Consider the following 144,179-nt stretch of genomic DNA (forward strand, 5'->3'; position numbering starts at 1 on the left):
TGGCCTTTCATACACAGATCTGTGATCATTGTCTGTTATCCCTTGATTGCCCTACCTGCTTCCCACCCAAACCCTCCATTGTCTATCTCCTGATGATAGCCTCCAGGTGTTTCCAGCCTTTGACCCTCCTTGGACTTCTCAAGACCCTTCCTAAACCCCTCCTCCCATCACCCTGGACTACCAGCCCCCCCCCCCCCCCCCAGATCCCTCCTATACTCTTTTCTGTATTTAAGTCCCACCTTGCCTCCATGAAGATGCTCAGATGCAATCCAGCTCAGACTCTGTCCAGCTGGGATTGTGTCTGGCCTGCTTGCGAATACAAGTGTTACAAAAGCTTAGGCTCCTTAAGAGGCAACCCAATTAGGCGAATCCTTAATAAACTTTGTTTTCTTTGGCTTTAAGAAGGCTTGAGTCGAATTCATTCGATCACGACCCAGACCGTCGGTATTTTGGGGTCCCTACCCCTCACCATTAACCTCATCAGTAGTAGTAGTAGTAGTAGTAGCAGCAGTAGTCAGAATAACGAAGATAATAATAAGCCTCTTTCTGTCCTCTGACATGGTGGTCAGTCTAGTGCAGGCTCTCCTCACCTCAAGCCTGGATTCCTGCAACAGCTGCTCCTGGCTCTGTTTCTCCCCACTCCAATCCATCCCTCAATTCAGCCACTGAAGTGATTTTCCTAAAGCACACTTTTGACCATTAAACATCAGGGGTTCCCTATAGCCTAGGGGTTCAAATACAAAGTGCTCTATTTGGAATTCCGAGTCCTTATATGATACACCCCTGCTACCTTTCCAGACTGTTTATACCTTACTCCCTGCTGAGTACTCTTCAATCCAGTGTCAACAGTTCAGTGGCCTCCTGACTGTCCCTGGGTCACACATTCCATCTCTCAGCTCTAGGCATTTGCTCTGGCTGTTCCCCATTCCTGGGATTCTCTCTCCTCAATTCTACCTACTGATTTCCCTGACTTTCTTTAAGAACCAACTGAAATACCATCTTTTTAAGGAAGCCTATCCCATCCCCTCTTAATTCTAGCATCTTTCCTCTTTTAATTATTTCCATTTCATCGTGTATAAAGCTTGCTTTGAATACGTGTTTGCATGTCGTCTCCCCCATTAGATTGTAAGCTCCTTGAGGACAGAAAATATCTTTTGCCTCTTTTTGTAAGCCCAGGGCTTAGCACAATGCCTGGCCTATTTTGACACTAAATAAATGTTCTCTGATTGATAAATAATAATTGCTATTATTAGTATAATTATAACACACATTTGCAGAGTATATCGTGGGTTACAAGTCCGCTGCTTTTATTAGCCCTTTGAGCTTAATAACGACACTTTACATTAAGCATTACAGGTGTTATTTCCATTGTACAGATGAGGATATAGAGACTCAGAGAGGGGAAGATGCTTCCTCATCGTCATCTGCCTCATAACAGGCAGTTGTGGGTCTCTCATTGTGGTCCTCTTTCTGTTCTCTCAGGCTGCCTCTTTGTAATACCCTTTCCCCAGTCTTCACCCACCATTAAGGTCTAGTTCAGATGAAGCCAAGCTCTCATCATGCCAGTGGAGGGATTCCTTACTTCTCCAAACACTAGGGCATCTTTCTGGTGTTCTGCCTTTCTCATAATGTTTTTTTGTTTTTTTTTACTATAGCTACATATCTTTGTTTCCCTGCTAGACTCTAAGTTCTTGGAGGACAGGATCTATTTCTTATATACCTTTGAATCTACATAGTAAGTAAGATAATATAGTAGGCACTCCCTGGAGGCCTGCTTAAAGAATACATGATGGGCCTTAAATATCAGCAAAGGCATCTCTCCAATGGGTGCCTAAGATAAAGAAATAACGAAGTTAGATGTGAAAGAGATTGTAGAGACCATTTAGTGTCAAGCGTTCTTTTGACATATGAGAAAACTGAGGCCCAGGGATACAACATGACTTGCCCATTGTCATAGAGGTATTTTTAGAAGAGCAATATGAATCGAGGTCTTTATGGGATTTCTCTGTGGTTTTAGTCTTTGGACAAAGGAAGTGACAGTTTGACATGGGCCCTTTACTGCATTCCTATCACCCTCCCAAAAGTGACATTTAGCTATCTGTGGATAATCCAGAACTGACCGTGAGCCATGACTCTGGGGCATGAGCCCTCAGACAGAGGGTAGTTGAACCCAAACAAAACCCTTAATTGGTTCCAAGTCAAGAACCTTGGCCAAAACAGGTTAGCTTTGAAGATCGGATTCTCCGGAAGCAGAGAAAACACCTTCTCCTTTGGCTAGTGCAGGAGACAATTTATTCTCCCTCTACCATGTTGTTTTTCAACAAATCACACCATTATTTGTGGGCCCATTCATGTTGCCCCATCTTGCTCCAAAGACATCGCCTGCTTTGCTGCTTGCACTTTGCTCCTGGATTTTAGCTTCAATGCAAAGCAAAGCATGCCTGCAAGTGCCAGTTGGTGATAACTGTCATGGGCCAAGAATCCTATTACTGACATCCTGCCATGTTCCCTGCCAAGTCTCTAGGCTTCCCACTGGCTTCCTAACCAAGTCTTCAGGATGCTTTCTGCGACTCTTCACCCTTGTCTGTGCCTGCTCTCTGGTGGGTACCATGCAAAACCCACCTTAGGACAGTGTACCAGCCCACTCATCCTATTGGTAGTTCACTTTTATTTTCTTTTTACAAATAATATATAAAAACCCTGATAATCCGCACTGCAACAGCAAAGATTTATGCACAATTTTGAAGAGCAATTAACTGAAATTGAGCCATAGGTTTTTATTGTCACCACTATAGAGCTGCGCATTATTAGGATTTTCTATTCTTCCACTTTATTACTCTTTGAATTCTACCTCCTTTTTACTCACTGCCTACTTAGGACTTACATTTTAAAAACCTCTTCTCATTGTTAACTTGATTTGTAGGAGTATTCAAATCCCTGAATTATTCTGCGTAGTTTATCCTTTTCATTTGTAAATATATCTCTTCTAGCCTCCTTGTGAATTGTCTTTGTGATGGGGATAATGAAGTATGAATAGGGCATTCCTGGGTGTGACCTCTCAGGAACTGTGTAGAAAAGGATGCACAAGCATCATTAGAATTCCTTTCTTCATTGAAATGCTGCTTTGCTTCTGATCTAAATGACGTTCTGACGTTGACATGACTTTGAGCTTCTTTTGAAATGTCCTTCTTCTATTGTGCAAATAATATTCATAATGATCACCCTCCTCTTCCTCCTCATCTTCATTCCTGTCAGTTGCTTCCTCTCTAAAGGCAACCATTGACTTTTACATTGGAATCTCAATCCTTGTTATCATTCATCTTCTGAAGTCATGTCACAAGGAATTCAGTGGTGGTCCACCTTCTCAGAATCAGTCAGGAAGCACAAAACAGAACCTTCCAAGAACCATTGATAATATAGATATAAAGCCTACTTTAGATAGGCCCAGGATCTGAGGGGAAAACTGGTGGCTGAGGGAGAAGTGATGGGAGCCTTGGGGAAGAAAGGAGGAATTGAAGAAATACTCATTCTTAGTATTTTTGATAGTGCGTAGGGGTGCGGGTCTCCCCACCCCCCCCACCCCCACATTAGTAATCATGGAAAACAAGGAAACTCAACTGAATCAGTTAATCAAAAGTCTAAACTTGGGAGAGAGAAAAAAAATCCTTAGTCAATTAGAGAAGATTAAAAAACTTTGATTATTGAACAAAAAGCAAATACTGCCCAGGAAACACCTTATGATTAGCTGAGAGAAAATGGACAGAACCTCGGCCCAAACAAAGCATGAAACAACAAATCATCCCCAAATGCACTGAGCTTCAAGGACCATCTCCTAAACAAACCATTCCTGATCATCCTCATGGTTGGTGTTCTCTCCCTCCTCAAATGATCTCCAACTAATCTACCTTTGTAAATGTCATGTCCCTCCATCCTAGAGAATGTATGCCTCTTGACGGTAGGGTCTGTTTCATCGTTCATACATGGATCTCCAATACAGAAGATGTAGAGCCTTAGACAAAGCAGGAGTGTGATAAGCATTCATTGACTCCAGAGCAGAGGGAATAGTGGTGCTCATGAATGAAGAAAATTTTGACAGTAGCATATTTTGTAATATGAAAGGAATAGAGGTAAATAGATGGCCACCAGCTGAGGAATAACTAAACAAGTAATAGTTTGTGGATGTAATGGAACGTGCTACATCTTCAGATACAATGGAAATGAAAAACACAGCAAACCATGACAAGATTTCTACAAACTGATGCAATGTGAACTGAGCAGATTCAGAGAAATGATGGATAAAAAACTGCAACAATGTAAATCAGAGCAAAAAATGAAACTAAATACAATGTACTAAGGACCCTGTACAACTGACCAAGCTAGTTGCTGAAGGAGACATAGGAAGATGAGCTCTTCCATCATTGGCAGAGGTGGGAGAACTGTTGGTATGGCACATTCCAAATTCCAAATGGTGTCAGGAATAGCTGATGGGTTGTTTTATTCTTCTGGCCTGCTTTTTTGTACCTACTTTCATTCCATTTTTGTGTTTTAAAGAGATGACTTTTGGGAAGGGTATGTATGTGTATATACGTGTGTGTGTGTGTCTGTGTGTGTGTGTGTGTGCAAATGAAAATGATATAAAAGAATAATTTATCAATAATTTTTAAACCAAATGCTTAATGAATGTAGAAGTCATGTCTGACTCTTTGTGACCCCATTGGGGTTCTCATGGCAAAGATACTAGTGTAATTTGCCATTTTATAGATGAGGAAATGGAGCTAAACAGTGTTAAGTGACTTGCCCATTTAGTCAGTGTCTGAGATCAGACTTGAACTCAGGAAGAGGAATCTTCTTGCCTCCTGGCTCAGCACTCTACCCACTGTGCCACCCAGGTAACCCATATAGAACAATTTCTTAATCAAATTTAGAGCATTTTGTAATAAGGTCATTTTAATGGATGCTATTAATTGCCATAAACATATAAGAAATGGGTCAGAGAACAAATCATGGAAGCAATTGATAATTTCATAAAAGAAAATGATAACAATGAGACAAAATTTATGGGAAGCATCCAGAGAAGCAATTGGGGAGGAAAGCATATCTCTAATTGCTTACATCCATAAAATACAGAAAAAGCAGATGAATGAATTGGTCATGCAAATAAAAAAAGCAGTAAAAGAACAAATTAAAAATTTCCAATTAAACACCAAATTGGAAATCCTGAAAATCAAAGGAGACATTAATTCAAACTGAAAGGAAAAAAATAGAAATAATAAACAAAATTAGAAGCTGGAATTTGAAAAAAATAGATAAACCATTATCTAATTTGATTTCAAAAAAAGAAAGAAGAAAACTAAATTACTAGTATCAAAAATGAAAGAGATGACCTCACCCCCAGGGAAGAGGAAAGGAAGACAAATGTTAGAAGCTATTTTGCCCAATTATTTGCCAATAACTTGACAATCTAAATAAAATGGATGAATATCTACAAAAATATAAACTACTTAGGTTAGCAGAAGAAATAAAATACTTAAATAACTGAATCTTAGATAAAGGAATTGAAGAAGTCATCATTGAATTTCCTAAGAAAAAATCCTCAGGACCAGATGGATTCACAAGTAAATTCTACCAAACATTTAAAGAACAGTTAATTGCAAAACTATATAAACTATGTGGAAAAACAGACAAGAAGAAATACTACTAAATTCCTTTTATGACCCAAATATGGTACTGATAACCAAACGAGGAAGTACCAAGACAGAGAAAGATAATTATAGCCCAATTTCCCTAATGAATAGAGAGGCAAAAATTTAAAATAGAACATTAGCAAAGAGATTATAACAATTTATCACCAGGATAATATCCTATGAGTAGATGGGATTTATACCAGAAATGAAGGCCTGGTTCCATATTAGAATAAAAAAACTATTGCCATCTTTGACCACAACAATAATAAAACCAACAGAAAACATGATTATCTCAATAGATGCAGGAAAAAGCCTTTCACAAAAAATAGCACCCATTCCTATTCAAAAAAAACACTAAAGAGTATAGGAATAAATGGAGCTTACCTTAAAATGGTAAGTAATATTTTTCTAAAACCATCAGCAAACATCTATAATAGAGATGAACTAGAAGCCTTCCCAATACAATTGGAGTGAAGCAAAGATGATGATTATCACCTCTACTGTTTGATACTATACTAGAAATGGTAGGTATCGCAATAAGAGAAAAAAAAGAAATTGGAGGAATTAGAATAGGGAAACAAAATTATTACTCTTTGCAGATGATATTAAGTTATACTTAGAGAATCCTAGAAAATCAACCAAAAAATACTTAAAATTACTAACAACTTTAGCAAAGTTGCAAGATACAAAAGAAACCCACATAAATCATCAGGATTTCTACATATTATCAACAAAGCCCAGCAGCAAGAGAAAGAGAAATTCCATTTAAAATAGCTCTAGACAATATAAAATACTTGGGAGTCTACTTGCCAAGACAAACCCAGAAACAATATGAACATAACTATAAAACACTTTGCACACAAATAAATTCATATTTAAACAATTAAAAATATTAATTGCACATGGGTAGGTCTAGCCAATAGATAAAAATAACAATTTTATCTAATTTAATCTATGTATTCAGTTTTATACCAATCAAACTATCAAAAAATATTTATGGAGCTAGGAAAAATGATAACAAAATTCATCTGGAAAAATAAAAGATCATGGATACCTAAGGAATTAATGAAAAAAATATATGAAAGAAGGTGGTCTAGCCCTACTAGATCTCAAACTGTATTGTAAAGTGCTAATTATCAAAACAATCTGACATTGGCTAAGTAATCTATTCAGTGGAATAGATTAGGTACCAATTACATTGTAGTAAAGGACCATAGTAATCTAGTATATGATAAACTCAAAGATCTAAGCTTTTAGATCAAACATGCATGTTTGACAAAAAAAAATAACTGCTGGGAAAACTGAAAACTGTATGGTAGAAACTAGGTATAGACCAACATCTCACACTGGTACTGAAATAAGGTCAAAATGAGTATATGATTTACACATAAAGGCTGATACCTAAGCAAATTAAGAGAGTGTGAAATATTTTATCTGTAAGATTCATGAATAAGGGAAAAATTTAAGACCTGAGAAGATATAGAGAACTTTACAAAATGCAAAATAGAAAATTTTGATTATATAAAATTAAAAAGTATTTGCACAAAGAAAACCAATGCAACCAAAATTATAAGAAAAACAGAAAACTGGGAAACTCTTTTTGCAAAAATTATCTGATATTTCTCTAATATATAGAGAACTGAGTCCAATTTACAAAAATACAAGTCACTGCCTGATTGATAAATGTTTAAAGGCTACATACAAGCAGTTTTCAGACAATGAAGGCAAATCTATGTCATATGAAAAAAATGCTCAAAATCACTATTGATTAGAGAAATGCAAATTAAAACAATTCTAAGGGACCACCTCACAACTATCAAAGTGACTAATAAGGAAAAAAAAAGAAAAACGTTGTATGTTGGAGGGGATGTGGGGAAACTGAGGCACTAATTCATCGTTGATGAAGTTGTGAACTGATCCAACCATTCTGGAGAGCAATTTGGAACTATGCCCAAAGGGTTATAAAACTGTGCACACCCTTTGATGCAGCAATACCACTGCTATGTCTATATCCCAAAGACATCCACAAGAAAAGAAAAAGACCTATTTGTACAAAAATACTTATACTACTTCCTTTTGGGATGGCTAAGAACTGGAAATCAAAGAGATGCCCATAAATTGGAGAATGGCTAGACAAGCTGTGGTACATGATTGTAAGAAAATGTTATTGTGCTATAAGAAATGACAAGCAGGGTGATCTCAGAAACACCTGGAAAGACTTACATGAACTGATTCATAGCGAAGTGAACAGAAGAAGGAGAACATTGTACACAGTAACAACAATATTGTTTGATGAGGAACCGTGAGTGACTTTGTTATTGTCCACAATACGATGATCTAAAACAATCCCAGGGGATTAATGATGAAGTATACGATCTACCTCCGAGGAAAGGACATTGACTGAACACAGACTGAAACATGCTATTCTCACTTTTTTCATTGTTTTCTTTTATTTAAATCTGCTACAAAATGACTACTATGGAAATGTTTTATATAATTGTACATTTTTGAACCTACATCTGATCACTTACCATCTCAGGGAAGGGGGAGGGGAGGGAGGCATAGAATTTGGAATTCGAAAATTCAAATACAAATGTTAAAAACTTTAAAAAAATAACTGGTATAGCTGTGGGGGCAGGAGAGAATAATTGGGGGGCAGAAGGCAATTAACAGCACTTGGCTCCTATGTCTGAAGAGGGTCAGGAACTTGGTCAGAAGCACAACTTGGTGGTTAAACTAAGGTAGCCCAACCCACTGAAATGCAGTAAGCATTCATTAACAGCCTACTCTAAGCAAGCCACTATGCCAGCCACATGTAAACAGAGACACATATAAAATAACTTCAGGAGGAGAGCACAAGTGGCTGGGGAGATGGTGGAGTTCAGAAAAACTCTCTCTCTGTCTCTCTCTCTGTCTCTGTCTCTGTCTTTCACTCTGTGTGTCTCTCTCTCTGTCTTCTCTTCCTCTGTCTGTCTCAGTCTCTGTCTCTCTCCCTTCCTCTCTCCATCCTTCCTCTCTCCTTTTTCCTCTCACTCTTTTCTGACCTAGTCTTTCTTTGTCCGAACTATCCACAGACTGTATATTTGATCATGTCCCCTCCTCCAGCCCGACATCACTATGCTTCAGCCCTGATTCTTCTCTACTGCCCCTCACCCACACACATCTGGAAACTTCTCAACTTGAAATATTCCAGGCTGGAAGCTGCCATTTTCCTCACTGATTCATATCAGCCTGCTTGTGACCTCAGACAATCATTCTGTCCTGAGCAAGAATTCTCTCCTTCAGGTCAAAAATATATGAGCATCTGTGATGGATCTGCCCTGAGTCCAGAGGTGCTGGGGCTATCCTGAGGCATTGACCCAGGAGTCCAGGACATTGTGAATTATATCCCCTCATGGCTGACACAATTAGTAACTCCCTCCCCTCCAGCAGCATCTCAACAATCTTGAATCATCAGCCAATCCAAATGCAGTGAAACTTAATGAAGATAAAAGTAGAATCCTACACTTAGATTTTAAAAAAAAAAATCAACTGCCTATTTACAGAATGGAAAAACTGGAATTAGCAAGTTTTGTGAGGAAAAAATGAGATCTTGAATATTTTAGAGAAAAACAAAGTCAATATGAGTCAACATTGTGCTATGAGCCCAAACAGCTCATGCGATCTCAGGCTGAGATGCTGGAAACACAGACTTCATTTTGGTTCATGGAGGCTGAGAAGGAGCAAGAAACGAGGAGACTTTCTGTCCATTTTCCCTACCATTTAGTAAAGCTGTTTTCTGAAAGCTCATCCAAACCCCAAGACTGGCCATCTGAAGCTGTATTTATTGGAGCATCTGTGATCTCACCAACCCCCAGACCCTAGGTGGCTGCTGCTTCCCACACTGATACTCTGACGGATGCCGTTACCTGTATTGAAAGGTTTCCATGTGCTACTGACATGTGATCCAGTCCATGTGAAGGATAAAAAGCTAGCTTGACAACGTTAGAATAGTCTCCCTGTTTTCTCCTAGTGTAGAGGGAAAAAAATATTCCTGAGTCAGGATCCTCTATCTTACTCTTTGTTTGCTTCCAAATCTAATCCCTCATGGAGCTCAGGGGTCTGAGGTCAAACAGCCAAATCCTTTTAGAGTTGTCATAGAAGCCTCAGTTCTTAGGTCTGCACAGAGAACCTGGGGCATAAGAAATATTCCAGCTATGACCATAATTCCTTGGGGGAGGAGGATTTGAAAGGCAATCACTGTCTTTGGGAATTCAAGGATTTGGGAAAACAAGGACTTGGAGAACATTTGACAGAAGTAAAGTAAATATTCGAGTTATCTAATGCAAGCTCTCGTGTTCTACTTAAAATGACTCTAAGAAGATGAAAGAGAGGCTGGGTCATTCCAAATTTGCAGACTCTCTCTATCATGTTAGAATTCCACGCTAGCAAAGTCGAGATCAGAAATTAGGCTCTTTCTTTTTTGCCCACATTTTAAAAAGGGAAAGGGGGAGAACAAGAACGAGCACAAGAACAAGGACAAGAACACGAATGAACAACCTTTCCATAAAATGCTGCATACAAGAGGTAGCAAAGGCATCACTGCGTTTGTTGTGTTGTGGTGTGTTGTCACATTATATATATCACATGATGTTACACTATGTTGTGTTATGACGTGTCACATCTTATCCCTTCATGTCATATAATTTCATATATTACATTACATTATACTATACTCTGTTATAACTATTATATCCTACCACATCAGGTCAGTTAGGTTAGGGAGGCAATTAGGTTGCTTTTCTCTATGCAAAAGATAGAGCACTGAACCTGGAGTCAGGAAGACCTGAGTTCAAATCTGCCCTCTAAAATTAGCTGGGCAAGTCACTTAAGCTTTGCCTGCTTGAATATTCTCTTCTATAAAACATAGAGGGATTTATGAGTCATCTGTATAAAGATGAGTAAACCACCAGGAGCTGATGAAGTTACCAAATGCTCAAGTGAAGACAGAGAACCGAAGTCTTCAGCATAGAATCTCAGTTGACCTCCATCAGAAGGAGCATGAAAAGGACAATTAGTCAGCAAAGGAAACTGTGGAACTGTGAAAGCTCCTTTCTTTCTCTTTGAAATTCAAAGGAAAAGCTATCTATGCTCATCTTGGCCTCTTACCCATTCCTCAGTCATTCAATGAGAACTGCTTCCTTCAGAGTTCCCAGTCATTCCTTACCAATCCATTCACCTGTCCTCAATCTTCATCTTTCTTGACCTCTCAGTAGGAAATATGGCTTTGAAATTCTTCTGCCCCAGCTACTGTCTTGTTTCTCAGCTTTTGTAATGGTTTCCTCTTCTTATTCAATTGCTTTTCAGGCTCCTTGGGATCTGTTTTCCATACTCTGTCCCACAAATCTCTATCCTGGTTCCTCTTTTCTATCTATACCTTCTCATTTGGTGATATCACCAACTCCCAAAGGTTTTGTTATCATCTCAATACAAGTGAGTCATAGACCCACATATTCAGTCCTAGGCTATTATGTAGCCTAATCACATATAGCCTATGTATAGTCTACACACACACACACACACACACACACACACACATACATGTATACATATATATGCATATGTAATCATAGATAGTCTATACATACATTTGTATATTGCCATCCAGACACACATCATCACCAAGGGTCCAAACCCCACATCCTGGAGACATCTCAACTTCAACTTGTCCAAAACTAATTCATTAGCTTTCCATGACACTCACCCCTGTTCCCCACTTCTCTGTTTCTGTTGAGGTACCATCATCCTTTCAGTCTCCCGGGCTCAAAATCCAGGAATTGTTTTCCCTTCTTCACAATTTTTCACCTCACGTATTAGACCTATTGTCAGGCCTTATTGTTTCTACCTCCACAAACATTCCTCAGTGGTCCCTTATTCTCTATTCCCATCACCAGAGACAATGACACCTAGGTGGTGCAGTGGGTAGAGCCCCAGTGCAGGAGTCAGGACGACCTGAGTTCAAATCTCACCTCAGACACTGGACACTCACTAGCTGTATGACCTTGGGCAAGTCACTTAACTCCAATTGCCTCATCCTGGGTCATCTCCAGTCATCCTGATGAATATCTGGTCACTGGATTCAGATGGCTCTGGAGGAGAAGTGAGGCTGGTGACCTGCACAGCCCTCCCTCACTCAAAACAAAGTCAAATGCAAGTCATGTCATTATATCTCTGATGGCATAGTCTTCTTTGGCAATAAAGGACAAACACACATTCCCATCACCACCACTTTAGTTTCCTCACCTCTCTCCTCAATGGTGATAGCTTCCTCATTGATGTCTCTATTTTGCACCTCTGCCTTCTCTGATAAATTTCTAAATAGTACCATGTTTTCCATAAAGCTCAGATCTGACTATATCAGCCTCTTACTCAATAAGCTCCAATATCTCCTTATTGCTTCTAGGATCAAATCAAACCTTTGTTTCACATTTTACACCTTTCCAATTTGGCTCACCTTCCTTTCTAGTCTTACTGTGCATTTTTTTTCTTTGCCCAACATGCCATGCAGCTAACCTGGTATTACTGTTCATGATATATACTTTATTTCCTGCCTCTTTACTTTTGTCTAAGTTGTCCCCTATAACAGAATACAGTTTTTCCTTCTTTGTCTCATAGAATTTCTAGTTTGTTTGAAAACTGTTCAAGTGTTCCTTTCATCATAAAACTTTTCCGTGATCCCCTTAGATGTCAGTGCATCCTTCCCCCCACCAAATCTCATCTGTATCTCTATATATTTGTCTGGGTCAGATTCCCTGAAGGTCAGCACTATGATGCAGCCTTTTAGGCTGCACAGATAGGACAGAACATGACTAAGATGTTCCACTGATGTCGCAGAGATCTCTCAACATCAGTGTCTAGTGTGGTATAGGTGAGGGATGTGTGACTTTGGCTTGTTGTAGGACTCCAGGAGAAGTAGGTGACAAGGTTAAATGCAGCTTCTTGAGTGGCATGCAGGAAATCTCACCTGATGTACGTACATGTGGAGAAGTTGGCCTCACTCATGCCCCTTGATTCTGGGGCATGCAATCTTAGGGCTTTTAAGAAGTAGATTCTCCAGGTAAGACCTTGCTCCTAAGAAGCTCATTTACTCTTATGTATTCTCTGGTCTATTCTAATATCTATAAATTCCATGATTTCTGTTTATTGCTTACTTTGGAAAAAAAATGTTCATTAGCTATTTCTGATGGCCCTTTGTGCAATCTGTTTGGTTGGAGGGAAATATGCTGGTGATGCTAAGCTAAGTATTGCACTCTACTTGAGGGAACAAAAACTTCTTTGATTTTGAAGGCATTAGATTCTCCCCCTTTCACCTCCCCCCCCCAACAAGAATAGACATATTTGTATTCATCGATGAATATAATTCTACCCCCACATCTCTCTTGGAGATATGAGGTTGAAGGAAAGATTGCCCAGCCATAGCTGTTCTGCACCCTGTCTGACCTGCCCCAGAGAAAATACTGGTGGGGTCAAATGAGCTGTCCTCCTACTCTGTGCAAAGGTGGGAAGTGCAGGTTCCCATGGAGATGGCGTGCATCAGATCCCAGATTGTATATCTATCCATGCTTTGCATTGGCCAGATTTGCCTTTTTACTCCATAGGCTTAATCACATGTGATTTATACATACATTTGTATGATGCCACTCCTTAAGAAAACTTTTTATCACTTTTTATCCTTAGTACTTAGTTCACTGACTAGTACATAGTAGGTTCTTAATAAGTGCTTGAAGACTAGTAGGTTGATTAACCTTAAAAGGTTTGGCTACCAGGCTATGGAAAGGTGTGTAGAAATGGAGAAGCCTCAAATTTTGTTTTGATGTAATTAAAAATATTACAAAAACCATGACAACATAGCAATGGCAATAACTGCATTATCTCAAACCATCCTGAAGTAGAATGGGATGTTGCACGAGTTGGTATACTTCCCCTCCTTGGGAGCTTCTGAGAACAAGTTGGATGATAACTTGTCAGAGGTCATAGTGGTTTTGTTGGGTGTAGATTGGATTGGATGACTGCTGTTACTGAAATCTCCTCCATTTGTGAGATTCAATGAATCATGTCATTTTCATCTTCCAACAAGTGCACTCTCCTGAAACCCATATTATCCCCAACTACCCAAGATTTGCCAATAGGAGGCCTCCATTCAAGACATCTCCTTATTGACAACCACCATCTTCAGATCTATGCTTTTTCAGCCTTCTCCCATCACAAATCAGGGATCTTGCTGCCCTAGATCTTTGAGCCTTCTCTCTCTTTGGTCCATCCCGTTTCAATAAGGATGTATTATTGTATTATAGTGCATGTAAGGACTGCACTACGGACTAGGTACTGCATGGGGTGCTGAGGAGACAAAGACAAAATGAAAAATAGTCCTTGACCTAAAGTTATTTACATTCCACTGCTTCAAGATCCCATTTGTCTATCTGATTAACTAGGTTGGGTAATTTAATGGGCACTCAGATGTTAACAGGCACTTATACCCTGCTTGGTAAGGTATGGTTCCTTTTCCTTGAGGCTTCTTGGAAAGGAAGGACAGTGATAAGAGGAACTTCTAACAGTGCCAACAGAGAGAATATTTTGGAGGAAAAAGTCAAATCTGATGGTGGACTATGCCTACCATGGAAGTAGGCATCTCTCTCAGTGGTGCCATCAGCCCCTCTTCTGTGTGGTTGATCGTTTTAAAACAAATCAACAACAGAACTTGCTTTTTTTCAGTTCCCATCCTGCTAAAGAGCTCATCTTTTCATAATGAGTATTTGCCATTCCCTGCTTGAAACTAGATGTCAGGCTTCAAGAATGTTCATGCCCAAATGTATTTCTCTCTTGGGGCAGTCCAGGCCCAAATTCCTCAAGATACAGGTCATCTGAATCTGGGATTGCACAGGCATGGAAGCTGCCTGACACTCCCTGACCTGCTTTTTCTATTCTTTCTCCCTCCCTTCCTCTCCCCCCCTTCCTGCCCAACCTCATTTAAACACCTCAATATTCCCTCTTTTCTGACTTCTGAACATATGCAGCCTTACTTCTTACTCTGACCCAATTTGGTTTATTTTGTTCTATTACAATTTTAGTAGACAAAACTTGACATGCTTAGGAGTGAGGAGCTCTGGATTCCAGTCTTAGACACCCCATCCTGTCAGGTGTTCATCTTAGGACCCTGGGGATATCTCCATAGGCCTAATTCTTTGTCTAAAAGAATCATGGGAGTGGACCAGTTAATTGCTAAGGTCCCTTCCACCTCTAACTTGCATGAAAACCTTCCCAGTAACATCTGTAATTGATAGGCTTGTGTGGATATTATTTTGTTTTACCCGTGAAGGTTATGTATGTCCACATGGATCTGTCTAGAGGTGACTCAGAGAGGTAAGAATAGGCATCTCGAGCAACTGTTCCCCCACCCTTGTCCAAAGGAGACTGATTCCTGCCAGAAAAGGAAACAAGAGGTTTGGGTCAGAGCCTGGTCACTCAGCTCTACTCAGAGAAAGGGGGCACCAGACAAAATTAGTCCAGTGCATTTCAACTTTAGGTTTAAGATTAACCCCTGATCTCTATTTCTTAGCAGGAAAGGAATATACTAACCTATATATACAAGACGTAACTCCCTTCCTAGCAGACACCTGTTCAACAATGAACACACATAGCAAATAACATAGAAACCCATGTATACAAATCAACAGCAAAACAGAAACCAGAGAAAATAGACATGAGAATTTATGTTGAGCAGCTAGAGGGAATGAGCTCTCCCCTTGGGAATGAGACAACTCTGTGAGCGATGGGGGTAGGGACATGATAGACATTGTCAGTTTCTCCCATATTAGCTTCTTCTTGGAGTCTTTTTCTCCTTTCAGTGACCTGAAGAAAGGTTGGAATATTCTTTTGATTTTTTTCTTGAAGCTGGAAGCCCGAAGAACTTCAAGTTATCTCTTCTCTCTTACCAACTCTTTCTTCACCCAAGTAGGCATGAAGCATTGTGTCTCCCTCAGTCTCCCCAAAGAGAAGCCCTGTCCATGTTACTGAGCCAAAGTTTGCACATAGATTTAGAAGTGGGAGGGACATTAGTGGATATATAGACCAATCTCATTTGACATGTGAAGAGACTGTAATTTAGAGTAGGAGTGACTTATGAAAGGTCACATAGACCATAAAGTGGGACATCAGTTTCGGCTCTGAATTCAATGTACTTTCCACTCAACCACACTGCCTCTCATTTAACAAACATTAATTAGGGACCTATTACAATATATAGAAGGTTCTAATGAGAAAGGCAGCTTGGCAGATTAGAAAGAATGCTAGCCCTGACTCAGGAAGCACTGGTTCAAAGGGTACATATAAGTAGGCTGACTCCAAGTGAGTTACAATTCACCCTTTCCAAGACTCTGACTTATTGATAAGCAGCAGATCTGCACTGGAGATGGCTTTCTAACCAGGAATTTCCCCACAATGATGAAACCACATAGGTTCCTGGATGCTTCTCCCCCCTCTCCCCTGCTCCCAACCATATATACATGTGAAGAAACTGAGTCTTAGAAGCAAAGAAATTTGCTCAAGGTCATAAAAGTGATAAGTGATGGGATCTGAAGCAAGAATTTATAGATGCTATGGATCCATACAGTGAGCCAAAAGTCAACGCAGTTGTAAGCTATTAATAGATTATACCACATTATACATGTGATAATGCATGTTTGTAATATGATTCTACGTTACAAATACTATAAGGTATTACAACTATATCACTGTACATACACAGATGTACGCACACAAATATGTACACATGCAAGGCACTGGTCAGGCCCAAAGGTCATGATCAAAGACCTAGGTCCCAGCCTCAGAGATCTAATACTTAGAATATCTTATTCTACCAAGGGAGAATACCAAGCATATAGAGAGGAAGTGCATGCCTGGAATAGGGGAAAGCCTGGCAAAAGTATGGAGATGGGAGATGGCATGTCACATTCAGAGACAAGTTAATCTTAAAATTGGGCTGAACAGGGAGAATAAAAATAAAGTGAAATAAGGTTGAATTGAATAGAATATTCACAGCATAGGATAGAGAAGAAACATGGTACAGTGGAAAGAGTCAGAAGACCTTGGGTCCAAATTTTGCCTCTGACACTTACCTGTGTGACTTAGGTGTCAGTTTCCTCAGGGGTCACATGAAAAGGTTGGACTAGGTGACCTTGAAGGCCCATTTGGTCCAAGATCTATGATCTTAGTGCTGGGCATGATTTTAGAACCTAGTCCAACCAACTGACTTTATATATCAGGAAATTGAGTCTCAAAGAGGGGGCTTCACTTGTTGACATAGGACAGGGCCAGGATTGGCCTCAGGTCCCCACAATTTTCTTCATATCCCTCCCCCACCTCCATTTCCTGGGTTTTATGGTAGGGACTTTGACAGCCCACCCTCATCCTCACTTTCCTTTTTATCTGTTTGTACAGCTGTCCCTTCCACATTGTGACTTTCCCTCTCTTGGTTTCTATATCTTGCTGCTTGGTATAAGAAACTCAATGGGGATTTTGTGAAAGCCTCAGATGACATGCGAAAGCCATCAGATGGCACTCAAAAAGTTTAGAAACTCAGAAATGCATAAAATACATGTATAGCATTGTATAATATCAACCCAAATTTACAATAAGTTATTGTAAACAGCCCATAAAAAAAGAAAGACTTCTCTGGTATCAAAAGAGGAGCCAAAAAATTTTATGCGGATTTTCCAGATAGGGGTGGGATGGTGGGTGTGTGTGGGGGTGTCATACCCCTAACTCCCAAGATGTGGAACAGAGAACTGGAGTTGGTTTACCGGAATAGAGAGTGATAAAGTTGAGAGCAGACACAGAAGCAATGCCCCTAATGTGGGATGCTCCTTAGGAGGCAGAAAGCATTGAGCAGAAGGGGAAAGGCATCTGGAGCGGAACTAAGGGAGGAGTTTCCAGGGTGTGCAAGCGTGTGTGTGTGTGTGTGTGTGTGTGTGTGTGTGTGTGTGTGTGTGTGTGTGTGTGTGTGTGTGTGTGTGTGTGAAGTCCTACTCCTCTGAGCTCATTTGACCTCGCTCATGGGTTTTACAAAGTGTGACTTCCACAAACAAAACATGACCTAGCAGGTATCTATTAAGCTCATTAGAGACTGAGCATTTCCCTTGGGAAACTTATAGGAAAAGGTCCTTTGGAAATCATCATTTTCATTCCCCTCATTGAGCACAGATAGAGGCAGAGCTGGGGCTGGAGCCCAGGGCCTGCCTCCATCACCTGGGGAAAGTGATTTCATCTCTCTAACTTTGCCCATGCCGGGTACACAGGAAAGGCTTGAAGCTCCTTCCTTCCTTCCCTCCCTCTTTCCTTCCTTCCTTCCTTCCTTCCTTCCTTCCTTCCTTCCTTCCTTCCTTCCTTCCTTCCTTCTTTCCTTCCCTTTTTTCTTCCTCATCTATGCATACCTCAGTTTCTCCATCTATAAACAGAAGGGATTAGACCAGCTGGTCTCTGAGGTCTTTTCGAGATGTAGAGCTACATGATTCTCTGACCTGACACATTACCGGGCTCTGTGTTACCATCTCAATGATCTGAAGTAAGTCACTAAATCTCTCTGCCCTACAAGATGGAAGGCATCCAGTGTATATATATATATGTCTATATCTATCTATCTATAAATATAGATAGATATAGATATAGATAGATACAGATATACCTATATCTATATGTAAGAAGCATTGAGAGGGAAATCCAGAACCTTCTCCCAGACTCTGTAGAATGGCCTTCTTACTGCTCATTTTAGTTCTTAGGCTATCTGGGAACATCAATGAACTTTATGTACATAAGCACACACATGCATGTGTGTGTGTCTATAATACACATGTATATATATGTACCTACACATATATACGCATTTCCATACGTAGCTACTTGTAACACTGTATTTCAGTGTACTTGCTTCCCACTGTAATCGTACATATTTTTACTTTATGCATTTTCAGATATGTCTGAGAAGGGCTCCAAAAATTCCGACAACCGGATCGGACCACCCAAGGGCTCCGTGGCTCCCAAAGACGTTCAGAACTCCAGGTCTGTACCTTTAGGGGTCACCAAGTCCCTCTCCTGTTCTCCAGATGAAGACATTGAGCTCCCCAGAGGTTTTGTGATTTGCCCAAAGTCACCCGGTGGGTTCGAAGGCGTGCCCTGGGACCCCTTCCGCAGCATTGCTCCGGCTTAGCTGAAGTGGGGGCTTCCAGCCAGGGGTCCCAAAGCGGAGTCTTGCCAACACAGGTCAGGCGTGGTACTCTGGGCTCCAGGCGTCCTCTGCCCTGGGCTGCGGGCCCTAGGCTGGCCTCCCTGGCAGAGGGAGGTGGCACCACGCCCGCACTGAGTGCCAGGGTTTGAAGTTGTCCCACTCGGGAGGAGCAAGAGGAGAAGGGAACAGGGGAAGGGGTGTCCAGCCGCCCCCACCCTGCCTGCCAGCTCCCCCCACTCTGTCCCCTAACCCCCGTGGCCCCTGGGCGCACTCCCAGGGCAGCTCTTGGGCAGGCTCCACACTGGGGGTGCAGTAGCAGCCAGGGGCCTGCAGGGGAGGCTGCCGTCCTCCGGCCAGACTGGCGATCGCGGCTCAAACCCGCAGCTCTCCCCGCCTCCCTGGGCTCGGTCCTTCCCGGCCGGCTTCCTGTCCCCTCTCTCTCGCCGTACCGGACGCTTTGTGTCAATTTCCTGGCTCGTTACTTTGTGTCAATGGGGAGCTGAGCCGGAGAAGAGGATGAGCAGGTGGTCCAGGTGGCTGCGGCTTCCTTAGTGCGGCCAGGCGAGCGAAGGGAGGGCGAGGCCGACCGGGAGGAAGAGGTGAAGGAAAGAGGTGAGGGCGCCCAGCCTGCTCGCCTGCTGCCCTCCTGCCCGCCTTTGTTCCGGAAGCCCTGCCCGGGGCTGCTCCCCAACCCCGGCAGCCCGCTCCTCCTCCCTCCGCGAGCCGGGCTGGGCGGCTCTCCGGGATCCCCGCCGTGAGCACAGCCCCTGCCGAGGCAGAAGCAGGAGCCGGGGAGAGGAGGCAGCGCTCTCAACATGGCTGAAATCAGCATCGACCAGTCCAAGCTTCCCGGAGTGAAAGAAGGTAAGGCCCCTGGGGGCCGAGGGGCCCCCCTTTCCTCCGCGCCCCAGGGCGCTGGCCAGGGAGGCTCCCGGGGGCGACGCGGTCGGGCTAGGCACAGGGGTGAGGGAAGGCTCGGAGTCCCTAGGACTCCCACTCGAAACCTGGCTCCTGCTTTCCTGTCCGGGAGCCCCGGTCAGCGGGCGGGGGGGACGGCCCCTCGCGACCCCGTGTCGCGGCCCTGCCAGCAGAGGGGGGCCCTCATGAAGCCCCCTCCCCAGGGCGCCAGGCTTTTCAGAAAGTTGACACTTGGGACGTCCTGGCCGGAAAAGCAGGGAGGCTGTAACTCCCCCTTCCCGACCCCGGGGCTCCTCCAGGAGGCTGGGGGCAGCTGTGGAGGAGAACTGGGGTTCGTCAGGCCCCCAGGCCCATGAAAGGGCCCCCAGGCGGGTTGGCTTTGCTTTGCCTTGAGGACAGTTCTCCTTGGTCCCTCGCCCCACTGAGCTGGGCCAGGGGGCCTGATGCTGAGCCGGGCGGGGGGGTGGGGGGGTTCGCGGGGGGGCGGGGAGGAGGCACCAGAGAAATGCAGCCCCCGAGAGCCCCCCAGCTGGGGAGGCCGGCCGGGCCATTCCTCTGGAGAACCCCTTCTCCCGGTCTGGCGCCAGATGTTCAGGGTGGACTGAAGGGTCTTGGGTAGGTGGGGTGGGAACTAAGGCCCCTTTGTTCTCTCTGTCATTTCTGCACAAAGCCTTGGCATCGCGGGCTCCTGGGGGTCTGAGCCTTCGCCGGAGGGTCAGAGACGAAAACAGCTGTGCCTTCCCAAGGCCTGGGCTTTGGGAGACTGGGGCTGAGGAGGGGCCCTCTCTGGGAAGTTGCTTCTGTGAGGCCTGGGGCGGGCCATTGTTTGGAAAAGGTTAGGGGGCATCTGGCTCAGCTGTCTGGGAGCTTTGGCATCCTAGGTTAACCTGGGACCACTGCTTGGCTGCTTCGGGGGCCTGGGAAGAACTTTGACCTTTGACTTGCAAATACTCTATTTTCTGCCTCTTCTGGACCTGGCCACAGAGTGACAGGAGCTTGTAAACTCCCTCTTTTCAGGGCCCAACTGGGCAGAGGGCCCTGGGCTACCACTTTCCTAACCTCTGTGCTCATCCCCAGGGAAGGCAATGTCTGGTTCTTGGGCTCTGGGTTGCTTTTCCAGACTTTGAATTTTGGTTTGCCTCATTCCCCCCACCCCCAACTCAGTGGACATTGTGTGAGTGAGGTTTCCCACCCAGACTTAGGGCACAGTGGGTGCCCAACATGTGAGATTCAACATGCCCCCTTTCTCTGGCCCAGCTTTCCTTGAAGTGGATGGCTCCTTCTCTTAGACTCTCTGGCTCCCTTCAAAAGTCAGCACTAGTCAGCCTCCTCCTTCCTACTTGAGATTTTCCCTGATGCTCCCCAGCTGTTGTTGTTGGGGGCAGCTGCTTTGTTGTTCAGTCATATTCTACACTTTGTGACTCTATTTGGGATTTTCTGGGAAAAGATACTGAATTGGTTTGTCATTTCCTTCTCTGTCTCATTTTACAGATGAGGAAACTGAGGCAAGCAGGGTGACGTGACTTGCCCAGGGTTACACAGTTAATAACTCAGAGGCCAGATTTGAGCTTGGGAAAATGAGTCTTCCTGACTCCAGGCCCAGTGCTCTAACCACTGTGTCTCTTAAAGTGCTTTATGTTTCCAGCTGATGAACTGAACCTCTAATGTTCCCGTGAGGGGACTGTGGGTCAGCATCTCTCTACATCTGAGTCTTTAGAGAGTTACCTAGTACATTGAGAGGTGCAGTAACTTACTCAGGCTCACACATTCTTCATGTGTCTGGGACAGGATTTATTGCATGTTTGTTTTGTACTTCTCTGTCTACTTGTTTGCTCTGTAAAAAGTAAGCTCCTTGAGGGCAGGGATCATCAGATCATAGGTCTAGAATGAGAAGAAACCTTAGAGGCAAAGACTTTAGCCCCTTCATTTTAAAGATAAGGAAACTGAGACTCAGAGAGGTTATGTGACTTGGACAGGGTCACGGAGACCATGTGTGCCTGAGTCTGGATTTGAGGTCATTTCTTTCTGACTCCACATTCACTGATTTATCCACTTCACCACACTGGCCCTCCTAAGGTTATAGAAGAAGAAACCAAGGTCCATAGAAGCAAGTCGTTTGCCCAAACTGAGATGAGATAGACAGAGACAGAGAGAGAGAGAAAGAGAGACAGACACAGGACCAAGCATACAGTAGGTGTTTAACAAATGATTGCTGATTAAATGAGATTTGGCATATGATGCTGGACATTTAAATTCATTTGAAAACTGGTAGGGCATGTCCTTATAGATATTTAATAAAGCTGCTGGTGTTTAATTTTTAAAAAACCAGTATTTATCCTAAGCATTCACTTTAATTTGATTGCCAAGATCAAAAAAGGAGCAGACTTGTAGGGATGGTTTTGATTCGTGGAGGATTCACACTCATTCCTTCTGAGGAGGGAACAGGGATAACCTTTTCTTGTGGCCTGTCCTTCCCTAACAATCTCTTGTGACCCTAATTAAAGAATTAAAGTAGGTGCCCAGCATCTGGGGAGCACATGCCCTGAGAAGGTGATGCTGGGGCTGTTCTGATGCTGAGGGAGTTTGGGAAGGATGTTTAGCACTTCTTTTAATAGGCAGGCTGCTGAAAAGGCTTTCTGAATCTCCTGAAAAGAAAGGCATCCTTCCCCTCACCCCTCCCATCCCCAGCTGTTACGGGACTCCTGAGCACAAAGTGGCCACTCTTGGGTGGGTTTGTCTGTAAGTTTATACTGGCACGTCTGGCAGAATGGGGGTTGGGAGGCAGAGTCTCCTAGAAAGGACTCTGCCCATCTGGCCCTTTTTTAGAAGGCCTACAGTTCTGAGCCCTTAATTATGTACATAATGGCAACAACCAGAAGCTGAGGACGGAGAAGAGAGATGCTCAGTTTTCTCTTTTCAGCTGCAATCTAGTCTCTGCCTCAGTGGACCTTTTTTTAGGGTGAGTGAAAAGAATTCATTATTTGGACATAGTGTTATTAATAGGGTTGCTCATGGCAGCTTTTATTGCCATCCTGTGGTGTGCTTATTTACAAGTAATGAGCAGCTTTAGATTTTCCCTAATCTCTAGCCCCTGACTCTCAGAGACCCATCACCCCAGCCTCCCCTCACTTGGGGTGGCTGGGGCTGCAGGCTTGATGTATTCCCTGCAGAGATGGTGTTTCCCTCTGCAGAGACAGGGATTCAGTCATTCTTTTCACATGACATACCTATTGGGCACCAAGTGTTACCTGACCATGTGATTATAGGGCAGCCTACATTGCTGTGTGGGTGGATGGGGGATATCGTTGGAGGAGGCACAGTAGGACATAGAGAAATCCTTGATGTGGGACTCAGAGGCCTGGATAACACCTTGGCTTTGCTATTTCCTATCCCAAGTGACCTTGGACAAGTTACTTAACCTGTATTCCTTTAGTTTCCTTCTCTGTAAAATGGGGGGGGGGGGTTGGCATTCTGGGGAGTGATTTGGAAGCATGCCTGAAGGCCTGTAAACTGGGAGTGCCCTTTGACCCAGCAATAGTACTTCTAGTCTGTATCCCAAAGAGAGCAAAGAAAAGGGAAAAGGATTATTTGTACAAAAATATTTAAACAGCTCATTGTGTGATGGCAAAGATTTGGTCATTGAGGGGATGCCCATCAGCTGGGTAATGGCTGGACAAGTTGTGTTGTATGGTTGTGATGGAATACTGTTGTGCTATAAGAAATGAGGAGGAGGAGGATTTCAGAGAAAGCTAGGAAGGCTTTTATCCACACATGCAAAGTGAAGCGCAGAGAATCAAACTCTGCCCATAGTAACAGCCCTATTGGAATGATGACCAACCGTGAAAGACTTCGCTGCCCTCATCAAGACTGTGATCCCACACAGCTCTAAAGGTCCCGTGATGTAAGAAGAAATGCTGCCCACCTCCAGAGAGGGAACTGATGAACTCCACGTGCAGACTGACGCTTATTTTGTACACTTCTTTTTATTGTTTCCTTTTGTTTGTGTGTGTGCTGTTTGCAACATGGCTACATTTTACAACATGGAAATCTGTTTGGCATGACCGCACATGTATAATGAGATCATAGTGTTTCCCTTCCCGAGGTGGAGGGAGGGGTGGAAGGGAAGGAGACAATTGGAACTGAAAATGAAAATGTATATATATGGGACTGTATAAAATATATAGTTCAAGCCTCTCATTTAAGAAGAAAAAAATATTTATTGTGTTCAGTATTTCCCAATTACATGTAAAAAATTTACCATGCGTGTAATCGGGAAATGTTGGGCAAAATAAATACTTCTTTTCTTTTTAAACGAGAGGTTTGGGCGAGATCATGGACTGTAGTCATTCTAGGTCTAAGTCTGTGAGCTCCTGGATCACCATGGATTTACGAAACGCCTCCTTTTCGCAAGGTCCTGTGCTGGGGCCTAGGGATAGAAATGAAAAAGAAAACAAGCCCTTTCTGTCACCGACGTGGAAATCAGTCATTACAGAGTATACACAAAGTAATAGAAGATGGTATGGGGTGCTGGATGAGGAAGCAGAGGACTTGAGTTCCAGTCCCAGGTCTCCTAGGCCCTCCTTTGTGGCTTTGCGCAAGTCCCCTCACTAATCTGTGCCTTTTCTCTGATCTGTAAAATGAGGAAGTTGGGGGACAGTTGGTCTTTCAAGTCTGAAATGTTTGTTCATGTGTGTCTGTGAATTTTGGGTGAGTGCTAATAAAGTGGGCACAAAGGAGGAACACTCTGAGCTGCACTTGGCAGTCTTTGTGGAGGTTGAGGAGCAAGTGCATCCCAGGCTTACAGACCTGAGGAACAGCATGGTCACTGCTTCGGCAGGATTAGCCTCATGCCCGTTTAATTTCTTACCAGAAGACCAACAGCAGTTTCTAAGCCTAGACTGCAGGTGCCAGCGGGAAGACAGGATGGACAAGTGAGTATTGTTCATGTAACCGTTATGGATTAGGTGTGGGACTGGGTTCAGAGGCAGCTGGATGGGGTCGAGGCTTGTGCTGGCCTTGGAGTCAGTAAGGCCAGACTTCACATCCTGCCTCAGACATTTATCAGGTGTGTGATCCAAAGCAAATTACCGGACATCTCTCAACCTCTGTTTGGACATTTGTAAAATGGGGGTAATAATAGAGTTCTTTCACAAGATTGTTGTGAGGATCACCTAAAGTGAAATAAAAGTGGCAGCTGTCATCATGGTTTACTGTTTCTCCTGCATGCAGGGCACTGTGCTACATACCACAAGTGGGGTCTCAGGCTGCCTGGGAGGGAGGGACGCTTGGGATCCTTGGTCCATCTCATGCAGCCACTCCCTCCAGTGATACAGATTGCAATCCACCTTCATCCTTTAATCCTTTCTGGCTCTTGTTCAGACTTTACCTGATGAGCTGGGGGCTTTCCTTGAATTCTCTTGATGTCGGGATCTGCCTGGCACAGTCAGCCCTCTCATGGTAGCCTGTGATTGGCTCACCTTCTTTTCTAGGCATCCACCTCTATTGACATCACAGATGCTTCTCTCCCACAAGAATTGGCTGGTATCAGATTGGGGCTTGCCATACTCCCTTTGTCTGTTTGCCCTTAGGGGACGCGTTGCCCTACGAGTCCACTTTACTTCTGCTGAGGTTGTCTTCCTCTGCCTTCCAGTACTCAGAACCACAAGAGAGCAACAAAAGAATGTTGTTATTTAAATCACAGCCTCAAGACAGGGTCCTCACTCTGTCCTTGGTGGAGAGATGATGTGGGTGGGGGAGAAATGACAGCATACTTGCCCTGAAGGTGCTCTTCCCCCTCAGAGGAGAGATGAGCAGATGTGGAGCTGTCACATAAGGGATCAAGGTGGAAACGTTGAGTATCTTTTTTTGGGATAGGGATGTGGAGACCAGATCTGGGACTATTTCATCAGTGTAGGAAATTCTGGGTGAGAACATTTCTCCTGCTGGTATAGCAGCTGAATCTTGGACAGCTCCTTGAGGGCCCTAGGGGTTTCAAGGACTTGCCCAGGGTCTCAGAGCCAAGGATGTCAGATCTTGAACTCAGGTCTTCCTATACCTGGAACTGATTCTCCACTCCACCCTGCTTGCCTTTTGGTACTAGGTATTACATACTAGGGTTTGGACCCAGTTACATTGGTAAGTTGTAGAGCTGACCATCCCTCATTTTTTTTTTTGACTTATACTTTCTTTGTAGAACAAATAAGTGTGTTCATTCTGTTATATTTTCAGTACCATTAAAATAGCATTTAACTCTGATGCCGAGGTAATTAAATATAGAAGGTGTCCATGGTTTTTTGGGAGTACTTGATGTGCTCAGGTTTTATTTTTGTTTCAGCAGCTGACAGTCGGTGAGCTATACAGTAAGTCATACCTCTGCCTCAATTTCTCCATTCATAAAAATGATGATGAAAAAAATGCCCCATGAGAGGAATGAGAGAATGAAGGACATGGTATTGAAGATCTTTTAGCTTCTTAAAAAAGGCATTTGGAAGGAACAGTGCTTGAGAGAGAAAAAAGGAGCTCAAAGGAAAGGATTTCATTACCCTGGCAGCCTTTCTCAAGGCTTTACCATATTTGGGCAGGTACCTCTTTATTGATTACAGAAGATTGTTGGAGGATGAACTTCAGGTATGTGTTCATGTCCCCACCTTGCTTCATCACAGTAGCAGCTCATCCCTGCTGCATCTTGATGATGGTTGTTAAGAGAGGATGGGGGCTCATAACCTTGGTCATCCTCAAGTAGATCGATGTAGGGAGTGGCGATTCCCTTAGAATTTTAGAATGGGAAGGGATGTCAAGCCCATCTCTTCAACAGAATCAGTTCTGCCTGGCTGAATGAAGATGGAGCAGAGGCAGGGCTCTGTCAGTCCAGAGGCCTCCCTGGCCTGGGCTTTGGACACATCTAGTGCTAGTTCTCCAGCATTTTCAGGTAAGAAAGGCTTTTCCCACAAGACTCTCCTGATGCCTCAAGCTTCTTACTTGGTTCCATTGTGACCATGTGAAGGGAAGAAGTCCTTCTAGGTCTAGCCCTCTTCCTTCTCTGCCTTCTTAAGCTGGACTGATGGAACATGCTTCCCCCTTCTCCCAATAAATACCTTGGGTGATCACTGGGAGCTCGGAGGAGGCCCACAACTGTCCTTCGGGGGACTTGCTGTGGCGCTTTGTAGGTTTTCTTGCTAGGCTGTCATTTGTCACTCTGTCTGCCTTCCAGTATTTCTAATAATCCCTTCCCCCCTTCAAATGAGCTACTTTTAATGTGCTGGAGGCCAGAGACCCAACAGCTTCTTTATCTCAATCATAAAAGTGCTCAAATGTCTTCTGGTGTTCTAGGCACTGTGCAAGGAACTAGGGAGGGAGTAGGCTTTTACATAGCCCCTACTATGTGCCAGGCACTGTGTTAGCAGCTAGTGAGGCAGTAAGCTTTCACATAGTACCTACTATGTGCCAGGCACTCTGCTATAGAAGCTGGAGTTTCAGAGATACAGTTACAAAAGTGCCTGGCCTCAGGGAGCCACAACATTTCACTGGAATGGGAGCGTGACATGACAACAAATCAGAACACACAGTTTGAGAAGGACAAGAACTCTCCCAGCTGAAAGCACTGGTGAAGGTGTCCTTGAAAAAAAATGTACCCTTGCAGGACTGAAGTCAGATCAAGATTGTGAAAGGTAGAGGTGAGGAGGAAAGTGATTCCACATCTGCAAGGTGGCCTAGACAAAATCTCAGAGGCAGAAGAAGGAGGAAGGTTGTGGACTCAAATCTGGAAACGTTCTGATAGTGCTGTTTGACTGAAATATGATGCTCATAAAGGTGTCATCAAATCACATATTCCAGAAGGAAGGAGAGCTTAGGGGGCCATGAGTACCTTCTCATTTAACAGGTATGAAATTGAAGTCCGGGGCAGCTAACCAACTTGTCCAGGGTCCTCTACGTGTTCAGAACCAGCATTTGAGTCAGATCTCTCTGATGCCATTTCTGAACTTTTCACTGCAGTATTTTGAATCAAGGCTGAGAAATGAGGTTGGAGCAAGATTATGCAGGCCTTAAATGCCAGGCCAGGAAGTCTATGGAAACAAGGGAGGCAGGTGGTTTGTCTAGTTCCTTCAGAAGTATATTTTGGACACTGCATAGAGAAAGGGTTAAAGGGAACAATTAGAAACAGAGACCCAGTAGATGGGTCTTGTAGGAGATCAGGAGAGAGCTAATGAAAGAGGTGCTACCCAGCTGAGTGGAGAGAAGGACCAGATTTGAGACACATAGTAGACTAAAACTCAGTATAGACTGGATGAGGGGCCTGGGATAGGACAGGGAAAAGTCAGGCTTCCTTTGGATTTTGTGAACCTAGGCACTGGAAGGTTGGTAGGGCCCTTGACTTACAAAGGGAGTTTTCTAGGAAGAATGAGTTTAAGGGAGAAGAGGATTTTGAATGTGACGAATCTGAGATGTGAGCAGGGCATCCAAGCATGAATGGTTAGCAGACAATTGAAGCTGCAGCCTCAGAGCCAAAGAGAGAGGTTAGGGCTGGGTGTAGAAATCTGGAAGTCATCTCTGTAGAGGAAATTCATGACTGAATGAGCTCCCCAAGAAGACCATACAATTATAAATCAAGGAAGAGCAAATAGACACTGGCAGAAAACTGTTCTAATATGGGTAGTACATGAAATTAATGCATCTGCTTTGGTCCCTTTGTTAGCTGCTCAGGAGCTGGTTTTATTTTCCATAGTCAGGTGACCGAATAGGTGAGAGGTCACTTCATTTCTCTGGCATCCCTTACTGTGATTGCTGGTACCAGCCAAATCTCAGCTGTTCCAGATCAGAAAACCCCTTGTTGGATGTCCATCAATTGGGGAATGGCTGAATAAATTATGGTATATGAATGTAATGGAGTACTATTGTGCCATAAGAAATGATGAACAAGAAGACTTCAGAGAGGCCTGGAAGGACTTATATGACCTGATGCTGAGTGAAAGGAGCAGAACCAGGAGAACTTTGTGCACAGCAACGACCACAGTGTGTGAGAGTTTTTTCTGGTAGACTTGGATTTTTGTAATAACGCAGAAACTTCTTATTAAAAAAAAAAATCCCAAAGGTGGTTCTCAAGGCAAGATGCCTTCCACACTCAGAGAAAGAAATATGGAAGTCACTCACAAAATGTAGCAGATCATGTTTGTGTATGTGTTTGTGTATCATGTTCTGATTTGTTATACGATTTCTTTCATTTATTTTAGTCTGACTACATAGCATGACTATAGTGAAAATATACTCAATAGGAAAGTATATGTAGAATCTATACAGAATTGTATGCAGTCGCAGGGAGGGAGGGGGGTAGTGGGGGGTAGGTGGGGGCGGATAAAATCTCAATTGTATGGCAGTGATTGTTAAACATTAAAAAATAAAAATTAAATTAAAAAAAAAGAAAGAAATAAACCTTTATTAAGTGCTAAAAAAAGAAAAAAAAGAAAACCCCTTGTTAGCCAGATATGGTGGCAGTCACCATTGGTCCCTCCTGCCTTTTGCTGCATTGTTCACTTATGAGTCACAAAAGTGTGAAGAAAAGACCACAAGGAAAAATTGTTACCTGTTCTATAGTGTTTTCATTCTCAGCGTGTTAGTGCTGGCAGGGGATCATTGAGTCCAGTACCCTTTCATTATATTAATGAGGGAGTTGAAGCCTAGAGGAGGTTCTTCCCAGTGGCCAACCAGGTGGTAGGTACAGCGTGGCAGAACCAGGAGGTAAACCTGGTCTCTCGAGTGCCAGTTGGCATAGCTCTGGGCAAGAGAGGCTGAATGTATTCTTTTTCAGAGATACCAATAATTCTAAAGAGATTTCTTTTTGGTCTTTTCATTTTTACTGTGAAAATAACAATCATCAATAAATGAGTATTTCAGTATCCAAAGAAGAGTAAAAAATGGGATTGGATGTGAAGCTGTGAACTTTCATCGGATAACGTCGTTTTGTTTTCTTTTGTTTATAGCACATATTCAGTTTTCCTTTGTCAAGGCAGAATTGGTCTGTGTCTCCTTCTGAACTCTTAAATGATGTACCCAACGAACTAAGTTAAATAACACAGTGGGTACCCCACGTGCACCAGGGAGGATGTTCTAGATTGAGCTGTAAGTCGGAGAACCTTACCAACAATGCTGCTCTCCCCAGAGAGGCCCAATAGAACATAAACTGCTTGAGGACAAGGGATGCTGGTTTGTTCTTTGGGTCCCCAGCACATAGCACTGGGCCTCAAACATTATTTGTGCCTAATAGATGATTGTTAAATTGAATGAGAAGTTTAGGGTTTAACTACACTTCCTGCTTGACCCTTCCCCCAAGGCCCTACAGCACATTGTATAGTGCTTGGCATGTCCTGGACACTTCATAAAATTTATTGACTGACTGACTGACTACATACATTCTCCCATCATGCACCTGGGCATAGTTTGTCTCATCTGTGTTTCAGTCCCAGAGAGCTTCACTCCCCCTGTCAGCTCAGTGCGGCTGCTTCATCTGATCTCATCGTGGCTCAACTGAGGCTTCATTGTGTGTCCCTAACACATTTCTTCTGTCTGTCCCATGTGTGGTCATCCCGCTGCAGCTGTGTGTACAATTATTGGCCCCTGGCCCTGCCTCTCAGCTCGTCACTGACTGTTCTCTCTGATTCAAGGGTAACCCACCAGGGGCACCAGGAAGCTGGCTGTGATGTCTAGACTCAGGATCCACATATTGTGGTCCTTTGTGGGCTAACACACATTGTAGGCTAACATACATCTGTTGCTCTGGGTACCTTGATGCTGGCCTAGGCTTGAGGACCTCCTGTCTCCTGTCCCAGCCACCATTTTGTGGTACCTCACTGCAGTTCCCAGGCTCAGTTTCTCCTCTCTGATCTGTCATCCACTTAGTCTCATTCCACTGTCCACCAGCTTTAGGCCAGAATGCTAGGAGCTAGCTGATGCCACCAGAGTAGAAGTCCCCTGCTAGGGCTTTCAGTATTCTTTCTTGTTTGTTTGTTTTTCTGTCACAAAGTCAGCAAACGATTTCCATATGTAAAGAGCACAAAAAGAAGATTGCATTTGTTGCTTTTAGAAAATATTGAATTTTGCCTGGTCATCACCCCGTTCTGGTCTTGTTGAGTCCCCTCTGGCACTTCTGTGTGTCTTTAATGTTCCCTTGGCCTTCTTTTCTTCCTTTCTTTTTCCTTTTTAAAATCATTACTCCTTTTCCTAGCACTGCTCCTCCCCCATAACACGTAGAGGCGACGGGGCTTGCTTCTTCTTACTCTGAGCACATGGGCTCCCAAGAAACATGGGAAACAGCTGCTGAGCAGATGGATGTGAGCAGGGTGAGGAAGGCACCCAGAGCCAGGCACATGGAGCTGCCGCCACATTGTCGTTTTCATCATGTTCCTTTCAAAGAGCAGAACCAGGGGATGCCTGCTTGTTCCCTGCTTAGCACCTAGTGGCTTATGCTGGTGCAGGAACTGTTCAGGGACTTTCCTGTTTACGAGGTGGAAGTATTCCCCTTCTGAGAGGAGGAGGAGGGTGGAGGCATTGGACGAAGGCCAAGCCTGGAAGGTTAGAAAGTCAGTACAAGAGACTTTCCAGGCTTCCACTTTCTCTAGGAGAGCTCATGTCCAAAAGGCATCATTAATGATAATCATGACAACCTCCATTTACATATTGGTCTAATGTTTGTGAGGCATGTTTTAGATATGCAGTATCCCATTCGATGCTCACAACAAACCTGAGAGGTTATTATTGGGATTAGATTGTTTGCAAGTCTTAACATGCTGTCTAAGTGTTGATAAGTTGTCATCCTCACCACCACCACCTCCATCCTCATCTCTACCACCGTTACCACTGTCATCACCACCGCCACCACCACTGCCATCACTGTCACCACCACCCTCATCACCACCGCCGCCACCACCTTCACCACCACCCTCATCCTCACCACCCCCTCCATCCTCATCACCGCCACCTCCACCACCCTTGTCTCCACCACCTCCACCACCCTCGTCACCAACACCCTCATCACCACCACCCCCTCCATCCTCATCACCACCACCTCCACCACCCTCATCACCACCACTGCTACCACCGTCACCACCGCCACAACCACCCTCATCACCACCACCACCACCACCACCACCAGCGTCACCACCACCATCACCACCACCGTCACCACCACTGACATAACCATCACCACCGCCACCACTGTCACCACCACCCTCATCACCACCACCATCACCACCACCCTCATCACCACCACCATCACCACCACCCTTATCACCACCACCACCATCATCACCATCCTCCTCCTTCTCCTCCTCATCATCTCCACTTTATAAATGAAGTGACTGAGGTTGGAAGATGTTCAGTAACCCACTGACGGCCAAATGGGAAGAATAAACAGGATATGAAATCAGGTTTTAATGAACACAAGTCCAACCCACTAGACACCACCACTAGGGCCTTTCCAAAGTGGGCAGGCAGGACAACTTGGTTGCTCCTTTTCTTTCTCCATCCTCTGTGGTGGTCTATTGGTGCCCTCCTGTTGGACAGTTGGCCGTACTGGCAGCTAGGTGGCCCAAGATCTCGAGCAACCAACTTGGAGTTAAGAAGACCTGAGTTCAAATAGAGCCTCATAACCTTCCTAGCTATACTTCCTTTACCAGTTTCCCTGCCTTAGTTTTTTTTAGTTGTAAAATGGGGATAGGAAAAATCCTCTACCTCCCAATGTTGTTGTGATGATAAATTGAGACATCATTTATGTAGAACTCTGAAAACCTTGAAGTACCATCTGCGTACGGGTGGTGGTTCTTTGTCGTTGAAAAGCTTAATTTGTCTCTTTCAGAAGGGAGGGGGGTATCACGCATCATGTTGGCTGCTAGTCTGACCATTTCTGAATAATGACAAGGCTACTAAAAATAGCCTTCATGAGTATACTGAGTTACAGTTTACCAAGACTTTCTTCATAACAGCCCCATAAGAAACCTTGCTGTTCTCTAGCACCTTGGGAGAATCTCCCAGGGACAGCTAACCTTGATTAGAGATTTTCTTGTTAATGTTTTTCAGCTGTTTTCAGCCATGCCCCATTCTCTGTGACCACATTTAGAGTTTTTTTGACAAAGATGGTTTGCCCTTTCCTTCTCCAGATCATTTCACAGATGAGAAAACTGAGGCAAACAGCTAGTAAGTGTTTGAAGCCAGATTTGAACTCAGGAAGAGGAATCTTCCTGACTTTAGGACCAGTATTCTGTCCACTGTACCACCTAGCTCTCCCTCCTTCCTTCCCCTACTTCCCAGACTGAACTCCTGAAGGGCAGGAAATATCTCCTGTCTTCAGATTCCCAGAACCTAGCAGAGTGGTTTACACCTAGAAGATGCTTAATAAATGCATATTGGATCAAATTCCTAACCTACTGCTCTGTGAAGCTAACTGCAGGGTGGGTCGCCCAGTCACCAAGCTTACTGATGCTAATTCAGGCTCTGTGAACAATATCTTACTTAAATTTAGATTGTCAGGATACACAAAAGGATACATGTGTGTTTACCTAGAGTTTTTATGTGTGGGGGCGTGGGTGAAATTCTGTTGCCTGGTAAGATGCTACTTTGTGGCTCTTATCCCGTAATAGAGAGTTACAATTTTTTAGATGTCATTGGGGTCATATGGTGGTAAATAGAAATGTATTCCTGTGGCTGCATATTGGCTGAGAAAGCCCCAGATTCACATTACTATGTTGTATTGTATTTTATTTTTCTTGTCAGACATTTCTAATTACATTTTAATCTGGTTTGAGATACACTCAGGGAGTTTTGCTGGCCTGTCCTGAGTTTGAAATCTTTCCCTTACGCTGTCCTTTGAAGGAGCAGGAGATGCTTCTCCTGGAGAAGAGAAAGCTTAGGAAGGAAGAGGGGGGATCCCTATCAGTCTTCAGATATTTGAGTGGTTGTCATGTGGATCACATAGCAGTCCTGTTCTCCTGGCCTCCAGATGCCAGAACTTGGAGCAAGAGAAATTTTAAAGGGGGAAAGATTTAGACTCGATGTCAGCAAAGATTTCTCCCACTTAGAGCTGTGTTGACATGAAATGGGCTACCTTGGAGTAGAGGGATGGTGGTTTCCTCCTCACACCCAGGAGAAATGACCACTTAACCTGTGGATTTTAGTTTAGGTACAAGTGGAATTAAATTGCCACGGAGGCTCTTTACAATTCTGAGATCTTGTTAACCTGACTTAGTGATAAATCTGTTCTCATGACAACTTTGCTACTGAGTGAAGAAAAAAAAGGAAAATGGGTCCAGTGGAACAGAAGAGAAACCACAGACAGGACCTAGGACAGAGGCACGACAAGGACGGGAGTCCAAATGAAGTTGGAGCTTGCTGTACTTTTCTTCTAAAACATATTCACTTTGAAAGTAGCTCATTTGAACAACACAACAGATAAAAGTCATAGATTAAGAACAAAGCCTGGCGTTGGTGTGATGGGTTCAAAGCAAAGGTGGCGTGCCCTCCTCTCTGGAAAGGGAAAGTTGTCTGGAGAAAGTGGTCTGATGGATTGATAGAATTATTTATAGGTAGAGGATTGGGAAGGCATTTTAGCTATAGTTAACAGTGTAGAGAAGCCCTGGAGATGAGAAAGGTGGGCTGATATCCCATTGTAGAGGGTCTTGAATGCCAATCTAAGACGTTTGGATTTTATTTGATGGCGGCAGGAAGGTACTGAAAGTGTTGATAGAAGAGTTATGTGATCAGATTGCAGAGTCTACCCCTGCTAAGGAGCACTGGAGCAGAGTCTGCTTTGTCTGCTCTGCTCCCCTCCCCATTGTGCCATTAGGGTTAGTGTTCAACACTTTACGAGTGTAAGGGCGCTCCCCCCACTCCCTGTCCTTCTCAATAGGTATTATATATCATATCAATCATATCACATCACATCACATCACATCGAATCATAGCTCATGTGATCTCGTGTGTGTGTGTGTGTGTGTGTGTGTGTGTGTGTGTGTGTGTGTGTAGGAATTGGTAGAGCTCACTTCTGTCGTTTGAAACTGAAGCATAAAGAATCTCTGTTTCTCTCCACAGAGCACATCATGGAACTGAGATCGTCACTGATAAAAGCAAGAGGGTGTACTGGGCAAAAATCTCAATCTCCATCTCTCCCTCTCTATGTATGTGTGTGCGTGTACACACATATGTGCATATACACACAACACATATGTATATAGGCATGTATACATGCATGTGTGCATGTATATGTGCGCTTATATACATGTAGGCACACAAACCCATACCCATGTATGAATGTATGCATGTATATATGTATACACACACATTTTTTTCTGAGCCCAGATGTGAAACACCTGTTTGGATGTTAGTCTGATTCTGCATAATAGAACCTTATAAAGTAAAAGACAATCCTTCACAGTAGAAACACATTTGGCAGTTTGTTCCTCAGTTCTGAGACAAGCTGGCCTTAGTGTATTTTGGCTTCCTTTCCGAGGAAACTACAGGAGAGCACAGGTGAACTTCCAGGTCTGATCTGAAGGTTAAATCCACACCAAAGTGGAGAAGTCAGGTTCCATAGAACGTAGGCTGGTGAAGCTGAGGGAATTAGCAGAAGTTCCCAGTCCGGGTAGGGACAGGCCCTTGGGGCCCTGGACTTCCCAGGCTGTCTTGCCCTGGGCTGTGCTGTGGGAGTAGGCCTGGTAGGTCATTTCCAGGAGCCTCTCTCAGAGAGCTGCCACAGGCCCAGAAATGACTGACCCAGGTACCAGAGCACTCATTTGATGAGAGTGACTGTTTTTCCTGTGATCCTGGGGAGTTTGTGGGAAGGACTCCTTGAGAAGGGAAGCTTCATTGTTTTTCCTAAGACCCTGGATTGAATGAAAGGCCATTGGAGCAATCACCAATGGAGGCTTTTCTCCAGATGGAGGAGAGAGGAGGACTGCAGTCTAGCCTGCGTAAGAAGTAACATGAATTGGTGATCGGGTGGTGGCGATCTATTTACTTACTTATTTATTTGTTTTTAAAGAAAAGTTCAAGTAAGAGGCATGAAATGTCAAGTCGATTATGTAAGAGGCTGAACTTGGGCTGCTGGTCAGGCGGATGTGAGCGTTAGGGGCGATGGTCCTTGGTGATGCCTGTGGTTTTTGTTTTATACGTTTAAAAAACATGATTCTGAGAAGGGTCTTGAGACTTCCCCAGACTACTGGCAAAGGGGTCCATGATCTCCCCTCCCAAAAAGTAAGGAACCCCTCAACTTTGAGAGTTGGCTGGGCTGCTGAGCAGTTCAATGACTTCCCCAGGGTCATACAGTCAGAGTGTATCAGAGGGAGGATTTGAATTCAGGTCTCCCTGACTTGGATGCCAATCCCTACCCACTGAACAGTGCTACCTTTCCATAGTAATACTTATATGATTTATATAGAGGAGGGGTGGGAAACTTGCAGCCTTGAGGCCACTCGTAGCCCTCTAGAACCTCAAACACAGTCCTTTTAACCAAATTCAAACTTCACAGAACAAATCCTCTTAATAAAGGTATTTGTTCTATAAAACTTGGCCTCAGTCAAAAGGCTGTACCCAAGGCCCTAGAAGACCACAGGTTTCCCCACCCCAGGATAGCATAATACCATACAGTGGAATATAATAACAATAATTTTCTTATTAACAATAGCAAGAAGACCTAATAGTTTCCTAGGGCTCTAAGGTTTGCAGAGCGCTTTCTTATAGCAGGCTTTCTTAGTGAAAGTATTATTATTGTGGGATGAAGAGACTGAGGGTCTGAGGAGCTCCCTGATATTTTCAGGATAGTACAGTAAGTGCCGCCTGCAATTAGCTTTAAGCCAAGATGTCTCTACCCTCTGGGCTACACAGGCTGTGTAGCTTAAAGTTGCTAGTTCTGGCCCTAGGGATCAAACAAGCCTAATTCACTTTTTTCTCCAAATATCTGGAGAGGTCAGGTTCTTTCCCAGTAGTCACCAGCAGCCTCCACCATCGTTGTGATCTTCATTGTCTTCACAATCTTCTTCCTTCTCCACCTCCACCACCACCATCACCTTCTCTTCCTTCTTCACTTGAACCCTGTCTTCCTCAGTCTGAAGTCTGCTCACAGTATCCAATGTAGCTTGCTGGTACAGTAGATAAAGTGTTAGATCTTGAACGTGAAAGACTTGAATTCAAACCAAGTCTTAGATACTTATTAGCTCTAAGACCCTGGACAAGTCACTTAGCTGTCTGCCTCAGTTTCTTCCAGCATAAACTGGAAATAACAATAGCTCCCACCTTCCAGGGTTGTGAGAATGACATGCGGTCATATTTGTGAAGCTGTTAGCACAGTGCCGGGCACATGGTAGGGCCTGATAAATGCTCACTTCTTCCCTTCCTTCCGCACTGCCTCTTAGCCCTCACACCACTTTGGAGACATACCTATAGCAGTTACCAACTTTTCTTTCTGATGAGTTGGATGATCACAAGGCTTTTGCGCTGCCTCCACAGCCTCCAGACCCCAGCCATGGTCGTCTGATCTACTGATGGAAGCAAATGGCAAGGTTTTCAACTGAGAGGTAGCACTAAGGGGGAGCCAAGGGCATTTGAAGGAAGGATGCAAAGTTTTGGAAAGGCTTCAGTGGTGAGAGGGACAGTGCCTTACTGTGGTGAGGGCCCAGCTGAGATTGTGTGACATGAATTTGGGGTGAATCCTGTGCTGTAATTTTATGATTTTCTCCAGCTTTGTTTAGCGGTGTGTCATCAGGAGCCAAAGCAGTGGATAGTTGTTATTATCCAGGCCTGACAGGGAAAGGTCTGTGCTAGGATGGGGGGTGGGGGCAGTGAGGGACTTTGGGGGAAAAAGAAGACAGTGTAGAGTGAAAGTGGTTCACCAGGTGATCAGGATGGGAAGACAGCTTGCAGCCTGTGTGAGGGTGGGTAATGTCCTCAGAAAGAAAGGAGGAATTGAGGAGACTGGAGGTCATGGTGTGGTTGAAGGATTGAGTTTGGGGGTGCAAGGCAGAGGGAGAGTTGGAAGGCAATAGATGGGAATTTCCGAACTCCTGGACATGGATGGATCTTGTGCATTTGTGGGTGAGGACAAGCTCCAGGGCATGGCTGACCTGAGTATCTGAGATGGCCCATGAGGGAAGGCTTCCAGGCACGTTGAGGGTAGCAGTTGGGCCAGAGCTTCTTGTTTTTCTCCTGCTGCCTCTCCACATCTTCTGCCAGGCACCAGGCCCCAGCTCTCCTAGCGAAAGCCCCATTCCCTTGTATGGTGCTTTCTCTCCCTTGATAACAGCTCCGTCTTGGTGTCTCTCCTCCTCCTCCCCCTTTGCAGCTTCTTAGGACAAGACCAGGGACTGTCCTGGTTGTTTTGTATTCCCAGAACTTCACTTTTCATGAAATACTTGCTGACAGACTGTTTACTTGCTGCTCTGTGACTTAGCCACCGAAGACAGTTTAATACCCTCCTTGCCCAAGCACTGTTTTACAAATGAAGAAACTGAGGCCAGCTGGGATGGTGGGAGAGGTCCACATACCTCACTTGAGGTAGCAGTGGATGGGTGGCAAGGCCAAATCTGCCTCCTGACTCAGGGTTCAAGTGGCTTGGAGCTTTGAAATAGGGTTCCTTAAAGGGAACTTCCCTGGCTTCTGAATAAAGGGAGATGGGTGCCGGCCTCCTCCTTCCTCTCCTCAGGCCTCTCGTTTGTGTGTCTGTTTCTAAGGCAAATGGCAGAACTTTCGCCAGTTGAGCTTGGGAAGGAATTTGAGCCAGAAACAGTTGCCATGTTTCATTAGCTGTTGTGAACATAAACAGGCCAGAGAAAGTGAAAGTGGTAGCTGAGTCCTTTACCCTGCTCTCACTTTGGCTTCGTGAGCCTCCTGCTTGCTAGCTCAGGCCTGGGCCCCAACTGGTAAACTCTGCCTCCGTTCAAGGAGTTGTGACTTCCACCAGCAGGCCCCCTGGGCTTTCCGGCCTTGCAGAGGGCAGGGCAAAGTTCACAGTTAGCCAAACTCTCAGTGTTTTCAATAAAACTTCTCTCTTCTAAAAGAGAAAAAAGTTCCCTCTAAACAAAGCGTGGAGGCCAGATGCAGATCTGCCTCTGTTTTTCCCCTTCTCTTTTTGGATAAATGACTTAGCATAAATTGAACTAGAAACCTCCACAAACCCAATGAATACTTCCTTAAAGCTCTTTGCATCTGAATAAATCAATTTTGAGAAATACAGTGCTGTGGAGACATTTTAATCCCCCCCAAGGTTTTTGAAAACTTGTTTCTTTGTTTGGGGTTTGTTTTTGTTTTTAATTTTTTTGCTTTTGATTTTTCTCAAGTGCTTTTCCCCCCTGCCCCGTTTTGTAGAACAGTACTTAGTATGAGCAGCCCGGCTCATCCTGGATAGGACAGAGGGCTTGGAGCCAAGAAAACTTGGGTTGGAATTGGATGCTGTAAGCCTGGAAAGGTCACCCAATGTTGACTTATTAATTACGTTGGGCTTATCAAATAAGGATCTGCATGCCTTTCCTGTGCGTACATATAGATAGACACACACATGCATATACACATATGTACATGCATACATACATACACACATGTATATGAATAGATAAATACATATATGGAATGCCATGTGGTGACAAAATCACAGCTTTCAAATAGTCACAGAGTTATATTTATTATCTTAGTCATTAATTTGTCAATAGGTCTCTCTCTCTTCATATTGTTTGTAAGTTTCATTATGTTGCTCCTGCCTTAGGAAAAAAATAAAGAGATGAAAAATGCCTCTTGTATAGACCCATTTCATGTATTCATATGGTTAAGCCTCCTGAGTTAGTTTATCAGCACGTCTATCTGTGACAAGCGAAAATGATGGACACTGAGTTCAGTACAGAAATTGAAGAGGAGGAAGAGGAGGGTTTGATTAAATTGGGAGTCTCTGCTGTCCTTTTAAGCTCTCCTCCAAAGGCACTCCCTGCCACTGAAGTTCACCTTTTCTATATAACTCTTCTCTCTGTGAAGCTGAATGGTTATCTATGTGGAGCACTGCTGTTTGTGAAGACTCGAACACATAGGGGCCTTATAGGCCAATAAAGTCACACAGGATGTTTGTGGTCGGCTCTAACGTATTTCTGATGGTGACCTATGCCTATGAATGGCGTGAAGTGCCCTTCGTTCAGGAAGTGAGAAAAGCCTATCAAGTGGCAAGAACAGTCAAACAGATGGATAGTATGCAAATTTTACCTGTAGTTAATGCTCAGTAAATGTAGGAAAACCTAGAAAAAGACCTGCAGCATTCTGGGTTGACCTTCTGCAGAACATCTCTGGAAGAACACAGAAGGAATTGCATAGGATAAGAAAACATGAAGGGCTAATATTTGCACCAAAGGATGAATTGAAGTGTTTTTCAGTCTTAATGGCATCTATATTCCCAATTTCTCAGAAACACAGACAATAAGGGCCGGCCGATTGATTAATGTGAAAAATTAATCCCATGGTCCCATGGGAAATAGTCACGTAGTCAGAGTCATGCTATCTGAAGTTATACTTATATAAGATAACAAAATATAGTCATTGTTTCTAGCCCAGTGGAAATGTGTTTATTTCAATCGTGCATCCCCTCTAAGAGATTCCTTGTTTACACTGACTGATCCCTAATTGGCTCTACCTCTACCTCAGTTGTTCAAGACTTGGATACTCTCCCAGTCCTTCCTCTTCCTGTCCTTGTCCTTCCCTTCCTTCTCCACAGCCTGACTCCTCCCTCTTTGTGTTTCTTCTGTCTCCCTCCTTCTCTCAATCCTCTCTTTGCATCTCTGTCCCCTTTTATATACCTATACATACATACATATATACATGCACACACAGAGACAGTTCTCCCTTTATGTCAATTCACATTATTCAAATTTGACTTCATGTAAACAATTCTGAAAGAAATCTGCATTCCGAAAAAAACCTATGCAACCTTTACTTCTCTGTGCTCTCTCCCTGCTCAGCCCTCTTTGGCTTTCCAGCCCCATCCACCACCAAAAACCAGCCAAACAAAACATCTTCATTGTGGCTCCCTAATATTTGAACTGTTTCTTTCTGGCTACTTGCCAGATTGACCTATAAAAATTGTTCCCTGGAGTTTTTGTTTGGGGGTCTCTTTGCCAAGGTGATCCGTGGATTCTTCCCATCCCCGTCTTGCCCTCTGGTTCCAGGACATCAGGGCAGTCCTACTGGATACTTTCTTGAAAGATGCTGCCCAGGGCCTCCTTCTGATTATGGCTTTCAGGTAGTCCAGTGATTCTGACGTTGTCTGTCCTGGATCTGCTTTCCCGGTCAGTTTTTTTTTTTTTTCTCAATCAGGTAGATTCTATTTTATCTTTTTCATTCTTTTGAATTTGTTGGATTGATTCTTGATGTCTCATGCAGTCATTAGCCTTCATTTTCCCAGTTTTAATGTTAAAGGAGTGGTTTTCCTCAGCGAGCTTTTAGACTTCTTTTCCATTTGGCCAATTGTCCTTTCTTAAGGATTTTTTTCTTTTTTCAAGCTGTTAACTTCTGTAAATCTCTTGCATCCTTCTCATCTCTTTCCCCATATCTCCCCCTCTTACATAATTTTTATGCTCCTTTTTTGAGCTCTCCATGAATTCTTTCAGGGCCTTTGACCACTCCCCATTTTTCTTTGGGACTTTGCCCATGGGTGTTTTGGCATTGTTGTCCCCTTCTAAGTTTGTGTCTTGTTCTTCCGGGTCCCCATGATAACTTGATATGGGCAGAGTCTTTGTTTGTTTGGTTGGTTTTGCTTGTCTTTTTTGGCCTTTTTCCTTTCCTTTAAGTTTGAATGCTGCTCTGGGGTCTCAAACTTCTTGTGTGGGGCTGCAGGCCCTGGCTATTTACCTGGTGCTGTAATGATGTTGCCCCTTGTGTGTGATGCTGCACTGAGGGGGTGGGATGGAGGGTGTAGGGGTCTGGCAGCTTACCTGGCTCTGAGCCAGGCTCCTAGTGCTGGTGCCTGACTTGTGCTAAGGCCAATGGGGTGTTTCTTCCTTTCTCCAGAGCTGGGCTGAGGCACATGGAGGGGACTTGCCTCTGGTGTCTGTCTGTTTGCTTAGGCAATGTTGGGGTCTACCTGTTTGCTTGCGGTTATTCTTGAGCAGGGCCTTCTGGCTGTTGGAGGTTGCCTTTTTGCCTGGGGCTCTGCTGAAGCACCTGGTGGTCCTTAGGGCTGGAGTGTGCTGTGCTGAGGCATGTGGGGCATCCTGGTATGGGCCCCCACCTGCTCCATGGCACTGGGGCTCAAGATCTCCTGCTGGTTTACTCAGGTGGGCCATGCTGCTGGTTTGCTAGGACACTTCCTGTCCTGAATTGCCAAAGAAAATCCTTAAAACTTACAACTCAGCTAGTGACGTACAAGTGAATCATCTTCGGCATACCTCTGCCACTAGGTCTTTGTTGTTGACGTCGATGCTGCTGCTCTTCTGATTGAAGGTGCGCATTTATTAGCTTCACTCCCCTAAAACCAGACAACCCTTACTTATCTGTCTGGGAATTACATGTGCTTAACTTCTAATCATGTGTTGTGTTCCCTCCCCTGCCTCCACTCTGCACTATTCCCTTCCAGGTCACTCACAAGGGGGGCTGATTTTAATTTCAAAGTGAGTAAAATATAAACTAAGAAGACAAATCTCCTATGCAGACATGCAAATTATACTTTGAAAAATAACAGATTCCTGAGATTAAACATAGAGTATTTTTGGATTATCAGCTTCATTAGTCCAGATATTTGAGTTCAGTGTTGAAATACATTCATTAAGATCATAGCTCTTCAGGTGGCTAGACATATGGAAATCAATGAGGCATTTGATTTGATTTTCAGCTTAGGATGAGTCATCCTGGTGTTGTGTCTGCCAAGAAACTCATGGTCTCTTAGGGGACCTTGCAAGAAAGGGAATAACCCCCCAAAGGGGAAAGTGCATTCACCTCAGATGCCACATTTTAGGAATGGCCTTCTCAAATTAGAAGGCTCCCAGAAGGGGATAACCATTACACTAAAGAGATTTAATACTATATCGTGTAGTTCAATTCAGCAAACATTGATTAAGCACCTACTATGACCAAGTCACTGTGCTGGGTTCCAGTGATATAAGTCTTAGCAAGAGTCCCTGCCCTGGATGATCTCACATGGTCAGGAAGGAGGGTGGTCGTAGGAAGGAGGGTGGTTGTAGGAAGGAGATACAGCACGTATAGAAATATATATATATATATATATATAAACACGTGTTTACTGTTCAGTTCTTTAAGTTGTGTCTGACTCTTTGTGACCCTGTTTGGGGTTTCTTGGCAGAGATAGGCAGTAGTTTGCCATTCCTTCTCCAGCTCATTTTAAAGATGAGGAAGCTGAGGCAAACAGGCTTAAGTGACTTGTCTAGGGTCATGTAGCTAGTAAGCATCTGAGGTCATATTTGAACTCAGGCAAATCTGTCTTTCTATAAGTAGGTACAAAGTAAAAACTGTGATTTCAGGAGAGAGAGCAGGAGATGACAAAAGTCCTTTTGTAGTAGATCCAAGAACTTCCAAAGCCTAGCCTTGAATATGGATTATTGTAGCCTGAGATCACTGGAAAAGTCTAATCAGAATCACAGTAAAGGCAAATGGGAGCTGGAATGAGATTTAAGCATAGGAACTTGTTTTCTGGTGACAAGCCAGGAAAGGAGGTCTTTGCTTTTCTTATCATCCTGTTAGGCAGTAACAGCAGTGAATTAGGTGTCAAAGGTCCAAGTTCAAATTTTGGCTCTGTGGCTTACCATCTATGCCTAAATGACCTTGACTGTGGCCTGATACCATCTCTGGGTCTCACTTTTCCCATCTGTAAAGTGAGAACATTGGACTAGATGACCTAAAGGTCTCTTCCAGCCCTAAGTCTGTGATCTCATCAATATTCTGGAGCTCCAGCCATGGTCGAAGGCCTTCTGAAAGAGAACTGAATTTATTCAGAAAGGAAAGGACAAGTTAGGTCTTCATTTGCAGAGAAAAAATGAAATGGAAAATGTGCCTAAACAACCTGTGGCAGCTAGTGTCGAGGAGACTCTCTTCTCATGTGAATCCAAGAAATCCAAATGGTTTTCTACTCTTGTAAACTTGGGCCTGCCTGGGCTGCCCGTGGGCTTTGGGGTTTTCATGATCACCGCTGGTGTTGATGCTTCTGGGATTACAGGAGAAAGGCGGTTTTTCTCTTTTGGGTAAGGCAAACAAATTGCTAGTTGCCAAACCATGAGAGGGCATGTTAGAGTGTTGGGAGAAAAACGGGCCATTCCCATAGTGTTCTAGGAGGGATATTCAACTCCAGTGCGGCCACTGAATTCTTAGGTCTCTGTCCTTTTGTCCTGCTACATGACAGCTCTTGCTTGGAGCATTCAAACCCCTAGATCCTTGATCATCTGGATGTTGGCTCTGATATGTTGAACATGATAGGAGCCTGTGACCATCTCTAGGAACCCTGGCATCAATCGGAAAGGAGGTGTGGCTAATGCCTCCAATGGTGTCCTCTCCCCAGAACTGGTACTTGCAGTTTTGGCCAGCTGTTTCCTTGGAAAAATCCATGTTCTCCATTGTGATAACCTCTTGTATCATTTTTTTGAATCTTATTGAGCTCTTGTGATGGTGTTCTATGTACTGTGTTCCAGCCCTTTCCTCCCTTTCTCCCTGATTCTCCTTGAGCATAAAATACGTTTCTTCTCTATCTACGTGTGCTGCTAATGTCTAGCATGCACAATGCCTTCTGTGAGCGTGCTTTAAAAAATGGATTTTAGTCCAACCCAGTAAGTGAAGTGACACAGTAGAAGCTTTAAAACATGAAGGGCATGCCATGACTTCATTTGAAATGATATTTCAATGCCACGTGGGATTGTTTTTAAAAATGAAATGGAAATATTGTTTAATGTGAGAAATCAGATAGGTAGGAAACAATCCAAACCTGTGCAGACTGGTTTTCACCCAGTCCAAGACCACACACAGCTGGAAAGCAATTGATTTTTTTCCCTCTACACTATATTTCTAATTGTATCTGTTCGCCTCCCAGAGAGGGATGCATTTTAACAAAGATTAGAAATGAAATGACAATGGACAAAAGTTTTAGCTAAAGTACCCAACATCAAATAGCCTCAGATTGTATGTAGTGATACAAACCCATTGTCCCCCACCTCTGTTGAGAAGAGGAAGGGACAGTATCTCTTGGGAAGAGACTTTTTGTCCAATATCTGGGAAAACTACAAGGCAATATGTATTTAAGAAAAATATTTAGACAAGACATGCCAATAAAGTTTAATGACAGGCTCTTTCTCAAAAAAAAAAAAAGCTTTTACATTTTTAAGTTTAATCAGCATTGTTAAGGCTTTTTAAAGTCTAGACAATCAACAGAATGATATTTCACTATCAGATGTGTATGTATTTGCTGATTTTTGAGGTGTATAAATTCTCACAGTGAAAATTTAATGATTGCAAGGACAATTGGACTGAATCCCTTTCACGTCTGATTTAGACCCAGTTTCTTTGCCTTCCTTTGTCCTTCCTTCCTTCCTTCTTTCCTTCCTTCCTTTTTTCCTTCCTTCCTTCCTCCCTCCCTTCCTTCCTTCCTCCCTTCCTTCCTTCATTTATCCATTTATTTACTAATTTCTTTATTAATCTTTCTACCTGTCAATCTGTCATCTATCTATCTATCTGTCTATCTATCCATCCATCCATCCATCCATCCATCCATCCATCCACCCATCCAGGACTATTTGATTTCCCACAGATTAGGGATGCTTACTAGCACCCTGAGATCTCCAAGTCTGAGATTTAGAAAGTTTCCTGGACCACTGAGAGGTTAAATAACTTGCCCAGAGTCGCTCAGCTGGTATCAATCAATGCATCACCAAGCCTTTAGTAAGCCCTTATATGTGCTAAGTACTATGAATACCAGACAGGTGTTTGCTTATTGTTTTGTTTTGTTTTTGCTTTTTTAAAAGGTCCTGCTTTGAAGAAATTCACATTCTAATTAATGGGGAAAATGTTCCTAGGCATATGTTTAACAAGTAGATGGAAGGTAGCCTAAGGAAAGGAGTGGAGGAGACTTGAGCTAAATCTTTAAAGGAGCCAAGTGGAAATGAGTAGGAAAGAACATTCCAGGCCCGGTGGACAGACTGTGCAAAATCATGGAGATGGCCAATGGAATGCTGGCTGGTATGACTGGACCACCGAGTGCCCAGAGGGAAATAATGAGGGAGGAGCCAGGATAGTATGTGTCTGAGGTAGACCTGGAACCTGGATCTTTCTGACTTGGTGCCAGATGTCTACCCACTATGTCACATGGTCCCTAATTAAAAAGTTGGTATTTGAAGGGAAGTGGGAAGACTAACGGGCAGTTCACTGTTGGATCTGTTCTTAAAAACAATTTTAAATCATGCAAGAAAATTCCAAGCCTTTTATGTGCTTTGACTCAGAGATCCCACCACTGAAATTCTGTGCCTGGAAAATTTTTGATAAATGAAGACCCATACATCTACATGATACAGACAATCCTGATGGGATTACTTACCACAGCTGAGCTGCAGACAAAGCACTAGGCCAGCCACTGGGGACTCGGCGAACTGGGTGTCACAGAAAATGATGGATGAGCATGGGTTGACTTAGGTCTTGTTTTGGCGTGCTCGACATGGAATGATGCAAGTGAAGAAAGAGCCAAAAGAACATTCTACACAAAGACTCCAATCATGTAAATAAAGATAGGGTCAAGAGGCAGCGGGTCCTGATTCTAGGATGGCAGATGAGCTTTAAAAGCCTCACATTCACATTCACGTCTTTCCTGTTAGTCGTCTACAAACTGAAGAATGTAGAAGATGGCTTGCATCCTCCATCGCACTCTTGCTTTTAGGCAGTCTTGCTTAACTGTTTTCAAAAAGTGTATGTTGTTCACTGCCTGAGAAATAGGTGGTATTCAAGGCCATAGAAACTACTTGGGAAAAAAAATAAAGGTCTGGGAGGTTGGTGCTTGTGGTGCCCATCTGTCTCTCTCCCAGGTGTCCATCCAGTGTGATCATGGCGGGGAAAAAGGATCTCCTGTGTCTTCTGGATCTGGTGACAGAGGTGGAGGGGGCAGTAAAGGAGGCAGCTACTTGGGAGCTTTCCCCATTTGGTTGCAGCAACCTTCCAAGGCCATCGCTGAAGACCTAGCATGTTTGGGGCTTTGTTAGCAGAGTACTCACAAAGTCACAGACTTCTAAAATGTTGTACAAGTATTGAGAAGGGCAGGCAGGTGGGTGGGTGGGCAGGCAGGTAAATAAATAAATAGATGAGGTTTAGTCTTTTCTCCCCCAAGACCCTATGAACTGAGACCACCAAGCTCCTGAATCTCCTGATGTGTCCTAAAGGTCCATGCTTCTTGAGTGCTCCCAACTCCAACCCTACAGGGATGTGTCTCATCCCTCCCCATCTTCCCTACTACTGCCTGCCTTTGTACCCTACCACTGGCCTCATACTGCCTGCCTCAGTTGCCTTTTTTACCACTTGTCCCCCTACTTTCTGTGCCTGTTCCTTCCTACATCCTTTGTGCCTTATTAAAGTGTGATTAGTGCCTCAGTCCTCAGTGCCATCATGGTCTTAATAGTGAGGATTTCTGAGGAACAGGGCATGTGTGCCAGATTTTATAAATTTATAAATTAACTATTGAGGTTAGTCTGGTGTCACCAGTCTTAAACCCTAAAGCCCAGAAGGAGCCACTGAAGACTTTTTGGAAGAAATGAGACCTGACTTGCTGAAGGATCAATAGGTTTTTATGACTAGTGCATGGGACTAGAGTCAGACTGCCTGGGTTGGATGCTTACTTGGCTACTAGCCCATGGGGGGAGGGGCTAAGGTGAGAAATGTATTACCTTTCAAATCAGTTTGTCCATCTTTGAAAGGAAGGGGTTGGGCTAGGGTAGGAGTTCTTAACCTGGATTCCAGGAAGGGAGTCTGTGGTTGGATTTCAGGGGCCTATAATCTTTAGAAAAAAAAAAAAACAAACAGGACACAACTTTATTTTCATTAAAGTTTAGTTTCCTTTGTGGTCTTATTTTAATTTAGCCATTAAAAGCATTCTTCTGAGAAGGGGTCCATGGGCTTCTCTAGACTGTAGGAGCCCTAAGATCTCTTTCCAGTTTTAAATTTGGCATCTTATCTAAGACTAATGATTTAAATGCAAGAGGAAAGGCCAGTATGTGAAGCAACCCTCTAATCAATCCACAAATAAGCCTTTATTAAGTACCTGTTATATGTCAGGTGCTAGAGTAGGTCCTGGAGATGGGTTAGGGAGATAGAAATAGAAAGAATGAAGCAACGCCTACTGGCCCAGAGCTTACTTTCTAATGGGGAAAAGATCCACACAAAAGCAATTCATACTAAGAAAGGTAGATGGGGGACAAAGGGGCACAGGGGCAAGGAATGGGTCTTCATGGAAGTGAGGCAAAGTCCTGGAGGGGGGCATTCTAGGCCTGGGATCGTGTAAAGGCAACCCCACTGGCATACCCAGGGTGGCTGCTAGCACAGGTTCTTGGATCTCCTTTACTAGGAAAGATAGGGGTCAACAGTCCTTTTTGATTAGGTTCACTAGTTCAGGGGGAAAGTCAGCACCTGGAACTTCAGAGAAAATATAAGCAGAGAAACAAAGCCCACCAGACAGGGCTCTACTGCCTGAATCAAAGCAGTAGTCCTATATACTTTATATACACCCCTGGATCGAGAGAGCCTTCACATCTGAGCAGCTGGGCTCTGAACATGGCTACGCAGAGTCTCAACCAGGGAATCATAAGATCCTTCTCATAAGTAAGGCCCCCAAAGCAAAACCTCACCTCACAGTATAGATACCCTTCTCAGAGCCAGAAGGCATCCCAGCCCTGTGACTCTACCTAATTAGAAATTAGCAAAAGGTGTGAAAGCCTTCCTACAAGCAAATCTCCCCTAAGCAAGCTTTCCTTAATGGGCTCCATGTGAGGCCTATTAATGGGATGGGGAAGATCTTACATCTCATTAACTTTACAGATGGCTAGTTCAAAGCCTTGGAGGTGAGTGATGGAATGTGAAGCCTGGTTGGGTTGGGGTCATGTTGTGGAGGTCTGGCAAAACTAAATGACTGAGGTTATATTGGATCCTGGAGGCAACAGGAAACAGCTGGATTTGGTTGAAGAGTCACATGACTTTGGTAGGAGTGTGTGGGTTGAGCTGGATGGGGAGATGCCCCAGGCTGGAGAGCAGTCGAAGGTTGTGGTTGTGATCTAGGTGAGAGGTGATGCCCTGAGCTTTCACATATCCAAGCCTACTGCCCACCATCACAAAGGAAGTCAGCAAATGACACCCCACTCTGGTGCTGGTGAAGGGAATGCAGCTCCTTCTGTCTTCCTGTCAAGCTGTGTCTTCAGTTATGTCACTCTGGAATGTGAGAGCTGGAACGGAATATTCAGCCCAACTTCCTCTGAAAGACAAACAAGCAAGATGAAAAATGCCCCTGCCACTTGTTCATCCCATTCTGCTTGGATCCTTTCAGAACTAATAATAGTTAACCTTTGGATAGTGCCTATGATGTGTCAGGGGCCTGCCGGGAGACTCAGTGGATAGATTGGAATCAGGAAGACTCTTCTTCATAAGCTCAATTCCAACCGTAGACACTTAGTGACTGTGTGGCCCTGGGCAAGTCACTTAGTTGTTGGCCTCAGTTTTCTGAGCTGGAGAAGGAAATGGCAAGCTCCTCTAGTACCGCTTCCAGGAAAACCCCAAATGGAGATGGTGCCAGGCACTGTATACTCATTTGATCTTCACAACTCTGGAAGGGAGGTGCTATGATTATGCTCATTTTACAGATTAGGAAACTGGGGCAAACAGAGGTCAAATGACACGCCTAGAGAGACACAGCTAGTGTCTGAGGCTCTCTAACCCTAACCTAGCTCAGGTCTTCCTGACTCCAGGCCTGGTCCTGTATCCCCAGTGCCACCTAATAACTGCACTGCCAATGAACTCCATGCCCCAGGGCAGCCATTATATCTGTAGTGACTAACTTCCTAATCAGTCAACTCCAAATCTCTACTTGTTAAGTGTTTGCCAGCACCCCCTCCTCCCACCATCTCTAGATGACTATTTGTCACCTTGTCTGGAGGGAAATGAAGCAGCCTCATCCTCCCAGAGCTGGTGTTCTGTGAAATGGGCATTTGTCTTTTGGATAAACACCCAACACAAACCATGGTTTCTTCTCAGCCCAGTCACTGTTTGACCTTGGCGGCACCCTTTGGCTTGATGATGTCCAGGCTCAGCCCCTTGCTGGGAGCCTCTGCTGCCTGGAGCCAACCTTCTGCCCTGTCCCACCCTCCAAGAGCCTGAGCCATCCCCCACAGTCTCCACAGAGGCATCGGAAAGGAGAGGAGGGGGTGGGGAGCACAAGCCCATGAAGTCATCCCAGCTGGAGCAGATTCGGGCAATCGCAGCAGCCTTTCCTGGGACTAAATTCCTTTGCCTGTAGCTAATTGGAAGTTTGATGTCTTGGGTAAGGAGGCCTTTGGCCTCTCCAGCTCATTAACCTGGAAGGAGCTAAGCATTCACCCTCCTGCCCAGTGGCTGCACTCTGTTTATCTGACACATTCTGTCTAACTTAACACCTGGGCTAAGGTGGTCTTGGGGCCCCAGACAGAGCCCAGGAAGAGGAAGCAGAAATGCCAATGAGAAACTGAACCCAGAGTCCTTTAGGCCAAGTGTCTGAGGCTTCCTGCCCTCAGTGGTCAGCTTTCCAAAAAGCAGTCCTGTGGAAGGAAAGACAAACAAACGAGCCCCACCCTCCCCAAAGCCCCAAGCCCCCCAGACTCAGTTTATATGAATCATCACTTTATAGCTAGGAGAGACCTCAAGGGCCAAAGCCATCAAGCAAACTGAGGCCTTGCAGGCTGAGCTGAAACCTCTTGCCTAAGACTATTCCAAGGACCATTGGCCCAGGTAGGATTCAGACCTAAGTTCTGACTCCACTAGTCCAGCCTTGGAAAACAGACAATGGAAGCGGATGAGTGTCTTCTCTTCTAGGTGGGGAGCCTCCAGCCCAAGACCTCCCCCTCCCCTGTCCCTTCCATCTTTCCTTCTTTGTGCTGGAGGCTCACTTGTTCTGGATGATCAGTTTCTTTTCTAAGCTTTATCTCTATGCAAGGCTTCTGTTAAGCTGAATCTTGCCATTTGCCCCCTCCCCCTTTTTCTTCCTCTGCACACCATTCCATGGTGATTTTCTCTGTCAGAGGTAGATTTTTGACTCAGCCCTCTCTCTTTCAAGAAATGATCCTGTGGTTTGTTAAAGTAGTCATCTGTCTGACTTGAATACTGAACACTTCAGCACTTCCAAAGCCCTCTGATCAGCATGGTGTGTTCAAAGGCAAATCTGTCTGGGACCTGTGATCTCTGTGCTGTGGAGGACTCCCAGCGTGGGAACTCCTTCTACCAAAGTAGAACAACTCTTCTGACTTGGAAATAATCTCTAGGGATGTTTGAGGGTCACTGGGATGTGAAAGGACACAGCTGACAGGGGGTGAGATCCAATGCAGTACTCCACTTCCTACATTCACTGTTCCACCCACACTGGCCTCACTCACAGGTTCTACCTTCATGACTTTGAAACATTTGGCATTGGGGGTTCAAAAAAGGACTGTGCTTGAAGGCAGGAAGACCTGAGTTCCAATATGGTCATAGACACGTCCTAGCTGGGTGACCCCACTGAAGTCTGGAAATCAGAAGAACCAGCAGGGGAATAAAGTTTGGCTTGCTTTGGCAGCTTTCCAAAATGGAGGCCCCAGGAAGAATTGGCCGGTGGGATAAAGGGCTGGCCTAACTGAGAGATGTCCCTGGGGGAGAAGACCATGGGGAAGGGGCTTCTTGGGGACGGAGGGACTTCCCTCTGCCTTGAAGCAGAGGTGGGGTGGCCACCTGTCAGGTGTATGGAGATGGGGGTCCTTTTTGGATGTGATATGAGTGGCTGTAACCTTTTCCAACTTGGACTTCTCTGAGTCTAAAATAAAGGATGTTTAGAGTTGAATGGATCTCAAGGATCTCCAAACCTCTTGTGGATGAGGGAACAGGTCCAGTGAAAACTAGGGACTTGACTAAGGTCACACAGCCAATACAAGGACATGGGTCTGAAACTACCTTCTCTGATGTCAGACCCATGCTCTTTGATTCTGGACTGAGGCTTTTGACCAAGCAGGCCTTAGGATCATGAGGACCTAGGAGGGAAAATCCAGTGACTGTGCAGGAACCTAAAGTCATCTCACTTGCTCCCCTTCCCTCATTTCCTGTGCTTTCCTATCCCATTGGTAGGCCTCCTGGCACCACTGTTACTTGTTGGAGATCTGTGCTCTCTGACAATTTCCTGAAAGGTCCCATTGACAGCCCCCACCCCCCATCATTTTTTTAATTGTGAAAGCAGTGACTGAACAGAGGGGATGGCAGCATCTTCTTCTGGGCCTCTTTGGCCAGCTGGGTAGGGGGTTATTCTGTGGCATTTCTTCTTGTTGGAACTCGGATGGATTTCCCATGGCCAGCGTCCAGAACTTAAGTCACCAAAACTTGAGTCACCAAAGTGGAGCCCCAGGGACTGCCTGGGGGCAGGTTAGGAGAAGTGTGGCTGTCTTCTTCCTGTTTCTTCACAGAGGGACTAGAGTTCTCAAATCCCCATTTAAAAAGTAATTACTCCAACTCAAGCCCAAAGCTCGATTTCTTCCATCTGGACATTCTTTTCAGCACCAGGGCTTGTGGCCCATCCTTGCCTGGCTGCTCACCCATCCTGGGTGATTCCTCTCCTGGTCATCCCTGAAATCCATCACAGAGAGGTCACCCAAAGGTGCTGGGACGTTCATCCTTTTCATGTGTTTTTGAAGGTCTTTAAAAAAAGAAAAAAAAGTTTTGTTGATGCATTTGGCCTGCTCTCCCTCTTCTCCCAATCTACTCCAAGAAGGTGAGATTTCCGAGCTGTTCCCTCCCCGGTTTGCCTGCCTTCATGGCTGTGAGCTGACTGAACAGGATGAGGAGGCCCTGGGATTGTCTAAGCTGCTCTTGGGTTTGGATGATTCAAGCCAGCACTGACCTCTTCCCTTTATTCTTTGGGAATTCTACCTCAATGGTCCCATGGGCCTCAATTAGCCTCTGGTGACGTGGCCAGGGTCTTGGACTTCCCAGTTGATCTCTGGATCAGAAGGGTAGGGGGCTAAGTGTGTGATGTTTGGTCTGACTTCTCTGCTAGAGTGGGGTGCGGGTCTGCAAAGAGAGGATCTGGCCTGGAAGACAGGTCCAGTGTCCATCTGGTGATCTTCCTGCAAGTCTCAGAATCTGTTAAGGATCCTGTTATTACAAGGCTCTGTGGCTTCCTCTGGCTTCTCTTCCCTTTCTCAGCAGACCCCAAGTGGCTTTTCCCCCCACCCAGACCCAAGTAGAAGTGCTGATATCAGAGATTTGTAAATAAATGGAACCCAAGAAACACCAGCTTGGCCTCTGACCCTTCTTTCAGACGTCCCTGGAACACCAGTCATGATTCCAGTTTACAGAGGAACCCAAGAACTTGGAGAACTTGCTTTTCACACCATCCACTTCTCATTTCATGTCATAGCGTTTGCATGGGGAAGTCACCTTGGCAACCATCCCATCCAGGTCTGGAGGCTCAGAGGAGTGGGATTGTTATCCAAGGTCAAGCCAATGGTATGGAGCTGAACTGAGATCCAAAGTGCATCCCCTGCCTTGAGCCCTGTAGTTTTCTCCCCATCCCATAGCATCCCTGCTTTCCTACATCAAACTCAGAGGAAGAAGGCTGGGCACCCTGTGCTCGCAGCGAGATTGAGAGAGGGGATGCAAAGCCCTTTTATCCATATCAGAGCGTGGAGCCAAAGGTGCACTGAGTCAGGGATGTTTGTTGTGATTTCTAAAACATATTCATCAGACCTTCAGAAAAGGTTTAATGGGCAGGAGCCGCATTGGCTCCACAACTTGTCTCACAGACAAGCCTCTCCTCCTGTTCCCACATGGAGTAAATCCTTCCTCTTGAAGGGACTTTGTCTGTACCTCAGATCTCCTTGTGTAAATGTCAAGCCTCCCTCTGCCCAGCACAATATAATCTCCCCAAGGATGGGGTAGGGGCTGTGTCAGTGCTGTCTTTGTGCCTTCACTGCCAGTACAGGGCTTTACTCTTACCCTCAGTCTTCCTTCTGCCTTCCCTCACCATTGCCCCACAGAGCTTACCCATTGCCAAGCCTCTCTGTCCCCCATGTCTAGCCTCCTCCCTTTCTCTTCTCATACTCACTATTGGGGGTGGGGGGCTCATTCGGTCCTCTTTTCTTCTCTCCCAGAGTTACAGAGCCTCTTAGTTGGATGTCTCTGTTTTAGTTGTCTCCCTCCTCATAACCATCAAGATGATTTTGCTAAAGCATAGGTCAGACCACATTCCTCCCCTGCTCCTACAGCCTCAGTGGGTCCCTGTTGCCTCTGGATCAAATGACAAATTCCTCATTTAGATATTTACTCTCCTTCGTGAGGCATGGTTCCAGCTGAGCTCTCCAGGCTCCTCAGCCTTCATTTCTATGGCCCAGCCAGACAGACTGCCTGACTTAGTGGTCCTCCCTTGTATATATCACTTCTCTTATCTTGTTTCTTGAGAGGCTGTCTGTCATACCTCTCCTCCCCTGCTAACAGGTCACCTGGCACTGACTTGGTAGGGATGCTGTATTTGCCCAGACGGAATGGAAGCTCTTTGAGGGCAGAGCTGGGCTGTCTTTGTCCTTTTATCCAGTATCTCACTCATCAGCATCCAGTTCCTGTCACACAGCAGTCTCTTAATATACACTTGTTGACAGATTGGTCACTTTGACTGTGAAGTAGGGGAAAGGAGGCACCATTTTTTTTATTATTTTGAGGGGACCAAAAGGGTTTGAGGGCTTCCTGGGTAGTGAGGAAGCCTGTTGTAGAAGCCTGTAAATAACAGAGTGGAAGTCTGTGATTTGGCTGTCACATACCAACTTGAGAGGGCGTGAATGGCCTGGAGAGAGGGGGGCATGGGTCGGGGGGAGCCGTCCTGCCTGGGGGTGTCAGATGTGAAATAAGCAGAAATGAAGATGATTGTGAGTTGCTTTTTATCTCATAGGTGTGTGTGTGTGTGTGTGTGTGTGTGTGTGTGTATGCGTATGCGCACACGTGTGTGTCCTCACCTGTATCTGAAACATAAGTCTCTGTCAGGGGTGGGGAAGGGATGGTAAGGGGAGCAAAGGTCCAACCTGGCCAGGCTTTGCGCTGTAACCTAGGGCTTCAGTCTCAGTTTCCACAATGATGGGTGTGCCTGGTTATCAGACTCTTTTCACACATATATTAGAGATAAACAGACATAGACCTGAGACATGAGTCTGAGGGATGGACCAATGAGACTGACCTAGCTTTTGAGAACTGCTTCATTGCAAGTTTTGTGGTTTTGCAGAATGTGGGCCAGTAAATGGAGAGCCCCCTGAAGTTCATGCTGTCCACTCGCCCCCAAGCAGGAGCCTTCTCTCGAATGTCATTTGTTCCCATGGTTTCATCTCAGTGCAGAGGATGTCCAGATTTCTGCTTCCATCTTTTTTCTGTTTTCTGAGCTCCCATTTTCCATCACCCGTTGGCTACTGGGCAGTTCACATTGGGATGTCTTATAACCATCCCCAAATCAACATGTCCACAAGAAAATTCCTCTTTCCATCCAACCCTTCCCTCTTCTGAACTTCCCCATTGTGATTGAGATTGGTCAACCCCTTGGCCACTCTGAACTCTTTGCTTTTCCTCATCCCACGTGCCAGTCAATCACTGGCACTTGTTTCTGCCTCCACAGCATCTCTCACACGTCTCCGTGCCTCTCCTCTCTCAAGGCCGCCACCTGAGCGCAGGTTCTCTATGGTCTCTTGGCTGATTCATTGCAATAATCTTCTCCTTGGCCTCCCTGCCTCAAGCCTTTCCCCACTCTAATCCACCCTCCACTCAGAAGCCAAAACACATTTTCTAAAGTTCAGATCTCATGCCCTGCCTACCCTGCTGTCCCCGCCATATTCTAGGGAAAATTTTGACCTGAGCTCCACTTCTTTTAGGTTTTTTAGAATGACTTTTGGCCGGTTACTCTTTCCTTCCATCTGATTGGATTGATAATGGAATTAGACTTTCTGAGCCCTGGATTTGGAGTTAAACGACATGCCCTTGAATCTTACCTCTTCCATGCAGTTATGTGATTGAGGAAAGTCATTTAGTCAATAGTTAATAAGTACTTACCAAGCACCTACTATGTGCCAGCCTCTAGTCTCAGTCCTGGAGTACATAGATGAGAGACAGGCTCTGCTTTCCAGGAGCTTAGATCTACCAGGGAAGGCAGATCACAACAGGAGCACATGTGGAAGCTCTCTTGTTCCGTTACTCCTCTGTTACATGAAGGAATTGATTTCTTTCCCCCTGGATCTCCCCACGTCATCGGTTTCCAAAGGGATCTTTAGGTGCCATGTGCTGCTGTTCTAGAGTCCTGGGGACCACCTTCCCACAGATCTGTCAGAACCAATTATAGCCCTGTGGTGCCTCCCAGATTCATCAGGAGATGTAGAGAGGAATGTGTGGGGCACAGGGTCCAGAACTTCCAGAATTAGAAGTGTGCAAATATGTGCATGTGTGTACACACACACATGCAGTGCACACACGCATACATGCACATGCACACACACGCACACGCACACACACATGCATGCACACACATATGCATGCACACACACACATGCACACACACACACACACACGTCCTGGGAAGGCCCAGGTGCTTCTCTGGCTCATGGCTGTCATTCTCTGACCTGATTTTGTACCAGACGGATCGTCAGGTGCCTGGCAGTATGGATTCAGGCTGGAGAAAAAAAAATTAAGTCTGTAAAGTGGGGGTGATTGTGGCTGTGGCTTGTACCTCACAGGGTCGTGGTGAGGCTCATGGGAGATTAGGGCTGCCAGGGTCTTTGTGACCAGTTATCAGCTTCTGTCATTGTTGGGCTGGTTGTTAAACCATGTTATGGGACAGCTGAGGAGAAGGTTCAAAAGCAGTGGAAGAGGGAAGGAGAGCAGTGGTGTTACTGAGGGCAAATGACAAAGGCCAGGTCCTTGCGTCCAGAATCCCCTTTCCCTTTCAGTGTTTGATTTTTGCTTTGTTAATCCCTGGGGTCTGTCATGGAACTTGTCCCATAGTAGGTGCTTCAGAAATGCTTGCTGGTTGACTGACAGGGGTGATGGAGAGCAGAGGGCCTTGGTCCACTCCCAGGCAGAGCCCGGGCTCCCCCAGGGTGTTTTCTTGATGCAGGTCAGACTTGGAGCTGCTTCTAACGCATTTTCTTCTTTGTAGTATCCCCTGCTCTGATCATGACCTTGGCCTTAGTGGGAGGCCCATACTGAAGGGCAGGGGCTTTGGGTGTTTCCTGTCCTTGGGGAGGGCCAGTACAGGAAGGAGACTGAACAGTTGGCTGGGAATTCTGGAGTCGGTGACTCAAAGTCTAGAACCCTGGTGAGGACCGGGGCCACCATGTCTGTTTCTTTGATAAATCTCTTCAATAAATATGGAGAAGGGTGTTGATGATAGTTGATGACATTCAAGGACAAAATGAGTACAGTCCTAACTCAAGCATGCCAGAAGCCCAGCTTGGCCATTTAGCACATTTGTGACTGTGGGCAAAGCATTGCCCCTTTATGGGCCTCCATTTTCTCATGCATGAAGTGAGGTGGCGTCTGGGATCTCCCAGCTCCTAATCTAGGCTCCGGTGGTCTTGGGGAAGGAAACTCCTGTGTGGGGTGAGGATGCTGCCGATTCATTCCTATGCATAACATACTCTGTCTGTATTTCTGTCTCCCACAGTGTGCCGGGATTTTGCCGTGTTAGAGGACCATACACTGGCACACAATCTCCAGGAGCAGGAAAGTGAGTTGTGGGCCGGGCCACCTTCTGTCTTTGTAGCCTTTGATCAATCGCACTTCCAGAAGGTGCTGCCAAGAGGCAGCTGGATGGGGCCCAGAAGGGGGGTGGGGGGGGTGACCATCGATCCTTGTGGCCAAGTAGTCCTTGGGGAGGAGAAATAGGATGCTAATGGCTGGGAGCACAGACAGCCTCTTGGACCTAGGGGAACTCTATGGGGAGACCAGGGGTCAAGAAAGAAGGAAGTTGGGATATCCCCTTTTGGACCTTGGGCTGTGAGAACAGGGACTGTAAAGATGGGTGGGGGGAGGGGCACACGGTTTTGGGGGAATACTGCCCACTGCCCAGAGTAGGTGCTGATGAGCTTATCTCTAAGGAGATGTGCCTTATCTTCATTCTCCTTTTTCTGTCTCCTTGACTTTTTTGTACACATGTATGTGTATGTATATACGTGTATGTGTATGTGTACGTGTCTGTGTGTTGATGTGCGATTCTAGGAAGAATCCAAGCCAAATGCAGTGGCATCTCATATACCTAAAGAGTTTACCAAAACATAACATCTTGTATGTGAATAGAGGAGAGGGCAGGAATGGCAGGCAGGGTCTGGAATGGGCAGAGGCCATCTCCTCTCTGGGAGTTTCCCACAGCAGTGAAATCTGGGGTCTAGTCCAAGTTAAAAATAAAAATACCAGCAGTAAAACAAAGAGCTGCCAGTGCAGCGGAAGATGGGTAGGGCCTCACTGACCCCCGACCTCTCACTGTCTTCTTTCAGTTGAACATCACTTGGCGTCCAACGTGCAGCGAAACCGCCTGGTTCAGTATGATCTTCAGGTGGCCAAGCAGCTGCAGGAAGAGGAGGATCTGAAGGCCCGAGCTCAGATCCAGAAACGCTACAAAGACATGTGAGTTGGGCCTGTATCCTGCTAACCTTGGCACCCCTCCCCCCTTACCATCCATCTGGCTGAAGCAGACATGGGCATCAGCTTTGCCAGTACCTGGTGTCTTAGAGCCGTACTAAAATAATAATGACAGAAATGACTGACTCCATAGCACTTAGGTACACACACACACACACACACACACACACACACACTCTCTCTCTCTCTCTCTCTCTCTCTCTCTCTCTCTCTCTCTCTTTCTCTCAGAGAAGTATCACAACAACCCCATGAGGTGGGCAGTATAAGGTATTACCCCATTTTACAGACACCAGATGGTACTCTCAGAGACTCGACTGGAGTCCAAGCTTTCCTGGATTTATAGGATCCTGGAAAGTCAGAACTGAGAGGGAACTTCAGAGACACTCTCAAGTTCACCACCACCCCTGCCTCAATTTGACAGAACTCTGAGCCTAGAAAGGACCAAATGGCTCAGTCTAGACTGGATCTCTTTGCTCCTACATTGACCTTGTCCAGACCCATACCCCAGGGTCTCTTAGGATGAGCACCACAGAACTGGATGGACATTCCATGCCCTTCTAGTTCAGAGTTAGCCCCTAAATAACAATGCTTTGGACACAATGCCTGAGAAATTGTCCAGCCATTGCTTGGAGACTTTCACAGATGGGGAGCTCACTACCTCTCTTTGGGACATCTCTCATTGTTAGGAAGCTTTTTCCTACATCACTTCTGAATTTTCTCTTTACAATTTTCACTCGTTGACTCGTATAGTGTTGAAAGGAAACTGAGTATCCTGTAAGTCATCCCATTTCAAAGATGAGAGAAGCAAAAAAATCATGCATTTAGAAGTTACTTATTCAGGGTCCCATAGTGAGTGAGTGTCTAAGCCAGGGGGACCTCTGCTCTTATGCACAGGAGTCCAGGTTAGAGATCCTGCCCTGGGGATGCTCTGCCTTGTACGTAGCAGTCCTTTAAATATGTGTCAAATAGAAGGAATAGAGGACTTTTTCACTGTCTTCCAGATTTTGAAGAGTTAATCAGACTGGTTTATTTGGCCACTCAAGAAAAGACCAGGAGCATTAGGCCAAAGCAGCAAAGCTTCATGCTGAAGCAGCAGGGATAGAACTCGCCACCAAACCCAGCCCAGAACTTCTCACCCATGGGAACGGTTCCCTGGGTGCATGGTCTGCCTTGGCAAGGACTGAGTTCCTTCCAGTCTGACGTCTCCCAATAGAGGCTCCATGACCTCAACCTGGATTCTCTTTCCCATGAAGTTGGGAGCAGGAGCCACTGAGATGCCTTCTGATTCTGGAATCTGGGAACACAGCCCTGTTGCCCCTGAACCATTTGGAAATAGGAGACCATGACTGGGAGGTCCTTGTTGGCCTAGAGTCATGTGCTCCAATCATGAGGCAGTGTGGTTTCTTGCTTGCCTTTTTTTTTTCTTGTAGAAGAGGAAAAAAGGCCATGAACCCTCAATCTTCAGTCCTCTCCTTAGACTGAATAGGGAGACAGATTTGTGAAAGAAAATGCCCTTATTTAAGTGGAATTTGTTGAGACTTCTAAAAGGAATTCAATGAAGAAAAGCAAATTGGAGGCTGAGTTGGCTGGAAGCATTATCCAGCTGTCACTCACTCCCCTTCGGGAAGCTCCCTGGGATTTCCCTCCGGCTCCTAAGGTCTATACTCCTCATCTGGTCTTCTGAAGTTTGCATGTAACCAACTGAGTCCTGGCCTTTCTAAATAGGGCAGTTGACATAGCTATTGTCCCCCGAGCATTTTGTCTCTTCTGGGACACGGGTAGGAACTTAGTCATTCAAAGTATGTGGGCCAATGCGCTTGCTCCTACAGCTGAGGCCTAGATGACCATAAGCTCTTCCCTTTTCCCTCAGGGAAGGCTAACACACCCATCCAGTGCACCCGCCCATGTTCCGTGCCAGCCTATGGGAGGCACGTAGAAGTCAATTTAGAGCCGCTGGAACATGAACTAGGCCCAAATCACATGGTTTGTTTTGAGCAGACAGACTCCAGAGGCCTGACTGGGCTTCTCCCAGTGCCATCCCTCCCTCGTTGCTTGAAGGTTGAGCACTCCATTGCTTGTAAGGAAATCTGCCAAGCAGAGGCAGGGTGACTCCCTGCTTCCAGGGACTCCGTGCAGGATGACAGAAATTTATCAGTTTTCCCATGTCTATGAGTTGACCATAATCTCACTTAAAATAGAGAAGTGATGTTTTCTGCGTGGCTCCAAACAGCAAGTCTAGGAGCAGTGGGCAAAGTCAACCTTTGTGTCGGGGAGGAAACAACAGCAAATTTTGAACCATTTAAGCCGTCCCAGAGGGCAAGGGACTGCTTCAGGAAGGATGGCTTCCCCTCCCTGGAGTCTCTGTTCAAGGCTGGATGACCTCTTGTGAGGGAGACGTCTTCAGACATTTCTTCATAGGGTCCTAGTTCGGGAATTTGAAGAGACTTTAAAGGACATTGACATCAGTTCCTTCATTATACATATGAAGAAACTGAGGCTCAGCTTGTTTAAGTGACTTGCCCAGATTGGAAGGCACATCCTCTAATGGTGTCTTGGGTTCCTGTGGTCCCTTCTAATCATGGGATGCTGTCATTCTGTGAAGTAAACCAGGGATGTCCGCTGGTTGATTTACTCAACTGGTCCAAGTACCGACTCAGTACTCTAGTTGTCAGCCATTGTCTCCTTGAACACTGAGAGAATCACCCCATCTTGGCATTCAATGCCTCCTCCAGATCTGGGACCAGGCTACCACCACTTCAGCTTCCCTGGTGCATGTGTGGTCTTGCCCCTTTGCTGGCATTGTTGTCTGTTTGGAATGCTCATCTCTCAAGGCTTCAGGAGTAGGCATGCTCTCTGAAGCTTTCTCCAGGTGCCCCTTTACCTCCTACCCTCTCCCCTTAGATCAGCAACCTTCCCTGACTCCCTGTTGTTCAGCGAACATCCTCGTGCAGTTCTCAGGTTTCACCCAAATTTCCAGCTTTATTTCCTGTCGCTCTGCTCTGTGCTCTCAGCCCGGTTGGAGGAGTTGCTGCTCCTTGGCCTGCAGCTGCCACCCCTCCCTGCCTCCTTCTCTGCAGGCTGCCTCCGAGCCTGTGAAAGCCCTCCTTCCTCCTCCTGCCTTTAAGAGCACCCTTTGTTCCTGGGCCTCTCAGGCCTGGTCTCGCCCCTGCTGGTTCCCCAGCTGGAAGGGCTCCCTCGCACCCTCCTCTTGTCTGCCTGCCATAGTTTGGCAGCATTTCTCCTGTGGCTCCACCACCATCTGCTTGATACTTCTCTTGTGTCTTTCCTTGTCATCTCCTTCTGCTCCCCTCTGGGGGTACAAGGATGGTAGTTCCTTGAGGGCAGGCCCTGGTCCCTTTGGTTTTGCTCTTCCCAGCGTATTCCCTGTTTTAGCTTTTGGTCCAGACTCATGATGTCCTGCTGGTGGAGAATCCCAAGGATGCAGGCAGGCACCTGCTGTAGAGCTTCATCTGAGAGGGTACCAGTGCGTGGCAGGGGCAGTGGCTGAGAGTAAGCCTCCTTGGCAGACCTGCTGGCCTACTATGTACCCCATCCTACACACCTTCTCCATAAGGAGGCATTTCTCAAATCTTCAGATCAGTCAACAGAAGGCCAACATAGATGGGCAGGTAGCTGTGGTATTTAACCTTCAGAGTGTGGCTCATGCTTTCTGCCTCATCTGGTTGCTGTGAGTAGGAGCTCCTGGATAGAGGCCTATTCCTAGTAGTGGGAAGCTTCCACTCTAGGCCCACCTTGGAGGTTGAACTGTGCCAGCTGCCAGTGAATCTGCTGACTGCTCCACAATGCCCTTGACTTTCCTTCCTCAGGATGCTCAGGCTTACCTCCCATGATAAATGTGAGTTCTTAGAAACAGCCATGAGCGGGGCAGGGAACAAGGCAGAGGAAGGAAGCTGATTGGCCAGGGTTTGACCCTTCTCCCTTCTGTGTTCACTGTGGCAGTTTTCTCTTGACTTTGGAACCACAAGGCCAGGGAGGTCAGGCATCTCCCTGCCTCATCCCTGTGCGTTGGTACCTGTCACTGCACTGATTCTTTCCCCCATCCCCTTGGGTAACCCTCAGGAGAGCCAGCTGGCATTCCAGGATGGAGGACTCACCTTGGAGTCAGGGGGCTCTAGATACCATCCCTACATCAGATACTTAAGAGCTGTGTTACCCTGGGCAAGTCACCTAAGCCCACTCAGCCTTGGTTTCCTCATTTGTAAAATGGAAGTAGCAGTAGTGCTTACATCATAGGATTGTTGTGGGGCCTGAGGAGATGTTATGTATAGTGTTTATAAAACCTCACATACCATCTGAATGTGAGCTGGCCCTTGACATTGGGACCCGTCTCTACACAGAGCCATTTGGGGAGTAACTGGTTGCTTGGAAGGTGGGAGCAGAAGCAGCAGCAGCATTTCTTGAGAAGTCTTTTCCCTTCAGTAGGGGGCTGACGCCATGAGTTCCTGAACGCAGGACCAGAAGCTGTAGAAAACGAGGGCTTTGCTCCTCCCCACGTGGACTCCACATTCTTTGGTTTGAATGGAGTCTCAGAGTCCTTAAGATCTTAGGAAAAAGGACTGTGGGACCCTGTGCAAGTCACTTATCCTGTCTGCTTCAGTGTTTTCATGTACAAAGTGGGGATAATAATAGCACCTCCCTTCCAGGTTGTTGGAAAGATCCTACGAGATCCTGTTTATAAAGCCCTTAGCTCAGTGCCTGGTGCAGAGTAGGGGCCATATTACTGCTTCTTCCCTCCATCCCTTGCCCATCCTGAGAACCCGTATGCAGGGGCTTGATCCCCAGTGCCTGGTGAGCAGAGACCTGGGCCGCACAAGGAAACAAGCCTTGCTGCTGCCACTGCCCCCGAGCAGAGAGAAGGTGGAGGGCCAGGAGGGCAGAGTGCTTCAGACTGTCCTGAGTAACATGGCCTTGGCTCTGTTCTGCATCGTAGAGAACGGCAGGACTGTGAGATTGCACAGGAAATCCAAGTCAAGCTGGTCATTGAGGCGGAACGCAGGCGCCTTCAAGAGGAAAAGGATGAGGTACGGTGAGCGCTTGGGACTGGAGGGCAGTTTCTGAGAGGGCCTCTGGCCACTGGGAAGGGCCCCTGGCCTCTGGGAGCAAAGGGCCTCCAGCCTCTGGGAAGGGCACCTGGGCTTTGGGAGGGCTCATGGCTTCTGTGACTGCAGCATCAAATGCAAAGGTGGTGGGAGGATCATGAACCTCTTGTAATTTGGGAAGAGCTATCAATTAGCTGGCTGTGCACAGGTCCCCCAGTATAGACTTCTCTCTAGAGTGGAGAGAAATGAAACTGCGGGGATGTGATGGAGGTCCCCCAGAGCTGAGGTTGGCTTTGGCTCCACTCTTGGCAGCACACTGGGCCCCTGTGACTTGTTCTTGGGGCGTGAAGGGAAGTTGTACAAGGTGAGATCTAGGGGGTGACTCCAATATCTCCTCTCCCCCTCACCGCTTCCATCCTGAAGAAGCAAAGGCAGGCCGTTGGGTTTGGATCCCTGTTTGTTTGAGGGTTGCTGGGATGTTAGAAAGTGAAATTGTTGGAGTGTTTGTGCTTGGACCCCAATTCCAAGACAGCATTTCTCCTTAGCCTCAAGACACTGTCTGCCAGTATTCTCCCCAGCCCAAGGACACTATGCCTGGCAATGATTCCTGAGTGGGCTCCAGTAAGACAAGCTACCTTTCCCCACAATTCCTCATGAGTGGCTCCCAATAAAATGTGCTGTCTTTCCCCATCACAAGAACAAGCTAAGCTCTCAAGAAATTCTCTTGTGAAAACAGGACTATCTTGTCAACACAGAATGATCATGTATTGATTACCAAGGTTATCGTATTAAATCCAGGGGTCAAGCTATAGACATCAGCTCTCAAAGTCATCTTGTTACAGATGTAATGGAACCAAAATACAGCCCTGAGAAAACCCTTCCCCTGGTTTCCAGTAGTGAATGACACTGGTGACCAAGGCTGTAAGTTATTACTTAATTAGTAATTAGCCTATCTGCCAGACTCTCCACTGCTTTTCCTATATAAGCTTTAACATTGTTCCTGTTAAGTGGCAAGTTCCTTAAGGAACTGCCGTATTGGTGTTATAATAAACCTTTGCCACCTTGACTCGAAGAATGCTTGAGTCTGTGAATTCATTCCAGATGACCCTGCCTGGTTCTCCGGGCTTTGGGGGTCTCTGAACTCCTTAAACCACATCAAAATGATCCTGAAGAGCTGAGAGCTGATCCTGTTTTAGGGGCAGGGTTTGGGCTGGCAGAGGCAAGGCCCTCTCCCTGCTTTGTCTTCGGGCATATCTTCTGTGCCCATCTGCAGCCTGACCTTACCTACAGGGTCACTCAGGAGCACTTCCTTCTGCCCTCACCCCCTGCTTCGAGCCCATTCCAGCTGCAGGATGGGGAATCCTCATCTAGAGCTCTAGGGGACCTTGGAGGCCCTTGAATGTATGTCCTTCATTTTACATGGGAGGAAAACTCAGACCCAGAGAAGTGGAGGGACTTGGCCAAGGGCAGACAGGTAACAAGTGACCGAGATATCCTTTGAATTCGAGGCTTTTCCACCATGCCAGTGAAAAAGCCAATCAGATGAATCGGATGGGAGAAGAGAGAGGAAATATGAGGCCTTGCCATCCAAACAAGACAGCATTCTGAGAAAGGGGTCATTCAGTCACTGAATGAGTATTACTAGGGAAGCTCAGTGGCTCGGTGGGTAGCACGCTGGGCCTGGAATTAAAAAGACCCGAGTTCAAATGCTTCCTCAGACACTCACTAATGTTGTGACCCTGGGCAAGTCTGTTCCACTGCATCTGCTTCAGTTTCTTCACCTGTACAATGAGGACAGTGATGCCTATCTCCAAGGGTTCTGGGGAGGCGAGAATGAGATACTTGTAAAGTGCTTTCCAACATGAAAGCACCAGAAGAATTCTGTATTATGGTGATAATTCTCATGGATGCCGTTGTTACCTCACTAGGCATTCCTGAAGGGTGATCCTCTTGCTTTACGTATTGGAGCAAGTGGAACTTGCCTCACTTTCTCTCCTTCACTGGGCTTCCCTTCATGTTGGCTCATTTGTGCAGCATGTATGGCTCCCCATCAGCTCTCCCCTTGAAAGATCAGCATGAGTCCTTACATTGTATAAGGCCCGATGTCAACGAGCAGCCAATAGCTCACTGGATTAGGCTTTAGGGACTTATAATTATTTTTTTTCCCAGAGAAATCAGGCCATTTCTGTGCCAGGGCACTGGAAGGAGTTTATTTAGATGCGATGAATTGTTTTTGCTCCTTCCTTTTATCAGTACAAGGCATCTTTCTGTGGAAGGAAATGTGGCCTTCCTACCCCTGTGATTTTGCTCTGGACCTTAGCCCAGCAGTGAAAGACGTGGTTGTTTTTGGGAGACAGGAAGGCCAATCTTTCAAAAGATCAGCAGGAGGAGCTGGTCCCCATCAATGCACCCAGTGTCCCAGTGAGGGGAGGGCAGAGGGGCTGTGGATGTTATTTCAGAAGGCAGAGGATGGGAAAAATCACCACTTACTTTCCAGTTGTTTTGGGGGGGTGCCTTCCTGGGGGAGCCACATCTGCTGGTAGCCTCTTAATTGGACTGCCTCAGTCTCCAGAGGGAGATGTGAGCTGCAGCTGAGAGGGGGAGAAGGAAGCCCACTTGGCAACAGTTTTGAAATGAGATGGGATTTCACACTCCCCTCCCAGGCTCTAGTTTCTCCAAATCATTTCCCCATCCCCATGTCATCTCCTCCAAGTTGGAATGAAGGACCAGCCCAAACTCCCACTTCCCCTCACCCATCCATTTCTCCCATCAGCCTCCTTCGCCATCAGTCCCTTCTCCTACTAGGCCCCTCCCCTACCAATCGTATTTCTTCCTCAATCCCCTCTCCCCCAATTTCCTTCCTTTTTCTGGGTGGCCTAAGGAAAGTGGCCTGGAGACAGTTTGTTTGGATCTGTCTGTACTTGTGGCCCTGCAAACACTCAGGTCTCAGTTTGAACTCAGGTCTTCTGACTTGAGGGCCAGAGATCTTTCCAGGCTGGTACAGTAATGTAGAGGAGCATCGTGGCTTCTGACAGGAGAGAAGAGGAGAAATGAGTGTGACAGGACTTAGGAGGTGGAATTACAAAAAGGAAATTAGCCAAGTCAGTCAGTGAGCATCTATTAAGTGCTTACTGTATGCTGGGCACTGCACTAAGCTTTGGAGATATTAAAAGAAAAAAAGCCAGAACAAACGCAATCTCTGCCCCTGAGGAGCCCACTTGGGAGAATGACCATGTCCTTCACAGCATCAGACCCCAGTGCACTGCTCCCAAACTTTGTCTGGTGTGGCAAGAAACCTTGGTTCCTGCTCTTATCATTCCCAGAGTGGGTTATTTTCTAAGAAACAGAAGGAAGGGAAACAGGTGTTACAACACAGGACCAGTGTCAGCAAGGCCAGTGTCTGCAGAGCAGGGGACTTCCTGGACCCAGCATCTGAGCACTCACTGAAATGAGTGCTCCCAGAGCCTCGATGAATGACTAGAGGGTACAACCTTGGGACTCCACTAGTGAAGGAAGAAATTCTCTGGAGTTTGTCTAGTTTACGTAAAGTACTGTCAGTAAGCAACCGTACTGGGCTACTCTCCCTGCCCCCCTTTCCTCCTTCCCTCCCTCCTCTCTCTATACACACACACACACACACACACACACACACACACACACACTGCAAACTTACAAAAACAAATCATCCTTTGCAGGTCTCCTTTAATTTCCTCTTAACAGGCAATTCTGTGCATTTGGAATAGTAAATGTTTACTGTTAATTTAAATGAGACCAGGTACTTTGTTACTATGCAGTGTGTCTGCCACAGTTTCTGGACGGTGCCTTCTTAGCCCAGTGGCTTGGCGGAGAAGGGACTTCTTGTGTGGCCGCCTCGGTCACCTGGCCTGTCACTTGTGGACTCACATCAGAATGTTCCTGTGTGCATGGAGAACTCTTTGTTGGAGAATGAAGGCAATCCTTGGGATCTGTGAGCAGCAGAGGCAGTGGAAGTTTCCAGAGAGATGCGTGTCACAAAATGGTGCTGATGTTGAATTTTAATAAGAAGCGTAATATTTAACAACTTTCAGTAATTAGTCTTTCAGATGTGTTTCTCCATTTGTAGCATTTACGCTTTTGAGATGATTAAAACTTAAAACTTCAGGAAGCTCTTTGGGGCCCTGTGTGTATGTACGTGTGTATGTGGAATGGGGCATGTAGGGACAGCCAAGGTACTGGTTAGCTTTTGCTTTGCCAGTGGTATTCGTTACAAGGGGGTGAAATGGGGTTCCATCTGAGGTGGGAGTCTAGGTGGACTAACTATACGTGCGTATCTACATACACGCACACACACATACTATACACACGTGAGGGTGTCCCAAAAGCTCTGTGTATGTGTGTGTGTGAATGTGCACATGCATGTGCACAATTGTGTGCTTCCTTCCTTGTTGCTTTGTGAAGTAGAATGAAAGTCTGCCGGGAATGGACTGCCCTGAGCAGGGCAGAGGAGAGCTCGCTGGAGAGCCAGGTCATGGAGAAACTTCTAGATTCCTTCTTGTCATTAGGAAGTGACCGATCAGCACTCGCTTCATCTTTCCTTAGCAGAAACACTCCAGCAGTCCCTTACTTCCTAAAGCAAAAACGTACCTGAAGATCTCAGGGTGCCAAGGAAGAGAAGGTTGGGGCTCCCCGCCACTTGGTTATCTGTTTGTTTGATTAATGGTTCTTCCCTTCCCCCTTCAAAGTACTTTTTTCTTTCTTTAAATAAAAAACAGAAAGTCTGAGAAAACTCTTTTTCCATTGCTCCACTTCCCCCGTGTCTAGACAAGCTCCCATCAGGATGCTTTGCCCTTTGGTTTCTCCTGTAATAAGTGGACACTCCGTGCTTGTGACTGTGGAACTGACAAGCCCCGGACTGGTTGACATCTTGTTCTTGCACTGTGATCAGCAATGCCAGATTCCAGGCTCCGGCCTCATCTGGAGTTGGGTTCTGCGAGCCACATTTTAGGGGGCTCCTTGGCAGGCTGGAGAGTATCCAGAGGAGAGCAACCAGGGGTAAAAATTGTACCCTGATATTTAGTGATTTCATGTTTATAAAGCACTTTACATAATACAGCATTAGCTCCTTTAATACAACCTTTAATAAAAAACAATATTAATTATTTAAATTAATTTATTAATTTAAATGAATTAATAAAAACTAATAATAAATAAAAAATTAATAAATACAGCCTTTAAGTTGTAGTTGCTATTATGTCCCCATTGTAAGATGAGGATACTGAAGTTCCAAGTGGTTAAGAAATTTTCCTGGTTCATCCATGTAGTATTAATAGATTCAAATTCAGCTCCTCCTGAATCTAGGCATGGCTTTCTTTCTACTCTATCTTCCCAACTTCTGTGTTCTGTAAAGAGAGGTGGAAGGGGTGGATCTGTTCAATGTGGAGAAGAAATAACTTGGCTGTGTGTGTGTGTGTGTGTGTGTGTGTGTGTGTGTGTGTGTTTGGGAATGGGGCCCGATAGCTGTCTTAGGGCATGTGTAGGGCTTTCATGTGGAAAAAGGGATTCTATTTACCTAACTTGTCTCCAAAGATCATAACAAGGATCCATGGGTGAAGTACCTAAGGAGGAAAATTTCATTTTGATGTGAGGAACATGAGGACCAGACCTGTGATTACAGTGGTCTTGGGAACGCCCAGGCAAGGAGACTCCATCTACCGATGCAGATTAGCAGCTCCTGTGAAGCTGAACATGAAGTGATTTGCCCAGGGTCTCACTCCCAGCACGAGTGAGAGAAATGAGGTCATCCTGGCTCTGACGCTTGCTCTCTTTTGTTTGCTACTGCGTTCTGTCACCAGCAATCATGAAAAACATTTGAAAAAGATGCTTGACGCTTTCCTTTTGAAACATAATTGTTAGTTCTTGTTGCCTCCCACGTTGCCACCCATCCTCCTTGTCATAACTCCCTCCCGGAACCTTGGCTGGATCTGAAAATGGATGCTCTGTTCCTTTTGTCTCTTGAGAAGCAGGAAGTGCGTCCCAGCAGGAGTCTTCGGGAGTCATCATTGCTCCCTGACCGCATCGATCAAAGGTCTGGGATATGCCACTGTTGTTGAAGGAAAAGCTCCCTAACAATTAGAGCCACCCCAGGAAGTACAGGGCTGCCTGAGCAGATAAGGAGCTCCCTTCACAGGAGGGCTTCCAGCAGAGACGGAAGGACCACTTGTCAGGGATATTGCTTTAGGCATGTGGTCACAGGGGCCCTCCCTCCCAACTCAGAGGTTCCCTGGCCACGGATGAGGAAGTCCATTTTGTCAGGCCATCAGGCCAATGGATTATTCTTCAGAGATCTCCCCCAGTCATGGTGGAAGGCAACATTGGATGTCTCGGAGCTCATGTGTGAGTTGTCAGCCAACAGAAAGCCTGTTAGGTTCCTCTTATGTGCCAGGCTCTGTGTCAAATCCTGGAGAGTCCTTCCTCCGAGAGAACAGACATCTGGAGAAAGCCCAAGGCCTAGAGGCATCTTTTAGAGAATTTTTACCTTCCCCTCCCCCCAGTCAACCCCTGATCATAAAACTAGTCTGTCATCTCAGTCAATCAGGAAGCATTTGTTAGATACTCATTCCATGCCAGGCACTGGGGAAGCAAAGAAGAAAAGGACTCACATTCTCTGAGAGGAGAAACCCTCGAGAAATCTAAGTAGAGGAAACATCTAAGTCAGGTCATTTTGTTTTGGGGAGAGAGCTGTCAGCTGAGGCATGAAGAAAGGGCCCATGCAGGGTTGGGGATGTTTCAGCTGGACATCCAGCCTTCTGACCCCCCCTTCTAGAGTATGTCACTCTTACTTCCTCCTGGAACGATTCTCTTGAACCCTCCATCGCCTGCATTGCTACAAAGATGATGAGGCTTCCCTGTCGCTCTTTGTCTTCTCCTAATTTACTCAGTAGGCAGGACCTGGCCATGCTGGCACAGCAGGGACCTGGCAGGAGAAATGAGGGCAGCAGGATTCATGTCTGCCAACCAGAGCTGGAGACACCAAATCCCTGTGATCTTGCGCCATGTTTTAGATTTGATTATTTTGGCAAAATGTCAGGATTTTCTCCATTGTCTTTACTATCTCCTCACACACATTTATGTTTCTTTGTGGAATAAATCCTTGGTTTCCAGTAGAGATACAAAAATTATTTTTTAAAAAATTCCTTCAGCTTCTGAATCCTCACGATTGTTTCAGTGTGACTGAAGGACTCAAGGTTTGTCAGTCAGTGACAGTTGGGACACTCAGGTGGAGCTTTCTCTGGCTTATCACTTCTGTTATTTTCCCATTTAACAGAGGGGAAAATGAGGTTTAGGAAGCCTAAAGGATCTGATCATAATCATGGAACTAGCAGAGTTTTTCAGCGATTCCACTTGGATTCTGTTACACTTTTCATGGGACCTGGGTTCAAATCTCCACTTTGCTGCTTACTAGCTGTGTGACCTTGAGCAGGTCACTTATCTTCCTTGTGTTCATTTCTTCATTTGTAAAAGGAGGTAGTTGGACCAGGTGAGCTCTAGGTCTATGCCACCATGGCTCTTGAGGCCGTCTCAGAGTCTTTTCCTTCAGGGGCCTTGACTATCCCACAGGAGGGTTGCTTGAAGGAATTGTCTGTGTTTTGGGGAGGGGTGCGGAGAATGTACAGCTGTCTCTGAATACTTCAAGGGCTGTCCCATGGAGAAGAGATTTCATTGGTTTTTCTTGGCCCCAAGATCTGGACCAGGAGCCTGGGAGGTGATTGTGGCAAGAAAGTTTGGGCATGGTGATGGGTGTCCATCTTTATAATTTTCTCTCTGTTTGCTGTCCTGTGGAAATAACAGAAGAATTCAGTTCAATAAGACTGATAGCAGGAACACAGATGGAAAGGCGATGTAGCATTTGTTCATAACATGGTAAATGTATTAAAGGATATAAGACCTACAGAGAAAAAAAAGAATAGACTTTAGAAATGTGATGGTGGCCCAAAGGCTCCAGAGAGAGTAAATAAGGAAAACTGGATGAAGGGATGAACAGCAAAACAGATGTGTTGATGATGGGTTTGGTGACAGGATCAGGGTAAATATCCACCTTCTGTCTCCCCCCGAGCTTCCTTTCCATATTACCAACTATGGATGGGCCATCTGAGAGGTCATGCTCTGTGGACATCTCACCCTCCACTCCCCTAGTCCTCCCCTTCCCACTCCCATCCTGTCCTCTTCCAAACGTCTACCAAGCTCAGAATCCTAGTGTTTTCTGTCCTTGGCTCCCCATCCTTCCTCATGTATCTGGTTGGTTATCGTGTCTTATCATTTCTTCTTCCATGCCCTCTGACATCAGCCACCATTTGGGCTCAAGCCCTCCTCATCTCCCACTCACCTGGATGAGAGTCCATCAGCCTCCTCCCTGTTCTCACTGCCTCGAGTCTCCTCCATCCAAGCCCACCATTACTCAGTGCCGCCAACACCCAGTCCCATCACTCTCCTGCTCAGCCGAGTCCAGTGGCTTTCCATTGCTTGTGAGGTTCCTAACTTTGAAAGCTTTGCGCAGCCTCATTCCAAGCTCTTATTCCATCCTTAGTGGATGTTGTTTCTCCTCTCATTCTTGACCCAGCCCAATTGACCTTCTGTTTTTCATATAGTTCTCCCCATCTCCCATCACCGTGCCTTTGTCTTGGATATTCCATTTCCAGGAGGACATTCTCTCTTCACTTCTACCATGGAGTCCTTTATTCCTTTTGGAGGGATCCCTGATCCATCTCCCATAGGAAACCTTTCCTGATCTCCCCCAGTGTCTCTGCCCTCTCTCTCAAATTACTTCATATTTAACAACTTTACATCTGTATTGATTGGCTTTGTATTTATGTTACATATAGAAATAGACATACTTGTCTCTCCTATTAGGGGTGATTGGGTGGCACAATGGATAGAGCACCAGGCCCGGAGTCAGGAAGACCTGAGTTCAAATTTGACCTTGAACACTAGCTATGTGAGCCTGGGCAAGTCACTTAGCTCTGTTTGCCTCTGTTTCCTCATCTTTCAAATGAGTTGGAGAAGGAAATGTCCAACCGCTCAGTATCTTTGCCAAGAAAACCCTGAATGGGGTCACAGAGCATCAAAAAGACTGAAGTAACTGAACAACAATAACTCCCTAAAATGTCGGCTCCTTGCCGCAAGAGATTATTTGTTTCTTTGATTTGGCATCTCCAGCACCTGGCATGGTGCCTCCTCTGTGCTGGACATTGTGCCTGCATGACAAGGCAAAGGAAGCCATGTGGGATGGCGGCCAGAATGCTCTCCTTGCAGACAGGAAGACCCAGCTTTCAATTTTTCCTGCCAGAAGCTGTGTGACCGTGGACCTCTCTGAGCCCCGCAAGCAACATCTGTGAAAGGGGTTATAATGGTGTCTCCCTCATAGGGTTGTGATGAGGCCGAGGGAGGAACAGATCTGAACATGAACGCACGGTGTAAAGTCAGTGTTATCGCTGAATCTCAGTGTTGTCATCTGTGACATGGTCTGTACCTACCTATCGTTGCTACTAGGAGTGAGATCACACACACATACATGGGCACCTTACATGTGCAGATATCCATACGTTTTATATAAAAAGGTGTCATGTTTTCAGAATTGCAGCTCCAGATAAATACCTTTGGCTCTTATCTAATATCTTCCTCATCTATTGGAAGGATGCTCGCACCCTCCGCACAGTCCCAGATAAACTTTTCTTCCCTCCCTTCTCCAGGACATTGCCCGCCTCTTGCAAGAGAGAGAGCTACAAGAAGACAAAAGGCGGAAGAAGCGTTCCCCAGAGTCCCCTGGGCTCAGCACTTATGATGGCAGCTACCACCTGGCCAACGAAGGTAATGATGTCTGGGTGGGCCGATGCTTCATCCTCCCAGGGGCTTGACCTTTGGCAGTGGCCTGTTAAGGGGCTTCGGGGCCTGGGGAAGGCTCCTTCCTCCCCTGTCCTGGGATCCCCAAAGCTGTGGGCCTGCCATTGGTCTGAATCTAGTGAATGGACGAGTGCTCTAGAGCAGTGGAGGAAACTTTGCCCAGAGTAGCCCCTGGTGGGCTGGATGCTGGCCGTTGTGCATCCTTCCTCCTTCCCCCCTCCTCCTTCTTGGGATATGAGTCATGTAGTGAGTAGGTCATGTAGGACCTGGACCAGGAATGATGAGTTGTGTGGGTGTCGGGGACGACCTTCCCAGAGGCCTTCTCCAATGTGTGCTGTGCTGATTAAACACTGAGATGGAATTCATGAGCTTTGCACTAGTGTGTGGGGGACAAGAGCTTCCTCTATGATACTGACACGTTTGATTGACCTAGTTTGCTGACTTCGTATGAGATCTGATTTGCAAATTTTTCTCATTTCTTGGCCTTAATGATCTCTTATGTTTTCCAGTGGAGAAAGGTGAGACCCCTTTGGGTGCTTGCTTTCTTCCTTGCTGGGTGCTGGTGGTGGGTCTCTCTTTCTCTGACAGGAGAGGTTGGAATGGTCCTCCATTTCCAGAAGGACCTACAGGGCTTCATCCGTCCCTGGGGACAGACTTCCCTGATCCCTGCTGGGAAAGTCCTGTCCCATCCCATGGAGTGGCGAGCACCTGGTGTCCAGAGACTGCAGAGACAGATGGTAGTGAATAAGGCTCATGTTTAAAGATCTCAGAGGTTTTTGCAAACGTACATCAAACATTTTTGTTTATTTAACCATAGTAGCAGCTCTCATCTCTACAATGCCTTAAATTTGCATAGAGGCATCGTCCCTTCAGAGACTCACAGCTATGGGAGGTTGGGCCAATTAGCATCTCCATTTTCCAGATGTGAAAGTGAGACCCAGAAAAGTAAAATAACTTTCCTGAGCATCGTGTGGACAGGGAGTTCCTAGGCTTCTGGCTCTGGAGCCAGATTGGAGCTTGGAGCCCATCTTACCCAGTGTCTTGTTTTGACAGAGGACACTGAGCCCCTTACGCAGGAGCAATCAGGCAGAAAGGCCTTGACACACAGGGTTCAGATCCTGATTCCGGTTCAGTCAATTCTCCCTTACTCTAAACCAAAAGTCATCCCTGGGCAATGCTGCTTTTCAAAGCACTGTGAGGAGGGGATGTGTGCTTTACCCCCTCTCAGGGAAAAGGTGAAACCTGGAGAAACTGAGCAGTATGGAAAATCTGAGGGAGATTGGAAGCTGGAAGGAACTTCAGACACCGTCATCTCCAGCTCTCTCATATAGATGTGTTTGTGTGTGAAATCCAGACTGCGGGATGCTAAGTGACTCATCCAGGGTCACGTAGCTAGGGAGCAGCGGAGCTGGGATTTGAACCCAGGCCTTGTCTCTGCAAATCTGGGCCACCTTTGACTCTGCTGTGCTTCCAGCTGTTCTGTCCTCAAACACGTTCCTGTTCAGGAAATGAGACCCCATCTCTGGTCATGCCATCCTTATTTCCAGCACTCTATCCTGGGAGTGGTATTTCCAGCTCACTCATCTTCCCACCAAGATCTGCTTACTTCCAGGGAACAGCCCTTTCCAACACCTCCCTTGCTCCCCCCGCTGCTCTGGCTTCTTGGCTTTTCCATCTGTGTGGCTGACTTGGCTTAGTTTGATTTCTGCCTCGCTTGATTAATGGACTAACCATTTCCCAAGGTGCCTGTTTCTCCTGCTCGATTGCATTTCCCCTCAATCAGCAGATTACAAGGAATGCATCGGCCTCCTTCCACCATGAGCATTTGCAGATTGCATTCAAATTGGGAATCGTCCAGACGCCGTCTGCCAAACTGACAACAATTCTAGAAGACTTAGCTTAGGATCTGCTCAGAGAGCCATTCCTTGGGGAGGGTGGCTCGTGAGGGATTGTCACGTGTGCACATAGATTTACAGGGATACATCTTTGTACTTATGTGTGTATACATATTCATACATGTTGATGCCTCCTGATGAGTACCTCTAATGTCCAAATACGTATGTATATGTGTGTGTGTGCATGTGTATGTATACGTGTTTGTGTGTGTGTGTACGTATTGGAACTTGAAAAGGCAGCCCAAATGGTTCTGACTTTGAGGTTCTCTCTGTGTTCTAGCACACACTGCTTCTCAACCTATGTAAGAATGGGGAGTGTTATTTGGCAAAAATATATAGTAAGAAATACACACACACACTCTCACTATACACACATACAAAAGTCTTATAAAACCCATATAATCTATACTTATGGCCACAGCCAGATCTAGAAGTAGTTCTGTAGTGTCTGTAAACATCAGACAGATGGGTTAAGAGACAGTTCTGAATTATCTGTAGTCATGTATGCATTTGAGAGAAGACCGATGAATGACTTGGGGAAATCCAAAGTTCCTCTTTTTCTGAAGTCCTCATTTCAAAGCCTGGGATCTGAAGGCCATTACTGATAATGGATTCATCCACGGTCTCCTCAGTCTTGCTCAGACCCCTGCCGAACGTGATGTGGAGCGTTTGTGTTCTCCTTAGGGGCATGCAACCTATATACCTCAGAGTCGGGACTCGAACCCCTATGGGCCTGACCTTGAGGCTGTCTCTGCCCACTGGGCTACACTACTTCTTAGGCTGTGTGAGAATGGGGAATGTGATTTGCCAAATTAGCATGTGTTGAGCATTATTCAAATTATATCGGTGCTCTTGAGTTTGAAGAGGGAAAAAAAGATTGATAAAACTTTTAAATATCTACCTGCTTAAGATACACATTTAATATAGGAACTGTATTAGCTTTTCATGAAATGAAGTGATGTTCACTCTAGTACACTGTACTCCCATTCCCAGCAAGTCCCATTGAGATCAACCCTCCTCCCAGCATTCCATGCTCCTCCTTGGCCATTTCTCTTCAATATTGGGGAGATAGTGGAGGGCTGGGCTCCTCATCCCCATGTCTTCAGTCTGTTCTGTCATCTGTTGGATGTGCAGGACATCTGTCCTATTTGGGGCCTCAGACATGGTGAGTTCTTAATTAGCTAGGTCTCACTTTGTCTAGGAGAAGTTGCGCACTAGAATGACCAATCAGGTCAATGTTCCACTGAGGGTGGAATACTGGGAGAGACCTTTTCCTACCAGTGGGTAGGTGTGCACAGGTTTATGTGTGTGTAGGGGAGGAGGGAGAAAGAGCTGAACAGAATGGCCGAGACTCACCGATACTGCCTATGTGACTCAGTGTCCCTGCTACTCTCTAACATTCTCTGCTACAGGGGACTCTATATTACCTGCATTGATAGAGGGCATTTCCTCATTGGCAGTTGTCCAAACCAATGAAATCATAGGTCAGGTCCCCCCCAAAAAATGCCAGCCTAACCAACCACAGTCAGACCTCAAAGGTCCCACCTGAGTGCCTGTCATTAACTCTCCCCACTGTCTTGTCTGCTTTCGCCACATTGTTCTTTAACCACCTACCTGCAAATGCTGCAAATGCTCATGGCCTTCATTCTGTCTTGCCAGCCTGGGTGAGCTCTTGGATGATTCCTGATCTCAATGAAACCATCTTCTCCATTCTACTGCATGTTAAACGAGGGCCCTTCCTACCCTATTGTATGAGTTGGTGTAGGCTGTGTCAGTGTGCTAACATTGAGCTAACTTGCTTCTCTTTTTGTCATACCTCCCCCCTCCATCCTCAGACCCTTCAAGGTCAAGGAGGAACAGGGAGCTGGGTTCTGAGCCCCCAAGGTCTCGAAGGCACCAAGAAGACAGGCCTGTGAGACGCAGGAGGGACAGACCCAACCGGCCTTCAGAAGACATGGAAGAATACAAGGAACAGTATGTCGTGGAGAATTCTGGGTCATCCCTCAGGCTTAGCAAGACAAGGGACGATCCCCAGACTAGCTGGGGACCCCAGGAGAGGAAGCCCTCTGGTCATGAGAGACTCCCAAGATCTCCCCTTCCCAAGATCCATGGGGAGGTTTTCCTGAGCACTGAGTCTGCTGATTGGGACTGCAACCTTGGCCATAGTTCTGCGAAGCATTGTGACAACCCTCCGTCCCACCACCAAGACCACCTCTCACCCAAGTGCTCCCAGAAGCCAGGGTCTCATAGGAAAGAAGACAGGCATAAGAGAGACCATGGGCTGGGGGAATCCAGACATAAGAGGGAAGGTCACAGGACAAGGACACCTCTCTCCTCCCAGAGTGAGGAAAGGCACTATTTCAATGAAACAGGTAATGGTGGACATAGAGACTAGAATCCTCAGTTTACCCTGAGACTGATATAGGCAGGAGGTGATTTGGCAGAGGCCTCTCTGGAAGCGTTTCTAGGATCAAATATGTTTCAATATCACGCTGTCCTTTCTTATCCTGGAAATGAACTGTGTTAGGGAAAAGAGGGACTAGGAAGTGTTTCTGTCCACAGAAGACACCACTTTGCTAGGAGCACTATGCCAAAGGCAGAGCCAGGGAGGTGCCTCATTGGCAGGAGCACTTCTGGAACTGTCCAGTGGATTCTGGAATGAGGGTAAAACCCTTCTTCCTCCAAACAAACAAATTCACCCTTCATTATTTCTCTTTTCCTGGTTTCAGAAAGAGCTAACCAGAGAGATGGTCAGATTAGGAATAAGGCACAGAACTGGATGCTCTCAGAGGTACCTTTCACATCCAAGAGTCTGGAAGGCTGTTATTAGACTTCCACAGGGTCAACATCAGCTGATGGACTCTTCCTGGTCAGGGGCTGAGACTGGGGCTGGGGCTGGGCAGGGCTCTGGATCCAGTAACCTGTGTGTAGCTGGCACTCAGGAATTCAGGTGATAGCATCTCCATGTCAGTGCCATTTCTGGGCTGTTCCCAGCTGCATGACTCAGACCCATGAGTGTTGCTCTTGGGGGACAGTCTCGGCTACCGTGTCGCCTCACTGTGGCTGTATTTATTGTGATTGAACCACCTTCCTCTCAGCATCTATTGATTTCGTTTCAGTGAGGTCTAGGCCCCAGAGATTCGTTTGGCCCATTATTCCTTTGTGGTCCTTCCTCTTAACTTTACTGGCGTCTTTTGAAGATGTTCAGCTTCACTCTTTGGGAGTGGTTAACACATTAAAATGTAAAAAGCCAGCTGACTTGCTGATAAATATCAGAGGTGTGACTTGAACCCAGGTCTTTGCCATCTAGAGCCCCAGTGGTGTGCTCTAGCCTAATATTGTCAAACCTGAGTGGAAATCTCATGGGAAAAATAAGTCACTTGATCTCTGTGGCATCATGGTGCTAGGGGAAGGACCCTGGGGGATACCCTCCTTGTCTGTGTCCTGCTGAAGGAGCTCACCATGTCCAGGGCAGGCTTGAAGGATGACCTGGAAAATGCTTTGGTTTGAGATCACTTTTGTTGCTACAAAATAAGTGAATTTACCACCACACCCTACTATGCAACCTTTTATGAAGTGCCAGGCATAGTGCTAGGGACTGGGAAATTGTTTTTTAATTCTTGCCCAGATCTGTTATTTCATTGATGTGAGGAGGAGGAGGTGGGGACCTCCTTCACCAGCGCAGATGAGTCACAGCTCTGCAGCCAAGTGTCTCAGAGTTGGCTGGAGACACCAAAGGGTGAAGTGCCTTACCCTTGATCACATAGTCCACAAAGTGTCAGGAAATATTTGAACCTAGGTTCTCACTTTGAATCCCGCTGTCCATTCAACATTCCAAGGTGCTTCTAAAAGGCTCTGGGAATATGACAAGAAACAAACAAGTGAAATAGCCCCTGCCCACAGAGAAGTTATGTTTTACACGTACACAGAAAAGAAGCCAGGGTTTCTTGATCCAGGGCTAGCCCTTCTCCCACTGACAGTTCCATACTCCCTCCCTCCCTTGTCCTCCATTCTTCTTCCAGCCCAAGGAAAGAAGGAAAATGTAGCAGTTCACAGTCACATCACATCACATATCATGTGTAGAAAGCAAGCACAAAGTCGTTTTGGAGAAGAATGACAGCAACCCAGGGCTGGCCATGGAATTAGGGAAAGCCTCTTGGAGAAGGTGGCACTTGAGTTGAACTTAACAGGGAGCAAGATGTCCTTACCTGAGGACTCACCATCATCTTTCAGAAAGCTCCAGATTTCACTGCACAATCAACAATTTGGTTTTTCAGTTCTGTCTGAAGTCCTTTGTGTCACCTACATTTGAGACTTCTAGTCCAACAAGGATTTGCTCATTTCCCCTGAGGCATGGTAGATTAAATAAATTCCCTCAGGCTTTTGGAAATTTGGAAATGTACTAACGAGTTTCTCTTCCCTAACTCTCTCTTCTTGTGGAAGCTTTTGTTTTTCCCACTTCTTTTCTCACTTCTCATTTCTAGATGGGCCAAAATGGCTAGAATGACTGCTCCAGCTGCTGCTGATTCAGCAGCTTTCCTACTCATTAATAAAGGATCTAAGAGGGGAACTTTCCAAGCAAACCCCTTGTAAATGGCTCCAGGCAGGTCTGTGGGCATTCTGTGGAGGTGATTGTGATGAGGGTCTGCCCTTCCATGTGTCTGTTTGTAGCAAACAGCCAGAACTCACCCAGTGCTAGTGCTGAGAAAGGACAGGCATTGTAAATGGTGCCAGAGAATGCCAGGTGCTCTGGGGAGATTTCCTCATCCTCATTTTCCACACTGGTTTTGAAATGAGCAGACTGACTGACTATATTGAGTTTTTCTAGGAATGAAGCCTAGAGGGACAAAAGAAGCCATCTACGCGCAGCCCAGAATGGCCCACAGGGATCAGGAGTTGTGTGATGCAGAAATTGCCAGGAAACTTCAGGAAGAAGAACTCATGGTGAGTAAAGATGGCAACGGAGACATTCCTAGCCAGATTTATCTTTGCATAACCTCAGTGACATTGAATGCTCAGTGATGCTCACGAGCCCTAATGGGCTTGAGCAATGTGTGTGTGTGTGTGTGTGTGTGTGTGTGTGTGTATGCACATGTGTGCACGTGCCCATGTGTATAGTGGGGGAGAAGGCATTTTTGACAGTGCCCTCCTCCCAACCCCCATTTCCTGGTCCTGATTATGACAGCATCCACCTGTTACACACCAGTATCCCACGTGTCAGGTTTGAGGATAGATTCTGGGACAAGGAAAGTTCTTAGTACAGTTCCCCCTGTGAATGTCCTTTGTAGGAATCTGAGATACTGACCTCAAACCTCAACTTCTCCAAATCCAAGAAGGGCCTCTCATCCTCTGGAGTCTTCCCTGAGCCACGTGGCTACCTGGTATCACTTCATTTTCATATTTCCTTCCTTTTCAGGCTACTCAGGTGGACAAGAGAGCAGCCCAAGTGGCCCAGGATGAGGTGAGTTACCCAAGGCTCCAGTGAGAACTAAGAGGTGTCTGTCCCAGCCTTCAGGCAGCCCCTCCCAGCCATGACTGGCTTTGTCTTCCAGGAAATTGCCCGGATGCTCATGGCTGAAGAGAAGAAAGCCTACAAGAAGGCAAAGGAGCGGGAGAAGTCCTCCTTGGAGAAGAGGAAGCAGGACCCAGACTGGAAGGTCATTTTGCCCAGCACCCTTCACTAGAGACACCACCTTTAGGGGAATTGGGTGCTTTTAGTTGTCCACATCCTGGGGACCAAAGTCATCAAAGGATCAATGACTACTTGATCAACAAGTAATTCTTGGACACCTTCTGTGTGCCAAGCACTAGGATTAAAAGTGAAACAAACCTTACCCTCCAGGACCTTACGTTCTCTTGTGGGAGACAACATAACCATGAAGCACTCAGTTCATGGCGATACGCTAAGCCACTACTATATGTTAGGTGTGGGGATATAAAGGCCAAATGAAATGGCTCCGATCCTCCAGATGCTTCCATTCTTTCAGGGGAGGAAACGATATGGATGTAGATAATTGTACATAGAAGAACTGCCAATGTTACGGGAGGGCTGCTAGGACTTCTGGGATTAGGGGGTGTTTTTAGGTTTTTTGACATTTAATATTTTATTTCCTCCAGTTATATGTAAAAACAATTTTTAACATTCATTTGTAAAACTTTGAGCTCCTAATTCTCTCTCTTCCTCCCTCTTTGTCCCCCCACCCCCAACGAGAAGGCAGACAGTTTTGATGTAGGCTATACATGGGTATTCATGCAAAACATTTACATAATACTCAAGTTGTGAAAGAAAACATAACCCCCCAAAAACAAACACATGAACCCAACAATCTTAAGAAAAATAAATTAAAAATAACTCCACAGAATGTTTCAATCTGTATTCAGACACCATCAGTCCTTTCCCTGGGGATGGATGGCATTTTTCATCCTAAGTCCTTCAGAGCTGTCTTGGAGCACTGCATGGCTGAGAATAACCAAGTCATCCCCAGCCGATGATCACAGGGTATTGCCGTTAATTTGTACACAGTATGTTTCACTTTGCGTCAGTTCGTGTAATTCTTTCCAGGTTTTTCTGAGAGCATCCTGCTCATCATTTCTTATAGCACAGTAGCATTCCATCATAACTGCATACCACAGGGTTCAGCCATTCCCAAGCTGATCGACGTTCCTTCAACTTCCAAATCTTTGCTCCTAGAAAAGAGCTGCTTTAGATATTTTTTTTTTACATGTAGATCATTTTCTTTCTTTTTTTTTAACCTCTTTTGGAATACAGACCTAACAGTAGCATTGCTGGGTCAAAGGTTATGCGTAGTTTTATAGCCCTTTGGGCATAGTTCCGAATTAGAGCGTGGTTGAATCAGTACATGACTCCACCAACAATGCTTTAAATTCTGATTTTTTCCACTTTCCCTCTAACGTGTCATTTATCTTTTCTGTCCTATTAACCAATCTAAAAGGTATGAGGCAGGGTCTCAGAATTGTATTAATTTGTATTTTTCCAATCAATTTTGAGTTAGGGTATTTTTTCATATGGCTATAGATAGCTATGGTTATTTTATCTGAAAACTGATCATAACTTTTGATCGTTTGTCAGTTGGGGAGTGGCTCTGATTTTTTATAGATTTGACTCCACTCTGTGTTTGAGAAATGTGGCCTTTATCAAGAAACTTGCTTCAATTCTTTTTCAGTTATTATTGCCAACTGTACTTCCCTCTATCCTATTCCCGCATTTATTCTCTCTCTTCTTTCACCCTGTCCCTCCTCAAAAGTGTTTTGCTTCTGCCTACGCTCTTCCTCAATCTGTCCTCCTTTCTATCGTCCCCCCTTGTCCCTTTTCCCTCTTAATTTCTTGTAGGGTAAAATAGACTTCTATCTGCACCCGAGTGTGCATGTTCTTCCCCAGGGCATCTTTTCTGTTGAAGGTGTCCTCGGATATGTTAAGAGCCCCATCCCTCGCTCTTCAGCTTTCTTGTCTGATTTAATCCTTATAAACTCTGAGAGATTCATTGGAGGCGTCATGACCCCCATTTTGCAGATGAAAAAACTGAGATTCAGAGGAGTCAGGTGACTTGCCCAGGCCTCCCTTGGCCCACAACAATCCCATGCACCTTTTCTCCAGACCCTCCATTCTTCTCCTGGTCCAGCGACCAGGAAGAGAAAGAAAAAGCAGCTGTGTACAGTTGTACCTTGTGTCTTAGTGAAGGCAGGTGACCTTAGAGAGACTCAGTCATTAAACATTTAGTGTCTACTGTATGCCAGGATACCAAAAAAGCCAAAAGCGTCTCTGCCCTCAAGACGCCCACAGTCAACACCTCCCTCACCCCTACTCCTATTCAGCCCACTCCAGTAGCTCTTTGTCACTGGATCAAATTTAAAGTTCTCAGCTTGGCTTTTGAAGTTCTTCATAGCATGACCCCCTTCTTCCTACCTTTCCAGTCGTCGTACACTTGCTGCTAAATGACTCAGTGGATAAAGCACTAGAACAGGAGTCAGGAAGACCTGAGTTCAAATCCAGCCTCAGACACTTCCTAGCTGTGCAACCCTGGGCAAGTCACTTTACCCTGTTTGCCTCAGTTACTCATCTGTAAAATGAGCTGGAGAAGGAAATGGCCAACTGCTCCAGCATCTCTGCCAAGGAAACTCCAAATGGGGTCCTGAAGATTCAGACACAAATGAAATGACTCAACAACAACCAAAAATGGGGGTAATAGCACCTCTCTCTCTCAGGGCTTCTGTGAGCATCATGTGATTCTGTGTGTCAATTTACACTTTATTAGCTTTGCAAATATTAGCTCTGTAGAAGTGGTCGCTATCATTAACATAGTGATGCAAGACCAGCGAAGCACTTTGCACACATCGTCTCATTTTATCTTTTCAACAGCCCAGGGAAGTGGAGAATATATTTTGCATTTAAGGAAACTGAGGCACAGAGGGATTAAGTAACTTGCCCAAGGTGACCCTTGTACGTATCCAAGGCTGAATTCAAACTCAGGTCTTCTTGACTCCAAGTCTGGCTCTGTTTGTCTACTAGAGACCACCTAAATGCCCAAGATCCCTTTCACCTATGAAACTGTATCATCAGAAAACTAGAAAATTTCTTTTAAAAGTTTTAGTAAGTTCTTTCACTAAAGGCCTCATTTCTCAAATATATAGAGAACTGAGTCAAGTTTACAAGACCACAAGTCCTTCCCCAAATGGTAAATGGATGGAAGGTATGAACAGATAGTTTTCAGATGAAGAAAGCAAAGCTATCTTATAGTCATAAAAAATACTCTAAATTACTGTTGATTAGAGAAATGCAAATTAAAACAATCCTGAGGTATTACCTTACACCTATCAGATTGACTAATAGAAAAAGAAAATGTTGGATGTTGGAGTGGATGTGGAAAAAATTGGAACACATGCATTACTGGTGGATTTGTGAACTTGTTAACTATTTTGGAGAGCAATTTGGAACTTTGCCCAAAGAGCTATAAAACTGCTTGCCCTTTGACCCAGCAATACCATATCACAAAAAGATGTTTTTTAATAGGAAGAGAGCGTATTTGTAAAAAAAATATTTATAGCAGCTCTTTTTGTGGTGGCAAAGAACTGGCAATTAATTGAGGGGATGCCCATCAACTGGGGAATGACTGAACAAGTTATGGTATATGATTGTTATGGAATACTGTTGTGGCTTAAGAAATGATGAGCAGAGTGGTTTCAGAAAAACCTGAAAAGACTTACACGAACTGATGCAAAGTGAAGTGGGCAGAAGGAACGGAATGTTGTACACAGTAATAGCAGTGTTGTGCCAAGACCAGTGAGAAGGACTTAACTATTCTCAACAGTTCAGTGATCTAAGACAGTCCTGATGGACTTATGATGGAAAATGCTGTCTGTCCCCAGAAAAGGCATTGATGGATCCTGAATGTAGATTGAAACATTCTTTTTTTTCATTTTTTTTTTAGGTTTTTTTTTTTGTCTCTTTTCTTTTGCAACGTGGCTAACGTGGACATATATTTGTGTGACTGCACATGGATAGTATATCACATTGTTTGACTTCTCAGCGAGGGGGGAAGGGGAGAGGAAAAAGAATTTGGAACTCAAAATTTTGGAAAACAAATGAAATTGTTTTTACATATAATAGAAAAGACTATTTTTTCAAAAGAAATTATGTCATCATCCATTTTTCCTCAAGCAAAACTGACTCTTGCCTTTTGTTTCCTAGTCCAAAACATCAGAATCAGCGAGGCCCAAGTCAAGAGAAGCCCATGAAACCACCTGGTGTAAGAATGATAAACCAGCTCGGTAAGATCACTGGAAAAGGCCCAGGTGGGAAGGTGGGGCCTTTGACCTTGGCTTGCAGGAGGAGAGGTTGTCTGGAGTTGGGTGCAGTGGCCATGAGGGAGGAGAGGAAAAAGCTGTTGTTGAGAACAGAATTTGGAAAGCCACACACACTTTGCAAGGAGGGAGGTGGGGGGTGTTAGGGCCACAGAATCAGGAGGTGGAAATTAAGTTATTGAGAAGTTTATTGATTGTCACATGCTATGGCCAGAATGCATGCATGTAAGCTGAATACGTGTGTGCAGGGAGACTACAAAATTCCTGCCTTTGTTGTGACTCGGTTGTTTTTCCATCATGTCCAGCTCTTTGTGACCCCATTTGGGATTTTCTTGGCAGAGATACTGCAGTGGTTTGCCATTTTCTTCTCCAGCTCATTTACAGGAAACTGAGGCTATATTTGAGCCCCCAAAGATGAATCTTCCTGGCACTCCTTGGCACCTGCAATTCCCCCAGCTTTTATACCCTCGATCAGACAGCTCTGACTTCTTCTCTTTACTAGCTGACCTAATAGCGATGCCAGTCCTGTTTGTTACCCTGAAGACATTCCATTTTCGAGACCATCCAGAGGTCTCCTGTACAAACAGTTCTGTGGTTATCAGTAAGTCCATGGCTTCCTGTTTCTGTTTTGTAACCTTGTGGGTCAGCACAAAGTATTTTCCCTTATTTCATTATTCTGTTATATTCACACACAGTAGTTTGGATGGTTGTTTTCTGCATCAGTGCCAATGGTGTAGGAGGCTTTGCCGCCTGAGACGTGTGCCTTTTGATGGAAAGGCTCCCATCCAGACACCCGCCAGCTTTTGAAACGTCTTCAGAGCAAATGTGGATCTCTCAGATGCTGGTTATACAGTTCCTTCTAAGATGATGTCCTCACTCTTCACAGGCCCACACAGCTACTCTTTTTCCCTAACAGTCGTAGCCAAGCCTTTATCACACCCGCTGCTGAAACTCTAGATTTAGCTTGGCAGTCCCTAAGCAACCAGTTTAGAAATCCTGGTCTAAAAGGGAACTTGGTATAGTCTGGCTGGACCCATTCTAGAGAGAATCCTCAGGTCTTTCTCTCTAACATTCCCTTTAATGATACACTGGAGAATTTTGCCAGTCATCCAAGTCAAACTCACAGCTTCCACTGTCTCCCCTTTTATGAATGTCAGTCTACTTAACCTTCCCCAGCATTTTCTACATCCCAGATAATGACTTGCCAGTCAGTTTGGGGGCTGCTGAGGACGTGCCAGGGTGTCTCATTTTCAATCTTGAGGCATTACTGCTTTTACAGGCAGCTCCCAGGATTGGAATATGTGGTCCAAAGCAGGGAGCTTTCAGATCTTGGAAAATTGGTTGAGGGAAAGGATATACTTTTGACCTTCCAGTCAGGTGAACTGAAGTAGTGTTTGAACCGACGGGGAAAAGAAGCCAAACTGTTTTCCCCAGGGATATCACCCAGAGCATCAAATCTCTTGTGCATTCTTGAGTTTCCCTGGCACTTGGGCTCACATGTCTGTATACATCTGTCTGCCCAGGGCTCAGTGTCCCAGACAAGTGGCCATCTCGGGCTTCCCAGCTCCAGTGGCTGGAGCTGTCTTCCTCACTTCCTGCTTCCTTGTCCTCAATGGTGGTGCAGTGGAACTTCAGCTCTTCTGAGCTGCCGTTCTTGCTGAGAGGACCAGAATGGGGAGGGGAAGGGGGCTGACAGAGATTTTCAGGAGTCATTGAAGTGATCTGTATTCAGACTCTCTAGAATGCTTTCTCTGTTGCCTTCTGAAAGGAAAAGGAAAAAAACAGGGATTGGAATCAGCAGGATCCCAATGAAATGAGACCAATGTGACAGAAATCATATTTGGAAAATACTCTGAATTATCAAAATCCGGGACTAGGCTTAATATAATATTACTAAAGCATCTTTAAATCTCTAAAACATGAACTGTACAGTAAGAAGGAATGTTGGATCTTTGGGCTCCCCCCTCCCACACCTTGACATACTGTCTCAGGCTCAGCCAATGGCTGTGATCTCCACCAAGGGCATTTATAGTGTGTTTGAAGACATCTTTCCTTTGTCAGGGCACAAGGTAAAGAGATGCCTTCTGGAAATGCTGGCAGATTCTCATCACTCGCAGGGAGCCAGTGAACTGCTTTTGAGTGTTTGAACTCGGCTTCTGCCACAGTGGACTTTCAGACCTGGGCTCAGCCATTTGCGCTTCATTTTTTTGAAGGGGAATTCAGAAAATTCTAGAACGCCTTTGTTCCTCCAGCCTAGAATCAGCTGCCCAGAAAGTAGCCTGCTCTTCTCTCAGGGCCCAGAGATATCTTGGTGCTTAAATCATCTTAACACAGTGTTTCTGGGGGAGTGGGGGGTGGAGAATGCAGGGAGACAGGAGGAGGAGGGGAGAGAAAGGACCCTTTAGTGCTTGCTCCTCAGGGGCCTTGATAAATCCTATGTGGTTTGACAGAGAGATCTGGTGCTGTTTGTATGAATGTACTGCCACTGAGGTGTGTAGATGAGCCAATGCTCACCTGAATTTTTCAGGTCCTCATTGGTGATTTCATCCACGTGGTTATGAAGGTGTTCTTCTCTTGTACAGGACAACTCATCCATACCTTTGAATCTTGGGAGCCATCCGGGTCACTAAGGGATTAGATGGCTTACCTTGAACTCCGGGCTTCCTGCCTGTGAGGTTGGCTCTACCTACTCTGGCCCATCCCTCTCCTAATGCGTATCAGCATGTGTGTAGACACGAAGGGCAACTCTGTCATCATGTCAAGGTGTCCTTATTTGAAATCTGGGGACAAAACCAAACCAAGCTTTGGTAGGTGAAGAAAGTAAGGTCTCTTGGGCCAGCAGTAACAATCTGGCAAACATTTGTCCCGTACCAGGCAGAGAGCCTCATGAATAGAGAACTGGCTCATGGGCAAGGCCTTCCATTGCCACATCCTGACTTCATGACCCTCTGCCAATGACAACAACCTTTCAGGGTCCCAGACAACTCTAAGTCTCTGGAGTTGCTGAGCGGGAGACTGTGAGCATTGAAAGACAGGAGTTACCTCACCCAGAAATGCCCTCAAACAGTGAAATCACAATGCCAGGGTGTGGTTGCCGAGGTGGAAAGGAGTCCTTGTGGAGCTTAAATCTGGAAATCTCTACAGGGACGAGTTCATGCAAATATTTCCTGGGAGACCTGGAAAGAGAGCAAGAACACCGAGGGACAACCCAAACATCACTTGGGAGTGGCTCCTGAGCCCAAACTTAAAGGAAGCTAAATGGTGGAAGGGAAGAAGGACAGCCATGTAGGCACTAGGGCAGGCTGGGCAAAGGTGCAGAGGTGAGAGAGGAAATGTCATACATCGTCCAGTTTGGTCAGAATTCAGACTATGAGAAACAGATGTGGAAGTGTAGATGGAAAGCAGACCCAAAAGATCTCTAAATGCCAGATAAACAGCTATCCTAGAAGAAAGAGAGCCATTGGAACTCTTGAGGAGGGAAAGGGCATGGCAAAACCCCTGCTTTAGGATGACTGGAGACAATGGACTAGCCAGAAGAGAGACTAGCCTCATTACAGACCATTTTAATAGTCCACAGAAAGTGTCTATAGTCCCAGCTTCCCAGTGAGGAGAACAGGACATCTCTCTGACTGGGATCTTCTACGTGTCTCATCTAGTTATCTAGGACTTTGAATTCCCAGTGGACCTTCTGCCTTTGGGGAGTAAGCCCAGGATTTCCAGCCCTCTTGCACCATTTTCCATCAGCAGACGATTCTGAGGCCTTGTGAGAAAAGCCCGGAAGGCCAGACAATTGTGGGAGGCTCTGGCCTTGCCTCCCTCCTGGCTTTTCTTCTGTCATCTGGGGACATCTTGGGTGACAAATCCAGTTCTATTTAGTTGGACCCTTCCCAGTCTTTCTCAGGAAATTAACAAAACAAAACAGAACCAGCTCCAGGGAAATTGAATAGATTCCGAGATTTGGGAAAACAGCAGTGAGGACTTGCTTTTACCTCAGCTCCAAGACCCATCCCTACTTGAATGAGTTTTTTTAACCTCATAATATTCCCTAGAAACTTAATTGTGGTGACCTTTTGCTTCTAGGAAGTGAAATCATTTTATAAAAATGATTTGACCTTTTAAAGAATATTTTCATAGGGTTTAAAGAAGCTGAAAAGCACCTTCAGGATTCCTGAGGAAAGCAAAGGAAATTAAAGTGACTTGGCCAAGATCACACAGACACTAAGTGGTAGTCAGCCTTCAAACTAGGCGCCTAAGACACTGAAACCAGGCTTCTGTACTTTGCCTTCTAAGGGATTAAAGGGTTACTTTGCTGTAGCAAAGTATGTTGATCAGTGCAGAAACTTCCTTCAAGTTAAATAATCCCCTTCCCAGACCCAAAGTGAGTCTGGGAAAGAGTAAGGCCTCCCTCTCCCCCTGTCGTCCATCCATCCTTTCCCATTTCCTGCCACCTGGCCTCTTTTGCAAGTCTTTTTGGACATTGGCACTGTAGGATTTTACACTTTAATTTTCTTCATAACAAAGGCCAGAATGGTGGAGAAATGATGCCTCAAGGAAAGGAGGCATCTGAGAAACTGTCAGGGAAAGCGTTGGCTCCCAACACGCCCATTTCTGGGCTCCCAGGAAGTGAACCCACTGTGGGTTTCTTTTGTGGCTCCCTCAGCCTTTTGTGTTGGGAGGCCACTGAGGCCCACATGACCCAGACTGCCCATGGGGCGGTCTTTGAATCTGAGATTGGGTTTCAGTTTTAGTCTACTCCCCAAGCCCCTCAGCACGAACTCATTAAAATCCCAGCAGGAGATCAGCGCTGGGGAAGAGGGCACTGTAGCATTTCTCTGTCAAGGGCTCGCTACCCTTCTTTATTGAAGCACTGCACTGCCACCTCGTGGAGAGCAGGGTTTACTCATCTCGTCCCCATGATAGAACTTTTCTGCTCATTTTCTCCCAATTTTTCCTTTCCACTTTCATGTCTTCTTTTCTTTATTTTTCTTTCTTTCCTTGACTGCATTCTCTTCCCATTTCTTATTTTCTTTTCTCTCCTTTTTCTCTTCCCCTTCTTTGTTGTTTTTTTTCTGTCTCTAGATTTCAACTTGCAACATTTGATTCTCATTGCTAAAATATCATTCCTTTTCTAAGTTCTAACATCCTTTCAAAATGGGAGACCTTGATGGGGCAGAGGAGGCAGTGCTCCATGGGAGACATATTCCCTAGTTTATCCACAGTCAGTATCCCCGCCTGTGTGCCTTCAGGACCAGCCACGTGGGTAATTCCAAACAACATCCCCATTAGGATTTGCCAAATTGATGGTAACATTCATTGTTGTACCCTGGACATGCCTTTTTTTACTCAGAGGAGCAGGAGGGGAAGGTAGGTTGGAACATTCTGATGGACAGTTGGGCAGGCACTTAGAATCCACCATAGGCATAATCCACAAAGTAGATCATTTGTAGAAAATTAATTCACCATTGAGCTATGTATTTCTTTTCTCTAAAATCCCTGAAGATTCCAGTTCAGATCCGTTTCTCAGTCAATGAAAAGTTACCAAATATGTGCTGTGTACATGTCAGGCACAGTGCTAAGAACTGAGAATGCAAAGAAAGGCAAAAGGCAGTCCCTGTCCTCAAGGAGGTCAGTCTGATGGGGAAGACGACATGAGAACAACTACATATTAACAAAATATGTACAAGATAAACTGGCAATAATCAGTGGAGAGAAAGCAGTAGAAGTAGCAGGAATTGCAAAAGGCTTCTTATGGAAGGATTTTTCCTGGGACTTGCAGGAAGCCAAGAGACAGAGATAAGGAGGGAGAGCATTGCAGGCATGGAGGATGGCCAGAGTTGGGAAAGGGAATTAGAATTGGAGATGGAGCAAGTCCAAAGTCCCTCAGAGTGTGTGACCTGGAAGGCTCTCCTCATCTCACACCTCATCCATTCCCAGTCCAGTAGATGACCTGCTCCTGGCTCCTTCAGCCGTTACTTAGGGAAGACTGAGGATAAGCCATCCCTGGCTTGGCACATAGAGCTGTGCTATCATATGAGGTCCAAGGCTTCCAGCACCACTGGCAGTGTGTAACTGTGGTTTCTCTTTCAGGCCTCCACCTCCCATCATGATGGATGCCCAGGACCCTGACTATACACATTTTACAAACCAGCATAATTCCACGCGGCCATTTTCCAAACCTGAGTCATCTCATAAAGGTATGAGCAGGAAGTATGGCTACTTCATGATGCCCTGAGGACCTCTAGGCCCTGGGAAGCAGTCAGGGATGAGCTAGCCACATTGTCAGAGATGATTTCCCACCTGAGACTGTAGCCGAGTTCATTGTTCTGAACTTTGCAATGGAATTTTTTGGTATTGGTGTCCATTGGGGGAAGGAAATAATTATTTTTTAATACTTATTATGTGCTAGGCATTATGCTAAGCACTTGACAAACATTAACTCACTTGATCCTCATAAGAACTCTGACAGTTAGGTGTTGGGATTATAAATACCCCATTTTACGCTTGAAGAAACTGAGGTAGACAGAGATGAAATGACATGCTTAAGATGACACAGCTTGCAGATGTCTGAGGCCAGATTTAAACCCAGGTCCTCCTGCCTCGAGGCCCAAGGCTCTATCCACCGCACCACCTACATGCCTGTGAGAGTGGAGGGAACCAGGGACCATGGACTGTGAGTGAGAAACTGTGTCCTGTGTTTGCCATAAACTGATGTAGACCTCCTTAATCTAGTACTGGATACTTGAGTATTTAAAACAAAGTAAACTGGCTTAGTAGAAGTTGAGATCACAGTGGTAAGGGACCCTAGAGGCCAAATTGTCCATCTCATACCTGGGCAAGGCTCCCTCTGCATCCAACTTGCTGTGGAGGCATCCAGGCTGCTCTTAACCGTCCTCCAGAGATGAATCTGCCCCCCTCTCCAACCTCTCCCTACGTTCTACGTTTGGATGTTTCCAGTAGGTAGGAATATTTTCCTTACTCAGTGTGCCCATGAGCTCATCAGTGTCCAAATTGCCTCTCATGGGGCAGCCCTTGATTTCTTTCTATTTGCCGTCATGAGATTCTTTATCCACACTAGTAGGGATCCCAGTATGTTGTATGACTCTTAACCATTTCTGTCCTCCTAAAAATGCCACTGAGGGGTTCTCCCAAGGAGTAGGGAAGTGGTCTTTCTCATAGCCTCCTGACATCTGGAGGCTACCATTGGAGCATCTGGTCCACCCACTTGTTGGGCCTCATTGTCACCATGTGACCAGCCTATCTTTCTCATCGAAATGCTCCTTTTTATGGTCTCTTTGATCTTCCCAGCCACATCAGTTCCTTGAGTGTGATGGATCACAGCTGACACAATCCTGCCATGAGCCTCCCTAGAATGCTTAGCTTTGGGACTTGGGGGATGACATTTCAGCCCTCAGAATCCTGTGGTGTCACCAGAAAAATCCCCCATCCCAAAAAAAGGAGGGGAGAGACATTCATTTTAAGAAGAAGTGTAACGTCATTAAAAGAATTATGCAGTTTCTTGAAGGCAACTCATGCTGCTGTTCTGCACCTCAGGACGCTCCTTGTCATCTATCCATTGTGTCTGCCTGAGGTCTAAGTTAGTCCGTGGGTCTATATGTGAGTCTACACTTGAGTCTACAGGGTCTGACGCATTTAAGCACTTAATAAATACTTTGGGATTTGTTGTGACCCTTTCTTGTACATATGTGTGTATATAACATACACGTATCTAAATCTTTCCACCAGCCGCCTGTCTGCATCTCTAGATTGTCTGGCACGTAGTGAATCTTAGCTGCCTGGCTAGCCTGCTAAACTATCCCCTGGGTTGGGCATTCCTGTGCATACTATGGGCCATCCCTTTGGTGGCTTTCTTTCCTTTCATGACAGTCAAAGCCCCATTTGCTGCTTCGTTCCAGGACTCTTTGTCCTGCCTGCTCAGGCCAAGCAGAAGCAGTCTCATTGTTCTGCCATGTGTCAGCCCACCAGGCAGCTCTCATGTACACTGTCTTATCTTCTCTGACCCCACAGCTCTTGTTTCTTTCATTGATGCTCAGCTAGTACGATCATGAGGGTCCTTACCATTTGGGCCAGCTGCCATAGGATACTGTCCAGCTTACAGGATTCTCCTAAGCTGTCAACCACTCTACTCCAGATGTGGGCGGGCCAAGAATGGTACTTCCCTGGGCCTACCCAGGTTGTGTCTCTCAGTCATCAAAGGCTAAAGTTTGGTTATCCCACCACTGACTCTTCCTTTGGGTCACCAGACCCCTCCAGACCATTTTTCAGATGAATTTCTGTGCAGCCACATTCCTCCTCCCATCTTGGACTTCTTTTTTAAAGTATTTTAGTTTTTTCCAGTTACATGTAAAGATAGTTTTCAACACTCATTTTTAAAATAAGATTTTGGGTTCCAATTTGTTTCTCCCCCACTTCCTTCCATCCCCTGTCTTGCCTCCCCAAGACAACAAGAAATCTGATATCGATCATACATGTTCAACCATATCAACATATTTCCACATTAGTCGTGTTTCGAGAGAAGAAGCAGAACAAAAGGGACAAATCACCAAAACCATTTTAAAAAGAAAAAATGGTGTGCTTCCGTCTGCATTCAGATGCCATAGTTCTTCCTCTGGATGTGGACGGCATTTTCCGTCATGAGTCTTTTGGAGTCGTCTTAGATCATTGCGTTGCTGAGAAGAGCTTGATCATTGTCGTACTTGATCATTGTACATGTTGCTGTTGCTGTGGACAGCGTTGTCCTGGTTCCGCTCCCTTGACTTGGTGTTAGTTCTTGCGAATCTTTTCAGGTTTTTCTGAAAGCATCTTGCTTGTTATTTCTTAGAGAAGTAGTATTCCATTACACTCATATACTATAGCGTAGCTATTCCCCAATGGATGGACATCCCTTCAATTTCCAGTTCTTTGGCACTACAAGAAAGAAATGTTATGAATATTTTTGTAGCTGTGGATCCTTTTCTCTTTCTTTATGATCTCTTTGGGATACAGAGCTAGAAGTGGTATTGCCAGATCAAAGGGTTTGTGTATACATAGTCTGATTATCCTTTGGGCATAGTTCCAAATTGCTCTCCAGGATAGTGGAATCAATTCACAACTTCACCAAAAATTCATTACTATCTCAATTTTTCTGTGCCTTGTCCAACATTTATCATTTTCCTTTTCTGTCACATTAGGCCATCTGATCGATATGAGGTGCTGTCTCAGAATTATTGTCATTTTCATTCCTCTCCTTGATAGTGATTTAGAGCATTTTTTTATGTGACTTTACTTTTTTAAAAAATCTTATATCCTATATTTTATGCACCTAAAAGCATATTACGAGAAGAGGTCCATGAGACTGACAAAGGGGTCAATGACACAAAAATGATTCATTAGATTAAATGATGGACTAGATAAATTGGATAAGATGATGTCTAAAGACACTCCCAACTATAAATCCCTGGTCCTCTGTGGTATTTAAAGAAATGTTTTATTTCAATCATATAAAAGTCCTGTATATTCATTTATATACAAGAGAACATCACTTAGAAATGACAGCTATACTCTCCCTCATTCTGTTGGCATTTTAACAAATAACTTATTTATTTTTAGTTTTCCACATTAACTCACATAAGACTTTGAACTTTCTCCCCCATCCTCTCCTCCCTCCTCCCCAAAATGGCCTGCAGTATGATATAGGCTCTACTTATGCATTCATATTAAACCTATTTTCATATTAGTCATGATATAAAGAAGAATTAAATCTAATGGGAGGAACCATGCGAATGAAGAAATAAAACAAAATAACAAAAGAAAAGGAGAAAAAATAGTATGCTTCCATATAGATAGTTTTAATTTCTTCATCTGAAAACTGCCTGTTGATATCCTTTGACCATTTTTCAATTGGGGAATGACTCTTATTCTTATTAATTTGACTCGGTTCTCAATGTATTTGAGAAAAGAGGCCTTTATCAGAAACACTGGCTTTAAAAGTTGTTCCCCAGCTTTCTGCTTTCCTTCCAATCTTGGCTGCATTGATTTTGTTTTTGCAAAATCAGGAGTGGGGAACCTGTTGCCTTGAGGCCACATGTTGCCTTCTAGGTCCTCAAGTGTGGCTATTTGACTGAATCCAAACAAAAAGTATTTGTTCTGTAAAACTTGGTCAGAAGGCTGCATCCGGGCACCTAGAAGAATACATGTGGTCATGAAGTTGCAGGTTCCCCACCTCTGTGCAAAACTTTTATCAATTTGATGTAATCAAAATTATCCATTTTGTACGTCACAATGTTTTCTATCTCTTGTTTGGTCATAAATTCTCCTCTCCTTGGATCTGACAGGTAAATTATTCCTTACTCTCCTGATTTGCTTCTTGTATCACCCTTTGTGTCTAAAGCACACACCGTTTTGACCTTATCTTGGTACTTGGTGTGAGATGTTGGTCTGTGCCTAGTTTCTGCCATGCTAGTGTCCAGTTTCCCAGCAGTTTTTGTCAAATAGAGAGTTCTTATCTCAGAAGCTGGAACCTTTGGGTTTACCAAACAGCAGATTACTATACTCATTTACTCCACTGTCTTGTGTACCAGATCTATTGTGCTGATCCACCACTGTGTTTCTTAGCCAGCAGCAAATAGTTTTGATGACAGCTGCTTTATAATGCAGTTTTAGATCTGCCTAGGCTGCCTTCTTCAGCATTTTCCCCAATAATTCCTTTGCTATTCTTGACCTTTTCTTCTTCCAGATGTTTCTTATTATTTGTTTTAGTTCTACAAAATATTTTTGGTAGTTTGTTATGGCACTGAAGAAATAAATTGATTTAGGTAGAATTGTCACTTTCATTATATTAAATTGGCCTACCTATGAGCAGTTAACATTTTTCCAGCTGTTTAGATCTGACTTTATTTTTGTGGAAACTATTATGTACCTGTTTACATAATTCTAGGGTTTGTTTTGGCTGATGGAATCCCAAATATTTTATATTCTGTACAGTTCTTTTCAAAGTAATTTCTCTTTCTATCTCTTATTGCTGAACTTTGTTGGTATTATATAGAAATGCTGATGATTCATATGAATGTATTTTATATCCTGAAACCTTCCTAGATTTGTTAATTATTTCAAGTAATTTCTTAGTTGATTCTCTATACCATCATAACATCTGCAAAGAGTGTTACTTTTATTTCCTCATTTCCTAGTCTAATTCCTTCAATTTCTTTTTCTTCTCTTATTGATATAGCTAATATTTCTAGTATCATATTGAATAAAGGTGGTGAATGGACATTTTTATTTCACCCCTGATCTTTTTTTTTTTTATTTAACTTTTAACATTTATTTTCACAAAATTTTGGGTTACAAATTTTCTCCCCTTTTATCCCCTCCCCCCCCCAAACCCAAGCATTCTAATTGCCCCTGTGACCAATCTACTCTCTCTTCTGTCCTCCCTCTCTGTCCTTGTCTCTGTCTTCTCTTTTGTCCTGTAGGGCCAGATAGCTTTCTTTACCCCTTAACCTGTATTTCTTATTTCCCACTGGTAAGAACATTACAGTTGATCCTAACACTTTGAGTTCCAACTTCTTTAGCTCCCTCCCTCTCCACCCCTTCCCTTTGGAAGACAAGCAATTCAATATAGGCCAAATCTGTGTAGTTTTGCAAATGATTTCCATACTAGTTGTGTTGTATAGGGCTAACTATATTTCCCTCCATCCTATCCTGTCCCCCATTACTTCTATTCTCTTATGATCCTTTCCCTCCCCATGAGTGTCGGCCTCGGATTGCATTCTCCTCCCCATGCCTTCCCCTCTATCCTCCCCCGCATCCTGCTTGTGCCCTTGTCCCCCACTCTCCTGTATTGTGAGATAGGTTTTCCTATCAAAATGAGTGTGCATTTTATTCTTTCCTTTAGTGGAATGTGATGAGAGTAGACCTCATGTTTTTCTCTCACCTCCCCTCTTTATCCCTCCACTAATAAGTCTTTTGCTTGCCTCTTTTATGAGAGATAATTTGCCCCATTCAATTTCTCCCTTTCTCCTCCCAATATTTCTCTCTCACTGCTTGATTTCATTTTTTTTTAAGATATGATCCCATCCTCTTCAATTCACTCTGTGTACTCTGTCTCTATGTATGTGTGCGTGTGTGCATGTGTGTGTGTGTGTGTACTCCCACCCAGTACCCAGATACTGAAATGTTTCAAGAGTTACAAATATTGTCTTTCCATGTAGGAATGTAAACAGTTCAACTTTAGTAAGTCCCTTATGACTTCTCTTTGCTGTTCACCTTTTCCTGGTTCTCTTCATTCTTGTGTTTGAAAGTCAAATTTTCTTTTCAGCTCTGGTCTTTTCATCAAGAAAATTTGAAAATCCTCTATTTCATTGAAAGACCATTTTTTCTCCTGAAGTATTATAGTCAGTTTTGCTGGGTAGGTGATTCTTGGTTTTAGTCCTAGTTCCTTTGACTTCTGGAATATCCTATTCCATTCCCTTCGATCCCTTAATGTAGAGGGTGCTAGATCTTGTGTTATCCTGATTGTATTTCCACAATACTTGAATTGTTTCTTTCTAGCTGCTTGCAATATTTTCTCTTTCACCTGGGAATTCTGGAATTTGGCCACAATGTTCCTAGGAGTTTCTCTTTTTGGATCTCTTTCATGCGGTGTTCTGTGGATTCCTTGAATATTTATTTTGCCCTCTGGTTCTAGAATCTCAGAGCAGTTTTCCTTGATAATTTCATGAAAGATGATGTCTAGGCTCTTCTTTTGATCATGGTTTTCAGGTAGTCCCAGAATTTTTACATTGTCTCTCCTGGATCTATTTTCCAGGTCAGTTGTTTTTCCAATAAGATATTTCAAATTATCTTCCATTTTTCCAATCTTCTCGCTATGTTCTGTGATATCTGTCTTTCTCACAAAGTCCTTAGCATCCATCTGTGCCATTCTAGTTTTGAAAGAACTATTTTCTTCAGTGAGCTTTTGAATCTCCTTTTCCATTTGGCTGATTCTGCTTTTGAAAGCATTCTTCTCCTCATTGGCTTTTTGAACCTCTTTTGCCAATTGAGTTAGGCTAGTTTTCAAGGTGTTAATTTCTTCAACATTTTTTTGGTTCCCCTTTAGCAGGGAGCTGATCTGCTTTTCATGCTTCTCTTTCATCCCTCTCATTTCTCTTCCCAGTTTTTCCTCCACCTCTCTAACTTGATTTTCAAAATTCTTTTTGAGCTCTTCCATGGCCTGAGCCCATTGGGTGGGCTGGGGCACAGAATCCTTGATTTCTGTGTCTTTGTCTGATGGTAAGCATTGTTCTTCCTCATCAGAAAGGAAGGGAGGAAATGTCTGTTCTCCAAGAAAGTAGCCTTCAATAGTTTTATTTCTTTTCTCTTTTCTGGGCATTCTCCCCAGCCAGTGACTTGACCTCTGAATATTCTCCTCACACCCACCTCACCTCCTGGTCCTCCCAGCCAGCGTTTGGGGTCTGAGATTCAAATGCTGCTTCCAGCCTTAGGGCTTTTGGCGGTGGCAGGGCTGCTATTCAGTGTGAGAATTAAGTTCAGGTGGTCAGGTCGGGGCAGGGCCGCCTCTCAGGCTCAGTTCCCTCAGGGGGTTTATGTACAGACCTTCCACAATGGATCCAGGCTCCCGCCCGCTTGGGGAGCCCCTGTCTGCAGCCGCCTCTCAGCTTCTATCTCCCGGGGGGGCCCGAGCCATGGGGGCACCCCACTCCCCTCTCGACCCGCCAAAGAGACTCTCTCACTGACCCCCGTCACCTGTGGGTGGAGGTACTTGTGCGGCCACTGGAGATTCCGTCCCTGAAGCCTGCTCGGGTCTGTTCTTCTTGATGCCGTGGCCGCCGCAGGTCTGGGCTGGGCTAGGCTCCGCGTCTGCAGCGCGACGGACCTTTTGCGAGAGGTTTGCAGGTCCCTCTGTGGGTGGAGGGACCCGCGTGGCCTCTGGAGATCCCGTCCCTGAAGCCCGCTCGGATCTTTTCCTCACGGTGTCGTGGCCGCTGCAGGGCTGCCCTCAGCTCCCAGTCCCGGCGCCCAGTCCGCGGCGCGAAGGACCCCCCCGTGAGAGGTTTGCAGGTCCCTCCGGAGCAGAAATCTCCCTCGCTCCAATATTCCGTGGCCTCTGGGTGCAGAATTCCCCGTGAGTTGGTCCCCTCTAGCCGTTGTGTGGGTTGTGGGTTCGGAGCTGTGTGTATGTGCGTCTTTCTGCTCCTCCATCTTGGCTCCCTGCTCTCACCCCTGATCTTATTAGAAAGGTTTCTCGTTTGTCCCCATTACATATAATGTATGTTCATGGTTTTAGGTAAATGCTCCTTTCTCAGATAATTTATATCGTATTGGAATGAATTGTTCTTTAAATATTTGGTGGAATTCACTTGTAAATGCATCTGGCCAAGGAGATTTTTTTTTTCCCTAGGGAGTTCAGTTTTTTTTTAAATTAATTTATTTGATTTCAGTTTTCAGCAATCACTTCCGTAAGTCTTAAATTTTCTCTCCTCCCTTCCTCTTCCTTCCCTGAGATGGTATGCAATCTTATATGGGTTTTATACATACTTCTTTTTTCTGAAATAGGGTTATTTAAGTATTTTATTTCTTCTGTTAATCTGGCAAATTTATATATTTTGTAAATATTCATCCATTTCCCTTAGATTGTCAAATTTATTGACATACAGTCGGGCAAAATAGCTACTAATGATTGCTTTTATTTCCTCTTCATTCATGGTGAATTCACCCTTTTCATTTTTTTTTTTTTACTGGTGCTTTGGTTTTCTTTTTTCTTTTTAATCAAATTAAGCAGAGGTTTATCTATTTTATTGGGTTTTTTTTTTCATAAAACAGCTCTTAGTTTTTATTTATTGGTTTGATAGTTTTCCTGCTTTTAATTTTATTAATCTCTTTTGATTTTCACAACTTTTAATTTAGTGTTTAATCGGGGATTTTTAATTTGTTTGTTTTCTAGCTTTTTTAATTGCGTGCCCAATTCATTGATCTGATCTCTCTCTGTTTTATTCATGTAAGCATTTAGAGATATAGAATTTCCCCTAAGTAGTCCATTGGCTGCATCCAATCAATTTTGGTGTGTCATATCGTTGTCATTCTTTTTGATGACATGATTGGTTGTATGATTTGTGTTTTGACCCACTCATTCTTTAGGATTAGATTATTTGATTTCCAATTAGTTTTTGTTTTATCTTTCCATGACTTTTTATTGCATGTAATTTTTATTGCATCATGATCTGAAAAAAAGATGCATTTAGTCTCTCTGCATTGGATTGTGACGTTTTTCTGTATTGCTGCATCATTGCATTTTGTGTAGACAGTTGGAAGCCCTATTTGTTGATCTTTATTTCTCTGTTTGTATTTTCTCTGAAGTTCATGGTGCTTTTTACCCTGAACTAAGTGAGTGATACATGTGCTTGATTAAAGTGGGTTGTTGACCCCTTTCCTTTCAGAAAAGCCGATCTTGAGAACCTGTTCAGCAGGCCCTGTTATGTATGCCAAGGTCCTTGCTGTTACCACTTCTGCCCACTGCCTCCCTCAATCTCCCTTCCTTTTATCATACAGCACACTTTTACTTTTTCCCTTCCCCATCTACTTCCCTATTGGGTAAGATAGATTTCTTTGCTGAACTGAACATGTATGCTATTACTGTTTTGAACCAACTACAATGAGAATAAGATGCAAACAATGCTCACCCACTCCTTTCTTTCACTCCGTTGTAACTGGTCTTTCATGCCTCCTCATGTGTTATCATTTAACCCCTTCTGCCTCTCTCTTTCCTCTTCTCTCAACAAAATCCTTTCCTTCACTCCTATTTTTTTTATCGTTGCACCAAAGTCAACTTATACCCATACCCTCTACGTAAGTATGCTCTTTCTAACTGTCCGAATATAGATACAGTTCTTTCTTTTTTTCAGTTTATTTATTTATTTATTTTTAGTTTATAACATTGACTTCCACAAGCTTTTCAGTTTTAAATTTTCTCCCCCAGCCTCCCCTCCCCCTTCCCCAAGACAACATGCAGTCTGATATAGGCTCTACATATACATTCACATTAAACACATTTTCACATATGGAAATGGTTCTTAAGAATTACAAGTATCATCTTCCCATGAAGGCATTGTAACAGTTTAAGCTTATTGAGCACCATATTTTTGCTTTCTTTCCTGTTTATCTTTTTATGCTTCTCTTACATCTTGTATTTGAAGATCAGATTTTCAATTTAGCTTTGAGCTTCTCATCAGCAAAGTTTGAAGTCCCCTATTTCATTGAATATCCATCTTTTCCCCTGAAAGATTATGCTCAATTTTGGTGGTTGATTCTTGGTTCTAATGCAAGTTCTTTTGCCTTCTAAAATATCATATTTCAAGTCCTTTTTTTCCTTTAATGTACATGCTACTAAGTCCTGTGTAATCCTTTTTTTTTTTTTTGACATTTTTTTTTTTTATTTAGCTTTTAACATTCATTTTCACAAAATTTTGGGTTACAAATTTTCTCCCCTTTTCTCCCCTCCCCCCCCAAACGCCAAGCATTCTAATTGCCCCTATGACCAATCTGCTCTCTCTTCTGTCATCCCTCTCTGCCCTTGTCTCTGTCTTCTCTTTTGTCCTGTAGGGCCAGATAGCTTTCTATACCCCTTTACCTGTATTTCTTATTTCCTAGTGGTAAGAACATTACAGTTGATCCTAACACTTTGAGTTCCCACTTCTTTAGCTCCCTCCCTCTCCACCCCTTCCCTTTGGAAGGCAAGCAATTCAATATAGGCCAAATCTGTGTAGTTTTGCAAATGACTTCCATAATAGTTGTGTTGTATAGGACTAACTATATTTCCCTCCATCCTATCCTGTCCCCCATTACTTCTATTCTCTTTTGATCCTATCCCTCCCCATGAGTGTTGACCTCAAATTGCACTCTCCTCCCCATGCCCTCCCTTCTATCATCCCCCCCCACTCTGCTTATCCCCTTATCCTCCACTTTCCTGTGTTGTAAGATAGGTTTTCATACCAAAATGAGTGTGCATTTTATTCTTTCCTTTAGTGGAATGTGATGAGAGTAGACTTCATGTTTTTCTCTCACCTCCCCTCTTTATCCCTCCACTAATGAGTCTTTTGCTTGCCTCTTTTATGAGAGATAATTTGCCCCATTCAATTCTCCCTTTCTCCTCCCAATATCTTTCTCTCTCACTGCTTGATTTCATTTTTTTTAAGATATGATCCCATCCTCTTCAATTCACTCTGTGCACTCTGTCTCTATGTGTGTGTGCGTGTGTGCATGTGTGTGTGTGTGTAATCCCACCCAGTACCCAGATACTGAAATGTTTCAAGAGTTACAAATATTGTCTTTCCATGTAGGAATGTAAACAGTTCAACTTTAGTAAGTCCCTTATGACTTCTCTTTGCTGTTCACCTTTTCATGCTTCTCTTCATTCTTGTGTTTGGAAGTCAAATTTTCTTTTCAGCTCTGGTCTTTTCATCAAGAATGCTTGAAAATCCTCTATTTCATTGAAAGACCAATTTTTCCCCTGAAGTATTATACTCAGTTTTGCTGGGTAGGTGATTCTTGGTTTTAGTCCTAGTTCCTTTGACTTCTGGAATATCCTATTCCATTCCCTTCGATCCCTTAATGTAGAAGCTGCTAGATCTTGTGTTATCCTGATTGTATTTCCACAGTACTTGAATTGTTTCTTTCTAGCTGCTTGCAATATTTTCTCTTTCACCTGGGAGTTCTGGAATTTGGCCACAATGTTCCTAGGAGTTTCTCTTTTTGGATCTCTTTCATGCGGTGTTCTGTGGATTCCTTGAATATTTATTTTGCCCTCTGGTTCTAGAATCTCAGGGCAGTTTTCATTGATAATTTCATGAAAGATGATGTCTAGGCTCTTCTTTTGATCATGGCTTTCAGGTAGTCCCATAATTTTTAAATTGTCTCTCCTGGATCTATTTTCAAGGTCAGTTGTTTTTCCAATGAGATATTTCACATTATCTTCCATTTTTCCATTCCTCTGGCTTTGTTCTGTGATTTCTTGCTTTCTCATACAGTCCTTAGCGTCCATCTGTGCCATTCTAATTTTGAAAGAACTATTTTCTTCAGTGAGCTTTTGAATCTCCTTTTCCATTTGGCTAATTCTGCTTTTGAAAGCATTCTTCTCCTCATTGGCTTTTTGAACCTCTTTTGCCAATTGAGTTAGGCTAGTTTTCAAGGTGTTATTTTCTTCAACATTTTTTTGGGTCTCCTTTAGCAGGGAGCTGATTTGCTGTTCATGCTTTGACTTCATGTCTCTCATTTCTCTTCCCAGCTTTTCCTCCACCTCTCTAACTTGATTTTCAAAATTCTTTTTGAGCTCTTCCATGGCCTGAGCCCATTGAGTGGGCTGAGACACAGAAGCCTTGATTTCTGTGTCTTTGCCTGATGGTAAGCATTGTTCTTCCTCATCAGAAAGGAAGGGAGGAAATGCCTGTTCACCAAGAAAGTAACCTTCTATAGTCTTATTTCTTTTCCCTTTTCTGGGCATTTTCCCAGCCAGTGACTTGACCTCTGAATATTTTCCTCATACCCACCTCACCTCCTGATCCTCCCAGCCAGTGTTTGGGGTCTGAGATTCAAATGCTGCTTCCAGCCTCAGGGCTTTGGGCGGGGGCAGGGCTGCTATTCAGTGTGAGATTAAATTCAGATGCTCAGGTGAGGGCAGGGCTGCCTCTCAGGCTCAGTTCCCTCAGGGAGTTTATGCACAGACCTTCAACAATGGATCCAGGCTCCTGCCTGCTTGGGGAGCCCTGGTCTGCCGCTGCCCCTCAGCTTCTGTCTCCCGAGGGGGCCCGAGCCATGGGGGCACCCCACTCCCCCCTCGACCCGCCAAAGGGACTCTCTCACCGACCCCCGTCACCTGTGGGTGGAGGTACTTGTGCGGCCGCTGGAGATCCCGTCCCTGAAGCCCGCTCGGATCTGTTCCTCTCGGTGCCGCGGCCACAGCAGGGCTGTACTCAGCTCCCAGTCCCGGCGCCTAGTCCGCAGCACGAAGGACCTTTTACGAGAGGTTTGCAGGTCTCTCCAGAACAGAAATCTCCCTCGCTCCAATGTTCTGTGGCCTCTGGGTGCAGAATTCGCCGTGAGTTACTTCTTTGTAGTTGTTCTATGGGTTGTGGGTTCGGAGGTATGTGTATGTGCGTCTTTCTACTACGCCATCTTGGCTCCGCCCCAGTCCTGTGTAATCCTGACTATGATTCCTTGATATTTAACTTGTTCCTTTCTGGTTGCTTGCAGTATTTTCTCCTTGACCTCGGTATTCTAGAATTTAGCTACAGTATTCCTTAGAGTTTTCATTTTGAGATCTCCTTCAGGAGGTGATTGGTGGCTTGTTTCAATGACTATTTTGCCATCTGATTTTAAGATATCAGGGAAGTTTTCCTCGATAAGTTCTTGAAAGATGCTATACAGGCTTGTTTTGTTTTTTAAATCATGCCTTTCAATAAGTCTTAAATTATGTCTACTTGATGTATTTCGAAATTGTTTTTCCAAGGAGGTATTTTTCATTTTATTCTTCTTTTTCATTCTTTTGACTGTGTTTGACTGATTCTTAATGTTTCAAAGAGTCATTAGCTTTCACTTGACTGATTTTAGCTTTTAAGGAATCATTTGCTTCCGTTGGCTTTTTTACCTCCTTTTGCATTTGACCAAGTCTGCTTTTTAAGGAGTTGTGTTCTTCAGTCATTTTTTGTGTTTTCTCTTCCAAGCTGTTGGCTCTTTTTAATATAATTCTCTCATATAACTCTCATTTCTTTCCCCATTTTTTTCTACCTCTCTTACTTAATTTATCAAATTCTTTTTTGAGCTCTTCCAAGAGGACTTTTTGGGCTTGAGGCCAATTCATATTTCCCTTTGAAGCATTTTAACCTTATTGTTCTCTTCTGAGTTTATGTTTTGATCTCCCCTGTTGCTGTAACAGCTTTCTATGATCAAGATTCTATTTTTTTTATTTTTTGCTAATTTTTTTTTTGAAGTTGAGCTCTGCTCTTAGGGTACAGGGGGCTGTCCTAAGCTTCTTGAAGTGGGAAATATGGATCTGGTCGCTAGCTTTCTGTGCAGGGACCTCTGGAGCTGGTGGCTTGCTCATTGCACTAGGGTGGTCTGACCTAGTTGTCCCACTTCTGTCCTGGATTCTAGGGCTGACAGTTTGCCTGATGCACAGCTGGAGGCCTCACAGCTGACCTGTGGAACCAGGACCACAAGGCATCAGTTGTTGGTCTATACTGTGGCTAAGAGCTTCCCACTAGCTTGCTTCAATATCACTCTATGCTGGACTATTCTTCCTTTTTACCCAAGTGAGATAGATCTTTCCTGAACTCCTTCTAAGTTACCTTGGACTGGAATTCTTTTAGAAACTTGACTGAACATTGTTTGTGAGGAAAATCAAGGAGAGCTCAGGCAACTTCATGCCTTCTCTCCCTATCTTGGCTCTGCCAGATCCCATCTTGTACTTATGAAGTTGGTTATTTGAACCAGAGTGGTAGGCTTTATTTTTTATCTCTTTTAAATTTAACCTGATTAGCTTGAGCCCAGCGTTCATTGCCATAAAGAGCAGGTGAGCAAGAATTTCCTCCCGTGAACCAGAATGTTTCCTAATCTGTTGGTGACTGCTGTGCTCCAGTTTTCATACTATCCTGATAGTATTGATAGCATTTATTTTACTTTCTCTTTTTAAATTCTGAACCTCTCAAATTTCAACACGTCACTAGACAATAAGATCAGAAAACACAGGCTTGTTCATGGAATTCTGATGTTACAATGTCTAGTTTTTCTAGGCATCTAAGAAGCTGAACATGATGGTAACAGAACTGCCCTGTTGGTCTTAAAAATGTGAATTCCCCCTTGATGCTACTGTTAACATGAAATAGAAGGGTTGAAGATTTGGGGGCGTTTTATTATTTCAAACTTTGTAGGAGGGGGAGGACCTTGTAAGAAATTCTAGAGGCATGTGCTGCTTTCAGAATTTCTGGGAATTATAAGGGTTTTTATCCTCCCTCCCCCCCATACAAAATACTTTAACCAGTTGTAATAGGATGGCTGCAGTGTTGGCAAATGTTGAGTTGAAACTCCAGCATTGGCCCTTATTATTTTGTGACCTCTCAGTTATCTCACTTATAAAATGAATTTGGACCCAGTGACCTTAAGGCTTCCATCCCATTCTAAATCGATGATCATCTCAATGAAATGATGCTCAGCTTGCTTAGTCCAAGTGAGGCTGTTTGAAAAAGCAAAAAACAAAACAGCAGCCACCTTCTGTCTCATTCCCATTCCTTGACACAGATCTGATGTGTTTTAACTTGAGATCCAGAGTAGGTAGTACAGCATGTGATGTCCCTGAAGTTAGACTCTCAGTTCAAATTCTGGCTTTGCCACTTACTACTTGTATGACCATAAGCAAATTACTTCTCCTTTCTACATATTAGGTTCCTCATAAGGAAAACTGGTGGGGGAGAAAAGACAGACTAAATGACCTCTCTGGTTGCTTCCAATTTGAAATCAGTTGTTCCTGTGGTTAATTATTAAAGTCTCGTGAACAAATGGACTCAGAATCAGAGAAAAAAGAAATGTTCTCCTTAGCTCAAGATCTAAATAATGGACTGTCTGGAAGGTTGGATTCAAGAATTTGTCACTGACTTTTTTCTCTCTATTTCTCTTTCTAGGTCACCGTTCCAAGCAGTAAAAACAAAGAACCGGCCTTAAATCTGACTCCCTGTAGTCAGAGTTACTGGATTATATCCGATGCCTTCCTCATTTTGTTTTGTTTTGTTTTCCTCCTAAGTTTGCGTCACCAGAGCTGCATCCTCTCCATTCTCCTGTGGCCGTTCAAAGTACTTGTTCCTTTCCAAGGTTTTGATTCCTCCAGATGACTTGGGCAGTGTAATTATCTCTAGAGCTGGGCTGCAGCCTCAGTATCCACTCCTTTGGGTGAGGGGTTCATTTTAGAGATGTTTGAAATCTCATTTTAGTCCAAGCTAGCAGAAGGAAGCGTTTGCTTTGATGCCCCTCTGACTTTTATTGAAGGAGGCCTTGGCTGCAACCACACAGAACAAGCTCCTGGAAGAAATCATGTCACTTATTTGGGAGGGTTGGCATTCACATTGCTCTGCAAGGAACTGCATCTGCTTCGTAAAGTATGAAAGAAACCAAAAAAACATGACATGCAAAGGGACAAATTACTCGGCACAATGGGAGTCTTTTCTCTTGAATAGTGAAAGCAGAGAGATCTTTGTTATGGATATAAACCTTGGTTCCAGCCCAGTAGGAAAAGTGTTGCAGAGCTCTAGCCTCAGCCTGGGCTCCCCATCCCTTCCTAAGAAGGCAGCTTAGTGTATTTTCTGTGGGCAGAGCTCAAGCCACTTGGAGTGGTAGGCCTTGGCACAAAGGTACAGGCATAATATTTGGCCCCTGTTACACAGAGGCAATGAAAAGTTGACATAGACCATCTTGTAAAACATTTGTTGTTCCTTAATAAAGCCAAGCATGGCATATCAGGAAGAGGAAAGAAGGGTTGAAGGTCTGTCAACCCCAACTCTTAGACCCACTTCATCTGATAAAAGTGCTTGCTTCTTCTGACCTTACAATGCAATCTTCCTTGGCTAGTGAGAAGTCCTGTATCCTTGTAGCCCTCCTCATTGTCTCTTTGGCATGGTGGCTACTTTCCACATGGGCTCAAAGATGTTAAAAATCACCCCAACCCTTCCATGCACACTGGCTTCTAGGTCTTGGCAATGCCTCAGTAACCATTCTGGGTAAAATAACTACTCAGCAATAGTCTTCTTGGAACACTTCATGCTCAGAAAACAGGAACTAATTGACGCCCTAGAGAAACCAATCTTCCAGCCTTGATACTGCTCCATGCAAGCTAACTTCCTTGCTCGTTTAATGGAAATGGAAAGTAGGCAATGGCAGTTACTTCTCAGTCCTGCTTGTTTGGGGTTTTCTCTGAGTGATTTGCACCCTGCATGTTGGCAAGTGCTCTCTAGATAGACAAGAGAAGTTATTGGAGGGAAGCTAACTTGGCAGCCAGGGTAATTTGGTGCTTTCTCATCTGTAGTCAGAACATACTCTCTGAAAACAGTCTACAGGACTCTCTCATTCTCTGTGAAGACCTTGAGTGTCACTAAGCCCGGAGTTTGAGGACCAGTTGGTGCTTGTGGGCAAGGAGCAGAGCTTGTGCTGAAGGGAGAGAAGCAAGAGGGGTAGTGACTTATGGAGCTTCTCTGGGGATGACATCCATTCAGAAGGAGAGAAAGGGTTTGAAGGTAGACAGGAAAATGGAACCGCCCAAACGCTGTCACCTATAGTGAGGCTGCTATCCCCAGACGTAGAGCTGTCTGGCTCTGACGATTGAGGCATTGTTTTACCTGCCCAGTGGTTTGTGTCCCATGTCCTGGCAACAGCAAATTGTGATGATTTTGAAGAAACACGATGCATGGCATCTTTTGTTTTAGTTTTAATTTGGCAAATGGCAGCATCTGCATTTTAAAGTTTTATAAATGTTTATTTTGATGTCTTATGGAAGAGTTGTAACTTCTCTGTTTCTCTGGCCTTCCTCACATTTCCTCCTGTTGTCTTTGGTTTCATGAGATGTCAGCAGGGGCTACTTGTCAGGGTCTGTGGCATCTCTGACACCTCCCCAGATTCTGCCTGTGGCTCACCTGCTGGCGTTGGGTTTAGGGCCAGAGGACAGTTTTCACTGTGATGACTGGCCAATTTAACATCTCTTTAGAACAGTGTAAAGTGTCTGGGCTTTGAAAAGAGAGGAGTTTAAACACATGAGTTTAAAGGGAAGAGTTTAAACCTCTTTGCCTGTTACATGTAACTAAAACCCTTTCATTTTTTAGAAGAGGAGTTTTTCATATGGAATGAATACTCAAGTCCACCCAGTTAAGTCCCACCCCCTCCCCTGCAGTCTTTGCGAAGTGGAGAAGTACCAGAATCTTCCTGCTCTGCTCCAAACCCAGGCCAGTGAGTCAGTCAGTTGTCTGTCTCCTTTATTCTGTGAGAGAGCAGGTATTTCTTACGCTGTTCTGTCCCTCCGTGGAACATGTACAAAGCTAACCTCTATAGGCCAATTATTTTATGGTTTAAGTTTGCAATTCCGATGGAGTGCTCTGAGCTACACAGCCCATCCGCTTTTGTCCCGTGCTATCTGGAAGCTGGACTATCTCCTGCTCTTGATTCCCTTTCTTTTCAGTTCAGGGCCTTGGCTTGCTGATTCCCCTCCAGTGTAAGTGTTGGGGGTGGGACTTGCAGCCTGGTCACTGAATCCACCTCTGACATGTTTCCCCTTCTTCTCATTTTTCCAGTCTTTGTCTCTTCCTGATAAGAACTCATTCAGAGTCCGTGATCTTAAGCCTCTGCTGACTAACTAGAAGGATGGTCCTCTGGATAGAAAGGCAGGGATTAGGTTTCCTATGACAAATAGGATCCTTCAAGATACATTTTCTCTCTGTTCTGGGGCCAAAGAATTGATGCAAAATCTATGGAAGGAAATTAGAAATATTAGACCTTGAACTTCTTTCTCTTGGGTGCCTAGATACTCTACTACAAAGACTAGCTTCCCATGGAAAAAGCAGGGCCCCCACTAGAGCCCACAAGGAGCTCCCTGCTCTGCATCCCAGTCACTATACTGGGCCAGCATCAGGAGTGGCCCCCAGTGGCTTCTGATCACTGGTACTTTGCCGCATTTTAGCCATTTGCCAGTTTGGGGAGTCTCACCAGGAGCCAAAATGGCCAATCTTGTTTTGTTTTGGTTTTTTGGTTTTTTATTTTCTTTCAACTATCAGAAGACCTCCTGTCCATTGAATCCTGTGCCAAATGTTTTATTTCAGAACCTGCTGTTGTCATGGAGGCTTCCTACTTTCTATGTGTATGTTTTTTTTTATATTCAGGGGCTTCATTTTTACTGTGTAGCCTCTGTGTTAGTTGGCTTTGGGAAGGTTGTTCGTGTTTTCAATGCTAATTTATAAAAAGGGAAATCTACTACTCATGGCTATGTGAAAACCCCATTATACAGGGGCCTTTTAATATTTTTTTTTTATTTTTAAAACTGATAAAGTAGGATAAAGTCCAAGATTCTGTACAGCCAACATACAGGCCAAGTATGATGGTTGCGTTTCCTTGGATTCTACTTTGTATCAGAATGCCTTTTTTATTTACACACATACAGCCACCCAATTTAGGACCAGATGACATTTACTTATTTATTTTGTCTGCTTAGAGTCAGAAAAGTGACTATGGAAAGTAATCCCCTTTCCTGTGTCTCCAGTGGTGCCTGCAGGTCATGAAGCCATATTTGCTTCCCTTTTATTGACACCAGCATATCTTTCTTCCTCTGGGCTCTACGCCAAAGGGGAGCTTGACGGGCCCATCCTGTTAATGCTGCAATGATCAGAGTGTCAGCTAAAGTCCTCTTCTTTCTGATGAGATACGGAGACCTAGAAACACCTAAGGCACTCCTTGGTGCTGCCAGTCAAATCTCTTCTTCAGAAATGATCGGACAGGGATCTAGAGAAGTCAGCCAGGGGAGAGGAAACCAGGACACTCTTCAAAGAGTCACTTTTCTGATGAAAGTTGCACTTTAAGACAAAGAAAGAGTGGTGTCTCTGAAAAGCAGTATTGCCTTAAATTCGTTTGGCGTCTCAGTCAAACATATCTTGCTTCTTAACTGTGAGCTCCCCTTCCCCCACAAGCTCTCTGTTATTTATGCCCTGGAGGGCCGGGGCAGCCCCTCCAGTACTTAGGACATCTTCTTCCTCCTGGGGGCTGCAAGCATGTTACAAATTGTACTGTTGTATAGTGCATCCCCATTCATTTCATTTCTTGAGCTTTTGAATCAAGTGTTCAGTGAACAAAATACCTGTTGGAGGAAGAAATTCAATTCCATTGTATACACAGTTTTTAAGGGGCTAATAGATAGCAGTCATTTTTCTTGGCACTGAGGATACAAACGTAAAAGTGAAACAGTCCCTTCCCTCAAGGAGCTTATGTTCTAGTGAGGAGATGCATGTAAACAGTAGGAAAATACAAAATGGATGAATGCAGTGATAACCTTCAGGAGGTATAAATGTTCAGTGACCTGAGTCTCACATGTCAGATAATCAGTTCCAGAATAATTGAATTTTGATTGCACTCATTACAGCATCCATTTAAGTTCTTTGTTCTCTTTTTGGTGACTTCTTACTCACCCTAGGGAGGTGGAAATGAATGAACTCATTGTATTTCACATAGTAGATTGTGAATATAAAGAAGACCCCTCCTCTCACCGTTATTCCTCATAGGCAAAAACTGGCCAAACTTTGTTCTCAGATGGAGTGAACTCAAGTTTGTTTTGAAAGGTTTATTCGTGCCACACACACACACAAACACACACACACACAATACAATACAACAAAACAATATAACTGTAAATTATCACTTTTGTCCATTAAAATGTGTGTAATAACTGTTGCTCACCTCAATATTCTGTGAATGCCATCTGGTAGCATTGCCTGGTCTCACACACATAGGACTGGGACCTCATAAAGGAATCTGGCAGACCGTCTGGAGCCTTGCAGTGTTAACTCTAACACGTGTGTGAGGTAGGAAGTGCCTGTGTATCAATATTTACCTTCCACACTTAATAGCCATTAAAGAGCTCACTTAAAGTAATGCGTGTTGAACACTGTCTCCTGGTAATCTGGATTGTTCTGCGGAGGGTAGGGGAATGAAATGACTAGTTGGGATAATCATGGAGAGTTTCAGAGCTGCCACCTTTCTAGAAAGACAGAAGAGGCAGCATGGGATGCATATTAGCAAAGAAATGCTTTGACCCTGCCTGTAGGAGGTGTTTTGTTCTTACTACACGAGATTCCAGTCCATACGTTGCCCAACATCCTCTAAAGAGTTTCCAGCCCTTTTATTTCAAAAGACATCTTTGAACTCCTGAGTTCTTTTCATGTTCTTGAGGAAACTGTTCTCCGAGACTCCTGAAGCTGTCTCTTTGGCCCTTGTGAAGCCTAAGCCAAATTACGTATTTCAGTATTCACAACACATCCATTAAGGCATTAGTTTATTGAGCTATTGACTGCTGGCTAAAAATTTGACTAAGTTTTCATTTCTGAAGGGCAAAGCCTTGAAAGGATGTGGGAGAAAGGGAGGGGGAACAGCTTTTTAAAATAAGGATTCCTAGAAATGGGATTTTGAGACAAATGTGTCTGCCTAATGCCCTATATTTAAAAGCTGCTCCATGGTGGAGTAACTGAAAGTTTCAATTCTGAAGTACTGGAAATGGGGCAAGGGGAGGGTGTAGGGCAGACATTCTTAGAAATTGAAGGAATCAGCTGTTACTCGGATGTGCGTCTGCTCAGGCCAGAAGTACCCTGACGGTAGATACTGTGAAAATGTGTTTACAGATTGTTTGATGATTTTAAAGGACCTCTGTGAAATTTTAGTATGTTAAAATGTTTAAAATCAGGATGAAGCCGTACCCAGAGACCTCAATGGTCACTCTATAAACACTGACATAATGAACATCCTTGTAGGATATATTTGATAATACTTAGACTGCAGGGAACATGCGGAAATTATGGCAGGAATAAACTATGGTTTTGACCTACAGGAAAATGTCTGTGATGGGTAGCCTTAGTAGAAGCAGCAATGAATGACTGACTTCAAGGTGTCTTTTTACCTGCTGGCAGGTATGGATGGTCTCTTTCCATTCGTTCCTGCTTGGGGCCATGGCCAGCAAGTTGGCTGCCATACACCACATACATACACATTTCCTTGCTGAGATCTTAATAGGAAAATCCTTGTTGTGGTGTTTGTAACTGACCAGATGTCTCCTTGGTGGCTGGGTGGCATAGCTTTGTTCAGTATCCTATTTTACCCTCATTTGAACTTGGAATTTCACTCAGCGTAAATTGCACACTTACAATAATTCATCTATGCAATCTCTCTCCTCAACAGGTCACATCCTATTTTTTTTTAAATCAAGTCTGACATTGAATTTAATGAATAATGTTTTGAACCAAAGGGTCATATGTGTGTAGACCGGCCTGCTTTGTTTCTTGAGGTGAACATTACTGTCGTCTCTTAATAAAATTGTCCTTTTGGTTAGCCACTGCACTGGTCTCCCTCTTTACTTTGTTTCATCATAATAATGACTTGGAAAGTGCTGATGAAGTAGAAGAATTAGGGTAAATAAAATGGGAAGCTTGACTTTTAATGCTTCGAATCATCCATCATTTCATTTACATGAGTCCTCCTTGCATTTGTTCGGATTGAGACCTACCCATGCCATGTCCTCCTCTAAATCCTCCCCATGTGACCCATGCAACAGTCAGTAGGCCTTTCTCTAGGTCCCATCCCTGTGTGGTTCCATTGTCACATGAGATCACTCCCTATCATATTCATTTGCCACAGGAATAATTGATCCATCCTCATATCCCTGAAATGACATCCTTTAAAACCCATTTTGTGCAGTCAGCATTACTGGTAAGACATGGCCCATTTGTTTCCATCATACACCTTGCTATTTCCCTTTGGGTCAATTGAGATTTTTAAGTTGTATTGTTGTGGTATGTCATCATCTCAAGTCATTTTGTATCACCACAAGAAAAAAGATTTTTTTTAAAGTGGTTTCATGTTGGGGAGAATTAGGGACCCCTGGAAATAATGTACAATTTCCTCATTCAAACAAGCCTGCCCTCCTCAAATTCTCAGATCACATCGTAATTCATCTGCAATAATTGTTCAAGGATTCAGAGATGACTATCAATGTTTTGTTTGAGTTGTATATCTTTGGTGCGCAAACATGAAGCCACACTATGGACTAGTCCCCATAGTATTTGATGCTTTGCAAGGTTTACGAACTGGTTTATGTTAAAGTTTGGCATTTTAATTTTGATAAAGATAAGGGTTTCAGAGGAAAAATAATATCAATCATGGTCACCTAATGATCCCAACAATTGTTTTGAGCCAATTAAAATGTCAAAATATTTGTGATTCATTTACTTTTGATAGATTGTAACTAACCTGTTGCAAAAGCATTAGATACTTACCACGTGCCAGGCAATTTGCTAAGTACTGAGAATCCAAACACTAGAAGTAAGACTGTCCTTGTCCTCATGAAGCTTATAGTGAAATAAGGAGAGACAAACCTGGGGAAGCTAAAGTTGGACACGGAGGGGACACACAATTTGGAAATTGAGAAGAATTCATGTGATGCTTGATTCTGGCCAAGATAATGTGAAATTTTCCTATATGAGTCCAGCATCAGAGTCCTATGACAACCAGGGCCAGAAATCAGGTAGCAATTTGAGAACTGCCAGAATTTAAGGTTTGAAGGCTATTTGTCAGGTTAGCTCCATCTCATTTCATGTGGAAATAAGTTCAGTTAGCATTGAGAAGGACAAAGATGACCAAACACTTCTGGAAAGTTTTTTTTTTCTTTTTTCTTGGAACAGTGTTCCTACCACATAGCAAGATGAGCTTGTCTGGCATGGGAACCATGATCCAATAGCAAAGCCAAGTTAGGAGTACTAGCCATTATTGACCTAACTATAGCTTTACAAAAGGTAAATTTCACCTTTTGCATGAAAACTTGATGGAAAGTTCTGACTTTATCTCAGTCTTCAGAAAAATTAATTAAATTGAAAGATGTTCAGAGTTATCCAAATTGGTTGAATTCAGATTAAAATCATCCTCTATTTTTTCTTATCCATATTGAATCCAAAGTATTAAGACTGGAGGTTGGAATCCCTCCTTTTGGAAATGTCCCCTGAAAAAGTTATGCCTCAAGATTCAGATGCAGAATTGAATCCAGGGTAGAAAATGTGCTTGGCAGACGATTTTTGTTTTGTCAAGAGCCTAATATGCCTTTTATAATAAATATCATTTCATATGGCACATACAGGCTTAGAAAGCCCTGTACATCTAGTTTATAACAATAATATGAAGTGACTGCTATTATTATCTCAATTTTACGAAGGATTGGAAAGCTAAATGATTTGCCCAGGATCACATGGCTAATGACAGAAGGGATTTGACCCCACATTTTCTTGACTTTAAGTCAACCACTCTTATCTACTGTGCCATGCTCACTGTCTGCCTTTAAGTTTTACATATATATATATATGTACATATATATATATATACATGTATACACATGCACGTATACACACACATACATCCAGCATATTACTAAGAACATAGGGTGCACTCAGCCAAATATTGCTGTTTCGGTTATCATGCTAGAGTGTTTGACTTTGGGGATGGGAGTGTATGTCTGGATTTAGGGAAAAGTTTTGGGATGGCTTTTGTAGAATGGCTTAAAGCAATGGCCTGAATTATGAATGAGTCAATAAATAAGCATTTATCGAGCCCCTACTATGTGCCAGACTCAGTGCTGGCCCCTGGGGAGAAAAAAACACAAAAATCAAGGCGTTTTGCGGGGCTGGAAATTAAAAAAAGGATGAAACAATCCTTATCTTCAAGAATCTTGTATTTTACTTGGGCCAACAATATGTACGCAAAAGTAAACGCAATAAATACACAAAACAAGTACAAGAAAATGGACTTGGAGATATAAAAAGTAGTTGAAACATCATTTCAAGACCTAACGCAGGAACAATTCTGCTCTTCTTGGAAGGAAGGTCAGTTGCTCAATAAACATTTATTAAGCTCCTGCTGTATGCCTAGCACTATGACAAGCACTGAGAACACACACACAAGGGCAAAACCAATCCTTGTCCTATAGGAAGCCACAAGCTAGCCAGGGAGGCAATATGCAAACAACTGTGTCCCAACAAGATGCAGAAAGGACAGTAGAGGGAAGGCACTAGGATCAATGCAGAGCAGGAAAGCTTTCCCGCATAAGGTGGGATTCTAGGTGTGTGTTCGTCCTTTGTTGCTGAATAAGACCATGCCATCAGATAAATGATGATGTAACTGGCACTTGACTTTGTTTTGAGTGAGGGAGGGCTGTGCAGGTCACCAGCCTCACTTCTCCTCCAGAGCCGTCTGAATGCAGTGACCAGATATTCGTCAGGATGACTGGAGATGACCCAGGATGAGGCAATTAGGGTTAAGTGACTTGCCCAAGGTCACACAGCTAGTGAGTGTCCAGTGTCTGAGGTGAGATTTGAACTCAGGTCGTCCTGACTCCTGCACTGGGGCTCTACCCACTGCACCACCTAGCTGCCCCTGGGATTCTAGGTAGGACTGAAAGGAAGCCAGGGAAGCAGAGATGAGGAAGGAGGGAGAGAATTCTAGGAATGGAGAAGGGCGTATGAAAATATCCAGAGTCACGAGATGGAGGGTCTTGTTAGAAAAATAGTAAAGAAATCAGCGTCAGTTGATTGTAGAATGTGTGTGTATGTGATGGAGACAGAGAGAGAGAGAGAGAGAGAGGAAGGGAGAGAGGAGGAGGAGAGCTGGAAAGGCAGGAGTGGTTCAAGTTATGAAGGGCTGTAGATGTCAAAGGATTTAATCATGGTGGTGATAGGAGCTGCTGGAGTTCATTCCAAAGGGCTTGGTAGGATGGTAGGAGACATGATCATGGCAGCACTTTAGGAAGATTGAGTTGATAGTGTGAAAGACTGAAGAGATGTCAGGAAAGATGAGGACTTAGAAAAGGGAAGTATATTTGACAATTAGATCATCAATGACTTTGGAGAGAACTGTCCTGGCTGAATGAATGATGAGATCAGAAGCCAGACAGTAGAGACACACAGAAACAGAGCAGAGAAAGTGGAGGAATCTCTTGTAGACATGCTTCTCAAGCACTAGCCACAGAATTCAGGAGAAATAGAGGATGCTATCCAGCGGGGATGAAGGGATCAAGAGAAGGTTTCTTGAGAATAAGCGAAACAAGGATATATTTGTAGGCAGCAAGGAAGCAGCCAACAGACAGAGAGAGATGGAGGCTAAGAAAAAGTGGGAATGATAGAAAGGATAATCTGAGGAAGAACAGGGACAAAATGATGTGAGTTGTGTATGCAGAAGGGTTTGCCTTGTTGGAGAAGGACAATCTCATTATGAGCAATGTTCATGAAGGAGGAGGCAGTAGAAGAAGGTGTCTGGGACATGTGAGTTGACAAAGGAGGGAACAAGATGGATTTCTCAGCAAATTCATTTCCCCTCCCCCAGTGAAATATGAGGTTAAAGGTTCAGCTGAGGGGATGAGGGGAGGGAGAGTGATGGGAATTTTGAAAAGGGATGAACAGATTTGAAAGAGCTGTTATGGTGAGGAGGATAGTGAGTGAATTAGGAAGGTGAGGGCCCATTGAGAAGTTTGGGATTCTAATTAGTAAAGGTGAGGAGAGGGAATTCCAGGCATGGGAGAAGCCTCTGCAAAAACATTAAGATCTGAAGTGGGCTGGTTTGAAAACCAGCAAGAAAGTCAGTTTGATTGGATTATAGAGCGTATAATTAAATGTATAGATTCTAGAGTGTTTATTAAGCCTTGAAAGTGAGGATGGCTTGAGAAGGGCTTTAACATAAAGAGAAGACATTGTTTTTGATCCTAGGGGCAATAGAAAGCCACTGGTCCATCTTGCATAAATGAGTTACAGGTTCAAGCTTGTATTTTAGGAGTATCACTCTGACAGCTGTGTAGACAGCAAAGTAGACAGAGAGTCTAATTAGAGGGCTAGAGCAGTAGTCAGGCTGAGAGATGATAAGGGTCTGTACTGGAGTAATGTCTGTGTGAATAGAGAGAAGAGAAACATTTGCGAGATATTGTGGAGGTCTATTCAACAAGATTAGGCAACTCATTGGATTTTGGGAATGAAGAAGAAAGAAAAGTTGAATAACGACTCAGGTTTCAAAGGATGCTGCCACACTACAGAATTAGGGAAATCAAGAAGAAGGATAATTTAGGGCAAAAAGATAATGAGTTCTGTTTTCAACATTTTCAGTTAGAAATATCTGTAGGAGGAGTTGAAATGTCCAATACATAGTTGGGAATACTGTACTGGAGCTCTGAAGAGAGACTAGGTCTAAACTTTTAGATCTGGCATGCAACATCATAGAGCTCATGACCGAGTCCATGGGGGTCAAGAAGGTCATCTCACGACAAATAGCATGGGCAAAAACAAAAGATCCAAGACAAAGCGTTACAGTCTGCTTATAGTGAGGAATTTCAGTAAGGACAATGGATAGAAGGAGTAGTCATCCGGGTCGGTAGGACGAGAACCAGGTGGGAGCTGTGTCATAACATCCCACAAAGGAGAAAGTGTCCAGGAGGAGGGGTAACTGACAGTGTCAAATAAAACAGAAAGGCTGAGAATTATAAGGACTGAGAAAAAAATGTGAATCAGTTCAAAGCATTAACTAATACCTCAAAAAACTCCAAGATTTGATGGAAACCCTACTAGACTGGAAGTCAGGAGACCTGGCTCTTCCATGAAGCAGCTGTCTGGCTTTGAACAATTCCTATCCCCTTAGGGCCCAAGAATTCTGATCTATGAAATATGATGGTTGGAGTGTCCAGTCTCTGTGTCCTTCCCAACTCATACATCCCATATTTCTATCCAACACAATCCTTCATTTGATCAATTACTGCCTGGATAAGAGGCATTAACTGATGGTCACAAATGATATCTCCAAATAAATTATGTGTTGGAACCACTAGTTATTAATATGAAAAAGGCAGTTTTCCAGAGAAACTCTGTGAACAACAGGGAAGTGAACGCATTTCCGTAAGGCATCAAGCCATGCAGATAATCTGTCCTATGTTTCCTAAGTAAGGAAAAAACAATAGGTCAACCATCCATGAAAGCCCTTGAACTTCTTTGCCTGACTTAAGTGAGGGTGTTTATAACCGGTAGGGTGACCCATTAGCGTTGCTGGTGCTCTCCTGTGGCTTGTAGGGTAGACTTCCTTCCTCTTCTTCTGGATCTCTCATTACTTTATTGTTAAAACCCAAACAGCTTTTCCTTCTCTTTGACCTTTGTTAAAAGTGTTGAGTATATGAAAGCCACTTTAATATGTTTACAGGCAGGGCTCTTAGAGGAAGAGACCTGGTGGCAGATATGTAAATATTGCACTTCCTAATGAGACCTGTGTTTCTTTTTCTGGTTTCCTTTTCTACCGAGGTCACTGGGAGAGTTGTGCAGAAGTTTACCTGAATGCTAAGAAAAAACAGAATTGCATGTATTACAAAATAGTTACACAGAGACAGAAAACTGGATAGAAATGTACAGCTTGTGGTTATAAATATCAGCCATTGAGAAGTGTTTGCCGGTTAAAAAAGAAAATGCAAAATATTCTGTAAATGTCAGCTCATTATTTATGGTCACTAAGGAGGAATATTTTGAAATGATTGGGTTAGGCTGCCATCCATCACAGGAATGTTGGAAGTTTCTAGAATTCCTTGAGTTTTCCCCAAATGCCAAGAATGAAAAGTAACGAGGCTTCTGAACCAAGATCACTATAGCACGGTCAAATGGATGACTGGCAAGAAGCTCAACTGGGATTGGGTGGATGCTTATGTTTGGAAATAGTAGACTAACTTTCTTCAGAATTCTCTAAATCTGAACCCCCAGGATGGAAAGTTTAAACACTGCTTCTGTCATAATATTCACATTAGTTTGTTATTTGCCCCTGATTCACCAACTATCCCTTAAATTTTGTGCAGCTTAGATATTATTTTACGACATTGTTTTTGTGGGGAAAGCAGGAAAAAAGTTGTAAGAAAGTTGAAGAAATCAGATTTACAATGGTGTTGTTTTATAGTGCAATGGAAAGAGGTCCGAATGTGGAGCCACCAAATATGAACTTCAATCACTGGTCTGGCACTTGTTACTTGTGAGATCTGGGCAAGCTGATTACCCTCTCTGGGTTTCAGATAATTCAGGAAGGTTTGACACTGCAGAGCTGGTGTTGATCTTCTTTGGGAGAGGGAAGGGATTTTATTCGCTTGTATTTTTCTGTTTGCCCTCTGGCAAACTCTGTCTGGGGGTTTCCTCCACCAAAGAAATCAGAGGTCTGATCTGTGAAACAAAATGCTGCATAATGCACCACACTGAGGAGTTCATTTAACTTTTGAATATCAAATAGGATTTTGAAGCAAGTAGTAACAGGGAAGAGAAATGAAGTCTTAAGTTATATTAAAAATATCATATACATATATAACACACATATGTGTGGATTTATGTACATACACATATGGTTCATACACACACATATATATATGCATATACACATATGTACCTTTCAGTGTTAACTGTATCTGTGTCTGTCTATCTAGACAGAGATACAGCTAGTACCAAAAGCTGCCTTGTGGAGGGAGCACAGTATTTCCTACTTACATTGAAAACTATTGGGAAATTGTAATGAGTAACTAAAACAGTTGTTACAGATGTGAGCTTTGTGTATCAATAATCCTCCCTGATGGAAGTGATCCCCCCTCCAGATCCTTCCTAATTTCATCCTCAGCCACTCTCTGTTGGGCGCCAGCTGCACTTCATCCGCTTCTAGACTGGATTTGACTCTGTGTAAATGTGTCATGGGTGAGGAAAAGAAATGGGTCATGGTTTGGTTATGTTTACTTTAAGCATATGAAAATGAACTTGCATTTAATATCTTGCCTCAGTTATTTGGAGGCTATGAAAGTTCTAGGACTTACTTCTGACAAGGGACAAGCTTCCCTAGGACTCATCAGGTGATCCTGTATCTCCAATAGGAAACAAAAGCCAATGATTTATTTAAATATCTCTCAGGCAATGATTAAAGTAAAAGAACCCTACAAATGGATTTTTAAAAATCGGTTTTCTAAGTATAGAATGGGGGATATTACAAGTTAAATATTCTGAGGACACAGTTTGGGTTTTTGAATGCCATACAAGCTTAATAGGAGTCTGTTTATATAAAATTCTAGAAGATGAAATCAAGAACTCTAGGAGAAACAAAATACAGTTTTTGTTGTTTGGTTCGTGATCCCATCTGAAGATTTCTTAGCAAAGATGGCAGTATGGCTTGCCATTTCCATCCTAGCTCATTTTACAGATGAAGGCACACAGGGTTAAATGACTTGCCAAGGGTCACCCAGTTGGGAAGTGTCTCAGACCAGATTTAAACTCAGGTCTTTCTGACTCGGGGCCTGGTGCTCTATCCACTGCGCTACTCAGCGCTCCCAGACAACATATCAGCACTGCAGGGTGGATGGTACCCTCCTCCTCCCCCAGGCATTGGGCATATATAATGACTCTGAGTGATCCAAGGATCTTGCCGCAGGGGAATAGGACCTGACTTTGTATTCAGAGGACTGCATTCAAATCCTAGCAGGACCATGTAGACCTGGTGTTGACCTTGGGCAAGGCGTTTTACCAGTGTGGGCTTCAGGTAAATACCTGCTAAATGAAGGATTCTACTACATAATGCGGGAGTTCCCTTTCATTTAGAATAACCAAACCATCTCTCTCTCTCTCTCTCTCTCTCTCTCTCTCTCTCTCTCTCTCTCTCTCTCTCTCTCTCTCTCTCTCTCTCTCTCTCTCATCACTGACTTAAGTTTAGGGGAGTTGAAGAGATAGGTCAGCTAGCAGAAGCATATTCCAAAGAGTACTTTTTATGAGGGAAAATGCCCCAGGTCTGATTAGATACCAGAAGGGATAGCTGTCTAGATGCCACGTTATCTGGTGATCTAGAAAAGAGCAAATATACATGAGAATCATTGAGCACTGATGGCCTTCCACCATCCTCCCCCAAATTCCAGGTCTGTTACCTGAGTTTCCAGTCAGGTCTAACATGAAAACATGTGAGGCTCAGCTTTCTTCCTTTGGCTAGGCTCAAAAAGACTCTCTGGAAAGGCAACTTTAATTGAGACAATAAGAAAATGAAGGTGTGATGATGATGATGATGATGAACACATCCAAGACACAATTCATGAAAGTCCTACATAATGATTCATGGTTTGTACAAGAGAGTCCATTTATGGAGGAAATGGACAAGACTTGAATTCATCTTCCCCACCCATGCCAAAGTGACATTCCTAAAACATGACCCACTTGTCCTGTCCCTTTCCTATACAAGAAGCTTCAGGGCCTCTTTGTTGCCTCCACAGCTTCCTTTGTTCCATCTTTGGAGTTATTCAGCACTTGATCTAACCCACCTTTACAGACTCAGGATCCATTATTACCCTTCACAGACGTTTGTACTTTGATTTGAATGAGGGAGGGCTGTGCAAGGTCACCAAACTCACTTTCTTCTCCTGAGCCATCTGGGTCCAATGGTCTGATATTCATCAGGATGGCTGAAGATGGCCCAGGATGCAATGGGAAACCCTGGCCCTTTCAGGCTAAGGTCTTATAGTATTCTCACTTTGAGGGAGATCCACCCATTCAACAAATAGACTTCTTTAAGTAGTTGCTCACAGGATGGTCCCTTTAATAAAAAAAAAAATCAAAGTGGGAGGAGAAGACCCTCAGGGTTCCTGGGTAAAAGAGAAATAATTACTGTTTAGGATTTAAATCCACTCTGCGCTGGATGCTATGGTCCGTGATGAGGGCTGTTTTGCTATTCCTTACTAAGACATTCAATTTCCCTCTGTGTGAGTCCCCACCCCATGCCTGAAATGTACTTCCTTGTCACACCCACCTTATTCCCAGATTCTTTTGAAGCTCAGTTTACATACTCCTTTGTACATGAAGTCTTACCTCAGGGGCCTCCAAAATCTTTCATCCTGGCTAGATTATAAGCACTTTGAGGACACCTAGCACCACGTTTGGGACCTGTGGGGTATTTGATCGTTGTTTGAGGATTGAATGAATGAATGAATGTTGAAGCATCAGAGAATTAAATGGAAGTGAGATCCCAGACAAGGTGGAAAGCCTCTTGCTCTTCTTAAACCTTTTCCATCTTTCTTAGTTTGGAGGAGGCCAAGGAAAAGTGACTCCTTGTAATTAAATGGGAACGAAAGACAAACACTGGAGAGACGGACTCAGTATGTTCCTGAAGCCCATCTTAAAAGACAAACATGCCCTGAATCCAAAGAAAACCAAGCCAATGTCTGAGAAAAGAGCCCAGTCGGGTAACTTTGGATGTATTCATGAGCCACCTTGGTAACTTCCTCCTTTGGTAGCTGACAATTCTTAGTACTTGTAGTGTGGTGATCATTTCCTGGAGGCAGGGAAGGAGGAGCTAGGTTCTAGAAACCAAGAGCCCTGAAGAGTGCTGGCTGGTTTCCAGGAAACAATAAGCAGGATTTACATCCGTCAAGTTTGCTGTGGTTGTGGAACATGCCCCAGTCCTTCAGGTCACCCAGTTTTCCAACCTCAAGGTCATTCTAGGTCTTCACTCTCTTATTTTCTCTTGCCTCTCTCACTCCCTTCTAGGCAGTCAGTGTTCCCCTTTTGCTTATTTCTTCCCTACAATGTCTGCCTTCTCCTTATCTCTCTTTTGTCCCCTCTTCTCCCCTCACACAGCCCACCCTGGCTCAGGCCCTCATCCCCTCACCTGGAATACGACAGTAGCTTCCTATTGTTCTCAATGACATCAGACTTGTCTCTTCAATGTCTCCTCCACAAAGTCATCCAAACTGACTTTCCTAAAGTATAGGTCAACCTTTTGCTAGTTCCAGAGGTCTCCTTGGACCAGGTCAGTCATGCCCACAACTGTTTGAAATCCAGACATCTTTGAGTTTGGTTTGAGTTTAGCTTTGGATGCCTGCTTCCTAAATGAATCTGGGTAGTATATTGTCTCCCTCATCTGTAAAATGAGTGTGATAAAATGGATTTTACCCACTTCACAGAGTATTGTGAATATTGAATGAGCAAATTGGACCTGAGTGTTCTTGGTGACCCACACAGCAATGTATAAATGTGAGCTTTTCTTAAGCAAGTTTTCCTTGACCCAAACGGTACATTTACTGGAATCTTCCTATGGGACTATCATCCCTAGAAGAAATCCAGAATCACTGGATCACAGAATCACAGATTGAAGAGATGGACCAAATGAAGTCTCAGGATTCATTTCAACCTCACCTATAATCAATATCAAAAATAATTCATTTAGTTCTTGCTCTACACATGCACTGAGCTGAGCACTGGGGATACAGAGGAAGACAAACGCAGTATGTGTCTTCAAAAAGCTCCTCTCTCTGAGCCCTGGCTCTAGAAGCTATAGAACAGCCCTGGGCAGACCAAGTCCGAGTATGATGAGTGGTTCTGGAGGTCACTTACGCCAACAGATATACCTCCAGGGGAGACCAGCAAGGATGCTGGGAAATCCATAATGCATGTTACAAGAAGACCAGTTGGAAAATGGTGCATATATGACCCAAAGAAAAAGTGACTGAGAAAGGAGATGAGAAGTACCTTCGATTATCTGAAGGGCTGTCATGTGAAAATATTCACCTTCTCCTACGTAGTTCTGGAGGGCAGAACTAAGTCGCAGGATCAGAAATTTCAAGCTCAAAGAGATCTCAGAGGTCACTTAGTCTAACCCCATTATTTTACCCAGGGGAAAACTGAGGTGCAAAGAAGTGACTTGTCTGAGACCTTAAAAGGCAGTGGGTAGAAAACCTGGAATTCAAACTCAGATCCTATGACTTTAAGTTCGGTGTTCTTTCTCCTGAACAACACTGGATGAGTGGATTGAATTTATAGAGGAGTCTCTTTTGCTTATTACAATATAGAATTTTTGAACAACTATAGTTATCAAAACCCAGAATGCAATGCTTCATGAGGTAGTGAGTTCCAGACCATCAGAAATGTTCAGATAGAGGAAGGATGACTAGCTGGCAGGACTATTAAGAAGCAAATTTTGCCACTGGTGCTGTAAGGTTGAGCTATATGCCCTTGAAGGCTAGGGTCTATGGACTGGTCTAGGTATGTGGGCTCTAGGCAGCCATATAACCAAAGGGCATTCATTGGAGTTGACCTTATATAATTAGAAGCCTCTTAAGGACAGGAGCATTAAACTTTGGCTTTGACTACAGAGAAGAGTGATTAGCTGACAGTGTTTCTGAGAGGAGAAGTGTGTTAACTGTGGCTTTGCATGTCTTTTCATAATTGTCACTAAGATCATTAGGCTTTTTCACCATATGCTAGAAGTACCATCAATCCCTGGGGACAAACTGTGCTAAAGTTGGATGGGATCCTAATGGGCTACATGCTCCAGTTTCTATAGGGGAGGCTGGCCAGGGAGACCTGGTCCTTTCCTCCAGCCCATGACTATGGAGTAGCTTATAGGAGATGGTGCTCTCTTCTGGCATATTTGGAGGGCATAGTTATCATAGTTTCCCAGGTGAGTTTTGCAGAATATTTGGGCACTGAAGGAAAATGGTAAAAGTAAGCCTGACTATAATCACTTCATTCAGTAAAAGGGAGGAGATCATCACAAACATGAAAGTGAATGTGTGGTTTTTAAGGAAACCCATAAGAAAAGTTACAAAATATTTGTGATTAATGTCTTGCAGCTGTAAAGGCTAAGTAAAAAAACTGTCATAGGATATGAAATTTGATCCATTTTCTTTTGAGAAGGAGCCAGGTGCTTTTGGAATAACACATGATTCTAATGAAAAGCTATGGATTTCCAGTCTAGCTCTGTTGTTCATACACGTGTGACCAGAGGCAGGTGATCCAACTGCCCTGAGCCTTGATTTCCTCATCTTTCAAGAAGGGGCAGGAGATTCTGTCTCCAACTATTAAATGACATTTTGGGGGTGGAGCTTGATCTCCACAGAAGGTCACAGAAGATTCTGTGAGGTCCATTGGCGTTTTGTGCTGTTGCTAGTCCAAGAGTCCTCCAGAAGAGCCCCCGTCAGTGTGGACTTCACCTTCATGTTGCAAACTGGTTCTTTTCCTTCATGTATTCACCCTACCTGGTCTCTGCTCAAGATTTTGGATTAGATAATGCCTGGTCTAGGTGACTCTGGAGACTGCTTTCTGTTCTGCACTTGTGTGACTCCTGTTTCTATGCATTGTTTACTCTCGTCTGACATTGGCCACCGTACGGTTGGCCTGCCTACTCAGGTCTTTGCCTTTGGCTTGAGGGAGTCCAGGATTGAAGTAGGGGAAGGGAAGCAACTAGAGGGTAGTGATAAGATGAAATGAGTGGGGAAGGTCATGTCCGAATCAACTGCATTTCATAAAATCCTTGTTTTTTATATACTTCCGTCTTGTCTGCGTATAGGGAAGTCCAGCTTCCAAGGAAATCAAAGGCAGCACATGGAGAACAGTACTAAAGTGAAAAAAAAAAGTGGATGAGCCTTGTTACATATGTGTTTCACATTTTTCAAAAAGGGCAGTTTGCCACAAAGTTTAACCAAGACAGCTAGTACAAATGAAAAAAAAAAAAGGGACTGTGGATTTTGCTGGGGATGGGGCAATGCGGGGGAAAGCTAAGAAAGGCCAGGAACATTCTCAGCAAGGACCTGATGAGAGTGTGCTCTATTTGTGTTTCTGCAAGTAACATGCAATAAACAAGAACACATTTTCCCTTTCCAGATTTTTGGGGAGAAAGAAGTGTTATCTCGTTAAATAGAAGGAAACTTCATAGAGGAAGAAAAGAAGGAAAGGAATGTGAAGAAGGGGAATTATCCTTAGTGTCAGTAGGCTGCAGAGTGGAAAAGTGGAACCTCAAGAAGGAAAGGAAGAAGACATGTATGATATCGGTATGCATGGACATGCAGAGATGGGGCATGCACGTTGACATGTCTTGTACACATCAATGTGTCTAAAGTCCTTTCTGTAGAGAGGAGAGCTGGATAAACTCTGCGTCTTGGCTTCAAAGACTGATAGTGTGAGCCCAAAGCTGTCATTAGGTAGAAGGATGGTCAGAAGAAGAGACAAGGGATGTGGGTGGGCCAAGGTAGCCTCTTAGCAATCTGATGGAAAGAAAGACAAGTCCACCATATTCCTAGAGCATGTATATGTGGAATGGCAGAAAGCCTTCCAAGACTATACATAACCACTATTCACCACTGGCCTTTAGTGGGGGCCAAATAGTATCAAGAAAAAGAATGCAGAAATATTGCTGAGTGTTTCAAAGATCTGGGAAAAACCCAAGAAAACAAACACCAAAAAGAGAGGTGTCTATTGGTGTGGTATTTTCATCACTATTCCTACTTGACATTAAGGAATCCAAAAGAGAAATGTACATTAAGGGAGTAAAGGCAGTCTGAGGATATGGATTTCTGAATCCCTGCTGAGTGGAACGATGAGTCATTGGACAGGGAAGGAACACACCTGAGAAAGCCCCACAAAATGTGGTTGGATTCTTGTGTAGGTAGTCAATGAGAATTTAACCTGAAAATGGAAGGGGGAGGTAGGATTTGCCCACAGATATTGGACAAGCCTGGGACAAAGAGCAGAGGTAAAAGAGGAGAACAATGAGAAGCAGAAATTCCCAGGAAATAATCATTAAGAAGAGAGCTGCTAGAGGCTCGTTGGATAGATGATTGGACTTGGAATCAGCAAATTTGAGTTTAGCTACTGCCTCAGACACTTGATAGATGTACAACCCTAAGCATGTCAGTAAGCCCTTTACAAATATCATTTCATGTATTCTTCACAAAAACCCTGTAAGGTGGGTACTGTGATTATTGTCCAATTTAAAAATGGAGGAAACTGGGCTAGATGGAGGTGAAGTGACTTGTCCAGGGTCACAGAGCTAGTAAGTATCTGAGGTTGGACTTGAACTCAGGTCTTCCTTACTTCAGACCTAGATCTCTGTCCATTGAGCCACTTATCTTCCTTTATACAAATATGCAACCAAAACAGTTACTCCTTCTGGGGCCTTACAGTCTAGGGGAAGAGGAGATGATACAACATATATCTGTAGTACTAAGTACTTTGACCAGGAAGAAAGTGTTAACTCCTGGGAAGATGAGGGAAGGCTTCACAGAAATGCCTGAGTTGAGCCTAGCAGGAAGACAAGCACCTTGTCTTTATATCCCTTGTGGAATCAAATACATCCATCACCAGGTATTCTGGGTGGAGTCAGAGAGCTGTTGTGTGCCTGTGGGTTTACAAGATCAGATGGTGACAGGGCACACTTCTCAAATTCAGGTGAGCAAGGGATATTGTCAAGAAAATCATTATAGAAAATGTTCAGTGGTGAATGGTAATGAAGACCGCCCTGAAACAAACTTAATTCCTCCTTCAGGTCAGGTCTCTGGATATCCGGATCACCCCATCACTACTGGCACTTGTATGGGCAATCATATGGAAACAGTCTGGTCGAATAAGTCATGCTAAGATACTAATGAATGCGTAGGATTAATTCATCACCTATTTTAGGTGCATTTGTATTTCAATATTTCAATGACAATTTGAAGGAATGAATCTGCAATGGTGAAGGGGTAGGCAACAGCCTCAGGCCTATGAAGATGATACTTTGGGGAAACAGCTCTTAATGTAGGATCCACAGACCCTGAAGACTTCTGTGGAGACATGTCAGGGGACCCATAAAATCGGACATGAAAAAAGCATCTTTGTCTCATTAACCTTTAACTGAAATTGAGTTCTACTTTCAATTTTTCAAGAACATTATTCGGAGGAGTCCATAGCGTCAATTAGACTACCACAGGAATAAGTTAAGAACCTTTGCTTTAGGGCAAAATAGCCTTCCCCAAATCTTGGAAATTATATCTGAACTACTGCTTCCCTTAGGTATCAGTCCCAATAGCCTTGGGACTACTGACAAGGGCAAAATTCTTAGCAATGAAGGATAATTGTGTTTCAACATATCTGTAAGTTGTGTTTTGCTTAGAGCAAGTCATTTCTTGGTCTCGCTACAGCCTTCTCCCCTTTTTCTCTCAAAGCAGACAAATAAGATTCTAAGAATCTCAGGTTTCTTATGGTTCACTCATTTTTAGTCATGTTCAAGTTTTCATCACCCCTGTGGGGTTTTCTTGGCAGAGATACTGGAGCAATTTGCCATCTCCTTCTCCAGCTAATTTACAGATGAAGAAACTGAGGCAAAGAGGGTTAAGTGACTTGCCCAGGGTCACATAGCTAATGAGTTTTTGAGGCCAGTCTTGAACTGAGGAAGGGAATCTTCCTGACTCCAAACCCAGCCCTCTATGCACTGTACCACCTAGGTGCCCTGTATACTGTACCTGCTTTTACTACTGTATCAACTATGACCCCAAGGCAAGAAAATACCAGGTCAGAGTAAGGATCTTCTTGACTGTCCCATAAAACCATGAAATGCTGAAAGGGAGGGGCCTTAGATGTCTGACTCAGTGGAGGAAACCCCTCTGCCAGTCAATCAGTGTCTGGACAAGTATTTCCTGGGCCTCTCCTCTGGGCCTGGCGTTGTATTGCTCACTGGGGACACACAGAAGGGGAAGGAACAGCAACGGCAGATCTCTCTCCAGGAGCTTTAGACAATAATAATAGCCTGCATTTTTATGGTACCTGCTCTGTGCCAGATATTGTGCTGGGTGGTTGGTTGGGTTGGTTATTGTCCTTGGTTCTCAAAGGAGACCAAAATGACATCACCATTGTAAAGTAAAGTGTCAGTGTGTCCGACTGTGGCTGATCAGACCAATACAAGTTCACAATGCTCTACCACAGGTTGGGCGCAGATAGCCCATGTGAACATTTGGGGTGGATATCCCAAACTTGTCCATCCTGCGTTTACTTTGTGCTGTCTCAATTCTGCTTTGCTCAAAGAGCACAACACCTTTTCTGATGTGGGCTCGCCATGCTGAGCAGTCCTGGGCCAGTGTCTCCCCTGTTACACAGTCAAGTCCAAAGTTCTTGAGAGAGACCTTGAGAGTGTCCTTGTATCGTTTCTCCCAGGCCACCATGTGATTGCCTGCCTCATGTAAGCTCTCCATAAAATACTCTTTTTCAGGTGTTGTGCTAAGTGCCTTGTGAACACTCTTTCATTTGATCTTCACAATAACCCAGAATAGTAGGTGCTATTAGGATCCCAATTTTACAGTTTGAGAAACTGAGGCAGACTGAGGATGGGCAGGCATGGGCAAATTGTCATCTCTGCCACAGAATTTACAAGGTGGGATAAATTGCTATTTTTTTATATTAAATTTATTTATTTAACTTTTAACATTCATTTTCACAAAATTTTGGGTTACAAATTTTCTCCCCTTTTATCCCCTCCCCCCCAAACACCAAGCATTCTAATTGCCCCTATGACCAATCTGGTCTCTCTTCTATCATCCCTCTCTGCTCTTGTATCCATCTTCTCTTTTGTCCTATAGGGCCAGATAGCTTTCTATACCCCTTTACCTATATTTCTTGTTTCCTAGTGGCAAGAACATTACTCGACAGTTGATCCTAACACTTTGAGTTCCAACTTCTTTACCTCCCTCCCTCTCCACCCCTTCCCTTTGGAAGGCAAGCAATTCAATATAGGCCAAATCTGTGTAGTTTTGCAAATGACTTCCATAATAGTTGTGTTGTATAGGACTAACTATATTTCCCTCCATCCTATCCTGTCCCCCATTACTTCTATTCTCTTTTGATCCTATCCCTCCCCATGCGTGTCGACCTCAAATTGCACCCTCCTCCCCATGCCCTCCCTTCTATCATCCCCCCCACCCTGCTTATCCCATTATCCCCCACTTTTCTGTATTGTAAGATAAGTTTTCATACCAAAATGAGTGTGCATTTTATTCTTTCCTTTAGTGGAATGTGATGAGAGTAGACTTCATGTTTTTCTCTCACCTCCCCTCTTTATCCCTCCACTAATGAGTCTTTTGCTTGCCTCTTTTATGAGAGATAATTTGTCCCATTCAATTTCTCCCTTTCTCCTCCCAATATATTTCTCTCTCACTGCTTGATTTCATTTTTTTTAAGATATGATCCCATCCTCTTCAATTCACTCTGTGCACTCTGTCTCTATGTGTGTGTGCATGTGTTCATGTGTGTGTGTGTAATCCCACCCAGTACCCAGATACTGAAAAGTTTCAAGAGTTACAAATATTGTCTTTCCATGTAGGAATGTAAACAGTTCAACTTTAGTAAGTCCCTTATGACTTCTCTTTGCTGTTCACCTTTTCATGGTTCTCTTCATTCTTGTGTTTGAAAGTCAAATTTTCTTTTCAGCTCTAGTCTTTTCATCAAGAATGCCTGAAAGTCCTCTCTTTCATTGAAAGACCAATTTTTCCCTTCAAGTATTATACTCAGTTTTGCTGGGTAGGTGATTCTTGGTTTTAGTCCTAGTTCCTCTGACTTCTGGAATATCCTATTCCATGCCCTTCGATCCCTTAATGTAGAGGCTGCTAGATCTTGTGTTTTCCTGATTGTATTTCCACAATACTTGAATTGTTTCTTTCTAGCTGCTTGCAATATTTTCTCCTTGACCTGGGAACTCTGGAATTTGGCCACAATGTTCCTAGGAGTTTCTCTTTTTGGATCTCTTTCATGCGGTGTTCTGTGGATTCCTTGAATATTTATTTTGCGCTCTGGTTCTAGAATCTCAGGGCAATTTTCCTTGATAATTTCATGAAAGATGATGTCTAAGCTCGTTTTTTGATCATGGCTTTCAGGTAGTCCCATAATTTTTAAATTGTCTCTCCTGGATCTATTTTCCAGGTCAGTTGTTTTTCCAATGAGATATTTCACATTATCTTCCATTTTTCCATTCTTTTGGTTTTGTATTGTGATATCTTGCTTTCTCACAAAGTCATTAGCCTCCATCTGTGCCATTCTAATTTTGAAAGAACTATTTTCTTCAGTGAGCTTTTGAATCTCCTTTTCCATCTGGCTAATTCTGCTTTTGAAAGCAATCTTCTCCTCATTGGCTTCTTGAACCTCTTTTGCCAATTGAGTTAGCCTATTTTTCAAGGTGTTATTTTCTTCAACATTTTTTTGGGTCTCCTTTAGCAGGGAGCGGACCTGCTGTTCATGCTTTGACTTCATGTCTCTCATTTCTCTTCCCAGCTTTTCCTCCACCTCTCTAACTTGATTTTCAAAATTCTTTTTGAGGTCTTCCATGGCCTGAGCCCATTGGGTGGGCTGGGATACAGAAGCCTTGCCTTCTGAGTCTTTGCCTGATGGTAAGCATTGTTCTTCCTCATCAGAAAGGCAGGGAGGAAATGCCTGTTCACCTAGAAAGTAACCTTCTATAGTCTTATTTCTTTTCCCTTTTCTGGGCATTTTCCCAGCCAGTGACTTGACCTGTGAATATTCTCCTCACACCCACCTCGCCTCGTGATCCTCCCAGCCAGCGTTTGGGGTCTGAGATTCAAATGCTGCTTCCAGCCTCAGGGCTTTTGGCGGCGGTAGGGCTGCTATTCAGTGTGAGATTAAGTTCAGGTGCTCAGGTCAGGGCAGGGCCGCCTCTCAGGCTCAGTTCCCTCAGGGGGTTTATGCACAGACCTTCAACAATGGTTGAAGGGGAGCCCTGGTCTGCCCACCCGGAGAGCCCTGGTCTGCCACCACCCCTCAGCTTCTGCCTCCCGAGGGGGCCGGAACCATGGGGGCACCCCACTCCCCTCTCAGCCTGACAAAGAGACTCTCTCACCGACCCCCGTCACCTGTGGGTGGAGGGACTTGTGCGGCTGCTGGAGATCCCGTCCCTGAAGCCTGCTCGGGTCTGTTCCTCTTGGTGCCGTGGCCGCCGCAGGTCTGGGCTGTGCTGGGCTCCGCGTCTGCAGTGTGATGGACCTTTTGCGAGAGGTTTGCAGGTCTCTCTGGAACAGAAATCTCCTTCGCTCCACTGTTCTGTGGCCTCACTGCTCCAGAATTCGCCGTGAGTTACTTTATACCAATGTTGTATGGGTTGTGGGTTCAGAGCTATGTTTATTTGCGTCTTTCTACTCCACCATCGTGGCTCCGCCCCTAAATTGCTATTTTTAAAGTTAATTTTTATTTCATTATGTTTATAAAAATACAAAGAGCAGTTTTGCTCTCATGTTTTTAAAAACTGAATATATGCATGTATGTATTCATATGTGAGTGCATTTATCATACATTAGTAAGATACATGTCATCATTTTTGAGGATCTTGTGACACAGAACTTCCAAAGCCTAAGGGCAGTTCATTTCCTCACTTGGATTTGATGACTACCCTAGAGGAATTGTTGCTCCATACAGAAGTGTATTATGGGCCATGTTTAATATAGGAGCTCTATGCTGCTCACTTCTGTCCTAAAGTTTTCTTTGTGGTCTCCAGCAGATCATCCTTTATTGGCTCTGGGATATCCACACCCCACTTTGGAGGTGGCTCATTAATCCAGTTTTGACTTACAATTATTTACCCAACTCCAATGTGACTTAGCTTCTCTGTCCCCAGACCATCTCCCCCATGGTATCCACAAGGATGGCATGGCTCTCAATGTCGGATCCCTCCTGAAATGTGGGTTCCTTGCTCTGGCTTGCTGTTTATGGGGGTTCAGCTGGTTCCCCTTAATGAAGGACTGTCTTCTTTTTTTCTCAGGTGCTATGTCTTTGATGTGCCAGCAGAGGTCAGCCAGGGCTGGTGAGAAGAGTGTGTGGGACGCACTCCCATCAGCTACAGCCTCTGACTTTGAACAGTGACAAAATACCTACAAAAAGTAGGAGGAGGAAGCTCCTGAGGCACCATGCACCCATGTCAAGGAGGCCTTCTTTTCACATGTCACATGATCTGTGATGAGAAGGTCACAGCAAAGCCTTACACTTAATGGGGCTTGTGCCAGAGATGCACCTATGGCAGGGCTGTGGGGATTTGCTTCAGGGTAGAAAACTGAGAGGACAAGAACTCTTAGAGGGGCAGGAGGGAAGGGATGAGAGGACATTTCAGATGCTGACCCAGAAAGAGGGAAGGAAAGTCTTGGGGATTAAAGGGAGATTTTAAGTCCTCTAGTTCACTGACTCTTTGCTAACCCTAAATACGACCTCTCCAGTGAATCAGTTCTCCAATGTGCCTTGCCTGGGTCCATCCCCAGGGCTTCCCTTCCCCTCCCTCCTTCTAGGAAGACCAGTCTCTACTAATGACAGTGACCCACCCTCCTGCAGAAAGAGCAAGAGATAATTCCAGATGCCAGGTCAGTGAATATAGTAATACATTTATCATGAGGAGGGGCTAGCTTAAAAACTTGAGTCGGACAATAGTTGTGTGAGCATAGGGAAGTCTCTTCATCCGTTTCCACATCCACACAACAGAAATGAAATGATCAATGATCTCTTAGCTGCCAAAGCCCACGCACGGCCTTTCCTCAGTTCCCCTGATCCTGCATCTCTGTGCTGCCTCCGACCCTGTGGGTCACTCTCTCCCCCTGCATACTGTCTTCCATCTAGGCTTTGGGGCCACCTCTCCTTCCTGCTTCTCTGCTTCCTACCTGACCTCTTTCCCTTAATTTCCTTTGCTGACTCCTCCTCCAGACCATGCTCTCTCACCATAGGTGTCCTCCAGGGTTCTGTCCCCAACCCTCACCTCTTCTCCATCTAGACAGCTTCACAGGGTGATCTCTTCAGCTCCATGGATTTATTTACTCTATCTATGGTGCTAATTCTCTAATCTTCCTTTCCTGCCCCAACCTCTCTGCTGACCTTCCAGCTCCCATCTCCAATGGCTTTTCAGACATCTCAAACTACATTTCCAGTTAAACTCAACATGTCTAAAATAGTCATTCTCTTCCCCAACACCTCCTTTTTGTACTTCATCGCCTGTTACTGTAGAGGGAATCACCATTTTCCCAGTCCCTTGGGCAAACCAAGGTGCCCTCCCTATCTCTGACCCCATCCTGATATCTAAGATGCTGCCATGAGCTGTCAATTTGACCTTTGAAACATCTTTCAAATGCACCCTCCTCTCTCTTCTGACAATCGCATCAGTCTGGTGGAAGTTCTCATTATCTCCTGCCTGGACTTTGCAGGTAGCTGCTGGTGGGGCTCCCTGCCTCAAATTGGTCCCCACCCCAATCCATCCTCCAATGAGAAGCCAAAACCATCTTCCTAAAAGCCAGGCCCAACCTTGTTACCTCTCCAATGTATTGATCTGTGGCCTCCAGGATCAACTAGAAAATACTTTGTCTGGAATTCAAAGTCCTTCCAAACCTTGCCCCTCCCACCTTTCCAGTCTTTTTGCACATCACTACCCCATGTACCCTTTGATCCAGTGACCCTGGCCTCCTGGCTTCCACAGAGAAACCAACATGGCTCTTGGCTCTGGGCATTTCCCTGGCTGCTCCCCATGCTGGCAATGCTTTTCCTCCTCATCCCTGCCTCCTGGCTCCTTTAAGTCCCCACTGACTTCCTATCTCCTACAGGAAACCTTTCCCCATCAATTTTAATTCTGATGTTTCCCTTCCTTTGTTAGGTCCTCTAGTTCTGAAGCTCCTGCTCTTCCCAGCATGATTTATCTATTTACCTATTTTTTTCTTTTCTATTAAAAGGGCCATCTCCCTGAATACTTTTTAAAGAAATTTATTCACTGAATGGGCATTACTTCACTTTAAGTGAGTACCTGAAAAGGCCTTAGCCCAAAAGGGCCAGGCTCTCACATTGCATCCTGGGGCATCTCCAGTCATCCTGATGAGTATCTGGTCACTGGACCCAGATGGTTCAGGAGGTGAAAGTGAGGCTGCTGACCTTGCACAAACACTCCCTCACTCAAAACAAAGTCAAGTGAAAGTCATGTTCTCATTTCTCTGATGTCATGGTCCTCTTCGAAAACGAAGGCTGAACTCAACAACACGACTTCCTCTTTATCCTATACATACATACATACATACATCATACATACATCATACATGCATACATACACACATACACACATACATACATACACACATACATACACACATACACACATACATACATACATACATACACATACATACATACATACACACATACATACACACACACACACATACATACATACATACACACATACACACATACATACATACATACATACATATATATATATACACATCTTGCTTTGTATATATTTGTTTTTATGGTGTTTCCCCCATTATAATGTAAGCTCTGACAGCAGGGACTGGTTTTTTTGTCTGTTTTTGTATCACAGGGCTTAGCACAATGTCTGCCACATAGTGGGTGCTAGGTAGTGTAGTGGATAGAGCACAGGTCCAGGAGTCAGGAAGACCCAAGTTCAAATTTGGCCTCAGACAGTTACTAGTAATGTGATCACTTAACTCTGTGTGCCTTAGTTTTCTCATCTGCAAAATGAGCTGGAGAAGGAAATGACAAACCACTCCAGAATCCTTGCCAAGAACACCCCCAAATGGGGTCACAGAGTCAGACACAACTGAGCAAAAGCAAAGATAAGTATTTATTGAATGATAGATGGAACAGTTCTGTAGATGGACAGCTTCTCTCTCAGCTCTTCTCAAGAGTGCCCTGGAACTCAAAGATCTGTCTTGCCCATTGTCCAATAGCCAGGATGTGTTTTAGGCTAGGCTGGAACCTTGAGAAGTTCTCCACTCTGATGAGATCATAAGACCAGACCAGATCAAACAAGAAGAGGCAAAATCAGTCAAGAAGACCAGTCAAGAGAAGACAAGCCTCACCAAAGCATGGGAGTCCCAATTCCATGGGTGGCACCACTTTACCTCTGAAAACTTTTGAGATTCCATCCCCAAGCCATGGTAGGAACTGACATTCTCTCTATTTTGTTTGTGTTAATGAATTGTAGAGTCATTTACATATAGTGAATCACAGAATTGATTGAAGACTGCTTTTTTCCAATGAAGCTACTATCCTGGGTGCTGGCTGTCAGGTATGGTGCTGGCTCATTTCCATTCAACTGAGACTTAATGGTCTTTCTTCTCTATAGCCCAGGCATCCTTTCTCTTCTCTGTCAGGTCAAGAAGAAGAACTTATATTTAGAAGTGTCGTTTGTCCTTTGTTTTCAAAGAGGACAGATGACATCATGGGTAACATCTTGACCCATGTGTAATTGGATTTAAGTGAAGTAGGGCTGCACAAAGTTGTTAGCCTCACTCTTCCTGAGTCATCGACATCCAGTGGCAGCATGAAAATCAAGAAAACTGGAGATGGTTTGGGATGCAGTGAATGACCTTGTTGTCTTTGATGTCTGACCATGCTCTAAGTGATCCACAGCACCTGCATCAGTCACCTGTATGGCATTAGAACAAATTGTTTCTGTCCACCCATTCTGTCAGGGTAAGTCTTCCCATGCTTGGGGTAGACATCCTGCTAACTCACTGATGGATCTGAGCCCCTTTGTTTACCCTCAACCTGGTTTAGCCATCTGCCAAGATAGTTGTGGCCACTGTGCAAGTTATAGCTTCTTGGAGTCCCAGGTGAGAGCTGGGTGTAAACACTGAAAGTGGATGAGCAGTCTTCACATTGGAGGTGCTAGTCCTCCTGAATACCCTGTAAACCCAGTTACATGTAGGCAGGGGAGGCAGAACTGGAGGCCAAAACAAGGTGAGGCAATTGCTGGGGAAGGACCTGGGGATGGAGAGAGAAAAAAGTACCTGAAGGGGTTTGAGTCGGGGTGGATGAAAGGATCTGAAGTGGGTGTAGTTTTCATAGATATTCCTCACACACCAGTGATGAGCTGCTATTTATAGAGTGGTTGCTAGGTGGCAATGAAGCACCAGGCCTGGAGTTAGGAAGACTTGAGTTCAAATTCAACCTCAGGTGCTTACTAGCTGGGTGACATTGGGCTAGTCACTAAACTTCTGTCTACCTCAGTTTCTTCACCATGCTTTGGTCTTCTCTTGACTGGTCTGTTCTTGACAGGTTTTGTCTCGTCTTGTTTGGTGTGGTCTGCTCTTGTGATCTCATCAGAGTGGAGAACTTCTCAAGGTTCCAGCCTTGCCTAAAACACATACTGGCTATTGGACAATGGGCAAGACAGATCTTGGTGCTCCAGGGCACTCTTGAGAAGAAGAGGTGAAAGAGAAGCTGCCCATCTACTTACCTCCAGGGTTATTGTGATGATCAGACTTGATAATAATTGTAAAGCTTTTAGCACAAGGCCTGAAACCGTGGAAGTATTCTATAAATATAAATTCTTCCTCCTTTTTCTCCTCTCCCCCACTACTCTGATTTCCATGCCATTCTAGCCAAGGTTGTTTCTGTATTCCTGTCCTATCTCTCCAGCACTGACAGGTGGACTTTTCCCCTCCCTTTCACAGGGGTTGGCTCTAGGCTTCAGTCAATTCAGGAAGGGTTTCCTAAGTGTTCAGGCTGGCTGCCCCGCTCACTGTCTCCCTGCAGTCTTCTTTCTAATTCATCTTCCAGGCTCATGGCCTTGGCTAGACTCTAAAAGATCATTTAGTCCAAGTTTTCTGAACCTTTTCATGTGTCCTTCATTCCTTGGGCAGTCAGTGCAGTGAAACCCAAGGATCCATTCTCAGAAGAATATATTTTATTGCATAAAATTTAAAAAAAATGAGTGATTTCATAGGAAACCAATTATATTGAAATGAAGATACCATTTTAAAAAAATAAGAATTTCACAGACTTCAAGTTAAAAACTCTTAGCCTAGTTTAACCCCCTAACCGGTGCAGGACTCAGTGAAGATCAGGTGGGGCCCTAAAGAAATAGAGTCATAGGAAGCCCTGTGCAAAGCCAACTATGCATCAATGAAACAGTTTGACACAAAGGACCATTAGTCTTCTAAACTGCTCTCTTCTGTTGTGTTCACCTATCTGTGAGACCCACAGCATAAAAGGATGGCATAAAACATCTGGAGGGCCCTGGGAACCGTGGACAGGTGTGGACACTTCAGCTAATTGGGAGTCTGAAGTGGGAAGTGTGCACAGATGTGTACACTTTAGCTAATGGAAGTTCCCAGATCTCTCCTGCCCTCTCTCTTTTCCCGTTAGGAGCTGTTACCCTAGAGGGATGCCAAACTAGACAGCCTCTCCCCATAGGAGTCACAGAGAATGCAACTGATGGAGGTAGGAATCAGTTCAGGACCCCCACCCAGAGTAACCTTGGTTATCAGTGCTCAAGAACTGCCACGGCCCAGGAAGCCCCAAGCTCTGATGGCAAACCAGTGGGTAGGATTCCTTTCTCAAGGAATTCTGCTCCCATAGAGCTGAGAGTGGCTTCTCATGAATTCAGAGATTGCCCAAGTACGTAAATATGCTATTGCAGTCTAGAAGGAGGTGGTAACCTGGATCATGGCTGCTTAGGTCACCAACAGGCAGGTCAATGGCCTAGAATGGAACTGGGTCATTTCCACACTCCTGTCTGACATTTAGCATTTTTTTTATGCCATCCTTTCTGCAAAGATAAGGAGATGGGAGGAGGGGGAGAAGAAGCCACAGCTGTCTGCTTGAATATTCCAAACAACAAGTAACTCAGCACCTAACATGGCAGCCCATTTTATTTATGAGCACCTCTCACTGATAATATATATATGTGTATATAATTTATTATGCATTATTATATTATATTATATATTTTACTTGCCTAAAATCTTTCTCCCTGTAACTTCTGCTTTAGTGTTGCTTCTTGTAACTACAATTAAAAAAAGTCTGATCTTTTTATAAATGATAATCCTTCAAATATTGAAGGCATTTATCATGTTGTGCCTCCTACATCTCCCCTCAGGATTTTTATTTTCCAGAAAAAAAACTCTTGGATTCCTTTACTTATTTCTCTTGTGGCATAGACTCTAGACCATAGATCTAGAGAAGATCCGCAACTATGACATTTATTACTCTTTGAGACTGAATACAATGTTCTAGGCCTGGCCTGGCCTGACCCGGACCAGATGCTCCCCAAGATGGCCTCAGATTTGGGAGAAAGGTGTGCAATATGGCTGTCTCAGAATGAGTTTGCAGTCCACTAAGACATCAAGGTCTTTTTCATAGTGATAGTGTTGGAGTTGGAGTAAGGAAGACCTGAGTTCCAATCTCATCTCAGACCTGTGTGATCCTGGGCAAGTCACTTAAGCAATTTTAGTCTTTGTTTCATCTATAAAGGGGAGATCATAACAGCACCTACCTAAGAGGGTTGTTTTGAGAATCATCTAAGTAACCCGGGGCATGCACTTTGCAAATGATGAAGGACTGAGTGTATCCACATACATACATGCCTCTACACATGCAAGTTTTTGTTATTACTATGATTTAGCCAGATCATGCTTCTCTTGTGCCCATGGCTTGTGGTTTTGTTTTAGAACCCAAGTGCCAGACTTGGCATTTGTCCCATTAAATTTCATCTTGCTCACGTCATCCCATCATTCACATCAGTTTGTCTTCCAGTTTTGACTCTGATCTCTCCCATCAGTATTCCTTGTTAACTCTGAGCTTTCTACATCCTGCAGTCTCAGGCATGGGGGGCGGGCATAGGCAGAGGCAGACACTCCCTTTGAGCCCTTGAAGGTAGAGGCCTTTACCTGTAACCTTCAACCTTGATGATTTTAAAATAATTTGATACCTGCATTTCAACAGAACTGGTTCCTTTGTAAACCTTTGTCTTTTATTTTATGCATTTCAGAAGCAGGATTCTGAGAAGGCATAGACCACACTAACTTTTCAAGGGGTCTGCGTAGGACACACCAAAATACTTTGAATTCTTCTTTTAAGGGAAACTCAGTAAAGGAAGCGCTTCTTGGCGAGAACTTCCCAACCTTTGCATTCCCTGGCCCCTTCTCCCCCAAACTCCTCCACCTCCCCCCCCCCCCAACAGACACACTTTGAGAAGGATTTCCACATGTCTGTCCACCAGGGGAAGAATGTTCGAGAGAAGAGTTGTAATCCCTTGGAAAAAGGCCTTCTTAATTATGAGGAAGGAGAGCAGAGAGAAAAGACAATTAACATTTGTTTCCTAAACCCTTACAAAGACAAAACAAAAGAGCCCTCCCCTCCAGAGGCTTCTGTTCTGTCACAGGACCCAGCAGAGTGGAAAGCTGCACACCCTCTGCTGAGCAAGAGTACCTGAGGGCCTGGGCCAGGACTCCGAGCTGGCCCAGCAGAGCTTCCAGTCAGAAAGGGCACGGGGTCTGCTCATTGCTTACTCTGGGAGAGCTTCTCTTCTGCCTCAGTGTTTTTCTCCTCCCTTGATACCCATCTGATATCTTATTGGCCCGAGGTCTTTCACTCAGCTGATTCCCAACACAACTGCCATGATAGTAGCTGACATATAAGAAGGCTCAGCTTCTTTCATGAACTTTATTTTCACTGGAGACTCTCGAAGATCAAAAAGAAAGAAACTCTAATGGCAAAACAGCAGGCAGTGGGGCTTGGAGACCATGTTTGGGAGGAGGAACTCTGTCTGAGCCACAGGCATCAGGCTGATGCCATGACTGGGCCAGGGAAGCCCAGCTGAGACAAGGGTGGGCCCCAAACCCAGAAGGAGGAAGAACATCATAAGCTCTGAGTGGGGAATGGCAAACCTTGCTGTTTTCAGCCTGGGGCACAGGCGTGAACCCAAGAGTCTCTGTGGGGGTAGAAAGTGCTCTTTCTTACTTCCTTGGTCACCTTGGGGAGGGGCCACTAGAAACATCAACTACTCAGCAGTAGTTCTAGACTTATTTGCTTACCTTAGGGTTTTCTCTTTGATGACAAATATTTTATTATTGAAATAAATGAACTGTTGGCAAGTTGCTCATTTTAATTTCAGGAAATGCCTGGAAATAGCTTTAGTTTGAAGAACACAGACTTAGAGCTGGTAGGGACCACTGAGACCTTCCAGTCGAATTCCCTCATTTTACAGGAGAGGAAACGAAGGCCCATGGAACTTAAGCACCCACCCAAGGTTGCATGGGCAGGATGGGGAGTTAGTTCAGACTATCCCAAGATCAACTTTTTTGGCCTTCATCCCCCAGGCTGCCTGACACTGTCACTGGTTGGGTTTTCATTTTTTGAAGGAGTGACTATATGAGTCTTGTTCTGACAAATCCCACCAATCTTTGGGGAAATGGCCAGAGTATGAAATCAGCTAGTTAAGGAGATGGATATTTGGGAATGGAGTCCGCTGCTTTTAACAGCTTTAATTTCTGTTTGTCTCATCTTGATGCTTGTTCTCATCTCTTCCAAGAGAATCTAGATAATTTAACACTTTGCAGCTGGGGCTTCTAAGGGCTGAAATCGCTCATGAGTCTCTCTGATCTCATCAGGATTCTCTGTGTATTCTCTATGCAGCCTTCCACACTGTGGGATATTGGGGGCTGGCATCCCTTTCCTCTCATTTTCCTTAATCATTTCAGAATGATTTTCTTAATTATATCTTCTTAAATATTGATAGGCAGCTAGGTGGCAGAGTGGATAGAGTAGAGGACTTCTAGTTATGAAGGCCTTAGTCTGAATCTGGCCTTGACATCCACTAACCATGTGACCTTGGGTAAGCCTTTTTAACATGTTTGCCTCAGTTTCCTCCTCTGCAAAGTGCAGATTTTTATAGTACCTACCTCACAAGTCGTGAGGATCAAATGAGTTACCATAGTAATACATGCAAAGATCTTAGCGAGTATTACTGTTATGTAAATGTGATACATATATTACATAAATATATATTTAGGTAACATATAAATGTCTATTTATATGTATGTGTATGTATGTTTGTATATGTATACATGTACATGAACATGTATATGTATGTATAAACAATAAATTGCATGGTTGTTACCATCACCATATTGCTGCTGTCCCTGTGCTATGCAGGTCAATGGACAGGGTGCCCCAGATGTGCGGTGGACTTGCCTGAATGTGGTCAGCATGAAAAATGAGAATGCTCTCTCCTGACCCGCAGTGAGCAAGGGTCCTTAGAATGAGTAGACAGCAGCCTGGCAGTGGGCAAAGAGGCTCCGAGTTGGAGTGCGACTGGAAAGTTCTACTTCAAGAGTTGTGTGGCTTTGAAGACATTGCTTCACCTTCTGGTCTCAGTTACTTTGTTTGTGAAATGATGAAGTGGTCCAGCATGGTCTTTGCGATATCTTCCAGCCCCAACAATCTGTGGCTTTACATACAGGGTGACACTGAGGCAGTAAAGAGGGAGGCTGAGGGACTTGCCTTCCTCGCTGGTTAGTGGCAAACAATCTTAGCTGAGTGTTTGTGCCCCAGCCTGCTTCCCCTGAGCCAGTAGATTAAAGGACATGGCATCTCCAAAGATAAATGGAAAGCAAGATGAATGAGATGACTGTGGTGAAGACAGCTGGGTGGTTCCTGGAGTTGTGAGATGAACACACAGCCCACAGCTTCCCTCAGCTCCTTCATCCATGTTTTAGATCTAAGTGAATACTGGTCAGGATGGGGAAGGGGAATCCTAGCACTAGGATGAGGGGGCGAATGTGACTGTTCTGGGTCTCTGGCAGTGCCAGGCAAAGGTAATGGGTCTTCATATACTGTCAGAGATTTCATTTGGCAGGAGTAAGTGTCTTGTCTGGGAGGCCACCCCAGTGAGTGAAATCAGAGCTGCTTGGCCCCAGTTAGCGAGCTCACAGCAAAGAGCTGGCACTAGAAAGCAAGTCTTATCTGCCAAATAAAGTGATCAAAGAGAACAGGAGACATCAGCAGCAGCTGGCAGAAGGTGACCTAGGGATGCCCAGCTGCTTCAAAGTCACTATTGCTCCTGGAGAGGGAAAGGAAGGGGGATGGTGGATTAGAAGTTTGACCCAGCAGAAGAGACATACAGGATCTTAGAAGAAACCTTAAGGGCATCACAGTCATCCTCTGAGCCTGCACAGGAGGCTCTTCCCCCATGACCTTGATAATGAGCATGGACTATCTGCTCCTACTTCTCTGTTCATGTCTCCAGCTATTGTCTCCTTGTATGTAAAGGTCATCTTCAGGGTGAGTGATATGTGTGTGTGTGTGTGTGTGTGTGTGTGTGTGTGTGTGTGTGTGTTCGGGAGAGCGTTGGGGGAGAAGACAAGCTCTATTCAGTCAATGGATTGATGTGTAATTTAGACAAAGTACGGCATAACTCTCCTTTACTATTATGGCTGTTATGATTCACTTTTTCTGATCTAGAAACTGAGATTTCATGT

At 44.4% G+C, this 144,179-nt stretch overlaps 1 protein-coding gene across 2 annotated transcripts; it reads left to right on the forward strand.

Moving 5' to 3' along the window:
• Positions 1–19,427: 19,427 nt before the first annotated feature.
• CCDC50 (coiled-coil domain containing 50) lies at positions 19,428–108,874 on the forward strand. 2 transcript variants are annotated; one of them, XM_072618866.1, is made up of 12 exons: positions 19,428–19,806; positions 57,728–57,790; positions 58,557–58,686; positions 63,653–63,743; positions 73,487–73,604; positions 77,368–77,904; positions 80,361–80,476; positions 80,949–80,993; positions 81,085–81,189; positions 85,239–85,318; positions 91,439–91,545; positions 107,014–108,874. In XM_072618866.1, exons 1-12 carry the CDS (start codon positions 19,758–19,760, stop codon positions 107,031–107,033), a joined length of 1,461 nt encoding a protein of 486 aa, XP_072474967.1. In that variant the 5' UTR covers positions 19,428–19,757; the 3' UTR covers positions 107,034–108,874. The 2 variants fall into 2 exon arrangements, with proteins under 2 accessions (XP_072474967.1, XP_072474968.1); XM_072618867.1 differs by lacking the exon at positions 77,368–77,904.
• The last annotated feature ends 35,305 nt before the right edge of the window (positions 108,875–144,179 follow it).

This window comes from Notamacropus eugenii, chromosome 6, assembly GCF_028372415.1.
Source record: "Notamacropus eugenii isolate mMacEug1 chromosome 6, mMacEug1.pri_v2, whole genome shotgun sequence".
Classification (NCBI taxonomy): domain Eukaryota; kingdom Metazoa; phylum Chordata; class Mammalia; order Diprotodontia; family Macropodidae; genus Notamacropus; species Notamacropus eugenii.

Bases quoted from the DNA above. Each gene is read 5' to 3' on its own strand.
- CCDC50 (XM_072618866.1), top strand. From the start codon at position 19,758: ATGGCTGAAATCAGCATCGACCAGTCCAAGCTTCCCGGAGTGAAAGAA. The intron at 73,605-77,367 runs GTAATGATGTCT...CTCCATCCTCAG, and splicing joins CTACCACCTGGCCAACGAAG to ACCCTTCAAGGTCAAGGAGG. The intron at 80,477-80,948 runs GTGAGTAAAGAT...CTTCCTTTTCAG, and splicing joins TTCAGGAAGAAGAACTCATG to GCTACTCAGGTGGACAAGAG.